This window comes from Rhododendron vialii, chromosome 8a (genome assembly GCF_030253575.1).
Source record: "Rhododendron vialii isolate Sample 1 chromosome 8a, ASM3025357v1".
Lineage (NCBI taxonomy): Eukaryota > Viridiplantae > Streptophyta > Magnoliopsida > Ericales > Ericaceae > Rhododendron > Rhododendron vialii.
The window spans coordinates 26920331-27028786 of NC_080564.1; the positions used below are offsets into that span (position 1 = coordinate 26920331).

Sequence of the window (108456 nt, forward strand, 5' to 3'; positions counted from 1 at the left end):
GTAACAACGATACTAGCTATGGTCTATGGGTACCCATTGTGGTGTGGGGATGTTTTGGGGTCCCACAAATAATCTCAACTACCCATTAGTTTAGAATAATTATCCGATTAAATATGGAAAAAAATTAGTTCGATCAAATAATTATAAGTGCTTAATCCAATTATTTTTCTTCAAATTTATTCAGAACTTGCGATCTTAGATCTTCTAAATGAAAATTTGAAAGAGTAAATCAAGTACCCATAATTAACCGATTGACTTGGTGACAAATTAGGGACTTTTTTGGGATCTTGGACAATTTGGGGTATTTGAAACTTTGTTTTTTCTAAAATATAATTTGTACATAAGTGGATTGATGTGACTTCAAAAATTTTGATTTGCAAGATTCTTAATGCAGATTTTTCAAATTTTATCTTCAGACTCTGTTAATTCTATATTCTAAATTTTTATAGAAGCACATAAATATATTTATTATAGTCAATATAGCTATGAAATTAAGATTAATTTACAGTAAAAGCTAGTATTGTTTTATTGTAAAAAGTTGAAAATAACTTTTGTAAATATTAAATTAAAAGCTGAGTCTACTCAAGCCCATTTTTAAAATTTTCACAAATTAATTACCTTTTTATCTTTTCGAAATCTGTAGAATCTGAAAATCTGTTGTATAGCAATTTTTGTAAACACTCAAAACTGATTTCGGAAAATTAGAATTTAAAAAAAAAAAAAAACACCTCGTAAACATGGACAAGAGCTCTATGAATAGATTATCTCTTTCTAAAAGATCCAGTTTAATGAATATCAATAACTTTATGGATGAAGTATATTTTTCCTCATTTAAATCAACAGTAACCATAACTTGGGAACTTTCAAAATTTATTTTACTTTAGTTATGTCGATTAACTTTTTCATATAAAGGTTTGACATTTTAATACACGCCTTTGACTTTTAAAAGTTGGTGGAGTAGTATTTTAATGGGAAGAAGAAGTGAAAAAAGATAAAATTACATAAAAGAGTGTTTGCGCATCGATTTTTCAAAATAAACAAAGGAAAATGCTAAACAATCTACTATAATGGACTGTCAATAAGATAGGAAATGACAGAAAAGACACTCTCTTTTTTATGTGTTGAAATGCCTCAAAAAGTATTAAAAAAGTGCATCGAATATTTTTATTATTTTTTGTATTCTTATTTCTTTATTGACAATAGCATAAAAACAAAATACCTATTTTGTCAATAAAAATTGTTTTCGGTACTTCATATTTAACCATTGGCACTCAATTTTTTTGTCTTTTCTATTTGAAATTATAACAATACCCTTTAAAGTGGATGAACACTAAGGTCCTGTTCCGTTGAGGTTATTATTTTTTTAAGTACTTATATTTCTCGCTTTATAAGACGGTCATTCTCTCACAATACATCTTTTTTAATTCAAAAAATATGTATTTATTAATAATGTAGTTAGTGGAACATACCCTAACAAAATAAAAGGTAATCTGATAATTTCAAATAGGAAAAAGATAAAAAAAAATGAAGTAATTATCAATGGTTAAATGTGAAGTGCCAAAATCTCTTTCTTTTCTCAATTATTAGAACCAAATCAATATGGATAATTATTCGGTGATCTTTGGTCACCGGTACATAGTGCTCTAACACCCTAATACACGTACATTTTCTTGGAATCTATATATTTTTACTGGAACCCACATAAACGTGCGATGAATATAGAATAATGATGTTGGGCCAAAGCTGTGCCCCAAGACATCAACGATTCAACATCATACGTAATGCCACAGAGGTCGATATCTTATAACCTGATTGAGAACTACTCCGTATATACTAGTGATTAAGAAGAAAAAAAAGGGGGTTTAACTGTTCAATTCAAAATGTTGAAAACGTAAACTCTGATAAATATTCAAAGACATATTAATTAATTAAGACCCTCGTGCGTATTCAAGTCTGATAATGTTTAATTAATAGTAACCCAAGATTAATCTCAATGCTTGAAAAGATATGGTCTTTAATAGAACCGGTCAAATTCTGACCCTCGTGTATAACGGTGGGGTGTCTCAAAGTTTGACCGGTTCTATTAAAGACCGTTTCTTTTCGAGTATTGAGATTAATCTTGAAATATTTTCGTAGTTTTGTTGGGTCAAATTTTAAAAAAAAAAATAGTTCACAGAAGCAAAATGGTCCTTTTGTACACTGCACCACATTTACACCAATTAGATCAAGAGTGTTGCTAATCAAATAAATCAACGTCGTCAGATGTACAAAGGGGGAGAGTTTGTTGAACAAAATTTAGTTGAAAAAATACATCGGCTCTGATTCTTGATAAACTATGGATTAGGCCTGTCAATAGATCGGATTTGATCCGAAAAATCCTATCCGAATCCGATAACGTCGATTCGATAATCTGAATCCGATAATCCAAATACGGATCGGATCGGATTAAATCCATTATCAATCCTATCCGAACTTTATTTTTTTATTAGATTCGGATTTGTATCCGGATCCGGCCTATTAACAGGCTGCTATGGATACCACTCAAGGAAAAATATAATCTACTTTATAACTTAGGATATTGTCCATAGTCCCGAGGGGTGGTGTGGTGGTCTTAGCCTCGGATTTAGGTGTTTGCTCCATTTTAAGTCTCATTTAGTTACTAGGAAAAGTTATGGAACTTACGTCTCTAAGGGGGCGTTTCCACTAGCGAATAAGTTTTAGAAAAAATTGTAGCAATCAAGTTATTAGGTGTTTCTGATAGTGAATGAGTTGTTGAAAAATGTCAAGTTATTTCCAGTAGTGACTAAGTTGTAAATGGGTTTGTGAGTAGAGTTACTGTATCAAAAAAAATATTTGTTTACAATTTTTTTTTGTTAAATTGAACGAGATAGCAAAATACTGAAACTTATTAATTAATGTGAACGAGATAGGAAAAACGCCTAAATTTTTTCTGTTTATATGGAAACATGGCACTTTGCCACCAGGATTAGCTTTCCCTCAAAACATATCCTCCCAAAAAAACCATTTTTGCGGGGATCTTGTTAGTAGTACTAGACTACTTTCAACATAATTAAACTAAACAACGTATTTTTCAACTTTGCCCGTAAATTCTTTTAATCAAATTGCATAAAGGAAAATATATTTCACTTTCCTCTACTCCACTTCACTATACAAAATTTCGAGAAATAATTTGCATGCACTAATTTTTTGACAAATGAACGGAGCTCTAGACTCCGTTCGTTTAAGCGTTTTGGATTTTAAATTCTAATAATTATCATATTTATCTTCAATCATTACTCTCATCATTGTCTCTATCTCTCTCCAATCATTACTCATATTTTCAATCATTATTCAATTTCTCTCTACACTTATTACCTACAAATCCAAATCCAAAATACCAAAATGAACGAGGTCCTAAAGTTTCAGGTTAGATTATCATTGCTAGCAACTCTTGAGGCCACTTCACCTCATAAGCGTGTGAAATAGCTGTGGGAGGAGCTGTAAAGAATAGTCCGAGATGCATGCAAGTTAGCCCAACTGTCAATGTTTACACGCCTCTGAGTGGTTCCTGAGAAATTAATCTCACTCTCACCACTTAGGGCTTGCTTGGATGGAGTTAAAAGAGGAGGGGAAATATAAGCGGGGGTAAATGGGGTGGGGACCCTGCTTTTGTCGGTGCTTGGATGCAGAATTGGTTCCCCTCTTTTGTTTACATCCCTTCTTCTTTTTGAACCGTACAAGGGCTTCTGCCATGAAAGTTTTGGGCTTCTCTTGAGTTCCCCAAATTTTATTCGGCTGTAAAGGGGTGGAATTTGGACGAAATCATCATACAGCCCTTCTTATCCCCCCCCCCCCCCCAATTTATAAACCATCGAAACAAAGTCAAATTATTCTCCTATATCATACCTCATCCAAACCATATACTATTTTATCTCCCTTCCATAAATATCAAATTGATGTGGGCCAACCAAAAATAATACTCCCAACTATCTTATCCCCTTCATATTTTTAACCCTCAAAATTTTACCTGTATCCAAACATGCCCTTATGTGTGTAGGTGCTATGCTCCAACGAGACCCAGTTCAAATTAATTGTTCAAAATATTTAATAATTGACCTGTTTGAAAACCTGGTATATATACTAGATATAAAAAAAAAGTTTAATTAATCAGTTCAAAATGTTGAATAGGTCACCTCTGATAAATATTCATAGACATGTTAATTAGACACAATATATACATATGAATTAATGGTAACATAATGTTTGAATTCTGACCCTCACGTATATTGGTGGGTGTCTCGAGGTTTGACCGGACCCGAGGTTTGACTGGTGCTATAAAAGACCGTTTCTTTTCGAGTATTAAACATCAATCTTGAAATATTTTCGCAGTTTTGTTGGGTCAAGTTTTAAAAAAAAAAAATTAAAGATCACAAAAGTATAGCGGTTCTTGTTTTAGACCGTACCACATTTACACCAACTGGGAAATAAAATCAACCACATCAATTTTACACAATGAGGAACTTTTGTTGAACAAAACAAATATAACTAATTTAAGCGAGTTTGAAAAAAATAAATCGGCTGTGGTTCTTGATAAACTATGGATAACACTCAACGAAAAAATAAAAAATTATAGTAATTTTTATCTAAATATGTTTTGAAATATCCAAGATAAAGTCCAAAATGCCGGTTTTTGGCTTTATCTTGGATATTCAGGTAAAAGTAATAATTTTTTACTTTTTCTGTTTGTCTTGATGAGACGAATTAATAATTTACAAAAATTAAGCATAAAACTGATAAATACAAAAAAAAAAAATTGAATTAGAAAAAAAAAAGTCAAAAATTCTTAACGGAACTCAGCGTAACACTAGCTTTCCCTAATAAATACTACTCCACAAAAATGTCACGTGTTTATACGCGTGGTCCTTGAGAAATTAAAATCTTACCGTCCGTCGTCGCCAGTTATGTTATGTACGGTGCAATGTTCCACCGAGACCCAGTCAACCAATGACAAACTATCGCAATATTCAAGATACCTTTGACCATGAACACTGTATGAAGAGGGGTAGAGGACTGCGTAGACTCACCATTCACCTAATTTAGTTTTGCTCACCCTCTACTTAAGATGATAGACTTTATCTACCTTCCTATTGAGTATTGAGTTGAGTTTTGTTCATTACCCTTTCTTTTTATTGGTTGAAATGATGTGGATTCCACTACAAAGTAATGTCATGGTTATCAAAAATATCACTTTGTAGTGGGGTCCACACCATTTTCAACTAAACTTTTTTTGAGTGCTTTCGCTGTCTCTCATTTTAAATGTCCCCACAGGGATTTGTACATTTTCAAACTCATATATATATATATATATATATGTGTGTGTGTGTGTGTGTTAATTCTTTGCCTATTTTCTTTGTCCCTAGCACTCATCTATATATATATATATTGCAACAAATTAAATTACTCATTGCTCAGCTGAACCTTATTACATAGCCCCTGACGTAAAATACACGATTTTTTAATGAAATTTTTTAATTTCATTATTTTGGGAAGGAACCTGACTAGGTGAAAAAATTTGCTTTTTTCTATTAGCTTTCTTTCTCTCGCTTGACCTTGTCTTGTGTTTGATAAAGAGACTCTAACCGGGCAAGAGAGATTGACCTAGGCAAGAGATAGACTCCTCAGACCTTTCCCTGTTAGACTTGGGCCGACTACTGGTTATAAGATTGAGTACTTTAATTTAGTGTAAAAAATAAGAATAATAATATATAGAAATATATATTTTTGGGGTTTGAAAATGAACAGAGGATTAGCAGCGGTATAGGTAGAATGCTTACCTCAGGCCCCAACAATTACACAATCACGTAGGATTTACGACAAGGTGTATACATGAATCTCATAAATTTTGTGAGACGTATGTGTCTTACATAATTCTGTGGTTGTTCAGGACATTGGAGCACGATAAATTTTATAAATCTTATACATGGCAAATTCTAACGCCCGCATGCAAGCCCTGGTTAGTGTGAGCCACGCGCCAATTAATTATTGCCTGTCCACTTCGGTTTTCGATGCGATGGCAGAGATCAACTGGAAGGCTTAACGGGTGAAGCCAAATGACAAAATTAACCTTCAACTTGTTTCGAACTCTTCTACAGGAACAGCAGTTTGTAGACACCCCAATCTGGACTTTCAGATTAGTTTACTTACGGTATTTGATTCTCCGATGACGAAACAGATAAAGAACACCCCGGGAATGAAGAGTATTTGAGCTTTGAGCATTTGAAAAACCCTTGAACCTAATCTAATCCTAAGCCACTTCAAAAGGGCAAAAACCCTACTGACGCGTGCTGCTCCCAGATCCTCACGCGATGGTCAAACTGCCAGGTGGTGGTCAATAGCTAGAGTTTGACCGTTGACCATCGCGCGACGGTCCAACTTGCCACAAACTTTTCTTGAGGAGGAAACTTGGCCACCAATGCAGCCTCAGCCAGCCTCGTGGACTGGCTGAGCTCCTCTCCTGGCACCAACCACATTCACCTCCCTCTCCCTATTTATACCCCCCATGGTCATTCTTCCAAAGGGTTACACATTGGGTTACCAAAAATCAAGTAAAAAGGCCACACAAGCCATAATATCCTTGATATTCTCTCATTCAATCCACTTCCATACACTCATTTTGCTACCACTTCCTACCTATCCAAGCCATTTTCAAACACTCAATCAAAGGTATAAACATACCTACTGTTTTCTGTTCTGATCCTTGAGGGGGGCTAGCAGGGCCAAGGCTGGTAATCAATACCAGTCCTGGTCCTAAAGCTGGCAAGGATTCAAGAACTGTCGAGGCAAGAACCAGCGCACGACTGTTCCAGTTTGCGCGCGATGGTCCACGTGGGGATTAGTGTCTTGCCGTTTTTGTGTATTTATTTACATATAGATCACTGTTAAGCATGTTAATAACCAATTTACTGCTTTTCTTTGTTAAAATTGTTTGTCTTAGTTCAATATGTGTTTCTGCTATTTTGGAGTATCCCTTGATCATTTTGGACATGTACCAGAACCCAGAAACGTGTAAACCAAACACTGGTTAAAAGACTCAGACCATCGTGAGACAGACTGACTCCATCGCGCGCCAGAGCGCCTCTAACCAGTGAGTGGCTGCTTAGCCTCCGAACCGTGCCTTCAAATATAAGGTTGAGAAAACCCTAAGTGTAGGGTTAGGTCATCGATAGCATAATAATCGAAAAGTCCGGGATCGTTCCCACAGAGAATCAAATATAGCTTAATTCGGATTGAAGGTTTTATATGGTGGTTTGGGCGTTAAAGATGGCCAACTTGGTTTTGCTTTAAATTGTGGAAAGACTAAAGCGGAAACTAGAAATGAGCTTTATAAACTAAAAGAGGCAAGTCTAGGGATCGTCTAACCCTTGACGAATGCCGTTATCGGTTCTCAATATAACTCAAGTAAGAGTCACGACCGCGTGCTCACGCCCGAAAGATTTAGCTTTAACGATTACATTTAAAGAAAGATGTGATTAAGCGGAGCTAAACAAACCTATTTTTGCTAATGTATCTAACACGTAGGAGGCCACGAGCCCTCGATATGCCGCTTGCCAAGACCGCTTGACTAAACGACATATTAAAGAGTTAACACCCCTCACTTAGACTAAAATGGCTAGGTTAGTTCAATTTCGAAAACCAAAATTTTAAGCCTGAATGTTTGAGAACCAAATAACCTCATAAGTTCTCAGGAAAGATTACCCCGAGACTTAGCCTAACGACTACTCACGCATACTTAAAGTATAGAAGAAAGTATAAAAACAAGACATGACTTTTAACCGAAGAAATTGAAAACAAACTTGATATTACCAAGGATCTAGTCCGTATAAGCAACTTTAATAAACAAAAAAATTAAGAAACGATAATTACCTTAAGGAGTTCTTGAAGAAATTAACACAAAAGCTTGAGAGCTTTTAATGGAGTTCTAAAAATTAAAAGACTTAAAGTGATATATGACAAGAGTGATAAAGATGAGAGAGGGAGACCCTATTTATACAAGGTAACCTACTCTCTCACAAAATATTCTAAAAGTAGCCAAAAGTGAAAAATATCCCAAAAGTGCAAAGTTGAAAAAGGTAGCAAATCGTGAATATTTTCTGCAGTATGAACCGGTACTGGGCAACCCCCAGTACTGGTACAAGGTCTTCAAAAAAACTGCCAAAACCAAAACTCTGATCACCACGTACCGGTACTGGCCTGGCCAAATCCCAGTACCGGTTCATAGTCTCCAAAACTTTTATTTTGGGCCTGCCTTGGTCTTATCAGCCCGATGACAACCCGACGCTCTACCCCTTCTCTAGTAATCACCCGACAGGACTTGATGGGGCGTCGCCACAAGGCCTTGGATGCCTAGATACTTCCGAGAGCAACCTTTAGCGATAAAAACCGCCAAAATGTCACGTATTTCCTGGAACTATCAAAACCCAACCTTACGTGCAAAAATGGAATAAAAATAATAAAGTAAAGAATCAAACGCTACAAATTAAAAGATTTTAAGCGCCAAGACTATACAATCTTGGCCGCTTATCAGTGGCCTTGCACGGGTAGCTTGGCTTTAGGCCATTATTTTTGTCCCCACACTGTTTATGGAGTGTTTTGTTAATTTGTAGGGCTCTTTCAGCCTTTAAACTACTTAGAACTGCCTATTATTCTGCTATAAACTGTTTGGCTTGTCCTGGGTGTGCACTGATCCTTCCAGGGCCCAGAGGGAGGTAAAACTTAATCTGTTGGGAGGATATCGACCCTCGCGCGATGGAATGGGTCTGACGCGCGATGGTGTACTTGCATGCTGGCAGGTCCATGTATGCAAGTTGACCACTGTTCATGTCAAATTCATGGCAATGAACTGTTTTGATATCTTGTGGCAGTGTTGGGCTTTATCTCATTTATTTTCTAGTGTATCACTCATCCATGCTTTCATACCACTTCCTGCAAAGTGTTACAGTTTTAATCCTCGATTAATTGTTTCATCGCCTTAATTGGCTAAAAATTAATTCATCAAACAGAATCGCAAATGTTTTCGCAAATGCCTAAGTAGAGACCGATCTTCGGATTGGGGGAGAGAGGTGCCTTAAAACCCTTCCCCTCTCGTAACTTGGCTCCCGAACCCAGATATGGTTATGACGGACTGGTGCCTTCCTTTTTTCAAATCAAACAACGCAGCGAGCGTTTCAAGTTCAGTTACTTGGGTGTCAGAACTTCAAACCCAAGTGGTGACTTTGAATTGAGCATTTGTCTATCAAAAAGCGCGCTCATCGATCCGTCCTATTTTTTCGGGCACGCTACCCACATAGTTTCAGCACAGACAGTGCGTAGAGCCGGCATTTGGACCCGTCTCTGGTCCAACAAAGATAATCGGAGCCGCTCATGTTATTCAATATATTTTGCTTAAGGTCCTTTGAAAAAATCAGCTCCATCCGACATCGATAAGGGCATTTACGAAGCGTCCAAAATCGATAAGGGCATTTTCTTAAAGCGATTTTGGACGCTTCGTAAATGCCCTTATCATGTCGGATGAAGCTGATTTTTTACAGAGATCTTAAGCAAAATATATTGAACAAAATGAGCGGCTCCAATTATCTTTGTTGGACCCAAGACTTAGAAATTTTGTCCTTATTTGAATTTTTTTCGCATTTATTAGTTTTGCGCCAAACTTTTGTAGGTTATTGATTCGTCTCGACGAGAGTAATCGGAAAAGTAAATTTTTTTTGCTTTTACACAAATACTTTGAAAAATAACCACTTTTAGCACAAAAACTAACTGTTTTTGCTAAAAAATTGATATTTTTCAAAATACTTGAGTAAAAATAAAAAGTTTTTACTTTTCTGATTCCTCTCGTCGATATGAATCAATAACTTACAAAATTTTGGCGCAAATCAACAAATACGAAAAAAATTCAAATAGGGACAATTTTCAAATTTAAGTTAAGTTCATAAGACAACCTAAACCAAATATGTCTTAAACAATAAAACTACGGGTACATCATTTGGTGTACACCAAATGAATGCGGTTCCATATATAGTACCCACTTCAAGATCTGACATAAATGATTAGAGCCACTTTATTTGCTTAAAACGCCTTTTAGATTTTTGTAATAAATCAACTTGGTCAGATATTAGTAACAACTTGATTGATTCTACTCAATTCGCTAATAGGAAATTGAGCAAATAATTGATCAAATTCTTACCGATAACCGATTGAGCTAATTTTTTATATGAACCATTAAAAATATTTTTGAAAAATTAAGCGACTTTGATCATTTATCAAGATTTGGTGACATCAAATAGTGTACCCATAACATGACAATAGCCCTTTTGAACAGTGTGCACTATGTTTTTTTTTTTTACTTTCTCATTTTAAGTTTCATTAGCATGATTCCGGCGTATTCTGAGTTCTTATGGAAATTAACGAATTCTGAAACATTTCTTATCGATATCGGATTGAGCTAATTTTTTTCAGAAATCCATAAAAAATATTTTAAAAATAATTTACAGTTTGAATCATTTTTGTAGGGCCCGTAATGGACACCCAAAAAATCAAGAAATTGTTGCGACAAGGGCCCTGTTTGGTGCAGCTAAAATGAGCAAGAAATTGATGATTTTTGCGGGGCTCATTAGCTCATTACGGGCCTTACAGAGACTATTCAAACCGCAAGTTATTCTTAAAATATTTTTTATGAGTTTCTGAAAAAAAAATTAGCTCAATTCAAGGTAAGAGTTGTTTCAGAATTTGTAAGTTCAGAATTCATAGAGCGCCTTACAAATTCTAAAACACCTTACAAATTCTGAAATAACCCTTAAAAATAAAAATAAAAACCATGCCAAAGTTCCTAAAAACAGGAGGGTGATCCCCGTTCCAGTTTCTAATAAAAGGAATTTTTAGAAAATAAAGGTAATTTCAAACTTAAAAATCATGTGTTTACGTAAATAATTTTTCTATCAATATAGATCTTGTTTGATAGATCTCATTGAGATCTTTCAAATGGTGCAAAAAAAAAAAATTTAACTAAGCGGAACCGCACCTGCTACAGGTTAACTCTCTGGCCTCGTTTGATAACGGTGATAGTGATAGATGGTTGTGATTCGTAAGAAAATAGGATTATGATTGGTAATGAGAAGTGATTATTAATGAGAAAAGATTGGTAATCAGTATGTTTGTTTGGGATGTGATTAGATGATGAGATTATTAATATCGTGTTTGTTTCATACGGGATAGGATTGGATTATAGTATAGATTTCCATTTTTGCCCCTCCCCCACCCATACAACAACACACGCACATGGGAAAAAAAACCCCGGGAAAAAAGTAAAAACAGCCACAAACGCACTACTTTCTATTGTTTCCGGTCGATTTTCCCTACTTTACTCTCTCTCTCTCTCCCCACACCCACACCACACCCACAGAAAAACCCAACCAGCGGAGATTACGACGACGATGTCTATGACGACGAAGATAATGACCCAACCAAGCTCATAATCAAGGTCTCTCTCTCTCTCTCTCGAGATCTCGATCTGCACAAATACATACATATTTTGTGTGTGTTTTTGTGGTGGTGGAGATGATTTTTTGCTCCCGTGGTGGTGGTGGTGGTGGTGATCGAACTGTTTTTCTGGTGGCAGTTTTGTCTTTCTCCTTCATAAGACCTAGGATTGGATTATTAATACCAAGTTCATGGGATATTACCAATCCCCCTTATTCCCCACCTTTAGGAGGCTTGCTCATTCCATGAGATTCACAATTCGGAGGAATTTTGTGTTACCAAACAAGAGATTTACAGTCCAGTGAAATTGTTAGTCCAATCCCAATGCTGAATCTAAATAACAAACGGGGCCTCTAAATACTCCGTTGCGAGAGTAGTACTGCACCAAATGGAGTTATTACGGTTTTAACAAAAAGAGAAAAAGCTGCAATACTGGTCCATCCATATCCATAGGTGAGGGAATGGACATAAATTATTAAACTACTACACACATCACACATGTGTACGAGATTAAAAGAGACGCAATGTAGCACGAACCCTAGCCGGACCGATCTTACATAATCATAAGTTTGTTATAGATATTGGCGTCAATTACATGACCATAACATAAATAATTTTCACGATCTTAGTTTGTCTCATAGTTGTCTCCTGGCACCAAACACAATGAACATCAAAGAAGATCTTTGACCATAATATGTTAACTCTTTTAAAATACTAGTAACAACTTATATATTCACTTAGTAGTATTTTTTTCCCCATAGATTTTAGCCTTTTGAAATCAAGTATTTTTATCAAAGACAAAATTCTAAAAATATTTAAATATAGAACAAAATTCTAAAAATACAGGAAAATGAAATTTTATAAATTAGTTACTCTTGTGTATTTAGTGAACTTGTTTCACCTCTGGTAATGACCATTACTTTTATACTCCGTAAATTTTTTTCATCAAGACAAACACATTATTTTAAAAAAAAAACAAAAACGGTGAAAATTTTAAAAGGACAGATGTTTGTGTCAACTCTATGATTGTGTAATTACTTATAGCATGACTTTTTTTTTTTGTGATCCGCATAAAGCATGACTGATGCTTGACTTCTTTTTTTTTTTTTTTTCTTAAAAGTGATTATTTCTCAAAATATTTGGGTAAAGTAAATTTATTTTACTTTTACGGTTCGTTTCGTCGAGAAGAATAAATAATTCATAAAAAATTGACACAAAACTAAAAAACGCAAAAAAGAAGAAGACAAAACATGCACTTTTTCTAAAAGTAAAAAATGTGTTAGAAGAACGGAGCTTGATTATTCTGTCTTAGTATTATTTAATTTTTACTAGTTTCTAAATACTCCCTCCACCCCATTTTATTTGTCCATTTTCGTTATTTGTGTCGTTCTTTAAACATTTATATCTCCCAATCGGCCAATTTATAATGTTTGTCATAATTTTGAAGATTTTGTATTATAGAACTAATCGAAAACTATCAAATAGGATATCCATATTGTATATTTTTGGAGATTTATTAGAAGATATAAGGCCTGACGTTACGACAAGTGTCATGTAATCTATCTCTCTCTCAATCCTAGCCACCACAACTCCTCTTCTCCTTTCCCCCCAACTCCTCTTCCCCCTTTCCCCCCCCCCCCCCCCCGGGTTTCATACCTGTGTGCGGTGGCAGGAGGGAAAGACGATGGTTCTATTTCGACTCACTTTCTTTGTTTTTTCCTTTTTTTCTTTTGTCTATCCAGATCAACGACTTGTCGTCTAATCTGTGAGAATTTTGTCTCTCATTTTACGAGAGTTGTTAGTTTCGTTTTTAGACGAATTTTGTCTACCGATCGGGTTCTTTCAATCGAGATTGCTTCACAACGATATCTATGCTTCAGCGTTTATCCCTATATGATGTCTTTGGCGGGACAACTCCTGGCGGCTTGGCAGATCTCTAGTTCTTGAGAGTTCAATATTGGTGCGTTCGTCATTTGTTGGAGTGCATCTGATATAGGTATTTGGTACCTTTATCCTTAATTTTGCATTTTTTCTCGTTTGAGACTCCTAATTAGATGTTAAGCAGTTTAAAAATGTTTGTGTCAGGCCATGTCTGAATTAGGATGAAAGATATCGATTGCCTTGTGATTTACTCGTTTTTATTTGTTAGAAGATTAATTTGACTTTGTCCAAATTCTTTGTAAACCTCCATTTTGTAAGTGCTGCTGGGCATTTATCAATATAATCTTTTCACTTTCGAAAAAAAAAATTAAAAGATATAAGCGAATAAAAACTGAGATGAATATAAAAAAAATTAAAAAAAAAAAAACAAAGAAAAAGGACGGAGGGATTACCATTCACTCAGGACAGGATCTGAGGCGATTTTGCGGTTGTGCCCTTGCAAGTTGCAACAGAACCTAACGTCACATAGGGTCAATAGTCTTTTTGGTTGACGAAAACAGTCAAAATTAAGATCGGATAATTCAAACACCTGATTTTGAAATTTTTAGGACCATACATTTCCCAAACTGGTGGCGTATAAAACTGGAATGCCGCCCACATTCTTGCCGCCGCGTTATTACTCACACGTACGTATAGTTCACGGGTTTCAACTGTTTTGATCAAGTAGTGCATTCTACTCACGGTGGTAGAATAAAACTGGAGTATGTACGTCTGGATCTTGTTCACATGTACGTTTTTGTATCTATATAATCACAAATATTTAAATGCAAGTGAGAGGTCGGATCCATCTCTCAATATGTGATATGGATACGGCCGTCCAGTCTCCCTCTATTTAGATGAATGGTTGTAAATCATGTTGAATCGAAATCCTTCAATTCGGTGCTCACCGTCATGTGATTCTTCATGTGATTTTATTTGGGTGATGGTTGTAAAGGTAAAATGAAAGTCATCTAATGCGATGCTATGTCATGTGATTCTTAATGTGATTATTATTATTATTTTTTTGTGTGTGATGTAAAATGAAACTTGATATTGTTTCATTTGATGTGATCTGAATGGTTTATCTCGTAATTCTAGATATGTTTAACATGTAGACCAAAATAACTGTTGATCCGATAGTATAAAGCCTTGGTTGAATTATATTTGGTCCAAGTATATATGTTCCTTCATTTCTCTTATAGTAACAAATACTATTTGTTTTGAAAAATATTAGTATTGAATGAACCTTAGTTTTTTTACGTGACTAATAAACATATAAAAAATAATCAAATGAACTGATCAAGCCGTAAATGAACCTATAATGGGTCTCTTTTGATGTCATAAGAATCTGAAAAAGAGATTATCACATGAGATGATCTCAGTTTGCAAAATATATATCGGGTCAAATTCACTTAGGCTCCGTTCCGAAAACCTTCTTAAAAAATAAGTACTTATTTTGCCACTTTTAATTCAAAAATAAGAAGGGGCATTCCACAAAATCCTTCTTAAAAAGTTCATTTCACATTGTCAAACTCAAAAATAATGTAAATGAAAAAAAAAATTCAATTTTTTTTGCACCGTATTAAAGATCTCAATGAGATCTATCAAACAAAATCCATAGTAGTAAGAAAATTATTTGCGTAAACACATGATTTTTGAGCTTGAAGTTGCCTCATACAAAAAAAAAAGACTGTTGCTATGATAATGGGCGCCGGCGGAGGGAAATCGTACCGGCGGCAGTGCCGGGCCGTCTCCAACCACCAGACGGCCGATTCGAGCCGTCTAAAAATTCTAAAAAAAAAAACCAAGGGGGCCTACGCGGGAATCAATGGCATCCGAGGCGTGTAAGGTGCTTGATCCGAGCACCCCTTTTCTGTGTATATATGAACCTTTTCCGTGTATATATGATGATTCATATATACACGGAAAAGGGGTGCTCGGATCAAGCACCCTACACACCTTGGATGCCGTTGATTCCCGCGAAAGCCCCTTTGGTTTTTTTTTTTAGAATTTTTGGACGGCTCAGATCGGCCGTCCAGTGGTCGAAGACGGCCCGGCGCGGCCACCGGTACGATTTCCCTTCCGCCGCCCATTGGTACCTATATAAATTCTACCAAAATAATTACCCTCCTTCTTATTTTCCGGAACAACCCTTCTTATTCAACAAAAAATAAGTTCTTTTTTTGTTTCTGGAACCCAGCCTTAATACTCTTATCTGCTATTTTTTTTCAACTCCAAAATCACAATAGAGATTCTAAGCGGTCACCTTAAACGCGTTTGCTTACAAAATAAATCATGATAATCGAAAACCGATTTGAATTTGATCAACAGGCATGGCATATGTACAAATCTATATCAGTTAACACATGAAAAACAATGGGTATAGTAAGGTTTTAAACTTTTTAACTTAAGCTACATATTTAAAGAGAATAAAGATTCTATTTGGTCACCTCGTATAATAAAATAGAATAAGTACTGCTAGGTGTACCGACCATTTTTGGACCGAAACCGTACCGACGGCCGCGCGCGGCCGTCTCCGGCCACCGGACGGCCGATCCGAGCCGTCCAAAAATTTAAAAAAAAAAAACCGAGGGGCCCCACGCGGGAATTAACGTCATCCGATGTGTGTAGGGTGCTTGATCTAAACACCCTATTTTTCGTGTATATATGTATACACGAAAAATAGGGTGTTTAGATCAAGCACCCTACACACATCGGATGACGTTAATTCCCGAGTGGGGCCCCTCGGTTTTTTTTTTTAAAATTTTTGGACGGCTCGGATCGGCCGTCCGGTGGCCGGAGACGGCCGCGCGCGGCCGTCGGTACGGTTTCGGTCCAAAAATGGTCGGTACACATAGGATTTTCGAATAAGATATATCTATAGAAAGAAATTATTATGGTTGGCCATCAATAAACATGCAAACAAATTATTTCTTTGAAGTCCCAATTTATTTACTCTCGTTCATTCATTGAATCTTCGTTTTCACATGTCCGAATCAATAAACATCGCAACGCATCACAGACAACCAACGGTCAAACAAGCAAACAAATTGTACATTGTTGTACAGTCAACCCTTAAATAATTTTAAACTTAAGACGCATATTTAAAGTGCTTTGTTCACATCTCTAAAAAAAATAAATTCGAACGCAGGATCTTTAAATTGAAGTAAACAATTTAAACATGTGTTGTTGACCGAGACCAAAGAAGCTAGTAAAGTTTTACTGTAAGATATGGATAATAAGAGTAATGATAGCTTAGCCTAAAATATGTCTCTGTGTTTTTTCTTTAATCCAGGTAAGTTATTTGAGATGACAAAAAGTAAGAGATTATTCACGAATTTCCCGGTTCAACTGTTATGTTAATTAAAAAATATACTGTTGGGACCGTTGAAGGTTTGTTCTATTATTAATTTTAGAATTTTTCTAGGAGAGGCGCCCCCACCCTTCTGTCTCTCTCTCTCTCTAATTTCTCAGATCTATCCCTCCTAATTTGGGCGAGCTTTTAGAGTAGTTCGTCTGTGTGCTCCTTCGTCTGATTTTTTTCACTGTGTGCTCTTCTTTCCGATCGTCCTGTAGTTTCATCCACGTTATCAGGTCGGCCCAGCTCTTGTCGTTCTGGGCGTCGCTAAATTTGAGCTCTGATGAGGACGTAGTTTTTTTGGGACAGAAGTAGCAGTTGGTGGTGTTGTACGATGAGATGTGGCTGCTGTGGTACGTGATCAAGGTTTCGTTCCGTGATCTTTGTTGTGTCTCGGCCACCCTTGTGGCAGCGATGGTGGAGGTAGTATAGGTCTTATCCGGAATTTTTGGACGGTTGAACTTAGGGATGCGGATATGTTGCTTTGTTTGTAAGTTTTGCTTTTGCTTTAGTTTTGTTTTCTGTTTTTTGTTAGTTTTATTCTCTTGTGTGAAATTTTTTCTCACTTCTAGTGGGTGTTGTTGTGGTGGATTTTCTATGTCATCTAGATGGCCATTCGAGATCGGAGATGAGTTTTACCTGTCTGAGATCGTGAATGTTCATTAGTGAATTTATGCCTTATTTGTGATTGCTTTTCTCCCCCATTTAGGGCAGCTATTCGTTCCCGCCTAGATTAATCGAAACAAGAACGGGTCTGTTTGTTCCCAAGGGAATCTCTAATGTACAGTAGAAATTTTTTAAGTACTCCATCCAGCAGGAAGAAATCAATCTTGGGTACTTTTTTGTACACCAAATAGATTTTATTGGCATTTCCAATAGGAAACAGTATTATCTGTCAAATCAGATTAGACGGATGGGACCAAATCGTATTGGATCATCTCCCCTCTGGTGGGAGGGAGGGAGGGAGGGAACAGCTCAAAACACCCCCGATATTTCTTCTCGTCATTTCCTTTTCCAAAGATACGTGGGATCCTTACACTTTTAGTACTCCTTTGTCAGTTTAGGGATTTCCCAAAGATTTTTCACAAATTCCGAGATTTGTGTTGTGGGACCGCAATCTCTTTAGGCTTGACTTTCCCAATTGTATTGTCTAGACAGACAGACAGACAGACAAATCCCAGCATTTCTTTTCTTTAGAGTAGAGTAGAGTAGAGGGGATCCAATTGTCTACCTCTATTTGAACTTCACCTATCCTACTGTTTTAAATTCACATACGTACAGAATTTGTCCTCGATCGTATCTCAGTTAATCTAACAGCCAATACCAGACGACGACGACAAACAAGGGTTAATTAAGGAGATCATCTACCTTGATTAGTACACTAGTAGTAATTAGGAGTTGGAAGTCATTCCCTTCTCTGTATGTATCTAATGATACCAATCGGTGGTGGAATATTTCCAAACTCTCAAATATACGACGCGTTGTGCGACTTTTGCGACTTTTCCAAATGGTTGATTGTCACGGTTCTCCTTATTCATTGGCACTCGTGCTATCACTGATTACGTCTTGTGTTTGCTTGCACGATCGTATCGCGGCATCACATATCATGAATCTTTGACTTTAAATTTAGTATCATCATCCTTTACTTCTTGGTGAAATATTTCCAACTCAAATATACGCCACGTTGTGAGACTTTTTCAAGTGGTTGATTGTCATGGTTCTCCTTATCTAATGGCACGCGTGCTATCGCCAATTACCACTTGGCAAATTGTTTTGTCTACACGATCACGTCGCGGTGTCACATATCAAGGATCTTTGACATTGATTTTTTCATTTTAAAAGCGATGTGAATTCAACTTTAAGAAAATTAATGACTATAATAAAATACTAGTAGTACTAAAGAAAACGTTCACAGAAAAAAGCTTTGCAAAAAACAAAAGCAAAACAAAAAACTAATAAAAACTTTCAAAGGTGTTAATTCCTGCGATGAGCCACTAGCTGTTCAGCTCCTTTGAATCTACTCCGAGACCACTAAATAATTTTTTTATTCGTAGGGCACCATTTTGATTGAGCTGAATTAGAGTTACAGAAGCCAATGAGCTCTTAGCTCAGTTGGCATTCCCCGCCGCCTTCCATAGTGGAGGCCCGGGTACGAGTCTCGCGAGGGACGGTTGGTTGGAATTCATGACTACGGATAACCTTTAGACTTTCTGTGAACTAATTTACTACCTCTTCGCTAACTCTCGCTAATAATACAATATTGCAAAAAAAAAAAAAAAAACTAGAGTTACAGCTCCATTTTTAAAGAAAATGCCGTGTTGTGAATTATGATTTCCTCTGTGGGTTCAGCTGATTGGATTGACAAATCTAACTCTTCCTGGGTTCAACAGATTGGGGATGCGGTCTCGATACTTTCTTACGGACTGACAATTGGCATCCTTTAGGACTCTTACAGGACAGATTTTCTGAGAGATTATTCCATGCCCCCGGGGCATGGCCATGTGGTGCCCCAGGGGCTCTCTGCACCACACAATTATGTGCCCCCGCACATAATTGTGTGGTGCAGAGAGCCCCTGGGGCACCACATGGCCATGCCCCAAGGGCATAGTATAATTTTTCAGATTTTCTAGTCATTTGGGCAGACCCTTGAATGCTACGGTTAATTAGTTCAATCATTGTGAATGGAGGGTGGGAATGGCCTAGGGCCAGAAATCCCATTATTCAAGAGATCATTGCCCATACTCCTGACACCTTCCTTCCTCATACTGAACAGACCTGACTCTGTTAAATGGACATTGCGAGCTTGTTCGTTTGGTGGCTTTAAAACTCCTGTATATGGTTTTCAATACATTTTTTCTATCTCCCTCCGCTCAAACTTCCTTCAAAACCCAAATCGAACAAGCCCTGCATTCCTCTGGTTCTTTCACTACCAAGTCAACTTGGAATGCTGTAAGGGATAAGAACCCTTTTGGTTCCTTGGTTTAATATTGTTTGGTTTCCCCACTATGTAAATTCCCAGATGGGCCATTATAGAATGGATGGCAGTGCAGTGCAGTGCTGGTTAAACACTAAGGATAAGTTGGGGAGCATTGGGGGATAGCTACTGATGGTATTTGTCCTCTCTGTGATTCTGAACAGGAAATCCATTACCACCTATGCTTCAAATGCTCTTACTCCACAAGTGTCTGGAATCATTTTCTCCACAAAAATGATGTCTTCAGATCAGCTCAGGATCTGTCTGCTGTCTGCTGAAGTTGAATGGGCTATTCTGTTCAGGCAAGGTTCCAGTCTTGGAACACTCCTTATTCAAATTGTCTCTTGCTGCTACAATTTATGGCATTTGGAGAGAGAAAACCGACGGGTTTTTCAGCGCAAAAGCCTCCCTTCTGCTGATCTAATCTCTTGCGTCTACAATGAATTGAGAGCTAGCCTTGGCTCTTGGAGGCATGTCAGGAAAACAGATAAAACTAGACTATTTGCCTTGCTTGGAATATTTTGTTTGTACTAGTATTTTCTCGAATCTTGTATTCTGCTAATGTAGTGCTTAGCACTTAGTCTCCTTACCCATCTTGGGGTTCTCCTTTTGTATTGCGTTCGAGGGTATGCCCCTTAGTTCCTGTAAGAGCATCTCCAATTCAATACTTTATTTGAGAGTATCAAAATACTCTATTTTATTCATAAAGTGATTTTAGAGGAAATTACTATTCACATTTACTCCAACCACAAATCTTCTATTTATTCATAAAGTGATTTTAGAGGAGATCCTCCATATTTTCTCTCATCCTCTAAATATGGAGGATCAAAATCTCATCCTCTCAAATAGAGGAGGCTTGAGAGGATGGGTTGGAGGAGTTCTATACTCTCAAATGGAGAAATAGAGCATGGGTTGGAGATGCTCTAATTGGTGTGGTTTTTCAATGAAAATTTAAGTTACCAAAAAACAAAGTATCTGAATTCTTATTGGTGGAACTGAAACATTTAACCCTAGTATTCTCCGCTTTTCAAATGATTGGTTGCCGCGGTTCTCTCCTTACACATTGGCACTCATGCCAACACCGCCTACAACTTGGCAAATCGTCCCACCTACACCATGTCATGTATTAAGGATTTTTCACTTCAATGTTGTCGTGGTGCCGTGGTGGTTGATCTTTCATTTTGTTCTTTTATGTGAGCTCAGCTTTGAAAAAATTACTCATGTTTGTGAAGTTAATTTCACCTCCCACCTGTGTTATTGAAAATTAATCACTGAAAAGTTCCTAAAAAAATCACATATATAAAAGCTCGATAAAGATGAACAAAACTAAACAATGTTCCTGTGGCAAGCCACTAGTTGAGGTTAGCTCTATGAATTGATTCTCCCCTGGAGGCCTATATTTCTCAGGCGAGAAAATCTAATTTACGGAGGAGCCATAAATAAAGTTTACGGCGCTCAATCTTGGCCGTCAAAAAATGTTTTGGACGATCCGGATTGAAAACAATCTCTTAACGGTAATAGATCCGCCGTGAATAAGTTTCTCTTCTCTCAAGCACCATCTTCACTGAATTAGAGTACTTCCCGGGTGGTTTGGGTGGTCAAAAAATACAAGGTGCAAACGCCTCCCTGTAAGAATTTTTTTAGAGGCCCATGAGATAAGTGGTGGTTAAAAAACGACGTGAATTCAACTTTAAGAAAATTAATGACTATAAAATACTAGTAATAAAGAAAACGTTCAAAGAAAAAACCTTGGCAAAAAAAAAAAAAAAAAAGGCAAAACAAATACTCCGTAACTAGTAAAAACTTTCAAAGGTGTTAATTCCCGCGACTAGCCACTAGCTGTTCAGCTCCATTGATTCTACTCCGAGACAACTAAATAAATATTTTATTCATAGGGCACCATTTTTGATTGATCTGAACTAGAGTTACAGAGCCAATGAGCTCTTAATTCAGTTGGCATTCCCCGCCGTCTTCCATAGGGGAAGCCTGGGTGTTTGAGCCTCATGAGGGGCGGTTGGTTGTGGTTCATAGTTATGGACAACCTTTAAACCTTCTGTGAACTAATTTACTAACTCTTCGCTAACCCCCGCCAATATAATTGGCAAAAAAAAAACTAGAGTTATAGCTCCATTTTTAAAGAAAATGCCATGTTGTGAATTACTCTGTGGGTTCAACTGATAGGATTGGCAAATCTAACTCTTCCTGGGGTTTGCCAATTTCCCCTTTTAGTCCCTTCATCGTCCGCTGATCGAACTTAACTTATACTGCAGCCCTCAAAATACGCGGAAAAACACTCTCAATGAATCCACGTCCGTAACAATCCGATCCCACCCCCCCTACAAAAACAATCGAGCATGCCCTAGTTGTTTGGGTGTATTGTAGGAAATACAATACATGCGAATGTACATGTGTTCATCCTTTCGTACCTCAACTCCTGCTTGACGTAACAAGTTCTATTTAGTATTTACAGACACATAACAAAACTTGTCGTCGTGATCTTGGTTAATCTAACCACGATACTAACAACTGGGCTAATGAGATCATCACTTTCTTTGCTAGTTTTATTTTTTTACCATCTTCTGCTAGAACTCATTCCCCTCAATGTATGAATTTTTTCCTCAGCTTGTTCCCCTCATCAAACTTAGAGCTGTGTTTCAACCTTGCATCATTCATGAGATTGGGGATCACTTTCTTATGGACTGACAATTGGCATCCTTTGGGACTTTTACAGGACAGATTTTCCGGTCATTTGGGCAGACCCTTGAATGCTACATTTAGTTCAATCATTGTAAATGGAGGGTGGGAATGGCCTAGTGCCAGAAATCTATTATTCAAGGGATCATTGCCCATACTCCTGACACCTTTCTTCCTCATACTGACATACCTGACTCTTAAATGGACATTGCATCCCTCTGGTTCTTTCACTACCAAGTCAGCTTGGAATGCTAAGATCTCTCAGATCGGTTTGGCGAAAATTCCAAGAAACCACGACCGAACTGATTTCGGATTGGATCGGTCTGGTCCGGAAATAAAAATAAAAAAAAATACCGGTCTTACCCAACCGAACACCGAACTGATCAGGTCGATTTTTTCGGGTCTATCGGTTTTTGTAACACCCCTAATTGTTTGGTTTCCCCACTATATATGTTTCCAGATGGGCCACATTATAGACTGGATGGCAGAGCAGGTTAAACACAAAGGATAAGTTGGGGAGCATTGGGGGATAGCTACTGGTGGTATTTGTCCTCTCTGTGATTCTGAACAGGAAAACCATTACCACCTATGCTTCAAATGCTCTTACTCCACAAGTGTCTGGAATCATTTTCTCCACAAAAATGATGTCTTTAGATCAGCTCAGGATCTGTCAGCTGACTCAGCTGAAGTTGAATGGGCTATTCTGTTCAGGCAAGGTTCCAGTCTTGGAACACACCTTACTCAAATTGTCTCTTGCTGCTACCATGTATGGCATTTGGAGAGAGAGAAACCGACGGGTTTTTCAGCGCAAAAGCCTCGCTGCTGCTGATCTAATCTCTTGTGTCTACGATGAATTGAGAGCTAGCCTTAGCTCTTGGAGGCATGCCAGGAAAACAGATGAAAATAGACTAATTTACTTTGCTTGGAACATTTCGTTTGTAGTATTTTCTTGATTCTTGAGGTTCTCCTTTTATATTGCGTTCAAGGTTATGCCTCCTAGTTCCTGTAATTGGTTTGTTCTCTTTAAATTACCAAAAAAAAAAAAAAAAATCCGAACTTTTATTGGTGGAACTGAAACATTTAACCCTAATATTCTCCATGACTTTTTCAAATGATTGGTTGCCGCAATTCTCTTTACACATTGGCACTCATGCCAACACCGCGGCACCTACAACTTGGCAAATCTTCCCGCCGACACCATGCCGTGGTTTCATGTATTAAGGATCTTTCACTTCATTATTGTCGTGGTGCTGTGGTGGTTTATCTTTCATTTTGTTCTTTTATGTAAGCTTAGGTTTGAAAAAATTAATGTTTGTGAAGTTAATTTCACCTCCCACCTATGCTATTGAAAATTAATCACTGAAATGTTCCTCAAAAAATCACATAAAAGCTCGATAAAAATGAACAAAATGTAAACAATGTTCCTGTGGCAAGCCACTAGTTGAGGTTAGGTCTATTGATTGCGGCAAGCCACTAGTTGAGGTTAGGTCTATTGATTCTCCCCCTGGAGGCCTATATTTCTCAGGCACCATCTTCACTGAATTTTAGAGTATTTCCCGGATGGAGGGAAACATAAGGTTTCTCGAGAAAGATTAAGGATCTCTAACCTAGCTAGCATCTATATATGCTGTCTATGATTAGGAGTGTTATTCGGTCGGTTCGGTTTGTGGTGGATTTGCCGGAAATTGATCGGATTCGAGGTATATAATTCCCCGACCGATCCCGACCGGTATTAATTTCGGTTCGGTTTGGTTCGGTTCGGGGTGGATTCGGTTCGGTCAGGGAATTCAGTCAAACTGCATTGGGCCTAGTTGGGCCAAAGATAAAAAATTAAAAATGGGCCAATTTAAAAAAAAACTTGATAGTGGGCCAAAAATAGGCCCATTCCACTTTTTATTTTTTTTTTATTTTATAAAAGTGTTTCTTTGATAGTGGGCCAATTTCACTTGTTTTATTTATTATATATAGATTTATAATAAATATATATAATATATGTGGTTCGGTCCGCATTCGGTTCGGTTCGGTCCGTATGGATTTCCAGAAAATTGAGACCGAACCGATCTAGGACTGAACCACCAAAAAACGACCCTGGACCGACCGAAAACCGAACCGATCGGTCGGTTTTTTCGGTCTTTTTCGGTCCAGTAGGGATCATAACAGCCCTACCTATGACATCCATTATTCTAGCACTCAAGTTATGAGTAGGCTAGAAGACACCAAAATCTAACATGTGTGAGTTTGGTGTTCAACTTGAACAACAATGATTAGAGGTTAGTTTGATGTTATTTCATTGTGTAAACCGGTACGTGTATTGTTTATCTTACACGCCCCTCAAAATTTGTTTTCCAGCGAAGACTTAATATTCCATTGATTCTTCTTGGAAGGTAGATAGAAATGTATAGGTAATTGATCCGACGGGTTTGAAATCTTTATGACCACAATGAAAGAGGTTGCTATAGTTGGTCAGCCCTTCCTTCACATTTTTCGTTTTCGTAAAAAAAACAAGAAAGAACTAGAGTAACAGGTTCTAGGGCGCAAATGAGTTGAGTTTTGTAGCGTTCAAGAATGAGCCTAAACAGGCTAAACTCAAGCTTTGCTTGTTTGTAAACGAGCAGAGCCTAATTTATTCACTGAACGAACTTTTGTAAATAGGCCGATTACATACAAACGAGCCTAATTTTTTTAGCCTAACCAGCTCTAGAGTATCGAACTCGACTCGTTTGCAACACGAGCTACTAACTCAGTTCGTTTGCAGTGCAACTTGTAACAACCGAAAAAACTGCATATAGGTCCGAAATCCAAATGCTACAAACTAGCAAAACCTGAAGTTTTGATTCAAAATGCTCACCCCCTGTAACCCAATTACCAGAAACAGTCACCCATTCTTACGACACCTCCTTCCTCACGCTCTCACCACCACCTCCGCCGCCACTCCGCCGCCGCCGCCCAAACCAGAAACCACCATCGCCAACCTCGTCCTCACCACCGACCCACAAAACCTAAGCCTAGCCCTAAAAACCCACCCAGTTCAATGGACGCCGGAACTGGTCACCAAAACCCTCAAACGCCTATGGAACCACGGCCCCAAATCCCTCCAATTCTTCACAACCCTAACCCACCTCCCCACCCACGCCCTCTCCGCTGCCGCCTTCGACCACGCGATCGACATCGCGGCCCGGTTGCGCGACTACCGGGCTGTCTGGCCCCTCGTGGCCCAGATGAAAGCCCGCCGCCTCGGCCCGACCCCCAAAACCTTTGCGATAATAACGGAGAGGTATGTCGCCGCCGGGAAACCCGATAAGGCTGTTAAGATTTTCTTGGCAATGCATCACCAGGGTTGCCCTCAGGATTTAAATTCTTTCAATACAATTCTTGATGTGCTTTGTAAGTCTAGGAGGGTTGAGAAGGCTTACTCGCTTTTAAAGGTTTTTAGGGGTAGGTTTAGAGCTGATACGATTAGTTATAACATAATTGCAAATGGGTTTTGCTTAGTTAAGCGAACGCCGAGGGCGTTGGAGGTTTTGAGGGAGATGGTGGAGAGAGGATTGGATCCGACTCTGATTACGTATAATATATTGTTGAAAGGGTTCTTTAGGGCTGGTCAGATTAAGGAGGCTTGGGAGTTTTTCTTGCAGATGAAGAAGAGGAAGTGTGAGATTGATGTTGTTACGTACACTACTGTGGTGCATGGATTTGGTGTTGCGGGGGAGGTAAAGAAGGCTCGGAAGGTGTTTGATGAGATGATTGGGATGGGGGTACTCCCTTCGGTTGCAACGTATAATGCATTGATTCAGGTTTTGTGCAAGAAAGATAGTGTAGAAAATGCGATAGTGGTATTTGAGGAGATGTTGAGGAAGGGTTATGTCCCAAATTCTACAACTTACAATGTGGTTATTAGAGGATTGTGTCATGCAGGGAAAATGGATAGGGCAATAGAATACATGTGTAGAATGAAGGACGATGAGTGTGAGCCAAATGTTCAGACATATAATCTCTTGGTTCGTTACTATTGTGATGATGGAGAAATTGAGAAGGGAGTCGAAGTTTTTGAGAATATGGGAAGTGGGAATTGTTTGCCCAATTTAGATACATATAATATTCTGATAAGTGCGATGTTTGTTAGGAAAAAGTCAGATGATTTGTTGGTGGCTGGGAAGTTGTTGATAGAGATGGTTGATAGAGGGTTTCTGCCACGGAAGTTTACTTTTAATCGCGTCCTGAATGGGCTTTTGCTTACTGGCAATCAAGGTTTCGCAAAAGAGATTCTGAGATTGCAGAGCAAATGTGGCCGTCTTCCTCGCCAGTTCAGATTGTAAACCATACTGTGGCTTCCAAAAATATCACTTCGCTCACATTTTCTGCTACCGTGACACTAATTAAAAGCGGCCATGTGCTCATTGGTGCTATCCAGGTTAATATTGTTCACAATATGCTTTCATTTGGTGGTATGGTAACACTATTAAGGTGTTGAAGATTCTTAGTGCAGTTTGGAGTACAGACTACTTCTGTTCTGTGCCTTTGGTAGAGAGAATTTGAGTGGTCACTCCACTTCCACAGGATCGAATTCTTTCCATTCTTTGCTGTCTTTCATAAGGAGGTCAAAAATTGGCAGCTAAGATTTGAAAATGACAAGACTTGAGATTTCATCTCAAGGGAAAGCCTATTGGCTTCGGGCCAGGGAACCTTTTCATTTCATGCGCTAAAAACCTTCTTCCAGAGCAGATTGGAGAAAATGAATCAAAGAAATGATGACAGTGATTTGATCAGGTGAGATTGCCTCTTGACTTGCGCACTGCTTTCCTTCTCATTTCAATGACTTTTGGTTCTTACCGCCAAAAAATGATATGATACCATTTACTGTATTAAATTTTGTCTGTTCCCCTATTCTTATGGGTTACATCAAACTTAAAGAAATGCCTAGGTTTCAAAATTCGATCATATTTGGGCACACGCATGAGAGTTTGGTACTTTATTGGGTCTTCTCTATTTTCTCATGAATGTTACTCAGATGATCTTATGTAGTGAAATGATATGTTTATAGTCTTATGGCAGGTTAACTTATTGCCTTCAGTTTAATAGTCTTATTCACAAGAGTATTCTGCATGCCATACTAGCGATTACAGCATTGTGTACACAAGCATCAATGAGCTATAAGAATTTGTTGCAAGTGAGAATATGATTAATATAGCAGTTTAAAGAGTTAGTTTGGTCTAGGTACAAGCTCTGGTCCAGGTCCAGCTGATTGGGGACTTGATTGTCATTTGTACTTGAACAGGTTTCAGTCCTGAATCCAATCTACTGAGAAAGTACTGCTCACTAAGGTTTTGGCAGTTGTTATCTTTCACCCTGGCGGTTTTTTTCTTTTAAGAAACTTGTAGGGCATGCTATCAGTTAGAAAGTAACTGAAAGTACCTCACAATGGTATTGAGTTTTTCCTGTTCCAGTATTTCGCTAAATATTTAGTAACTGGAAATTTAAATAGTGGATTTCCACTGCACATTTTGTAGTTAAACAATTGCTTCAGAAGTTTTGTCAACTGGTTGCAGGACGAGGAAATTTCGATGCTGAAAAAAGCACAAGGCACACCAACAAGAAAAACAAAGAGTTGCGTCATTAAATATGTGACGTCTAACCATCTTGATATTGGAATATGTGACATCTAACCGTCACAGTCACAGCCTAGTCACTAGCATTTGATCCTCAGAATACGAGCTTTGTTGGGTAGTGAATGTGTGCAAAATGAAGCATGTTTGGAGATAAGCAAATATATTTGCACATACTTGGTGAAGGTAGCTCCCTCTGCTATTCAAGTGCTGTGCCCGCTTGATCTCTGAGTTGTTTCTGGGCTGCCTACTGTCCACAATGTTCAGTCCTATCCAACTCGAGTAAGAGAAATCTCTCCGTCTTGAGGATTGGATGCTTATCTCATTCAAATTTATAAATTCCTAGATTAATGTGTTCAAACAGAAGTGAAGTCATAACAGAGAAGGTAATGTTTCTACTCGAAAGAAAATTGGACTTAACCTCTTGCAGATTGTCCGTTTCTTGTTTGAACTGGTGAACCAAAGTGGGGAGTTCTTAGACATTGTACTCTGGATCTCTTTGGAAGCTGCACTGTTTTTTCTCTTGAAGAACAGAAGAGATGATGCTATGAGATTTGCGGCTACTCCTACTCTGTCGGCTGATTTCGTCTTCCATTGTGCATTACTATTTGTTTTTGTATTTGGATAATAAGGCTATGGGATAGATGAAGCAATTGCTTGAGCTTGCGCAAGCATTGTGTGTTGAAAACCTTGTTGCTACTTTCCTGTACTGTCAACAGGCTTTAGTTTCAGAGAACAGGAGAAACTCTCCAATGAAACTTAAAACAGAAACGACTCCCGGCATCCCAGTAGACGACAAAATTTGGAAGCCTAAATTAACATCTCGTGTGCATTTGCTTTTCAGCATTCACTATGCTTACCCCCGTTGGTACTTTTCACCTGCATATGGGTGCAACAAAAATAGTAGCAAAAGACCTTAACACACTATTCCTGCAAAGTGACAATACCGTAGCTTCTCAACCGCGTTTTCTTACAAATCTGTGTCTTCAAATAAGAAGATTTTCTCTCTAGCATGCTTTAGATCAAAAAGGACTTTACCAAGTTTCTTTTACTGTTTAGAGTCTTCTCTTCTTATTTTTCTGTCTCAAATGTTTGGTCTCATACACCCTCCACTGAGCAAACAGCCTACATGGAATTGGGCCTAGACTAGAGTATTACCCTTCCAATAACTGGACTGGAGAGGATCCCGACCTTCCATATTCTCCCATAATGCAGTGTAAAAAGGATGCTGCCGGGCACCAAAAAAAAAAAAGAAGATAAGAAAGAGAAAAGAGGTAAAAGATAGCACATGTGCTTGTCCCTTAGGCTCCGTTTGAATGCGGGATAAGGATTGGAGGTATTAATTATGAAAAGGGATAAGATAGTAGGGGTATTAGTTATGAAGGGTGGACTCACATTAATATGACAGAGGGATTAAATAGTATTTGGTTTGGATGAGATAGTATTTGGTTTGGATGAGAGATAAAATGAGAGGATAAAGTTGTTTTGTAATTGAAATGGAAAAGAGAGAGTATTATCCGGGAGTATTATGTAATAACACCCCAGAACCTCTCCGTAAATAATCTTCCTGTCAGGGGTACAAGAGAATCTAGAGCTTAACTAATACCTCCGGCAAAATGTGTTCTCAAACCATGGCTTAACCAAGGGTCCACGGTCTTAGGAGGGGTATTACTAATATCCCTTCAGTAGCTCCCATCCAAACAGGCCCTTAGGAAAAAGAAGAAGAAGAGATGAATGATTAATTTCAAAAATTATAGCAAAATGCTCAAAAAAAAGTTATGAAAAGTAAAAAATACCCAAAAAAATTTTGGACAAAAATTTTACAAGAATGGATTAGGTTAAATTCTGCTAAGAGCTTTTTGGGAATTTTGGAATTTTATTGTTTTGTCCTTATTCAAAATTTTTTCCTTTTGTTCGTTTGGCGACAAATTTTGTGAATTATTAATTCGTCTTAAAATTAATAATCTACATAAATTTGTCACAAAATGAAGAAATGGAAAAAAAAAAGAAAAAAAAAAGAACAAAACAAAAAAGCTCAAAAATCCCTTAACGGTAGTCTAAGGCTCCGTTCCAGTACTCAATATAAGTACTTATTTTTTAAGAAGGCAGTTTCAAGCTCAAAAATAATGCGTTTACGTAAATAATTTTCCTACCAATATGGATCTAGTTTGATAGATTTCATCGAGATCTTTTATACGGTGCAAAAAAAATTGAATAATTATTTTTCATTTACGTTATTTTTGAGTTTGAAAATGTAAAATAAGTTCTTATTTTTTAAGAAGGTGTTTTGGAACGGGGTCTAAATAAATTGGTTCCCGTTTTGGGGCGGCAAATGGCAACTGATCTTATAGGCGCGCACTTAAATTTCCAATCCGGCTCCCGCTTAGGATCGCCCTCCCTCTCTCTCTCTCTCTCTCTCTCTCTCTGGTTTCAAAATTTTGAAATTATCCCTCCAAGTCCAAACCCCAGATGCCGCCACACTCAACAACTCTTTTTTAACGGTCCCCTTCTCTCTCTCTCTCTCTCTCTCTCTCTCTCTCTAGGGTTTCACAGATCCACGCCTTCAATCCCTTGTAATCACATGGCGTTGCCTTCCTCCGAGTCTAAAGAATCCTATTGCAGGAAGCAGAAATCCCTTGGTCTCTTATGCACCAAGTACTCTCTCTCTCTCTCTCTCTCTCTCTCTCTCTCTCTCATGCTCACTGCATGAACTCGGTTTATCTCTCTTCCTTATTATCATTCTGATGTTAGCTTGACAAATATGTGCAGTTTCTTGAGCTTGTACAACCAAGACGGCATCGAAACAATCGGACTTGATGACGCTGCAACTCGATTAGGTTTCGATCTAACTTGTAATCTCAATACCCTTTTGGATTTATGCCTTGGAATAGCTATAAAAACAGGTTTGTGTGGTTCTGTGTGTAGGAGTTGAGAGACGGCGGATCTACGACATTGTTAATGTACTCGAAAGTGTTGGTGTAAGATCCCCAATTTTCTCCCCTTTTTTTCCACCAGCTTGAGATCCACATATTTATCTAAATCAATTGGGTGTTTTTTGGTTGCTTATATTTAGGTTCTGGCAAGGAAAGCCAAGAATCGATATTCGTGGAAAGGGTTTGGAGAAGTTCCAAAGGCTCTGGAGGAATTAAGGGTAATTGCAACTATATGTGGGTAGATTTTATCTACCTCCTTCTATATCTAATTTATAGTCCATTACGAAAAGTAGTCTCTTTCCTAACAAATTTTTTTTGGAACTCTTTCATGCATAACTTTTCAAAATTTTGCACCAAATTAAAGATCTAACCGAGGTACTACATTTCATATGAAAAATTCAAGAAATTATACCCGAATTTTTATTTTTATTTTTTAAATTTGAAAAATGACTACTTCTCGTAATGGACTATTATTAGGTTAGGTATGGAGGCAGTAGTTCATTTGTGGACATAGGATTTAACTATGTTGTTTTGAACTTAGCATTTAGCAGTTATGTTTATCACTTTGCTAATTTCTTTACCTTCATGGTGTATGATAGGAAGAAGGTTTGAGGGAGAATGGAAATGACTATACAAGAGTATGTTAATCTGGGCTTTACGTTAATAAACAAATCTTTGATTCGTCACTGCTTGCATTTGGCTGTAACCTGTAGCGTGTTGATAATTTTACGTTCTTTGTAATAGGTTTCTGATGATGAAGAAGATGAAAACAACCCCACTCCAATTACTTCCAGCCAGGAAGAGAAAACAAATCCTAGTTCTCATACTAGATTCTCAATGGCATCCAAAACTGGTAAAGTGTTGAAACTGAATGCAATACTTGTAGGTGCCACTTTCTTGTTATTGTTTTGTAAATTTTTAAGTTTTATAGAAACTTAATTTGCTCAATTCGGTATGTTGATATAGGTTTTGTAATTTCCTTATTCAGTATTTGGCCAATTGACAAAACAAAAATCAACCCATCCCAATTGGATGGGTCAATCTGCCTTTTTAGTTTCTTACGAAGATACTTTTGTTGGCAGACAACAGGAAGGAAAAATCTTTGGGACTTCTTACCCAGAATTTTATCAAGCTCTTTCTTTGCACTGATGTAAGTACATTTTTTTAGATAATGACCTGTATTCTGTTGCAAGTATGTTGAGCTAGTATGCTTTAGCTTAATTGTCTTAAATCACTGGCTATAGGTTGATTTGATCTCGCTTGAGGAAGCTGCTAAAATATTGCTTGGGGATGCCCGTGATCCGTCAACAATGAGAAGTAATAATTCTTTAGCTTGTTACCTAATGTTACTAGTTACTAGTTACTACCAACTGAAAGTGGACTGAGAATTTTCATGACTAACACTCTCTTCGTAAGGTAATTCTGCAGCTAAAGTGAGGCGGTTATATGATATTGCAAATGTGCTGTCTTCGATGAATTTCATTGAGAAGGTAAAACGAATGAAAGAATCCACGACACATGAAATTGCTCTTTCAATTTCTCGTATATTACTTAAGTTCTAGTACAGTAGCCTAATCCAAATATTTCTTGATTGGCACTCAGGTCCATCATCCAGACACAAGGAAGCCTGCCTTCAGGTGGTTGGGAATGAGAGAGAAATTAGAGGATGGATCTGCAAACTCTTTTGTTCCTATTGAGTCCAAGAAAAGGACATTTGGGACTGAGATCACAAACACCAGTTTTAAAAGAACCAAGGTAATTGATGGGAATTTGAACCAGATTACGAAGCTCCAAATGCAAATGCACGTGAAACAGGAGGTTTTGGGGAATGACTTCGATAAGACCAATTTGGAACGGGATTCAAGAGAGTGTTCAAAGAGTTACCACTTTGGTCCATTTGCTCCAGTCAGCGTGTCGAAAGCTATTGCTGTTGAGAATAAAAAAGTGAAACAGGTTCATGACTGGGAAAGTCTAGCCTCTACGTTTCGTCCTGAATACCATAACCAAGGTACCATTCACGAGTCAGTACGCTGTTAAAATCTATTGCTTCTAGCTGCAATTTGAGTGGTTTATTGCATGCTAATCAAATCGTGGTTAACGTCTTAGGAGAAGATAAACAGCATTTTAAGTTCTCAAGACATAATTCCCTCAACCCTAGAAAAATCTCTACAAATCTTCTCACACTATTCAAATTCACTGAAGAGAAGTTTCATTGGTCATTTGGTATTGGTTGCCAAATGCCAATATATTTTCCTGAACTAGTTTTGATTTCTTCACTTCTTTTATAACCATCAGTCTAGAATCTAGATCCTCATATTGTTTTTTTTTTTTGGTTTCTTGTGTGTGGGTTGCCATGGAAGATAGTATTTACTTGTTCAGTCTCCGCAGTAATTGAGGCACGTAAAGCAATGCCCACATTGACAAAACACTTGTAGTTTTTTTTTTATAAGCACAAAACATTTGTAGGTGGCAACGTTATTCTTGAATCTTGTCAAGTTTTCTTTTAGAGCGTTTGAGGTTGTTATTCACACTAGTCTAAATGCTGAGTATACAACTCTAATTTATTTGCTTTTATGGTTTCCCTTTTCCTTGCTAGATAACTCATAATTTGTGTTTTATTGAAATCATTTCAGCTTTGAGGGATCTTTTTGATCATTATATGGAAGCATGGCAATCATGGTACTCTGAAGTTGCCGGGAAGAAGCCAATACAACTAATGTCCTAACGACTTCTGCATTCATGCTCTAAGTTCACTTAACTGATCAATTACACAACTAGATGACTGATATCATTCTTAGCAATCCTTTTTCTTTTTCAGTTGTTCCTTAGTTTGTTTTCGAGTATTTGGAAAGAAGAGATGGCCTCATTGACTGCATAATCTCTATGCATCAACTTGGAAAGGGGATCCTCTGGAGTCAACTGGATTCTAACATGAGATTCTATTTGTACTTTGCCAAATTTGTGTTTTCATTTGGTAAACCCTATTACTACCATTTTCCCATGATGTATCTATGAGGGATGAAAATAAATTTCCTTGTATCTTTTTCACGACATTGTGACCATTTTTGTGACATGTATTTTCCTTTGCCAAATTTTGATGATATTACCATGATGCAACATAACAAAGTCCTACAAGATAATTTGATTACATGTCAGATTTTTTTGAGCAGAGAGCAAGAAGGTAATTCTACTTAATGCACTCCACTAGGCAATTGCTGATTAGTAAGGGGCAAGAGAACCCTTTTAACACACAAATTGAAGGATGGGTGAGGTTGTCGGGCCTGCATTGATAAGATTGTTTAGCTAGTTTTGGTGGGTTTTAGAATTTTCTGTTCTAGAAACCGAACAATTCTAGAGCTGTTTTCAGCAAGTGGGATATTTGGTTCTCTTATGCATCTTTTATATGAGTCATGAGTGATTCTCGTCAAATTTTCGCTCCAAAGGACTGTTTTCCATCAAATAATGGAATCTTTTGCCAAGCAACAATGGAACCTCTCATGGGCCCATGAGAACTGCTGGGTGACAGTCGAATCAGCACGGTTGCAAGGCACGAGAGCGTTGTATGCACGTCTTGCCACCATCGAGGTTGTTTTGAGATAATGGAACTTAAAAACAACTACAAAGTCATCATTGCCAAGAAACCAATATGTTAAAAAACTATGAAGTCATCATTGCCAAGAAACCAAACTTAGTAGAATTGCCACCAACTGCCAGACGTCTAAAACAATTGAAAGATTTGAAATGGTACATAGAAAAATTATTAGGAATTTAAGTTTCATTGAAGACAAAAGAAGACAAGAAAACTAGCAAACATAATGAACACAGATGAAGGTTTGCAGCAATAATACAACACCTTTAATCCCAGAAAAGGCCTGTGCTCCTTAAACCAGTTTAAAAGGCCAAAGTCTTATTCCAGGGAAAACGTCACGCAATGTCTGATAATCCAAGACTAGCTTTAAGGTTCCACCAAGTAGATCCAAGACCGTGATAAACAGTGGAATCAAACTGCCCTCGCTAATTTACACGATATAACTCAGTTATTATTCTTTTACTTCCTAAAGCCGTTAAGAGGTTTTGGACGCTCGGCCCTTCAGCTAATGTTGTACAATGGAATTATCTCAATTCGGCTTCTTGAGGTGTCTTCAAAGCTTTGAAGGAGACTGATACCACCCCCATGGATCATCAGAGATGTACTGCGTGACCTGCTTCACACTCAAGTAGTTCTCAAGTCCCCTGCAGATGAATAGACCAAAATATAACTAGTTCTGTGGATATGGTAAATCCATTGGATGCCCCATTACAACAGGCATCCAGCGAGGTAGTGACTCATCTATCCTCTTTGAGAGGTTACTCGATTCAAAGACTAGGCCATGTTTAGTTGTTCTACCGAGAGAAAAGATTGCCATGTAAATTACTCATGATAATCTTTTCCAGGGAACTTGAGGCTTTAATGCAGGGGCAGAGCCATAATTTTCACCAAGGGAGGCACAACCGTATGTCAAAGTATCAACTGAATTTTTATATTTGACAGTAAAGAATAGTGTTTCCAAAAAGGGCAAAACAAGAAAAAATAAAAGCCTGCAAATTTGTAGATAAAATAAAATTGTAGGTTAAGTATAATAGTTTCCAAAACAATAGAGGACAAAAGTCAGGTTTTTTTTAAAATTGTGGCTTTTTCTGTTTTGTTTAACCCTACAAAAGTCAAAGTTTACAACCCAGTGGGGTCAATTGACTGCACTAGCCTTGACAAGGCTCTGCCCATACCATCATGTGCTCCTAGTTCCACCCAAACTTAAATTGAAAATTTGACACTCGATTCCTAGTTGTTTGAAACAAGATAATAAGAAAGATGTTCTGCATTACCATTCTCCTAATTCACGCCCGAAACCACTGCGCTTATTGCCCCCCCATGGAGCTTGAGAGAAGCAAGGCTGTGAGCAGTTGACCCAGACGATGCCAGCCTGAAGAGCCTGTGGAATATCAAAACCAATCACATTATAGTTGATCTCCAGCTAATTTTAGTTTCCAAGTCAATTTGAGATCGAGTCCATTTTTTTTTCCAAAGAACAAAAATAACACGCACCTTCGTCACCCGCTCACACCTGTCAAGATCTTTTGATATCACAGCAGCACCCAGGCCATACCTGTGAAGCCAGAAGAATCAGGAAAAATTATACTCATATCATACCAGACGAGAAAACTCGAGAGTAACTCACTGGGTGTCATTTGCCAGTTCAATGGCTTCATCTTCAGTGCTAAATGTTTTAACGCAGAGAACAGGTCCAAAGACTTCCTCTCTCCAAATTTGCATGGAGGTTGTTACATCAGTGATGATCGTTGGCTCAACAAAGTATCCCTTCTTCAAATGCTGCCATTAATTAATGATGCAAGTGAATCATCCAAGCAAATCCAAAAAACAAAAGCATTTCAGACCTTGACAAAAGAACTTTACCTGAGGACGAGCCCCACCACACAAGATGGTTGCACCTTCACTCTTGGCCGTCGAGATGAACTTCATTACCTTCTCATGCTACACCATGTAAATGCTAGGGAGTTACTATCTTAATGTAATCAAGGAACCTTACATTCAAGCTCCATGAAACATAGACATTCAATAGCGCCATACATCATCAGTTCTATGGATCTGCAGCTGGTAGCGCAAGATTGATTTGCAAAATCATGCATGCTAGATTCCAATAGTGACTTTTGTGGAATTGTCTACATCCCTAGGATAATAATAGAATAGAAATTTTTACCTTCTCTTCAAAGTCCAAACCCTTCCAATGCCACCATGCAAGAAACTAAATTCTTTTCGTAGTAACTGAAAGCCCCCCCAAAGCAAATTGACTTTCAAGATACTCAACTCAGGTGCAAGTATTTGGTGCCAGAAAAGCTAGTACACATGTCTCGTGTAGGACATTCCCTTTTTTTGTTTCTAAACTTTACATAAAGAAACTGTGAGTTGGAAGTACTTGTTTATGACGACTACGCATGGGCTTCCCAAAAGGTGATTTTTCAGTAAAAATATGTGGCTGGAAATGCCAAAAGCATAGAGAAAGAAGCAAAGTAAAGAGAAAGAAGCAAAGTAAAGTAGCTCATGAGTAGCAAATTTTTTTTACCATTGTAGAATATCCATCAAGATGAGAGACGAATAAATAGTTATAGAATGCCCCAGATTGAGCAATTTATACCAAACTAGAGAAGGATGTAAGAATTCTCTGTTGCGATGATATCATGCACAGGGAAAAATCCTTACAAGATGAATCAACATCCAAGAGGGGCAACAAACTGGGTTGGCCAAGGCCTATGATTTCCATATGGAAGGTCATTGGTTCGAACCACAAGAGGTGGACTAATAATTGAGGGAGAAGTTGGGCAAAGACCCAAACACCCTCGTCAGCACAAGGCTGAAGGTGGTGGCAGTACAGAGGTACACCAATGCCTTAGAAAACACACACAAATGAGCTCAGTCTTAGACTAACCATACCTTGGTCTAACTGTAGATGCTTTATTTAGTATTTGTTTTAGGTCTCATGACTCTCATCAGAGACCTATTTTGCTTCTATGCTAAGTCACCGTACACTTTATAGGGCTCTTACTGGATTTGTAGTAGTCCAATATAGCTGAGATAAGATTCTCTCTTATCCCCTCTTGCAGTCTCCTAGGAGCTTGACTCCTAGTGAGACCTATATTCTTCTTTCTGGACGAGTATAGGTCCGGTTCTTCCGAACACCGGTCAAGGGCTCCAAACTGTCTTGGTTTGCCATCTGAAGTTACTTAGGTCGCCTCAGGAGGGAATTTTGCTTCCTCATATCACATCCATTGAGAGGCCCCATACCAATCGCAGTATATTAAAAAGTTATGTGTCTGGGCTAATTAACTTAGCTTTCACAGTTAATAGTATGATAAATAGCCGAACACGGACTACAGTTCAGAGTTTAGCTATTTCTGTATCCTACCATTTTCCAAGAAAAAGATGGCAGAATGTCAAATCAGTCTTTTACCTGTCCTGCACTAACAACAGGGCCAAGCCTGCAACCTTCTTCCATAGGGTCTGAAATCTTAATGTTCTTGCACCATTTCACAAGCCTGTCCAAAAATTCTGTTGCAATGCTTTCCTGAAATAGTTTAACAAGATGTAAATCTGGTAAGAGCAAGATCAAATTTATATTGAGAGATTAGAATCAGAAAAATTAAAATCACCCGATTTGAAGTTTTTTTTTTAACTTCCCTCCTTACGCATAAAAAAAGAAGCGTCCTTGCGCCGTTGCAAAAAGCATTTTCTCCCGACACACTTTTAACTAAAATATTTTTTCAGAATACAAGTATCCATGCAAAATTCTATACTAGAATCACCAATACATCTATAAATCCACAATGAGATAGTAAACAATCCAAGCAAAAGCAGATAAAAGACTAGCATCCACACAGCAGGACACGGCCCTAGTACACTTCTTGCAGATAAATAAATGTAAGGCAGTCATATATCTAAAACATGCACGTACTTGCACTAGAAGCCGAGAAGTTGCACTGCAGATCTGACCATTTGTCCAAAAGACGCCAAAAATAGTCCATTCAGCAGCTGTTTCAATGACCCATCACAAAAGTGAACATACTGATATCTACCGCCACAAGGAGATTTCCTCTTTTCCTATGATGCAGGTTTCAGTCACTAGCACTGTTTGTTTTTGTTTTGTTTTTTTAGTATGATTTGTTTTTATCAAACAAGGATAATACTCATTTTAATTTGAATCATGGCATTAATTTATAACGCTAACAATGTTAGATGAAACGAGTGCTTGAAAACATGGAAGGCACTAACCCTTATCGAGGTCGACATCCTCAAACACAAGAATGGGGCTTTTCCCACCGAGTTCAAGTGTGACCGGCTGCCAAGAAAACAAGATTACTAAAACAATGTGAAAATCGTGGAATAAAAGCATTTAGTTGATAATGTGCAGGATAACAGGATGATGTGAAGTGTGAACTACACCTTCACAATTTGGGCTGCAGCAGTCATGATCTTGCTTCCAGTTGCTGTGCTTCCAGTGAATGCAATCTACCATAAAACAATACTTTCAATGGTTGGAGGGGAATCCTTAGCAATTGGAAACAGATATCAATCTTTAACCAGAAAACTGCAGCACCAATAATTTTCCTCTGTCCAACAAAGAGTACGCTACTGTCCTACAACGCGTCCTTTGAAAACACAAGGTCATGGATGCTTTTAAAATTCCCACCTTGAACTAACTATATAAGGCAGTTGTCAAGTATCATTTGGGGGTAATCTAAGAAGAGCAGTTGGAAGTGTAAATTGCCAACACACATAAGGGTGTCTCCTATGTCCGCTTATTCAACGAACCATTTGTTTGTGCACCAAGGAACTTATCTTAGTTGCATATCAATTTCAAATCCTGGACGTAAGAACCGAACCTTGTCAACATGAGGATGGGATGCCAGAGGAGCACCAGCTTCGGGGCCTAATCCAGTCAGAATATTAAGGACACCGGGAGGAAGTCCCACCTCTTTACACACTTCTGCCAACTCCAAGCAGGTACTGGATTGAATGTAAAGTAAAAAGCATATCCCAAAATAGTCCATGTAAAATTCAAACAAAGCAAATATTTAAAAAATTAAGACATACACTGATGCCAACTCAGATGGCTTGAGGATTGCAGCACACCCAGCAGCCAGTGCAGGAGCAACTTTCCAAGTAGCCATCAGTAGAGGGTAGTTCCTTCAGTAAAGATGGCAAGCAATTATTTAGCTATATAGTCTCTGAAATCCTTGCTCATGGTACATTGGTAACCAAAAGAGAAATTAATACAAATACCATCCCTTGTGCACCATCAAAGCAATCCATGAAGACAAGCCATATTAACTACCAATCACCCATCGTGCAAGGAGAATATATTTGAGAAACATAATGCAGAAGCTTGCCGACATAGCCAACATTTAAATTGTGAAAACATGTTAAAGCTGTTGGTAGCACCTAAGGCCCCTAAGCATTCACACGGCACATTCTGAAACATGCTCATTTTCTACATCTTTGTTTAAACTTAAATCATATTGGTAAAGAGGAAGAAAAGCAATAATATCATGCATAGCTACAGATGTCAAAACAAAGGTAAACTGATGTGGCAATCATATTAGTATGATGCTGCGTTAGCACAAAGAAAATTGGAGAAGGATGTAAATAACTACCATCTGCTATTTCATCTAACTCAAGGATCCCAAGAAGCTGGAGGAAGCCAGCAACGACTACAACATGCAGTCTTAAGCATCAAAACAGAAAAAGCCGGAAACTATGCAAAAGAATGAAAAGATTGTAAGGTAAATCATCCACCAAGCAAATTCAATTATAATAAAGAAAGAAAAAAGAAAGAGACAGAGTAATGTTTACAAGCAATTGTCCTGCCTAAAATCGACTTATGAACTCATCAAATAGGGAGAAAAAACTAGATAAGAATACGAACCACATATGAACAGTGGAAGAAGGAAAAACTACCATGGAGTGATTAGGCCAACAACACCAATCGGTTCCTTTAGAACATGACACTTGAATGTCTCCATTGGAAGAGAAACAGGAGCCTTTTGCTTTGCATCCAAGCCTTCAGCAAGGTCTGCGTAGTACTCAAAACATCCAGCAACATCATCCTGCATGGCACAGAGAAGCATGTATGTCATTTGTACATCCTAGCAAAGAAAATATATTCTATGTTGTTAGTGGCCATACTATATCCCATGCGGCTTCATCCAGGGGTTTTCCACAGTCAATTGCTTCAAGTTTTGCAAGTTCAGATTTTCTGAGTGTTATCTGCATAAAAAGAGATAAACCAAATTCTCAGGGCATGTAGCATGAATTCAATTAAAATCTCTGAAGCCCTAAGATGTAAACGAAGCATCACTTGATTTACATTAGAAAGCTCTAACAAAACAGCATCCATTGCCCTTTGATGTATTTGAATGGAATGGTTTTACATAAGAATGTCCAAGGAAAAAGCATCCCTTCCTCTAGAATAAGCTAATTAAGGTAAACAAACAGTAATATGAACTTCCTTCCCATTTAAAAGAATCATGAAGTGTATGATGGCAAGTCAATAAAACAATCATCATTTGCAGTTCCACCTTCTTTGTGACCCTACCACCAATGGCTTAGATATGTGTACAAAATAAACCTTACAACCATGTTTATAATGCACTCAAAAGTAGATAGCCTGTAGAAAGGTTTTATTTCTTGTAAGCCACAAAAGTCATAGTTTAGCTCAGAAATGCCAAGTAGCTACTTTTTCTTTCTTGAAGTAATGTTTTTACTCGATATTAGTTGATGGCCACAAGTCACGCGAAAGTCTATGACTCTATATTCTATGCAAGAGTCAGTGTCAATAAGCTCCAAGCTCATGAAGAACAACACGGACAATCAGCTGTATTTAGGGTTGATAAACAAAGCGAATGAGTCAAGCAACGAATTGTTCAAGCTTAGTTTGAAATCTTAGCGAACTTCAAAAATATGTTAGTTTGGACTGTTTTATCAAGCAAATCAATCTAAAACGAGCTTTAATCGAGTCAATCACTAGTTGATCTCAAGTAGCTTGGAATTTTTACACAAGACAAGTTGAATGAGCCGAGTAGTAGCTTGTTCAAGCTTGATTTGAGAACTTAACGAGCTTCAAAAAATGTTCAAGAACAAATCTCGAACGAGGTTTAATGAGTTCAACTCGAACTCAAACCTGAGTAGCTTGGTTTGTGTACACTCCTAGCTGTGTGGTATGCCCTTAGGTGTTCATGGTCCCTTGTGCCTTGAAGGCTCAATTAAACCACTCAAACATCACCTACCCCAGTCAAAAGATATGCAGATGCACTTCCAACCCTTTAAAACAGGTGACACATTAAAGACAATTCCAACTTGTTTCTCTTCTTTTTCTATTGTTTGATAAATAGGCATGAAATGAGAATTCGATTGTAATGAAAAAAACAAAATTTTGAGTCTAATTATGTGGAGACCAGAAGGTACTAAGAACATTTCAATACTTCAGCACACAGAAGTTACAGAATGAGAAGCCCACTTCCATTTAAGCAGGCATCAAACTTGGTAAGTAATTTTGACAGCCCCAAAAGGGAAGGGTTTTTCAACTTTCAAAGCGATAGGATACTTATAATATGTACCTTGGCAGCAATAGCACGCAAGTACTTTGCCCGATGTGCCCCAGATGCCGATGCCCAATCCCTGCCCTTGTTTCGAGTAAGGGCTCTCCGGGCAGCATCTACCGCAATCTCAACATCTTCCGGAGTAGCAGCCGGAATATCCCCTGATTACTCACACAGTTCAATACACCACAATTCAAAACACTACAAAATTTAATTCACACTCTAAATACGCAAATTATCAGTAACCCATGGCCTCAGGGAACATAAAAAAATAATAATAATAATTCTTCCTAGTTATTTTCCTCAGTTTTCTCATCAACACGACGAAGGCTGGATGAACAGAAAATAGTTTTATCAGCAAAGCTGATTATTACTAGCCAAATAAAGTAAGGATCCGACTGAAAGCGAGAAAAATGAGAGAAATGTAACTTTGATCGTCGAATGATAAACGAGTCAAACAAATACACGTCTGTATCAATTTTGGAGAGAGAGATAGAGAGAGAGACCTATGATCTGTTCAGTGGAGGGATTGATGACGGGGATGCGTTTCTTCTTGACAGGCTCTCTCCATTCACCATCGATGAAGAGCTGACGACATGGTATCGCGATCGACATTCTTTGAGGTTAGAGCCCGTATGTTCAGTATGACTTTGTAAAGGTGATTTCTTGATCGGGTTTCCTTTCCTTTTTATACTGCTCCTACTACTAGTGTTTTGAGTGAAGACTTTCTTCCTTTTCATCTTCTGTTGTTCATCTTCTGTACCAGCCTACCACGTGGTGTATTGGGGTCGTCTATTTTGGTTTTAGACTGTTTGGATTTGAAAAAAGAAAGAGGAAAGAGAGAGAGTGTGGGGTGAGAGGAGTGGGAGTGTTTTAATTTAGACCGTTTAATACATTTTTGAACGGCTGAATGTGTCTGCTCGGGCACCACGTGGTGCCCACTCGGTGCATCTAGACCGTCTATTTCAGTTTTGGACAACTCGGATTTGGATAGAGAAACAGAGTGTGGGGGTGAGAGGAGAGAGAGTGTTTTAATTTCGACCGTCCAATACACTTTTGAATGGCTGAATGTGCTCGTTCGGGCACCACGTCAGCAAGGTGACGTGGTATGTACCCGGCACAGAAAAAATTCTCCAATTTGTCAAACAGCCACTCCCAATTTTTTCCGAAACTGCTTATGCCCACTTACACTCAAATCAAACTAATCTCTTCTCCGAGCAAAGATAGGTCATCTACGTTAAGGCTAGAAAATGGATAAGAAATTACCTTTTTGCAGCCTAGCCTGAAAATCATGCTTTGTTTGGATGGATTTTTTAGAATTCTTTAGTTTCATTTTTGGGATAATGATTGGACAGAAAAATTATGGTGATAATTAAAATAGGGATAATGAGTGGTGAGAAATAGAAAGAGCAATGAGAATAATGATTAGAAATAAATGTAATGAGTGGAAAGAGAAATAAGAGTACTGATTGGAACTATAGGTAATGAGTGTTTTTTGAGTTTAGAATTTTTTTTCAAATATGGAACCAAACAAGGCAAAAATTTCTTTCGGCCTAAATTGAACCTTGGTCAATTGTGTGGTGAACAAATCCACAAAAACAAACCGAACTAGGGTGTTATAGCTAAATAATCCACATGGCAATTTTTTTGTGTCCAGGAAACATTTTTTTTTGAATTGTTAGAAATCTAGTCTACTTTTAAGGGGGTGAGGATGGAGCACTGCTAAGTAACATACGGGTGAGGCATGTCTAAAGGATATCAACCACCACACTAAGCACTTGTACTCTTGACGAGAATTGAATACTCATCTTCCATTTGGTTGTGGAAGAAATGAAAAAGTGTATTGGACTACAAATCCGTTGACAATTAAGAAAACATTATTGGGTGCTACATGTACTAATGCATGTCCACCCTTTTTTTTAAATACAAAATAATAACATTATTGGAGGCTGATGACTACGGCAGGATTTCGACTAAATTAATTTCTCGGGAAAACGGTCATTATTAGATGCCCTTCCAGTTTTGTAAAAAATGAAGTTTTAGAAAAATAAGGTAATTTCAAGCTCAAAAATCATGTATTTTTGCAAATAATTTTTCTACCAATATAGATATTGTTTTATAGATCTCATTGAGATCTTTTAAACGGTGTAAAAAAAATTTAAAAATTATTTTTTATTTTCATTATATTTGAACTTGAAATTACATTCTTTTTAAAAAAAAATTTAAAAAGAAAGCAGAATCAACCATCTGTTCTGTTTTGTGTGTTCCACTGTTTAAGTTTTGGTCCAAAGTGATTTTCTTTTTATTAAGGTGTCTTTTCATCCAATATGATTTTTCATTTTGGTTTTCTTTCTTCATCCTTCTACTTAAGGATAAACTAAAGGTGAAATCACACAGAGACTCCCTTATCTATACATTTTGTAGACGAAACCCCCTAACGTTTAAAATCACCTATTCAGACCCCTCATCTATATGGAAAAAAATGGGCTAACTCTATTAGTGGAATGAGGAGAAATAACGATCTTACCCCTCACACACTTACCCTTTATCTATAAAAAAATTGTCCACGCTAACCCCTTCATCTTATCAGTCTTTTGACATGATTGGTTAATGGTTAGTATATGAAGGGGGCTTTTGGGCATTTTTAAAGGTTAGAGGGTGTTCATATCCAAAATATATAGATGATGGAGTCTTTGTGTAATTTCACCTAAACTAAAAACCCAAACCAATGTAGGTTTTTAAAGATTTAATTCAACTGCAAAAAGACAAAAAAACTTAAAAATTGGAGCGTACAAACAGAAATTTAGTTATAGGCGAGAAAACCACAAAGTTCAAACTATGCACAAGTTTTGTTGGACTATTTATTTAGAGGGTATTTCAGTCATTTGTCATGATATTTAAAACGTTTGTGTGATATCTAACATGAGGGGAATCTCATTATTGATTGATTAAATTTTTTTCATCGGCAGTGGAAATAGTAAGTTTTCCACCACTGCTGTTGTGAGCCCCACTTCGCATTTATTGTTATAATTCGTATCGTTCATCTTGTATGGCCTACAGAGTAAGGGGCTGTTCCACTTTTTAAAAAAGAAGGTAATTTCAAGGTCAAAAATCATGTATTTACGTAAATAATTTTTCTACCAATATGAATCTTGTTTGATAGGTTTCATTGAAATCTTTTAAATGGTGCAAAAAAAAATTAAAAAATCATTTTTCATTTTCGTTATATTTAGAGTTTGAAATTATATTCTTTTTGAAAAAAAGGAGGTTTTGGAAGAAAGCGGAACGGGACCTAATAAACTCACGCAAAAAAATCAGCTTGATCGGACACCATAGATCTATCAAAAGTTGAATATTAATTTTTAAATTGGACAACATAATTCTGTCAAGTTAAATTGTCAATGACTATTCATTTTACAAATCAAAATTCAAATTTTGATATATATGTCTAATAAAGCTAATTTGTTGAAAAAATGTATTTCGCTGCGGGCCCTATAAGATGAACGATTTAGATCATTAATAAACGGACGATGGAACCCACAACTACTGTGGTGGAAAACCCACCATTTCCACCGCCGGTTGAAAGTGATTTAAATCTCATCTCATTAATAGTTTTAAAAGTAAAGGAGGGTGTAATTTCAGAAACTTAAGGAAGATATCAGTGAAATTTACCCTCCTTTCTTTTCCTTCAACTTTTTCTAAGTCGCAAAAGCCAAAAAGAGTCTTAGAACATGGTACAAAAGGAAAATGAGACACAAATATAAGATACTAACTGCAAGCAAAAGCGAAAGTCGACTACATCACATTATAAAAAATACATCCATACACTAATCTACTTCAAAGTACGCCGGCCTCCCAAAGAAAAAATCACAGACAAAAAAAATAAAATTATCATACAAAAAACAAAGGAATTATTACACAGAAAAAGTGAGCGAAGGAAACTCAACGGAAGACAGAGAAATACATCTCATTATTGATTTATATATATAGATGTAACAGCTGAATATATATATATATATATATATATATATATATATATATATACACACACGGAAGATGGAACCCCTGCTGGGCTGCTAAGAAGAAGAAAAGATAGGAGCAGGGGTGGCTGTGGTACTGGTGGGCTTGTGGTGGCACTTGTCTTTGATCCAGTGAATGGCAGTGGAAGTGCCTTCCTTGACCTTCTTAACCCCAGTTGAGGCCACTGCTTTGGTCCTGGCTAGTCCTTCACCCACCTTGTTGTTCCCGTGCTTGGCCTTGGCCGCAGTCGCGTTGCTACTACCGCCGTTGTAATTGTAACCGGTCTCTGCTGGGACTTCATATGAGCTGCTGGTTGCTTCCATTTCCTTGTGTATACCAGGTTAGACAAAGAGGGAGAGAGTGCAAGGGGTGGGAAGAGGATTGGAGGATTTGGTTTTGAAGGTGAGAGATAGATATGGAATTGGGCCTTGGTGGGATGCATTATATACAGGCTTAAGCCAGCCAGGGACAAGAGATGAGTTTTTCAACAAGAAGGGTTGGCCAGCGGTCACACCGGGACTTATTTACTCGTTCTCAAAGTTTCGAATTCGAAATTTCTTAGATGTTATCAATTTATGCTGAGCATATACAAAGTTTTTCTCTAATTTTAATTGGGAGTCCCGCTGCTCCCATAGGTAAACGATGAAAATGATCCCTCAAGATTAATCATAGTACACGTAAGTTGGTCCGGATATCTGAGTTATTAAAAAATGGAAGCTGTTTTTCTTTAGTTGGCCGGTTTGAAATGAGAATATGCAGAAAAGTCTATACATAAAAGTTTTTGGCCATCCAGAAGCACGACGAATATGTACGCGTTTACTTCGCAAAAGGCAGATGAAGGTCACGGGCCCACGGTGGGGTTCCGCCGTAGCTTCTCGAACATTCATAAACCATCCTCCCTCTTGGGAAATATTTTTAGTACCGGATGGGTATCATGTGGTGCTCGCTTGGCGCATCCAAACCCTCTATTATATTTTTGGACGGCTCGGATTTGAAAAGAGAAAGTATTGGGGTGAGAGGAGAGAGAGGTTTCAATCCGAGCCGCCCAAAAGTGTATTGGACAGCTTGGATGTGCCGAGCGGATATCACGTGGGATATACTCACCTGGCATCGAAAAATTTCTCTCCCTCTTGGTTTAGTTAATGGGAGAGGATCTCGTCCAGTCTTGGATTTCAACCAGTCCGGTTCAGTTTTGGACTATTTGTAGGCCTTTTTTGGGCCTACAACAATGATCGAAACCATTTAATTTTAGAGTTTGTCAGCACTCAGCAACATTGACCATATAAAAAATCACGTTGATCGGATATCGTTTGAAATAATATAGAAATGCATTGATCTTCAGGTACTTGTGTTAAATAGGTTGCAATCCAGTGTTGCACACTTTTTTCCTTACAAATTAATGCATTTGGAAATTATATCAAACGATATCTGATTAACGTGATTTTTGGCATAATTAATATTCTGATTATTGTTGTGGATCTGGGAATGACCCACAAATGGTCCAAATTGAACCGGACGGGTTAGAAGAAACTTGACGGACCCCTTAGTTAATTGGTTAGTTACAAGCACTCTATGTTGTGCGGAAGCATTAACAAATACAAAAAAACGAACGTGATTATTGGCATTGCTATGTAATTGAACAAAGAATAGGAGAGAGAGAGAGAGAGAGAGAGAGAGAGAGAGAGAGAGAGAGAGAGAGAGAAATTTTAATCAATGGAGAAAGTTTAACGCAAGTTAAAATTGAATACAAGTGCCTGACGTAAATTTGTGTTTTTCGTAGAATAATAGTACCCTAAAATTCAAATACTAATTCACAACGACAACTATGTTTTTTTGTTCCAGTTTCAACTTCTTCTTTTTTTGTTTTTTCGTCTTTAGTAGATCCTTTTTTTCGTCATCCAGGTTCCCCCAAAAAAAGAAGTTGCCCTCCTCTAAAATACGTTCATTGGACAAACGAGAAGCTTTTTAAAAAAATGCAAGTTAGAGGAGGTTCATTTGTTTTTCTCGCAAGCAATTTTCACAAACAGTAAGCAATAAAAGTTGTCACTGTGTTTCGATTTTTTATTTCTTTATGTAAAACGAAAACAATTTCAGATAGACAGATATATATAGGCGTCATATGCATAGAATGGCGTGACGCGTAGTCGAAATATTTCCTAATCGATCACTACAACAACAAAACCAAACGGGACAAACAAAGAGAGATCAATGATAGAACGGAGGGTATGTTTTACTGCATGTGATTGTTATTCCGGAAAAAAAAAATGACAAAGTTCTTGTAATTTTTGTCTCAAAAAATCAAAATAAAAAACACTCCTACTTAAAATGCAGAAAATCAACTTCTTGTACTGATCAATAGGTGTCCGGATCCAGCAAGTATTTGCCGTACAGCCACTTGGAGGTGTTGAGAGAGCATCTCCAATGGATTCAACCGGATATAGATTCCGGCTGCTTTGCCAATCATTTGTGAGCCTTAACCCATTCCCTCCTCCAATCCTTAAGACGAAAACCATCGCCCTTCTCCAACATCATCACTCCTCTGGTACTTTCATGTCCAACTGTAGTGCCCAATGCATTAACCATCCAACCTGGACTTCTATGAAACAGCGATAAGAGAATTAAGGCTTACCATAGTCACGGAGCAGACTTGCTTCCTCCTCCGTGTTGTCAAACCACATAGTTATCTGAGTTCTTGCATTCCATTCATACTGAAACATTGGATCACCGTCTGTTCAAGTATTCAGCAGGTCAATCAAATTCAACAAGTTACCAAGGGAAAGAGTTTCTCACTTGTTTTTCCTGCTCTTCATTTTGAGCAAAAGTTGCTTTGCGCTCTCTAACCAAGGTCCTAAAAGAAAGCCTTCTTGACAAGCTAAAAGTGTGTCCATATCTTCAACGAGCTCTATGAACTTTTGGCTCCGGTGAGCAACTCCATGTACATCACCTAGTCGATAAGCTTCTATGATCATCAAGAATAATTCGTTCGCATATTTGGCCAAAGCTTGTCTTGTTAGGTCAACAAGGTCATACCTGAGATTGCACAATATACAAGCAAGGTTGACATGAATTTACGACGACAAAATGCATATGGAGACCAATGAAGAAATAGACAGAAAAGAAGTGACTGGTAGAATTTCAAGAATCACGAAAGTCAATGAAACAAAGGATCCACTAACAGAATGTTTAGGCGATGTGAGCCTGTGGAAACTAACCTGTAAGTGTCACTTCCTGATAGTTCATCTCCACTTTTTATGAAGAGTTCTAACGCACGCACCACTTCTGAAGTTGAATACCACAAATGAGGTTGATCATAGGAACCATCCATTGTTTCTTCTAGGAAAGCCCTCCTGGATATTGGTTTTATGTTGCCATCATATCTTTGCCATATGAAAACTTTTGGTAAAGAAATGAGGGTTGGATCAATGTCTGGGAATGCTACAATTACATCCCTGTTCTTATCCTGTTCCAAAATTGATATATATCAACTCAAGCTGATGTGCTTGGGGATCAGTCAATTGAATGGATTTGCACTATTTGGAATCGGCATAGAGGCACACAATCAAGATGAAAACCCAACTAGCTATAGTTCCTGTATCGGTCTCATCGAAGGATTGGTGGATGCTGCTGCAACTTGCTTCCAGGAAGACAACTCGGTAAGAAATAATTTTGCATGAGGTAAGAAACACAACCAACTTGATAACACTGGTCAATATCGATTCCCCGGTCCTAATATTGATTTTGTCTTTTCCGTTAATAACTTGGTTCTGTTGTCATTAATAGTTGCCTAGACGTTAATGATGTGGAATATCTGCATATTCAAATCACGATAAATAAGAAATGCTAGATTTCTGTTCATTATGCAGAGTAGTGATAATACACGTCACATGCATCAACATACCATAAACTTGACACAATCTTCTTAAGTTTAAAAGCAACACATGTCAAGAGGAATCGGTACTGGAATTATAGAGTTGCATCAGTAATGCTATATCCTATTTAAGAAAATAAACTACTCCATTCAAGCTCGCTTGCCCAATGTGTCAAATACAATGTTATCAATCATTTTTAGGAGTACTGAGAAGAAAGCCTCGCTTTCTTCTCATAGAGATAAAGAATTTACCAAGTATGATTACTTACATAAGCACCATCTGTACAATTGTAAATTGTGTGATATAGTATACTCCAGGCATCTTGCATTGATGAAACATATCTCCCATACCATCTGCTTGAATAGGTATCAATCCACATCTGTAAGAACAAAATAGTGCACCTGAGTAGATATCCGGACACATTGATTAAGGGGGATTCAAGGACAGGAAAATAACGGGTTCTAGGTTTAGAGGGTTGACTGATTATGTTTCCACAGTAGTAGTGACAAGGGGCTAATTACCAATGAAGTTTATTTGATAACTGTTGTAACATATTCCAGCCCAAAAGGAGGTTTTCCCTTGATTAACCCTCGGAAGAATCACTTACTTCTGAATTACCAAAATCTTTCAATGCAGAGTAAGTAGGCGCAACATATCCAAGGCTTTGGGGCATAAAGAAACATAGCATTACCTTCACATCGACTGCGTCATGTTGAAAAGCCATTTTAGCCATCAGATCATAAGCAACGGGATTCTGTTCAATACCCTCCATCGACATTCCAACACCAACCTTCGACAAGTGAAAATGTAGGGTGAGGTACATGAATCAAGTGAAAGTATAAAGTAGTAGAGGAAAAAGGGCAGCATTGAACAATTTATTCTGTTTCGAAGGTAAGGAGACATAAGATAGTTGAGTGCAAGATTGGAAACTTAGCTCCACCAAAATGTTCTTCGAGTGAGGAAAGGGTGACCAAGGAGATCTATACTCACAAATAATTGCTGATTTACGTGGTCCAATCTATTTAGTTTTTCTGTCTAACTTAAAACTCTATAAACACCAACAGAAAAAGAAAAGGAAAAAGACGAAGAAAATTGCTTATCCGGATTTACATGCAAATAAATCTGAATATTTCAATTTCAGCATGATAACAGCGTCAACATAGACAATAATAGGGACATAGCATCAAATGAGCATTTATACAAATCGCAAAGAAAACAGAATATTACGTGGGAATGTAGGATTGACAAGCGATAGCCATTTGCTCTCATAAACCATTGATAGCATCCAAGAAACTAGACCTGTACTCAAGGTTGTGGTGACAATTAACCTGTCATATCGACTTTGTGCACATAGATTACACTTTTAACCTTGTCAGATTCTTCACGAGCAAGAGACTATTAGGACTTGATAAGTTCCTCGATCTTTCGAGGTATAGGGGGGCCGCTATTTCAGTGGTAAAACTTCCTGACAGCAGCCTCTTTGTGCATATATCGCCAAAAGTTAGGTCTGTCTCCAATCCTCCCTTGCCCATACCCACATCGAGTGGGGATTATATTGGTACTGTTAAGTTTGTCATAAGTTGCTAAGCATACGAACAAGGATCAAGGCACCCTGCTCACTTGATGTTTAGCTTAAAAGTTAAAACTAAACCACTGAAGCATGTCTAGTGACTAAAAGGGTTTTGCCTTTAGAATCAAGTGCCACTACAATGCTGTTTGACAGAGATTTCACTTGTATATTTGGCTCTGCCACATGATATTAGCAATGCATCGTAAAGAAAATCTGGAGCTACGGGCAACAGAGTAGAGACTTGCCATTATTGAGTTTTTACTTATTCGAGCTTCAACAGGTCCAGATCCTACAGCATCTAAAACCCCGTACATCTCAGAGTTCCCCGCAAAATTGTGCCGCATACACCTGTCAGCATTAGTCCACGAATATCAGAAATGCAATATGGAGGAAGAACATGAAAGAGGGAAAACACAAGAGTTCTTGGTCGCTCGTGAACCAAGCTTATTTAATAGTGGCTATTTGTCGATACACCTTCGGGTGGTTGAGAAGCCTAATCTGAATATTTCTTGATTGGCATTCAGGTCCATCATCCAGACACAAGGAAGGCTGCCTTCAGGTGGTTGGGAATGAAAGAGAAATTGGAGGATGGATCTGCAAACTCTTTTGTTCCTATTGAGTCCAAGAAAAGAACATTTGGGACTGAGATCACGAACACCAGTTTTAAGAGAACCAAGTTAATTGATGGGAATTTGAACCAGATTACAAAGCCCCAAATGCAAATGCAAATGCAGGTGAAACTGGAGGTTTGGGGGAATGAGTTCGATAAGACCAATTTGGAAAGGGATTCAAGAGAGTGTCCAAAGAGTTACCAGTTTGGTCCATTTGCTCCAGACAGCGTGTCGAAAGCTATTGGTGCTAAGAATAAAAAAGTGAAACAGGTTCATGACTGGGAAAGTCTAGCCTCTACGTTTCGTCCTGAATACCATAACCAAGGTACCATTCACGAGTCAGTATGCTGTTAAAATCTATTCCTTCTAGCAGCGATTTGAGTGGTGGATGTTGTATTTATTGCATGATAATCCAATCGCGGTTGACGTCTTAGGAGAAGATAAACAACATTATAAGTTCTTAAGACATAATTCCCTCAACCCTAGAAAAATCTCTACAAATCTTCTCACACAATTCAAATTCACTGAAGAGAAGTTTCATTGGTCATTTGGTATTGGTTGCAAAATGCTAATATATTTTCCTGAACTAGTTTTGATTTCTTCACTTCTTTTATAACCCTCACTCCAGAATCTAGATCCACATTTTTTTGGGTTTCTTGTGTGTGGGTTGCCATGGAAGATAGTAGTATTTACTTGTTCATTTCTTGACTTACAAATTGATAAATTCTCACTCCACAAAGTAATTGAGGCATGTAAAGCAATGCCCACATTGACAAAACATTTGTAGTTGGCAACGTTATTCTTGAATCTTGTCAAGTTTTCTTTGGTCTAAACGCTGAGCATACAACTCTAATTTATTTGCCTTTATGGTTTCCCTTTTCCTTGCAAGATAACTCATAATTTTTGTTTTACTGAAATCATTTCAGCTTTGAGGGATCTCTTTGATCATTATCTGGAAGCATGGCAATCATGGTGCTCTGAAGTTGCCGGGAAGAAGCCAATACAACTAATGTCCTAACGACTTCTGCATTCGCGCTCTAAGTTCACTTAACTGATCGATTACACAACCAGATGACAGATATTATTCTTAGCAATCCTTTTTCTTTATTAGTTTTTCCTCAGTTCTTTGTTTTCGAGTATTAGGAAAGAAGAGATGGCCTCATTGACTGCATAATCTCTATGCATCAACTTGGAAAGGCGATACTCTGGAGTCAACTGGATTCTAAGATGAGATTCTATTTGTACTTTGCCAAATTTGTGTTTTCATTTGCTAAACCTATGATATTACGACCATTTTCCCATGATGTATCTATGGGGGATGAAAATAAAATTCCTTGCATCTTTTTCATGACATTGTGACCATTTTTGCGATATGTATTTTCATTTGCCAAATTTTGTTGATATTATACTATGATGCAACATGACATAGTCCTACTAGATAATTCGATTACATGTAAGATTTTTTTTTCTAAGAAAAGGGCAAGAAGGTAACTTCACTTAACTCACTCAACTAGGGAATTGTTGACTAGTAAGGGGCAAGAGGACCCTTTTAGCACACAAACTGAAGGATGGGTGAGGTTGTCGGGCCTATGTCATAGGCTGGCTTCCCACATCGGGAAGTTTGGATTTGTGTGTATAAGATTGTTTAGCTAGTTTTGGTGGGTTTTAGAATTTTCTGTTATAGAAACCGAACAATTCTAGAGCTGTTTTCAGCAAGTGGGATATTTGGTTCTCATGAAAAGAAGAAGAAGGGATATATGGTTCTCCTGTGCAACTGTTATATGATTATGGGTGATTGTAGTCAAATTTTTGCTCCGAAAGGCTCTCTTCTTTCAAATAATGGAACCTTTTGCCAGGCAACAATGTTAACCTCTCATGGGCCCGTGAGGACCGTTGGGTGACAGTCGAATCAGCAGGGTTGCAAGGCACAATAGAGCGTCGTATGCACGTCTTGCCACCATCGAGGTTGGTTTGAGAAAATGGAACTTAAAAACAACTACAAAGTCATCATTAATTGCCAAGAAACCAATACGTAAAAATACTATGAAGTCAAAGACCAAGAAACCAAACTCAGTAGCATTGCCACCAACTGCCAGACGTCTAAAACAATCGAAAGATTTTAAATGGTACATAGAAAAATTATTAGGAATTTAAGTTTCATAGGAGACGAAAGAAGACAAGAAAACTAGCAAACATAAGGAACACTTAATACATGAAGGTTTGCAGTTCAGGGTTGCAGCAATAATACAACTTCTTTAATCCCAGAAAAGGCTTGTGCTCCATAAACCAGTTTAAAAGGCCATAGTCTTATTCCACGGAAAACATAACGCAATGTCTGAGGCAATGTCTGATTATCCAGGATTGCTCATGGACTATGAGGAAGTTGTTGAAATTGAGAGTGCAATGCTAGAGTTTTGTTCAACACTTAATTGGTGATGGAAAGGGGATTTTCTTATGGCTTGATAATTGGCACCCCAATGGTCCTTTATATAAGCTCCTAAGTGATTGAGCCTTTGCTAACCTTAGAAGATCTATTTCTGCAAAAGTAAGCTCCGTAATCCAGGATGGAGAATGGAATTGGCCAAGACCAAGATCCTCCTTGATTCAACAGATTCAAAATTCAATTCCTAGTTCAATTTGACCTCGAAGGGCTAGGGAAGATGAAGTTATATGGGTTATTTCCCCTACTGGCCAATACAATACTAAGCATACTTGGGAGGCACTTAGGCACAAAGGAGGGACAGTTCAGTGGGCTTCAATAGTGTGGTTTTCCAGAAGTGTTTCAAGGTGGTCGTTCATTTTATAGTTAGCTTGCTTGAAGAGGTTAGCTACAAAGGAGAGACTTTGTAGATGGGGGATGACGATTGATCCAGGTTGTGTGTTGTGTTCTCAAAGGGATGAAACGTTGCAACACCTTTTCTCTGAATGTAGCTATTCCAGCAGCATTTGGAAGATTATTCTTAACAGATTCCAGATTCAGAGAAATCCGGAAGTTTGGGATACTAAAATTCAATGGGTTATGATCATTGTAAGGGTAAGAGCTTCAATTCTTTTTTGTTCAAGCTAGTCTTGGCGGCTGGGTCTACCATCCATGGATGGAAAGGAACTCTCGAGTTTTTGCTGGTAGAAGCAGAAGGACTGATGCAGTATTAGCTTGTATTGAGGATAATGTTAGACTTCGTGTGTGCACTTGGGAGCATTTCCCCACTCCCTTGAGAACCAAAGACTATGCAGTCTCTGGAATATTTCAACCGAAGTTCTTGGTACTTAATTTTTGTAGTTCTTTTTTTTTGGTAGAATGTAGTGAGGAGTTTTCTTTGTAAAGGTTTTGTACAGTGGGTTGATCTCCCCTTGTTTTGTGTTGGTTGGTATAAAATGCGCAACTTCCCAAAAAAAAAAAAAAGTCTGATAATCCAAAACTAGTTTTAAGGTTCCACCAAGTAGATCCAAGACCATGATAAACGGTGGAATCAAACTACCCTCGCTAATTTACATGATATAACTCAAATATTATTTTTGATTGACTTCCTAAAGCCGTTTCGGGGTTTTGGACACTCGCCCTTCAGAAAATGTTGTACATCTCAATTCGGCTTCTTGAGGTGTATTCAAGGCTTTGACAGAGACTGATACCACCCCCACGGATCATCAGAGATGTACTGCGTGACCTGCTTCACACTCAAGTAGTTCTCAAGTCCCCTGCAGACGAATAGAACAAAATATTAACCAGTTCTGTGGATATGGTAAATCCATCGGATGCCCCATTACAATAGGCATCCAACGAGGTAGGACTCATCTATCCTCTTCGAGAGGTTACTTGTTTCAAAGACCAGGCCGTGTTTAGTTGTTCTACCGAGAGAAAAGATTGCCATGTAATTTACTCATGACAATCTTTTCCAGGGAACTTGAGGCCTTAAATGCAGGGGCAGAGCCATAATTTTCATCAAGGGAGGCAGAACCGTACGTCAAAGTATCAATCGAATTTTTATATTTGAAAGTAAAGAATAGTTTCCAAAAAGGGGAAAACGAGAAAAAATAAGATCCCGCAAATTTGTAGAAAAAATAAAACTATAGGTAAGGATAATAGTTTCCAAAACAATAGAGGACGAAAGTCAGGTTTTTTAAAAATTGTGGCTTTTTCTGTTTTGTTTAACCCTACAAAAGTCTTACAACCCAGTGGGGTCAATTGAGTGCACTAGCCTCGACAAGGCTCTGCCCATGCCATCATGTGCTCCTGGTTCCTCCCAAACTTAAATTGAAAATTTGACACTTGATCCATCGATTCCTAGTTGTTGGAAACAAGATTATAAGAAAGATGTTCTGCATTACCATTCCCCTAAGTCACGCCCAAAACCACTGCGCTTATTGCCCCCCCTTGGAGCTTGAGAGAAAGAAGGTTGTGAGCAGTTGACCCAGACGATGCCAGCCTGAAGAGCCTGTGGAATATCAAAACCAATCACAGTTTAGTTGATCTCCAGCTAACTGTAGTTTCTAAGGGGGCGTTTTTGGTAGGAAAAAAGTTAAAGGAGATTTTGTTGTTGTTGACAAGCGTTAGTTGTTTCCACTAACCAATAAGTTGTTGAAAAAAATGTCAAGTTGTTTCCACTAGCCAATAAATTGTAGATGGGTATGTGAGTGAAAAATTGTTGAAAAATGTCAAGTTGTTTCCACTAAACTAATAAGTTGTTGGTATGAACAAGTTGCTAAAATGCAAAATTAGTTGATTAGTGTGAACAAGATGCTTAAATGACATAAGTTGTTGACCAAAAAACTTAGTGGAAACCTGGCCTAAGTCAATTTGAGATCGAGTCCATGTTTTTTTCCAACGAACAAAAATAAGACGAACCTTCGTCACCCGCTCACACCTGTCAAGATCTTTCGATATCACAGCAGCACCCAGGCCATACCTGTGAAACCAGAAGAATCAGGTAAACTTTTACTCAATATCATATCAGACGAGAAAACTCGAGAGTAACTCACTGGGTGTCATTTGCCAGTTCAATGGCTTCATCTTCAGTGCTAAATGTTTTAACACAGAGAACAGGTCGAAAGACTTCCTCTCTCCAAATTTGCATGGAGGTTGTTACATCAGTGATGATCGTTGGCTCGACAAAGTATCCCTTCTTCAAATGCTGCCATTAATTAATGATGCAAGTGAATCATCCAAACAAATCCAAAAAACAAAAGCATTTCAGACCTTGACAAAAGAACTTTACCTGAGGACGAGCTCCACCACACAAGATGGTTGCACCTTCACTCTTGGCCGTCGAGATGAACTTCATTACCTTCTCATGCTACACCATGTAAATGCAAGCGAGTTAGTATCTTAATGAAATCGAGGAACATTACATTCAAGCAGTCCAAACCCTTCCAATGCCACTATGCAAGAAACTACATTCTTTTCTCAGTATCTGAAAGCCGCACCACCCACCCCCCCCCCCCCCCAAAGCAAAATGACTTTCAAGATACTCATTCAGGTGCAAGTATTTGGTGCCAGAAAAAGCTAGTAAACATGTCTCGTGTAGGATATTCCTTTTTTTGTCTCTAAACTATGCATAAAGAGACTGTGAGTTAGAGGTACTTGTTTATGACGACTATGCATGGGCTTCCCAGAGGGTGATTTTTCAGTAAAAATATGTGGCTGGAAATGCCAAAAGCATAGAGAAAGAATCAAAGTAAAGTAGCTCATGAATAGCTCTTTTTTTTTACCATTGTAGAATATCCATCAAGATGAGAGATGAATAAACAGTTATAGAATGCCCCAGATTGAGCAATCTATACCAAACTAGAGAAGGATGAAAAAATTCTCTGTTGCGATGAATATCTTGCATGGGAAAAATTCCTTACAAGAGGAATCAACATCCAACAGGGGCAACCAACTGGGTTGGCCAAGGCCTATGATTTCCATATCGAAGGTCATCGGTTCGAACCACAAGAGGTGGACTAATAATTGAGGGAGGAGTTGGGCGAAGAACCAAACACCCTCGTCAGCATAAGGCTGAAGGAGGTGGCAATACAGAGGTACACCAATGCCTTAGAAAACACACACTGGATTAGTTGTAGTCCAATATATACTTTATAGGGCTCTTACTGGATTAGTTGTAGTCCAATATATATGAGATAAGATTCTCTCTTATCCCCTCTTGCAGTCTCCTGGGAGCTTGACTCCCAGTGGAACCTATATCCTTCTTTCTGGACGAGTATAGGTCCGGTTCTTCCGAACATCAGTCGAGGGCTCCGTACCATTCCCAGGATATTAAAAAGTTACATGTCGGGGCTAATTAACTAAGCTTTCACAGTTAATATGATAAATAGCCGAACACCGACTACAGTTCAGAGTTAAGCTATTTCTGTATCCTACCATTTTCCAAGAAAAAGATGGCAGAATGTCAAATCAGGCTTTTTACCTGTCCTGCACTAACAACAGGGCCAAGCGTGCAACCTTCTTCCATAGGGTCCGAAATTTTAATGTTCTTGCACCATTTCACAAGCCTGTCCAAAAATTCTGTTGCGATGCTTTCCTGGAATAGTTTAACGAGATGTAAATCTGGTAATAGCAAGATCAAAACTTATATTGAGAGATTAGAAGCAGAAAAATTAATATCACCCGATTTGAAGTGCTCTCTCTCTCTCTCTTTTATTTATTTATAAAAATAGCCTCCTTGTGCTGTTGTGCATAAAAAAGTGCTATTGCATAAAGCATTTTTCTCCTCAGTCATTTTCAAATGAAGAGGTCCTTATTTTAGTTAAAATAAGAACCTCTCCATTTCTCCTATTTTCCGTTCGAATTACGATGATCCGAGCCGCTCATTGTGTTCAGAACGTGATTTTAAGAGTGCCCATGCGGAATCAACAAAAAAAATGACCGGGAAGGGCTTCATCCGAGCAGTTTTTATTTGAACCGTTCGATAAAAAACAAACAAAAACTGCTCGGATGAAGCCTTTCCGGTCATTTTTTTTGTTGATTTCTCGCTGGTACCCTTAAAATCACGTTCTGAACACATTGAGCGGCTTGGATCATCGAAATTCTATCGGAAAATGGAGGTCCTTATTTTATTAAGTTAAGGTGGTCCTTAGGAGGATGGGACTATTTTTCTGCTGACACACTTTTAACTACATTATTTTTTCAGAATACAAGTATGAAGTATCCATGCAAATAAATAACAGACTAGCATCCACACAGCAGGACACGGCCCTAGTACACGTCTTGCAGATAAATAAATGTAAGGCAGTCATATATCTAAAACATGCACGTACTTGCACTAGAAGCCGAGAGGTTGCACTGCAGATCTGACCATTTGTCCAAAAGATGCCAAAACTAGTCCATTCAGCAGCTGTTTCAATGACCCATCACAACAGTGAAAATACTGATATCTACCGCCACAAGGAGATCTACTCTTTTCCTATGATGCAGGTTTCAGTCACTAGCATTGATTTTTTTTTTTGTATGATTTGTTTTTATCAAACAAGGATAATACTCGTTTTACTTTGAAGTTTGAATCATGGCATTAATTTATAATACTAACAATCTTGGATGAAACGAGTGCTTCAAAACATGGAAGGCACTAACCCTTATCCAGGTCAACATCCTCAAACACAAGAATGGGGCTTTTCCCACCGAGTTCAAGCGTGACTGGCTGCCAAGAAAACAAGATTACTAAAACAATGTGAAAATCGTGGAATAAAAGCATTCAGTTGATAATGTGCATGATAACAGGATGATGTGAAGTGTGAATGGTACCTTCACAATTTGGGCTGCAGCAGACATGATCCTGCTTCCGGTTGCTGTGCTTCCAGTGAACGCAATCTACCATAAAACAACACATTGACTGATTGGAGGGGAATCCTTAGCAATTGGAAACAGATATCAATGGACAATGTTTAACCAGAAAATTGCAGCATCAATAATTTTCCTCTGTCCAATAAAGAGTACGCTACTTTCCTACAATCCGACAATGCGTCCTTTGAAAACACAAAGTCATGGATGCTTTCAAATTCCCACCTTGAACTAACTATATAAGGCAGTTGTCAAGTATCATTTGGAGGTAATCTAAGAAGAGCAGGTTGAAAGTGTAAATTGCCAACACACATAAGGGTGTCTCCTATGCGACAAGGTGAGGAATGACTATATTGCACTTAAAATTATCTATAAGAAGCTTTTAAAATTGTCGAATTGCACAACTGTTTATTCAAGGAACCATTTGTTTGTGGACCAAGTAACTTATCTTAGTTGCATATCAATTTCAAATCCTGGACGTAAGAACCGAACCTTGTCAACATGAGGATGAGATGCCAGAGGAGCACCAGCTTCTAGGCCTAATCCAGTCAGAATATTAAGGACACCAGGAGGATGGCTTGAGGATTGCAGCACATCCAGCAGCCAGCGCAGGAGCAACTTTCCAAGTAGCCATCAGTAGAGGGTAGTTCCTTCAGTAAAGATTCAAGCAATTATTTAGCTATTTAGTCTCCGAAATCCTTGTTCATTTTACATTGGTAACCAAAAGAGAAATCGATACAAATACCATCCCTTGCGCACCATCAAAGCAATCCATGAAGAAAAGCCACTACCAATCACCTATCGTCCAAGGAATTTATATATTTGAGAAACATAATGCTGTTGGTAGCACCTATGGCCCCTAAGCATTCACACGCAACATTCTGACACATGCTCATTTTCTACATCATTGGTCAAAGAGGGAGAAAAGCAAGAATATCATGCGTAGCTACAGATGTCAAAACAAAGGTAACCTGATGTGGCCATCATACTAGTATGATGCTGCATTAGCACAAAGAAAATTGGAGAAGGATGTAAATAAATACCATCTTCTATTTCATCTTACTCAAGCTGCAGGAAGCCAGCGACGACTACAACATGCAGTCTTAAGCATCAAAACAGAAAAAACCGGAAACCATGCATAAGAATGAAAAGATTATAAGTTAAGTAATCCACCAAGCAAATTAAATTATTACAAAAGAAAGAAAGAGAGCGATGTTTACAAGCAATTGTCCAGCCTAAAATCGACTTATGGACTCATCAAATAGGGCGAAAAAACTAGATAAGAATATGAACCACATATGATCAGCAGAAGAAGAAACAACTACCATGGAGTGATTAGGCCAACAACACCAATCGGTTCCTTTAGAACATGACACTTGAATGTCTCCATTGGAAGAGAAACAGGAGCTTTTTGCTTTGCATCCAAGCCTTCAGCAAGGTCTGCGTAGTACTCAAAACATCCAGCAACATCATCCTGCATGGCACGGAGAAGCATGTATGTCATTTGTGCATCCTAGTGAAGAAAATATATTCTATGTTGTTAGTGGGCATACTATATCCGATGCGGCTTCGTCCAGGGGTTTTCCACAGTCAATTGCTTCAAGTTTTGCAAGTTCAGATTTTCTGAGTGTTATCTGCATAAAAAGAGATAAACCAAATTCTCAGGGCATGTAACATGAATTCAATTAAAATCTCCGAAGCCCAAAGATATAAATGAAGCATCACTTGATTTGAAAACTTAATGAGCTTCAAAAAAATGTTCAAGATTTGTTTTGGTAAAAAACAAATTTTGAACGAGGTTTAATGAGTTAAACACGAACTCAAACCCGAGTAGCTTGGTTTGTGTACCAGTCCTAGCTGTGTGGTAAGCCCTTAGCTGTTCATGGTCCCTTGTGCCTTGAAGGTTCAATTAAACCACTCGAACATCACCTACCTCAGTCAAAAGACATGCAGATGCACATCCAACCCTTTAAAACAGGTGACACATTAAACACAATTCCTACTTGTTTCTCTTCCTTTTCTATTGTTTGATAAATAGGCATGAAACGAGAATTCGATTGTAATGGAAAAAAAAAACTTCTAATTCATATGATTTGAACTCTAAAGTTATTCTGCTCCATCATGCTGCATGTGGGGGACCAGTAGGTACTAAGAACATTTCAATACTCCAGCACACAGAAGTTACAGAATGAGAAGCCCACTTCCATTGAAGCAGGCATCAAACTTGGTAAGTAATTTTGACAGCCCCAAAAGTGAAGGGTTTTTCAACTTTCAAAGCGATAGCATCCTTATAAGGCAAATGCTAAAATCAGCCTAAAGGGCAGACGGTAGTGTTTGACACGCGCATACTTCTCCATTGTTTGTCATCAGCCACCAATACACTCTGTCAAGTGATACTGAAATGCCTATCTTTAGGACTTAAATGACCCCAAACCCCTACTCCCCTTCCTCTAGCATAAAATAGTACTGGGCCTATTTTCGTTTCAAAAAAAAAAAATACTCCGTAAATAAAATATTATGGGGCATGTAGAGGTGTCAAATGGGCCGTGCAGTGCCGGCACGGCCCGTTTAACTTCGTGCTAACCGTGCTTCATGCCGTGCCGTGCCGGCCCGTTTACTTAAATCGTGTCGTGCCGTGCCGTGCCGTGTATCAATCGTGCCGGTTCGTTTCTGAAATCGTGTCGTGTCGTGCCAGCTCATTTTCTTAAATCGTGTCGTGTCGTGCCATTTTCAATCTTGTCATGTCGTGCCGGTCCGTTTTCTTAAATCGTGTCGTGTAGTGCCGGCCCGTGTTCTTAAATCATGTCGTGCCATGCCGTTTTCAATCTGGTCAAGATGTGCCGGCCCATTTACTTAATCGTGTCGTGTCGAATCGGGCCGGGCCATGCCGTTTTAAGTCATGTCGTTTTAGTCTGCCCTAACATTTGGTTTCATATTAAATTACTCTTGCACCATAAATATTTTGATAAATATTTTTAATTTTACTTGTTATCTTGTATTGTAATGTTAAATTTGCAAACCAAAGGTCCAAAGCTTATTTAATTTTACTAACAAAAACAAAACAAATATTTTTACCGAAATAAAATTTGATAGTTTTTAAAAAAAAATTAAATGTCTTAGTTGTTTACCTTTAAAAAATGTAAACAAATATTTTTAACGGAATAGAAATTGTTTAATTTTTTAAAATTTAAAAAAAAAAAGCCATTTGGCTTATTTAATTTTTTTTCCCGTGCCTCGTGCCGTGCCCTTTCGTGCCCATGCTCGTGCCTGTGCCCGTGCCTTGCTAGAACCGTGCCGTGCCGTGTCGTTCCTGTCCACTTTTCGTGCCCGTGCCCGTGTCGTGCCCGTCTACGACCGTGTTGTGCCGTGCCGTGCCAGGCCAACTTTCGTGCCCGTGCCGTGCCGCCCACTTCCGTGCTCGTGTCGTGCCCCGGGCCCACTACAATCGTGCTGTGTCGTGCCGTGTCAGGCCAATACCGTGCCTGTGACGTGCCATGCTACCCCGTGCCCGTGTCGTGTTGTGCCGGCACGGCCCATTTGACACCTCTAGGGGCATGCAACCTTACACCAAGCAAAACCAGTTGGAGGACAGATTATTGCCTTGGGCACCACGTGACGGTGTTCCAAATCTTTTTTCACCACATGTTATGTGGTCCATACACAATCTCAGACCCTACAAAAATGTGTAATTGGAAGGCTTAGGGCACCACGTGGCCAGTGATAAAGCTAGAATTTTGATCTAAGGGGACTCGGCATAATAGACATGTATATTTTATCAGAATATACTTATTATATCATAAAGTTTTTGTTTTCAATACATTAAATTTGTAAATTGAAATAATTTTAACCTAATGCAATTAAAATAAATAAATAATTTTATTTTTTGCTTAGACTACTTCAACAATCATGTGTATTTTTTTTATTTATGAAAGAAATTGAAAAATAAGAATGTAAAATAACTAATTTTTTATTAAATCAAACCAAAATTATTTAAATTATAAGTACCTACCTATATATGAATAATTATCGATAATATTCAAAAATAGGTATATAAAAAAAATTTAAAACTCAGAGTCGGGACCAGGGCTCCCGCGCCCCAATCTAGGTCCACCCCTGCACGTGGAGATGCCCAACGGCATTGATTAATTTTTCCATTTGGAGATCCATTGCCAACAACGACCCACTTCGAATTCGACGTTGCCTTCTGTGCATCATCTGTTTAATCATAATTATTTAGTTTATATTTCTAATTCTAATTTTAAAAAATTAGACAATTGAATTTGTTGGATAATCTTAAGTACTTTTTTAGTTTTTGTTCAAAATTTATTCAGATTCCAAGATCATTAATTCTAATTGGAAAAACGAATAATTGAATGAAGCACTATTAATTAATCAATTGAGTTAATTTTTTAAGAATAACTTTCAAAAATTATTTGATGGTTCGAATTATTTGTGTGAGATCCTGTGATGATCCGAATTTTTACATTGCCTCAAAAATAAATAATTGAATGGAGCACTTATGATTAATCGATGTTAATCAATTGAGTTAATTTTTGTTAAAAAATTGTTTGACATAGGAAAAGCTGTAATTTTTGTATCCTAGTCTTTTTGATACTTGTTCATGCTAGTGATTAACTTGTGCATCACAACTTTTTGGTTTTGTCCCCGTTAAATTTTTTTTTTTACGTTTGTTAGTTTTATGCCACACTTTTTTGTGATATAGGTTCGTCTAGACGGGAGGAATCGAAAAAGTAAAAAATTATGACTTTTACACAAGTATTTTGAAAAATATCTAAGGAAAAATCCAAAAAGTAATTTTTTGATCTTTTTTTTGGATGTTTTCCAAAATATTTAGGCAAAAGTCATAATTTTTTTTTTTTTCAATTTCTCTCATCGAGGCAAACTCAAATCACATAAAATTTCGTGTAAAAGTAACATATGACAAAAAAATTGAATAGAACAAACCCAAAAAAATTATACTGCATAAATTAATCAAAAGCGTGAACATAGTGTGTCAAAAAATTACTCGGGGACCGATCAGGTAAAAAGGTTTCTCGGGGATCTTCAGACTAGCCTTTTGTCTTTTTTCTCTTTAAAATAGAAAGCAAAATTTGGTGAAGTATAGTGAAGGGTATAATTGTCATTTCAAATGGAAGTGGCATGAATGTTTTTAATTAGACAATAGTGCAGGGTGAAAGAGAACAAAGAAGACAGAGCGACAAAGGCCTGTCAGTTTTGCCTCGGTCAGCGAGAAAGTTCGTTCTTTAGTTACGCCCATTGGCGGACAATAGCACAACCGTACTTATACGCCCTGTTTGGATGGCCGAGAAAAAGGCAGATTTGTGAGGCGGCCAGATTTGTAGTCCTGATCCCACTCAAATCCGGTGTTTGGTTGAGTTTTGAGGAAGCCGGAGTTGAACACTGTAGCGGCTTCAAATCCACCTCCAGGTGGATTTGTGAAGAATTGGAGGTGGATTTGTGAAGAATTGGTCTGACCCTGTCGTTGACAAATCCGGGGGGTTTCAGACGTTTTTACCCCTCCAAATCCCCTTGTCGATCCAGGTGGCCCTCGTTTTTGTTTTCTTAGACGATTGGTTTTGTTTTCTGAAAACCAGACCAACAATAATTATTTGTGGTTAAACTCACAAATTGAAGGTTAGAACTTGAAGAATCGAAGTGGGTTCAGAGGGATATGTGGTGGAATTAAAGTTTTTTGACTGAGATTTGAGAGAGAGACGAGGAGATTTCGATCTGGGCTTGACTGACGTGAGTGAACCAGGGCTGGAACTCCGAGATTCAAGGTTGAATCTTGATGATTGTTGGTGGGGAGTGAAGGATTGGTGGAGAATGATCGACGACGGTCGGAGGGGAGATGATCGACGGCGGCAGCGGTAACGGCGGTGGTCGGAGAAGACAAAGGGTTGCAGAGCATCGGGTTGGGTGGGGGTTGGGTGAATGACCCGTGGGTTTCAGAGGATGGGGTTACGGGAGGGTTATGTATAGTTCCAATTATGTATATATACATATATAACTCTTCCTCACTTCCCACTTACATTTGTTTAATTTTTTTTGATAATTAATATTGTTTCTAACCTGTGTCGGAAATTTTTTTTTCTAAAATGAAATTAAGGTTAAACATTTTGTATTCTAAAATGAAATTATTTTATTTTATTCTAAAATTAATGGTACATATCTATTTATTTTAATTAATATGAAATAAACCAATTTTGAATATTAAAAATTCAAAGTGGGGCAATTAAGTCATTTTACATTTTATCGTATCATATCCATCCTTCAAATCTCCCTTTTAAAAAAATCATCTAAACACCTCATTACAAATCTACCATTCTTAACACATCACCCCTCGTTATATATCCACCTTCAAATCCACCATCATTCTATATCCACCAAAAACAAATCCTCCGTCCAAACGGGCCGATAATATGTACCTTGGCAGCAATAGCACGCAAGTACTCTGCTCGATGTGCCCCAGATGCTGATGCCCAATCCCTGCCCTTATTTCTAGTAAGGGCTCTCCGGGCAGCATCTACCGCAACCTCAACATCTTCTGCCGTAGCAGCCGGAATATCCCCTGATTACTCACACAGTTCAATACACCACAATTCAAAACACTGCAACGCCCCATGGCCTCAGGGAGCATAAAAAAAAATTAAAAAAAATCTTCCTAGTTATTTTCCTCAGTTTTCTTATCAACATGACGAAGGCTGGATGAATAGACCATAGTTTTATCAGCAAAGCTGATTATTACTAGCCGAATAAAGTAAGGATCCGACTGAAAGCGAGAAAAATGAGAGAAATGTAACTTTGATAGTCGAATGATAAACCAAACAAATACACGTCTGTATCAATTTTGGAGAGAGAGAGAGAGAATCTGTTCAGTGGACTAAGTGGAGGGATTGATGACGGGGATGCGTTTCTTCTTGACAGGCTCTCTCCATTTACCATCGATGAAGAGCTGACGACATGGTATCGCGATCGACATTCTTTGAGGTTTGAGCCCGTATGTTCAGTATGACTTTGTAAAGGCGATTTCTTCATCGGGTTTCCTTTCCTTTTTATACTGCTCCTGCTACTAGTGTTTTGAGTGAATCATTTTCGCGCCTCGACTTTCTTCCTTTGCATCTTCTATCCTCTGCCCAATTTGTCAGAGAAATTTTTCAGTGCCAAGCGAGTATCACGTGGTGTCCGCTCAGTGCATCTGGACGTCTATTTTGGTTTTGAACGGCTCGAATTTGGAGAGAAAAAGAGAAGAGAAGAGTGTGGGAGTGAGAGGAAAGAGAGTGTTTAATCTGGACCGTTTAATACACTTTTAAATGGCTGGATGTGTCCGCTTGGGCGCCACGTCAGCTGGGTGACGTGGTACCCATCCGGCACTTGGAGAAACTTTTCCGGAACTGCTTATACTCAAATCAAACTAATCTCTTCTCGATCAAAAGTAGGTCATCTATGTCAGGATTAGGAAATTGACAAGAAATTACTTTCTTGAAGCCAGCCTGAGAATCAAATGTTTTGTTTGGATGAGTTTTTGAGAATTTTTTAATTTGATTTTTGGGATAATAAGTGGAGAGAAAAGTTACGGTAATAATTAAAAATATGGGTAATTAGTGGTGAGAAATAGAGAGAGAAATGAGAATAATGATTAGAAATAAAGATAACGAATGAGAAGTGAAATGAGAGTAATGATTGGAACTACGGGTAATAAGTGTTTTTTAAGTTTAGAAATTTTTTTCAAATTTGGAACCAAACAAGGCAAAAATTTATTTCGGCCTAAATTGAACCCTGGTCAATTGTGTGGTGAATAAATCCACCAAAACAAACCGAACTAGGGTGTTATGGCTAAATAATCCTGTGATAACCTAATATTACCTCAAAATCTTAAGCGCGATACTCCAAAAATTTTCTTGTGATCCTGTCACCGTAGTCATTCTCGAAATAATTTTTCAAGTCAACGGTAAATTTGGGATATTTTTCCGCACACAAAGTCCAAAAAAAACGTAACCGATTATAGACTGAATACACAATGTCGGCAAGATAATTCATTCGAAGCACTTGATATTTTTTAGCAAGTAGTAAGCTATCGACGCTTCTCAAATACAATTGAATAGATGAATGGGCAGACAAGAGTTCAGTGTGTGGGCTCCATCTTTGTTGTGAGTGTGGGTATGTGATTGAGTGTATAAATATGTGTGGTGGTAGAATGATTGTTCTAGTAAAACACAAACCTCTCCCTAGCCTTTCTTGTTTTCTTGCATGCTGCTTGCAGTTTGGTTCGGTTTCGATTTTTAGAAATTCGAGAACCGAACTGCTAGTCACGATTTTTACAAAATGAAATTCGTGTTCGGATCAAAAGTCCTACGGTCCGATTCCAATCCAACCCGTGACTCGCGGATCAATTACGGTTTTGTCCATGAATTTTAACAAAAATAAAAGTCAAGCATATATCTCATACTAAAAGGGAAGAAGATTACACTCAAAATTAAGTTTAACACAACTAGAATGTACTTGTTACATAAACTACCAAAGGACTACTTCAGAAATCAGATTCAAAAGAATCTAAACACTAGTAGGATTGTATCATTCTAGAAAAGAAACAAACTACTGAAACTCAACTAAGTTTACTCATAATTTATACATATGTGTATATATATAATTAATTGTTAGTAATGTTAACACTTTTTTCTACCAATTGGTATCGGATTGAGCTTATTTTTTACGGGGACCCTTGAAAAAATGTTTTATATTTAATGAACGGCTCGAATGATTTTTGTGAGACCTGTGGTGGCCCCACAATGAAATCTATTCACAATCTGTACATAGATTTGCTGTGTGTGTAGCAGGACTCTTATTATATTTACTTATCAACCATCTGTTCTGTTTTGTGTGTTCCACTGTTTTATTCTAAAGTGATTTTGTTTTTAAGGTGTCTTTTCATTCAATATGATTTTTCATTTTGGTTTTCTTTCTTCATTCTTCTGCTTAAGGAGATAAACTAAAGGTGAAATCACACGGAGACTCCCTCATTTATACGTTTTGGACAAGGAAATCCCTTAACGTTTAATCTTCTATTCAGACCCCTCATCTATATGGAAAAAAAAATGGGCTAACTCTATTAGTGGAATGGGAAGAAATAACGATTTTACCCCTCACACACTCACCCCTTTATCCTTTATCTATAAAAAAATTGTCCACGCTGACCCCTTCATCTTAACTGTCTTTTGACAAGAAGGGTGCTGATTGGTTAATGGTTAGTATTTGAGGGGGCCTCTTGGGCATTTTTAAAGGTTAGAGGGTGTTTGTATCCAAAATTTATAGATGATGGAGTCTTCGTGTAATGTCCCCTAAACTAAAAACCCAAACCAAATTGACTAAAGTGTAGGTTTTTTAAGATTTAATTCAACTGTAAAAAGACAAAAATAAAAAACAAAAAAATAAAATCGGAGAGTACAAACAAAAATTTAGGGTGAAAGTACATAAACACCCCTCAACTATCACTAATTCTTGTAAACACCCCCTCACATTTAAAAACGCCCATGAAGACCCCCTCAATTACTGAAAACAAAAAAATGACAAACTCCGTTAATGGAATGGATGAATTGACGAATATACCCTTATCATATTATACGGTGAAATACGATTCCTCTCTCATTCCCCACTTCACACGATACACACTCCACCCATGGCGATTCTCTCTCTCTCTTCATCTCCCACTCGTCACTTTAATCTTCTCTGCGTAGTGATTCGATAGAAACCCTTGAAGAAGACGCATGCTTTGATTGTGGCAACGAAAGAATTGTAGATCGTGGTGAACGTGAAACCCTTGTTTGAAGGTACGTTTTGTACTAAAAAAATCCTAGATGTCTGTGAGACAAGGCACGAATGTTGATATATTTTGACATAGTATATGATATAGTAGTATGTTATGAATTATGTATTGGATTATTAGGGTTCTTGGAAGTAGTATTATATGTATATCGTAATAAAAAATTTGGTGTTTTGACTTTGTTACGAAAAAAAATTAGGGCTTTTGTTGTTTTGCCTTTGGTATGACATTTTAATGGCTTTTGTATGCTACTGGTCCCATCGATTATGCAAAACTCATCTTATTTGGTCCCCCCTTGTCTGTCTTTGTCTGAACAAAGGCAATTATTGACCCTTGTTTTATGTTTTTTTTGTTTACCTTTCAATTTAAAATGGGATTTCTAACAGTAATACTTCTCTTTTACCATAGAGGGTATATATCTGAGGGACCCTAAAAGATGTATGTTGGTGGGAATGTGACCCCACTTGACATTGACCCCAACCTGATGTCATACATTGATTTAAGGGCTGTTGTCAAGGAATTAGATTCAGATATCTATGAGATGTACCAAAAGGGTCCACATCAGACTATGGATGATGTGTTGGTGGGTCTAACCTCTGACCAAAGTATGTTAGACATGTTTGCAATGCACAAGGACTCTAAAGTGATTGATATTTATATCCATAACCCAATGTTGTTGCAGAACAAAACTAGTGGTGAAGAGGTACTACCTCCGTCCCAATTTATTTGTCACTTTTTGGAGTTCGTGCCACTTTTCAATTGATTATATCTTGTAATTTATAATATTTTAGGTGATTTTAAAAATATTGTATTATAGAACAAATCGAGATCTATCAAACAAGATCCATATTGGATATAAAATTCATTACCAATTTCAAGATATAACTAATTTTTTTATCCGGTTAAAATAGAACTGGGACAAGTAAATTGGGACGGAGGGAGTATCTACTTTGACTAGGGCTGACCCTACTGTGCAAGGTGATGACTTAGTTGACTTTGATGACATAGTTAACCTTGATAAGATACCAGCTGATGAAGGAGTAATACCAGTTGGTCCACTGGAGGATGATAAAGATAATGATTCTGATAGAGATTGGAAATGTGGTGATGATATTGGTGATGAGAGTGATGAGGGGAGTGATGATGACAATTTTGGTGGCTTTCATGAGTCATCTGAAGATGAGGAGGAGGTTGAACAAATGCTTGCCATTAAGATTAGAAATGAGGAAGAAGAACTTAGTGATCAGAGTGATGACCAAGGGTGTTTAAATCAAGAGGACGAGAGTGATGAGGGTGGCCACATAAGCAAGCACAAGTTAGTTGAGTTTAACATGGACAAGGATATGAAGAATCCCAAGTTTTTGGAGGGCATGATTTTCCTTAATGTTCATGTCTTCAGAGCTCTCCTTAAAGAGTTTTACATTAGGGAAGGGTGTGAATACACCTACTTGAATAATGAATCTACTAGGGTAACTGTTATTTGCAAAGAGAATTGTGGTTTTAGGTTACATGCATTACCAATGCATGGTGAGAAATCATTCCAAATTAAGAAAATCAATGCTGACCATTGTTGTACCAGGAAATACATTAACAAATATGCAATAGCCAAGTGGATAGCTGACAAGTACATTGAGAACTTGACTGATGAACCAAATAAAAAGGTTAAGACACTAAAAAGTGATGTTAGGAGGGAGTGTATGTTGGATGTGTCTCGTAAGAAGGTTTATAGGGCAAAGAGAGTTGCTCTAGACAAAATCCAGGGGAATCATGAAGAATAATACTTGAGAATAAAAGATTATTGTCAGATTTTGATCAACAAAAACCTAGGGTCAACTGCACTTCTTAAGGTGGAAAGGATGGGCTATACTGTGTTTTTCCAAAGGATGTTCATATGCTTTGATGCTAAGGCTAAGGGATTCCTTGCTGGATGTAGACCTTTCATTGGTTTAGATGCATGCTTCCTTAAAGGCCCTTTTGATGGACAACTAATGCATGCAGTGGGGAGGGATGCCAACAACCAAATGTACCCACTGTGTATGGCCATTGTTGAAGCAGAACTAAAGGATAGTTGGGGTTGGTTTTTAGAGAATTTGATACAAATCATAGGAAGATCTGAGGAGAGGGGATGGTGTTTCATGTTTGACAAGCAGAAGGTAACCTTATTCATTGTTCTTTGATATTAATTGCATAAATTGATGTTAATTTTACGGGAATATATTGTTCTGTCCTTATTTTATGTGCTAATTGAAAAGATTGATTGCACAGTTTGATTGAAGCATTCAAAAGATTGATGTTTAACGTGGAGCATAGATTTTGTCTAAGGCATATGTATGCCAATTTCAACAAGACCTACAAAGAAAAAGAGTACATAGATTTGTTTTGGGGAGCAGCTTCTGCTTACACAGTTTCAGATTTTAATGAGAAAATGGCAGATATATATAGTGTTGATAAAAAGGCACATGAGTGGCTGCTTGAGGAGGAAAAAGAGGTTTGGGCTAGAGCCTACTACCACTATAGGTCCAAGGTTAACAGAATGGATAACAACATGAATGATGGTTCAATACTTGGATAAAAAAAGCAAGGGAGATGCCCGGCCATACTCACACTAGTAGAGTCAATTAGGAGACAACTGATGGTAAGGTACATGGAAAGACTTGAATATAGTAAGAAGTTCAAGGGAAGGTTGTGCCCAAATATAAGGAAGAGTGTTGAGAGGAAAAAGGTGAATGCAAGAACACTAAATGTGATTTACTCAGGAGGGGCATTATTTGAGGTGACTAGTGTGGACAAAACCTTTGTGATTGATATAGGGAGCACACCTGCACTTGTAGAAGGTGAGATCTAACTAAAATTCCTTGCAGTCATGGATGTGCAGCCATCATTGCTCACAAGGCACAGCCTGAAGATTATGTCAATGAGGCTTACACAACTGATACATTTGTTAGGACTTACAGAAATAGGATCAAACCAATACCAGATAAAAGCTTGTGGCCACAAACTGAATGTGATCCAATAATGCCTCCACTTTTAAGAGTGCCAATTGGGAGGCCAAAGAAGGCTAGGCGAAAAGGAGAGGATGAGCCCAATAATCCTTTCAAGACCAGGAAGCATAGTACTACTATGTGGGCAATTTGGACACAAACACCACAAGTTGGGTTAAACATAAAGGCAAGTACTATGGAAAACAGAATGCTAGGTTTGAAGGTGGTGTGCCACCAGCTGGTAAGCCAAAAGAAAGTGAAAGTGGGTCTGTTGGCAGAGGAAGGGGGATTGTTGGTAAAGGAAGGAGAATGGGAAGGGGAAGGGGAAGAGGAACTGAGACTGTGGCAGTTGACAAGGGCAATGGCAGAGGAACTGTGCCAAGTGGTTCTATGGCAATAGGTGGTTCTGTGGCAAGTGGTAAAAGGAAAGGAGTTGACCAACCACAACAGAACCAGGTGTGTATGATTGTTATGCTTCCAATTACTTTACTTAATTTTGTACAAGAGTCACCTTCAAATTACTATACTAATGCCTATGACTTATGTGGTACTTGTGTGTGTATTTTGTTAGGGTTCCAAGAGATTGAAAAAAGTTGGTAAAGGTTGGTTTTCCGGTCAACAATCAAGTACTTCACTATCAAAGTTTGAACCAGGACCTCGCCTCATTAGGAATGGAAAAGTTGTGACTACTATTTCCTCTCAAGCCTCAAAATGACATGTAAGTGACTGAAGTAGATAGATTGTTTTTTTGTAATGCCTTTTGAATGACCAATGTCTTTTTGTAATGCCTTTTGAATGGCTAAAGGCTTTTTGTAATGCCTCAAAATCAAGTACTTTATTTTGGCAATGCCTTTGTGTAAAGCATAATACTTTATTCTGGTAATGCCTTTGTGGAAGGCTTTTTGTATTGCCTTTGTGCAAACATTATGACTTGTGTTTTTGTAATACCTTTGTGTAAGGCTTATTTTGGTATGGCTAGTGACTGTTTTGTAAGCCATTGATGGTAATGAAATGTTTATTCTGGTAATGCCTTTGTGGAAGGCTTATTTTTTTGCTGCCTTTGTGCAACATTATAGGAACACATGCTCATTGAAACACAAACTACATATTTCATTGCATTGCATTGCATTAGTGTACAAAAGTACAATGCATTACCAAAAGTTCATGGCAGGTACAACATCCTCCTAGAGGTGGATTTCCAATTAGCCAACCAAACTACCAAGAGTAAGCCTATGACTACCATACAAAATACATTGCATTTCCACATCATTTCATTTTTCTTCTTTAATTCATGGTTCATTCTCCACAGCTTGTCTATCTTCTTCATCATCTTTTCTTTGTCCATTTTTGCAAATTCATTCAACCTCTTCAGATCCTCTTCCTTCTCCTGCAGGTCTTTGACATTGTTCTGCAATTTTCTACCATACTCTAGTCCTCTAGGATAAGTAGGAGGATCAACCCATATGCAAAAAATTGCATGCATTCTTCTCCTACAACCCATTATAAAACTAGAAATTAGGGCAAAGATTTTAGAAAAAATGAAATTAGGGTAACGAATTCAGATTTTTTTTTTATTGTATACATTAACCCATCTCATAGTTCACACAGCCCAAGAATCTCCTTCCGGGGTTGGCATATGTTTTTGAAGTCCTCAAGGGGGCTTTTTCTCCACAACCGCAGTAAGCATCACCCCAGTTCTGGGTTTGGCTGTTGCTGTTGCTGTGGGTGTTGGTATTGTTGCTACGGCAATGGCGACAATTGTTGCTGCTGTTGACAGATGCCATGGTTGGAGAGAGAGAGAGAGAGAGAGAGAGAGAGAGAGAGAGTCACCTAGAGAGAGAAAGGAGAAAGAATCACTGGGTTTCTTTGGGAAACAGATGGATATAGTACTGAAGAAGGGCATTTATGTCCAAAAAGGCTCATGTGACTGCCATGTGGTCATCCAGCTAACGATTCTGAGACGGAAGGGTGTCACATGAGTAACGGGAGTAGTTGAGGGGGTCTCCATGAGTGCTTTTAAATGTGAGGGGGTGTTTACGAGAATGAATGATAGTTGAAGGGGTGTTTATGTACTTTCACCAAAATTTAGTTATAGGAGAGAAAATCACAAAGTTCGAAGTTCAAACTATGCACAAGATTTAGAGGGTATTTCAGTCATTTGTTATGATATTTAAAACATTTGTGTGATATCTAACATGAGGGGAATCTCATTATTGATTGATTAAATTTTTTTCACCGGCGGTGAAAATGGTGAGTTTTCCACCACTGCCGTTGTGAGCCCCACCTCACATTTATTGTTATAATCCGCACCGTTTATCTTGCATAGTCCACAGAGACATAAACTCATGGTCCATAGAGACACAAACTCATGCAAAAAAACCAGCTTGACCGGACACCGATAGATCTAGCAAAAGTTGAATATTAATTTTTAAATTAGACAGTATAATACTGTCAAGTTAAACTGTCAATGACTATTCATTTTACAAACCAAAATTCAAAATTTGATATATATGTCCAATAAAGCTAATTTGCTGAAAAAATATATTGCGCTTTGGGCCCTATAAGATGAACGCGCGTTTTGGATCATTAATAAACGGACGATGGAGCCCACAACGGCGGTGGTGGAAAACCACCATTTCCACCGCCGGTCGAAGTGATTTAAATCTCATCTCATTAATAGTTTAAAAAACAAAGGAGGACAGTGTCATTTCAAAAACCTTAGGCAGATCAATGAAATTTACCCTCCTTTCTTTTCCTTCAACTTTTTCTAAGGCTGTGTTCCACAATCCAATAAGAACTTATTTTTTGTTGGATAAGAAGGCTTGTTCCCCAAAAAAATAAGAAGGAGGTGCTTATTTTTCAGAATTATATAGGAACCAATGGGCGCCGGAGAGGAAAATCATATCAGCGGCCGCGCCGGGCCATCTCTGGCCACCGGACGGCCGATCCGAGCCGTTCAAAAATTCTATAAAAAAAAACCGAGAGGCCATTGCGGGAATCAACGGCATCCGAGGTGTGTAGGGTGCTTGATCCGAGCACCCCTTTTTCGTGTATATATGATCATCACATATACACGGAAAATGGGTGCTCGGATCAAGCACCCTACACGCCTCGGATGCCGTTGATTCCCGCGAAGGCCCCCTCGGTTTTTTTTTTTAGAATTTTTGGACGGCTCGGATCGGCCGTCCGGTGGCTGGAGACGGCCCGGCGCAGCCGCGGGTACGATTTCCCTCCGCCGGCGCCCATTATCATAGCAACAGTCTTATTTTTTGTATAAGGCAACTTCAAACTCAAAAATCATGTGTTTACGCAAATAATTTTCCTATCACTATGGATCTTGTTTGATAGATCTTATTGAGATCTTTAATACGGTGCAAAAAAAATTGATTTTTTTTTTTTCATTTACATGATTTTTGAGTTTGAAAATGTGAAATGAACTTTTTATTTGGATTTTGTGGAATGACCCTTCTTATTTTTAAATGAGAAGTGGCAAAATAAGTACTTATTTTTTAAGAAGGTTTCCGGAACGGGGCCTAAGTCGCAAAAAGAGTCTTAGAACATGGTACAAAAGGACTGATAAAAATAAAAAAAAACATGGTACAAAAGGAAAATGAGACACAAATAAGATACTAACTGCAAGCAAAAGCGAAAGTCGATTACATCTCACGTTATAAAAAATCACTAATCTACTTCAAAGTACGCCTCCCAAAGAAAAAATCACAGACAAAAAAAAAAAAAAAATGATCATACAAAAAACAAAGGAATTATTACACAGAAAAAGTGAGCGAAGGAAACTCGACGGAAGACAGAGAAATACATCTCATTATTGAATATACATATATATATGGAACCCCTGCTAGGCTGTTAAGTTAAGAAGAAGAAAAGATAGGAGCAGGGGTGGCTGTGGTACTGGTGGGCTTGTGGTGGCACTTGTCTTTGATCCAGTGGATGGCAGTGGAAGTGCCTTCCTTGACCTTCTTAACCCCAGTCGAGGCCACAGCTTTGGTCCTGGCTAGTCCTTCACCCACCTTGTTGTTCCCGTGCTTGGCCCTGGCCGCAGACGCATCGCTACTACCGCCGTTGTAATTGTAACCGGTCTCGGCTGGGAATTCGTATGAGCTGCTGGTTGCTTCCATTTCCTTATGTTACACCAGGTTAGAGAGAGAGAGAGAGAGAGAGAGAGAGAGAGAGAGGTGGGAAGAGGATTGAAGGATTTTTTTTTTGAAGGTGAGAGATAGATATGGGATTGGGCCATGGTGGGATGTATTTATATACAGGCTGAAGCCAGCCAGGGACAAGAGAACAGTTTTTCAACTCGTAGGTTTGGTAAGTGGTCACACCTAGGGATAGACGGGACTTTAAGGGTTTACTCATTCTTAGAGTTTTAAGAACTTCTTAGATGCATGTTGTTAATAATTTATTTGGAGTCAATCTATACAAAATTTTTCTCTAATTTTAAATGGGAGCAACGCAAGTAAGCGGTGAAATTAATCCCTCAAGATTAATTAAGGTGCATGTAAGTAGACGCGGCCGGCGGCGAGTGGTCACACTTCGCTTTACTCGTTCTCAGAGTTTCAAGTTCAAAGCTTTTTAATTAGATGCTTTCAATTTATTCGGAGTCCGTCCATACAGAATTTTTTTCTAACTTTAATTGGGAGCACTGCAAGTAAACAGTGAAATTGATCTCCAAGATTAATCAAAATGCACATTAGCTAGCTAGCCCGGATTTATAGTTTTTCTTTATTTGGCCGGTTTGGAATGAGAATATGCAGAAAAGTCAATAAAAATACTTCAAAAACTTCAACGCGTGGAGTTTTAATCTGGATGGAGAAGAAAGTTTGTTTGGGTGCTCTGTATTCCATTGCGGACTTTTTGGCTATCCAGAAGCACGACGAATATATACGCGTTTACTTCGCAAAAGGCAGAAGAAGGTCGCGGGCCCACGGTGGGGTTCCGCAGTTGCTTCTCGAACCTTCATGAATCATCCTCCCTCTTGGTTTAGTTAATGGGAGAGGATCCGGTCCAGTCTTGTATTCAAACCTGCCCAGTCGACTATTTGTGGGTTCTTTCCGGACTTACAATAATAATTGAAACCATTTAATTTTAGAGCTCGTAAAAAATATTGACTATGTCAAAAATCACGTTGATCGAACATTGTTTGATATGATATAGAAATGTATTCATCTTCAGGTATTTGTGTCAAATAGGTTGCAATTCAGTGTTGCACACTTTTTTACTTACAAACTTAATGCATTTCGAAATCATATCAAACGATATTCGATCAACGTGATTTGGCGTGGTCAATGTTCCGATTATTGTTGTAAGCTCGGGAATGGCCGACAAATGGTCCAAACTGAACCTGACTGGTTGAAAGAAACTTGACGGGACATGACCCCTTAGTTAATTGGTTAGTTACAAGCACTCTACGTTGTGCGAAAGTGTTAACAAACACAAAAAACAGACGTGATTATTACTATATAATTGAACAAACAAATCATAGGAGAGAGAGAGAGAGAGAACAAGCAGTCACAAAGAATAAAGAGATATATGTGGTTCTATAACAAATACCTACTCTACAGGCAGCCAATGATCGATGGTTTTACTATATGACAGAAAACATATGCCCAAAGGGCTACAGATGAGATCTCTTAGAGTTCCTCTCTTGTCTCAGAAAAAACTGCATTCATAAAGTTGTTGTGAATGCAATACCATCAGCTAAAAACCCTAAAAATAGCTTAACTACTGATTTGTTCTATGCCCAACAGCCCGGACGGGATTGAGAGTCACCCGAGCAGAAAATTTCGAGAGCGAGGACTGACTTCAGGCAATTTCAGACAGTTCAGAAAAACTTCAAACAATTCTAGACAGCTTCAGCTTCAGATAGCTCCCAAATTGAGCCAAAACACTTCACTCTACTCGTCCTATGTGCAGGAGCATGGTTATTTAGGAGTAATTTATTTTGTACTCCTATGTGTGTTGTTTAATGATTGTTACCTCGTTTACGAATTAACGTTTATTATTAAATGATGATGAGATAGTAAATTTTTATGAATGGAGAAAGTTTAACGTGAGGTAAAGTTTGAAAGATTCTTTTTATTAAGAGAGAACCAACGGGGGGAAAAAATGAATATAAGTGTCTGACATAAATTTCGTGTGATTTCTACTTTGTTTTGAAGAAAATGAGAGTTTTTTTATTTGGTAAATGAAGAGTGGTCCCCGAGCCAGCTTGTGCGTACCACACGACTAATCTCTCCAGCCCCCCACCAGACTTTGCTAATTCCCTTTGGTTTTTTTACGCATGGAGTGGCCCTAAGGATTTTTCGCAGTGCAAAGGAGTCGAACCTAGAATCTCAGGGTGGCAAGTCCCTCCCTCCGTCTTGTCTGATCAACCAACTGCACTATCCCTTGGAGTTAAAAGAAGAAAATGAGAGTTTATTGTATGTCATGAACGTTTTGCCATAAAAGTATTGACGGATACGTAGATTCTATCGCTCTGCATTTGGCTCTAGGTTTTCTTAACCAATTTACTTGTAGTATGGGTATTTTTCAAAACATTGTTATCTTAAAGTGTCCCTTGAGTCCTGGACAAGAGTAACCAAGAATATCAATAACCCTAAAATTCAAATAATTCACAAGGACAGCTATGTTTTTTTGTTCCCCCCAAAAAGTAGCCCTCCTATAAAATATGTTCACCGGATAAACGAGAAGTTTTTTCACAAAATGTAAGTTTGTGAAAATTTTCACGAATAGTAAGCCACAAAAAGTTCTCTGTGTTTCGAAAAAGAAAATGTAAAACGAAAACAATTTCAAATAGACAGATAGAGGAGTCATATGCGTAGAATGGAGTGACTCATAGTTGAAATATTTTGTAATCGATCACTACAACAAAAAACTACTGTACAAATATTTTGTAATCGATCACTACAACAACAAAACCAAACGAGACAAACAAAGAGAGATCAATGATAGAACGGAAGGTATGTTTTACTGTGATTCTTACTCTGAAAAAAATGACATTTTTTTCTCAAAAAATCAAAATAAAAAACACTCCTAATGCAGAAAATCAACTTCATGTACTGATCATCAATAGGTGTCCGGATACAGCAAGTATTTACTGTACAGCCACTTGGACGTGTTGAGAGCATCTCCAATGGATTCGACTGGATATAGATTCCGGCTGCTTTGCCAATCATTAGTGAGCTTGACCCATTCCCTCCTCCAATCCTTAAGACGAAAACCATCGCCCTTTTCCAAACTCTCCATCAGATATTTGAAATAAATAGCAGCTCGGGGGCCATAGTAGTCTTTTAGAAGCCCACTCCAATACTTGTTACCTAGATCAAAAAGAGAAAATGGGATAATCACTAGAATATATGCTGCAATAAGCATGCAGGTGCATCATATCATCTATACCGTTCTCACAATCGAAACTCTGACAAATGAGGATATAAAGTGCTTTGCTACGTGTTCAAAAAAAAAAGAAGTGCTTTGCTACATTTCCTATTGATTGACGGGTCATGGAATTTTGTTTAATTTGACACCAAAAGCAATCTGATACGAAATACTACAGGTTGAGCTGTGGTATAATCCTGGTAAAAATAACGAGTCTCTGTTTTATAGGTCTGGCTATTAGTGATAGGATATGAAGTCCCCAGGGATATGTAGTCACATTAAATCCAAGAAAACAGGATCAACAACATTATCACTCCTCCGGTACTATGATGTCTAACTGTGGTGCCCAATGCATTTACTATCCAATCTGGACCTCAATGAAACATTGCTAAGAGAATTAAGGCTTACCATAGTCACGGAGCAGACTTGCTTCCTCCTCCGTGTTGTCAAACCACATAGTTATCTGAGTTCTTGCATTCCATTCATACTGAAAAATTGGATCACCGTTAGTTCAAGTATTCAGCAGGTCAATCAAATTCAACAAGTTACCAAGGGAAAGAGTTTCTCACTTGTTTTTTCTGCTCTTCATTTTGAGCAAGTTGCTTTGCGCTCTCTAACCAAGGTCCTAAAAGAAAACCTTCATGACAAGCTAAAAGTGTGTTCATATCTTCAACGAGCTCTATAAACTTTTGGCTCTGGTGAGCAACTCCACGTACATCACCTAATCGATAAGCTTCTATGATCATCAAGAATAATTCGTTCGCATATTTGGCCAAAGCTTGTCTTGTTAGGTCAACAAGGTCATACCTGAGATTGCACAATATACAAGGTTGACATGAATTTACGACGACAAAATGCTTATGGAGACCAATGAAGAAATGGACAGAATAGAAGTGACTGGTAGAATTTCAAGAATCACGAAAGTCAATGAAACAAAGGATCCACTTACAGAATGTTTAGGCAATGTGAGCCTGTGGAAACTAACCTGTAAGTGTCACTTCCTGATACTTCATCTCCACTTTTTATGAAGCGTTCTAATGCACGCACCACTTCCGAAGTTGAATACCACAAATGAGGTTGATCATAGGAACCATCCATTGTTTCTTCTAGGAAAGCCCTCCCGGATATTGGTTTTATGTTGCCATCATATCTTTGCCGTATGAAAACTTTTGGTAAAGAAATGAGGGTTGGATCAATGTCTGGGAATGCTACAATTACATCCCTGTTCTTATCCTGTTCCAAAATTGATATATATCAACTCAAGCTGATGTGCTTGGGGATCAGTCAACTGAATGGATTTACACTATTTGGAATCGGCATAGAGGCACACAATCAAGATGAAAACCCAACTAGCTATAGTTCCTGTATTGGTCTCATCGAAGGATTGGTGGATGCTGCTGCAACTTGCTTCCAGCAAGACAACTCGGTAAGAAATAATTTTGCATGAGGTAAGAAACACAACCAACTTGATAACACTGGTCAATATCGATTCCCCGGTCCTATTATTGATTTTGTCTTTTCCATTAATAACTTGGTTCTGTTGTCATTAATAGTTGCCTAGACGTTAATGATGTGGAATATCTGCATATTCAAATCACGATAAATAAGAAATGCTGGATTTCTGTTCATTATGCAGAGTAGTGATAATACACGTCGCATGCATCAACATACCATAAACTTGACACAATCTGCTGAAGTTTAAAAGCAACATGTGTCAAGAGAAATCGGTACTGGAATTATAGAGTTGCATCAGTAGAAAATAAACTACTCCATTCAAGCTCGCTTGCCCAATGTGTCAAATACAACGTTATCAATCATTTTTAGGAGTATTAAGAAGAAAGCCTTGCTTACTTTTCGTAGAGATAAAGAATTTACCAATTATGATTACTTAGATAAGCACCATCTGTACAATTGTAAACTGTGTGATATAGTATACTCCAGGCATCTTGCATTGATGAAACATATCTCCCATACCGTCTGCTTGAATAGGTATCAATCCACATCTGTAAGAACAAAATGGTGCACCTGAGTAGATATCCGGACACATTGATTAAGGGGGATTCAAGGACAGGAAAATAACGGGTTCTAGGTTTAGAGGGTTGACTGATTATGTTTCTACAGTATCAGTGACAAGGGGCTAATTACCAGTGAAGTTCATTTGATAACGGTTGTAACATATTCCAGCCCAAAAGGAGGTTTTCCCTTGATTAACCCTCGGAAGTATCACTTACCTTCTGAATTACCAAAATCTTTCAATGCAGAGTAAGTAGGCACAACATATCCAATACTTTGGGGCATAAAGAAACATAGCATTACCTTCACATCAACTGCGTCATGTTGAAAAGCCATTTCAGCCATCAGATCATAAGCAACGGGATTCTGTTCAATACCCTCCATCGACATTCCAACACCAACCTTCGACAAGTGAAAATGTAGGGTGAGGTACATAAATCGAGTGAAAGTATAAAGTAGTAGAGGAAAAAGGGCAGCATTGAACAATTTATTCTGTTTCGAAGGTAAGGAGACATAAGATAGTTGAGTGCAAGATTGGAAACTTAGCTCCACCAAAATGTTCTTCGAGTGAGGAAAGGGTGACCAAGGAGATCTATACTCACAAATAATTGCTGATTTACCTGGTCCAATCTATTTAGTTTTTCTGTCTAACTTAAAACTCTAAAGACCAACAGAAAAAGAAAAGGAAAAAAACGAAGAAAATTGCTTATCTGTTTACATGCAAATAAATCTGAATATTTCCATTTCAGCATGATAACAGTGTCAACATAGACAATGATAGGGACATAGCATCAAATGAGCATTTATAAAAATCGCAAAGAAGACAGAATACTACGTTGGAATGTAGGATTGACAAGCGATAGCCATTTGCTTTCATAAACCATTGATAGCATCCAAGAAACTAGACCTGTACTCAAGGTTGTGGTGACAATTAACCTGTCATGTCGACTTCGTGCACATAGATTACACTTTTAACCTTTGTCAGATTCATCACGAGCAAGAGACTATTAGGACTTGATAAGTTCCTCGATCTTTCAAGGTATAGGGGGGCTGCTATTTCAGTGGCAAAACTTCCTGACAGCAGCCTCTTTGTGCATATATTGCCAAAAGTTAGGTCTGTCTCCAATCCTCCCTTGCCCATACCCACATCGAGTGGGGATTTTATTGATACTGTCATGTTTGTCGTAAGTTGCTAAGCATATGAACAAGGATCAAGGTACCCTGCTCGCTTGATGTTTAGCTTAAAAGTTAAAACTAAACCACAGAAGCATGTCCAGTGACTAAAAGGGTTTTGCCTTTAGAATCAAGTGCCACTATAATGCTGTTTGACAGAGATTTCACTTCTATATTTGGCTCTGCCACATGATATTAGCAATGCATAGTAAAGAAAATCTGGAGCTACAGGCAACAGAGTAGAGACTTGCCATTGTTGAGTTTTTACTCATTCAAGCTTCAACAGGTCCAGATCCTACAGCATCTAAAACCCCGTACATCTCAGAGTTCCCCGCAAAATTGTGCAGCATACACCTGTAAGCAGTAGTCCACGAATATAAGAAATGCAATATGGAGGAAGAACATGAAAGAGGGAAAACACGAGTTCTTGGTCGCTAGTGAACCAAGCTTATTTAATAGTGGCTATTTGTTGATACACCTTCGGCAGCAGGCCCCACTTATCATTTGAACTCTGGCAGGTTTGCAGTGTTCAAGAATTATGGCAGCTGGGTTCGGATTTGAAAATCCTGGTGTACCCAACTGGTCACAAACAATTGCAAGTGCTAAGAAATAAAGCATCCTAAATTAAGAACTGTAAAGAGCGATAACATTGTTGATGGTTTTCTGGAAATATAGGCGAAAAGGTATCTGATAGGTGCGTAAATGTGCCTATTTACGCCCCTTAATTTGCTCTTGTTATGTCCGTTTATTATATTATTTAGAGTTTGATATTCGTTTTCCTTGTTTCAGTTTCCACAAAGCCGTTGGATAACAATCGGAGCTAAATTGAGAATTTTACCGGCGCCAATCGAATTAATTAAGAAAAGAGACCAAGTTTATATTCGATATTTGAAGAAGTGAAGCACTGTATAAAATTCCTAAGCTACTATGGAATTGGACCCACTTGATTACAAATCAGTAGAGAAGAACGGGGCTAGCTACCTATGGTGGGGAACCGACTACGGGGCTACAATATAAAAGGAGGATATATAGGGTTTAAGGGATATCTTATTTTTCCTAAGGCAAAACCGAGAACGGTGGCTGCCATCTGGATCCTATTTCCCACGGCAGAAAGAGAAAGGGGGCTGCCATTGGGATTGCTTTTCCACGCAAAAACGGAAAACGCATAACTGTGACGAGCGAGACCACGGTGGCAGCAGAAGAAGCAACACGACAGAAGAAGGATTCAAGCTTTGCGGTTTAATCTTTTACTGTTATTTCAATGGAGTTTATTTGTTTCATGATTATTTATTCTAACTCTATGCTCGGCTAAATCCCTTGATTAGGGTAACGAGGAGGTCTCTCCAAATAGCATAATTGTTTGATTTCTAGGGTTTTATATTCAACTTGATTGTGTGACTTGATCGATTCATAACTTTTTATGAAGTTTTATATTTTTTCAATATTCGAATATGTTTGTATCCATGGTTTCAAGCACCGTCATACAATAGTTTCTAATATTTCAGGATAGGCTTTGAGATAGACTATACGACGTGAGACGGATCGTGCCATTGGTTAAATCCAGTGAGACGATCCGTGCCATGTTGAGATAGCCTATATGGCGTACGAATCTTGATTATCTTTTTGGGAATTATAGATAGGAATTGCTATCCTACGGTGGTCTGATTGAATGTTGAATGTAAACCCTAGGCTTCGAAATAATTGCGTTACAAAGGGAGACTGAATTGGAAACCCTAGTCCTTTCTCTTGTTTGTTTCAAAATCTTTTAATCTGCTTTCTAGTTTAGTTTTAGTTTAATCAAATCAATCCAAATCCAAATCCAACTTCTCTTTACTTTTCGAATTAAATTAGAAATTAATTGAAACTACTGCAACTTAGCTTTTTACTCTCCATGGACGATCTCGGACTTAACTGCTATTCTTCGGGATAATTGTTAATTCCCTGTTTTATAAATTATATTTTTGGTGCGAAAACGACAGACCAGTATCCTTCTGGGAATGTTTGAACTTTGAAGTAAAGAAGCCTTGAAAATTAAAGTAGGTTATATACCGAGTATGGGAACTAACACTAGTCCAGACATGCCAAGAACTGTTAATTGTTGACTGAATAGGTCTTTGATCTTTTACATATAATTGAAAACTAGGAAAACGGATAATCACTTGCCAGATGTAAGGAATTCCATGGAACTGATCTGAAGTAGGCCATAAAGGTTTCACTTCTGCAAAGAGATCAAGGACAACTAATCTTCCCAAGGGAACAGTGCCTGAAATTCAAGTTTTTCATTCAAATCAGAAGAATAAGATAATGCACAACAAAGAGACTGGAATGCAGCCACATGAAAGAATCAAAAATTAGATTACATACACAATTACTATAAAAATTCTAAACAGTTGACCCTTGGATCTTTCAACTTATGCCTGTAACTAAAAGGACCACCCCGTGCCAATCAGCCATGCAAGTGACACTTGTATTCGGCATTTCAAAATTTCTTTCCCTTGATTAGTTTGTTGCTGATCAAAAGTTTACATGAGGAAAGGTGTACACATTTCAATGAAAGCATCAGATGCTTGAATATCAAGCAAATTTCACCTTTGTCCTCATTGACTTTGGTTTCCTTGGTTTCCGTCTCAGACTTGAACTTGAAATGCCATACTCAAATGAATGGGTGAATCCAGAAATGGAAATGCATGTTGAGTGTACTTGTATAGGTTATGTAAGCAACAGAATAAGACAATGAGGGGAGGAAATAACCTTCATTTGTGGAGGCTTCCAGAATGGATCATATGAGAAAAGCCATCCCTACATAACACAAATAAATTGTTTAGGATGTCAAATCATTAGGGAAAATTAAAAGCAATGGAAAAACCAAGGCTAGAAGACGAAAAAGAAAAAAGAGAAGAAGGCTATACTCAAGCAGTGGCAAAACCGACCGAAGTTCCTTTTTTCTGGCCAAGTAACTAAACTTGCAATTTATTACATCTATTATGAAGATTATTACCAGTATTACTAACAAATGGCAGTAAATTGGCTAAAATCATTGTGCATTTCTTCTACTTACCTGCATTAGCCAAACAGCGTTTTCATCGCCGCTTTGCATTCCCCTGTAAATTGCAGCACCCAAGGAAGAAATGTAATCTGGGTCATCAACTGGTGGAGTGTTCTCGTCAAAAGTATCACTGCAAAAGATTCACCTAACATTTAGCATAATTCAATAGGTTTAGTAGCACTGTTTTGACAGGCAGATTTACTATTACTTAGAACTCAGAATGAATAACAGGAATATTGTAGGCGGTGTTCTGACAAATACATCATAGAAGGATTTCCATGCCAGCAAGTGAGTGTTCGTTTCACAGAATGAGAGTTGCAGCCACAGAGAAGTTGGGTATGCAACCGCACAGAGGCTCAAATGGCAAAATTTTAGCGGGAGAAAACTATCCTAAACACGACCTCTCAAGAATGTTGAAGAAATGAATCCTGAGATTTCACACAGTAACCTGGTTTGTTTCCCCCATGAAAATATGATATTTTCAACACTAGTCTCCTCTTACTTCCAACCCTTTTATTTTCCCTATTATATATATATATATATACACACACACACACTCTAGCGGATGCCCGTGCCTGCTTCGAATCGATGGTCGAAAAATTATTCATTTTCATCCCTCTAACCTCTTTAACACAAAGGCAGAAAAAACTCAACACAGCATCCTTCTTCTCTCATTAATAACGGTGTTCGTCCATGTCTAAATGAAGAATATAATTTGAAGTTTTTATTTTTAATTTTGTTGTTTGTTTGAATATTATAGAAAAGGGAATATGAGAGGGTTGGTGATAGTCATATTGAGCAGAAATTAAGGGGGGCAAAAATCATTCGCAAATGGAGTTCTTGACAACTACCAACACATTGCTCGATTCAAAACATTTTCTAATTAGGAGCATAATTTAAGATAAGTGGACAACATTTTTAGTCTTTTAGAATCTTCTTCGATCCTATACTTGCAAATGCCGATTTGTATGGAGAGTCATTTTAACATTACATTTTCAAAATTGCACACATTAATTTTCTCTTTTATTTGGATAATCAATTAGAATATCTTTTTCCATTTTGTAACAATTCAAAAAGGAAGGGGATATGTTTAGTCTTGTCCTTTCAGGAAAACGTGTAAAATTTAAAAGGAATGTAGAATGAAGGGTAGATATCCCCTTCCTTTAGTTTAGGGATGGCAATGGGGCAGATCGGGGTGGATTTAGCGTCCCCCAAACCCGCCCCGTTCTATATCAGATTGGAGTCAGAGCGGGGGAAATAGGCGAGGTGTCGGGGTCAGGGGAAAATCGGGTCCTCATTCACCGTAATAATTTGACTAGTTTTGTTCTTTTCAGAGTGTTTTGAAAAAAAACAAGATATTGATGATTGATGAGAGTTGAAAAAAAATAGAAATAAAAAAACAAAGACATAAATTAGTGTTTTATTAATTGGTATATTGCTCTTATTATATCAAAACAATGAAATTTATTTAGACATGTACATAAAAAAATATAAATATCTATAATCAAGTTCGGATTGGGTTAAAACAGAGCGGGGAAGCAAATACCATACCCGCCCCATTTGCCTATCGGATCGGGGAATAGCCACTCGGATCGGGGCGGGAAGGTCGGAGGCGGGGACGGATCGAAGGTAATTGCCATCCGTACTTTAGTTATGTATTGGATTAAAAAACCGTTGGTTATGTAGGGAGGGGGATAAATTTGGACCGTTGGTTATGTATTGGATTCAAAAACCGTTGCTCCTTATTAGGTGTCCCAGCTAGAAATTACCCGTGCCTGAAGTCACGGTGCAACACGTTTTTTAACACAACTAAAAAGAATTATTGTGTATAGTGTGTATTAAAATTCTGAAAATGGTCCAACTTCGAAAGTTTGAAATCCGAGGAGTGCAATTGTGTCTAGGCCTGAAGGCACTAATTCAAAGTATTGACATAAAATAATGAAAAACTTTCATCCACCTCCAACACTAAAACTGCTTAATCTCAATAATGGATACTAATTACCCAAGGAATCAAAGCAAATGCGAAATTGTTAAAAAAAATTATATGGAAGAGCGGTTTATATATATATATGGATGAGCGGTTTAAACCATCAGTTGCTTCAATTGACATTAGCAATCCAACGAATTTAGCAATTGTTGTTAATGTTGCTAATGTTCACTCAGTTGGAAGAGCGGCTTCAATATTACGTCAATTGAAGCAATATTATACCATATTCACTCAAGATTGGTACATATGCTAATGTCAATTGAAGCAACATTACAACATGAATTTTGGTTTTTAGCCAAAAAAATATGTACCAATCCAAAGGATGGAAAATATAAACCGCTATTCCATATTATATCTACCTAATAATTCAGAAGGGTGTGGGGGACCACACAAGACAAGTTGATCCAAGGGTTGAGAGGCATTCTTCTAACTCTATTGAAGTGCCCATCGTTTTTGCCTAAATTACACAACTGTCATGTCTTTCCCTTTCACGTGCTCTGGGAAGTCTTTCTTCTCATCTAAACCCTAACCCCCAACTTCTCACCTCCATCCTCCTATTCATGGGCGTGGAAGAAGGAGACCAAATTACCACTTTTTATACATCGGCATTCTCCCCAATTAATTAAAATTGCCATATGTTTTCTTTTCAATTGCGGGCATAGAGACAGAGGTCTCAAAATCGATCGTTGTCGGTGGTTTAATTGTGGGCATAGAGACCGCTTTAGGGTTTTCAACTGGGAAAGGCTTGACCTTTGAGAGGCAGAGGAGGTCGCAGCCGCCATTGGAGCTGTACACTGCAACAGCTGTGGAGGACAGCTTGAACTTTAGAGGTATTTTTTGTTGCCCACCATGGCACCATGTGTTTGTTAAAATGCATGTTGCCCACCATGTGTTTTTTTTTTTTTTCCCTTTTTGAGGTAGCCCACTCCTTAACACGGAATAATCAGACGACATGTTGCCCACCATGTGTTTTTTTGCCATGCTACTTCGATTGTCATATGATAGGAAAGCTTAAAATAGCCATGCTACCCAAATGGAAGTTTAAATTTGGGTATTTTAAACTGATTTGGGTAAAAGGCAGTGAAGTAGTTATCTGATTTGGGTATTTTTAACTTCCATTTCGGTATTTTAAACTTCCTCTATATGTCAATTTTTTGGGTTGGCTATGTAGATGTAGTTGTCTAATTTAGGAATAGGTTTGCGTGTCAGTTGTGAGTTCGAATTTTATGAGACTTTGAAATTACAGCTCCTTGGTGTACACTTTTTTGCGATTGTCATAATCGGTTTTGTATGCAGGTTATAAAAATGCAATATTTAAGTTGTTGTCTGTGTGCATAAACAGGCTGTTTATCCAACTGCAGAATTCGAACGTTTCAATTTGCATATCAAACTTCACAGTTGGTGCGAGCAGACTCACGAATGTTGTACTAAAAGACCAAACAAGTAGTGCAAATTTATGTGTGATCACTGATCAAGAACACGCAGGTACTTCTTGCTGTCAAGATTTGTTGGTGGACATATTGCTTTAGTATATATTGATGTTGAGCTTTGCTGATTCAATTTTGGTGGAAGTTCATATGAATTACTTGACTGAAATGATCAGGCCACCTACGTTAATTGGATACCATGATGCACAGACACGGATACGAACACAGACACAGACATGGGAACACGAAAATTTTAATATAAAAAAATAGGGACACGGACATGGCGGGGGACATGCCACGTGTATATTTATTATGCAGAGCACTGGTTGGTGTGCTTATATATGCTTTTATGTTGTTAAATGCAGAGCTCTGGCTAGTGTGCTTATATCTGCTCTTATGTTGTTAAATGCAGAGCACTGGCTGGTGTGCTTAGATTTTTTCTAATTTCCTTGATGCAGAGCACTAACTGATGTGCTGCTTGGTTTTAACTTTTTACCTGCTATTTACTAGAATTCCATAAGCAAATTGATAGTTCTTTGTAGCTAGCTTAAATGTATAGTTGGGGTAGTGCCATAAGCATAGGTAATTCTCTTTCGTGCCATTAAGAAGAGGATCACATACTACACACTAATGTTTGAGCCACTAGCTAGCAAGTGCCGTAGACACAGGCAATTCCAACCGGGGTGAGTCGTGCGGTAGGCACGGGCAAGCACTAGTAGATATGTGTGTGTGTGTATATATATATATATATATGTGTGTGTGTGTGTGTGTGTATATATATATATATATACACACAAAACTTCTAATAAGGGCGCCCTTACCGTATTACGGTAAGGACGTCCCTTTCCCGACCAATTTGCGATGATCCGAGCCGCTCAATGTGTTTAGAACGTGATTTTAAGGGTACTCGATAGAAATTAGCAAAAAAAAAGACCGAAAAGGGCTTGATCCGAGCAGTTTTTGTTTGTATTTTATCTAACGGTTCAAATAAAAACTGTTCAAATCAAGCCCTTTCCGGTCATTTTTTTTGCTGATTTCTCGCGGATACCGTTAAAATCACGTTCTGAACACATTGAGCGGCTCAGATCATCAAAATTTGGTCGGGAAAGAGAAGAAAAGGGGAAGCTCTTACCGTAATACGGTAAGGGCGCCCTTATTAGAAGCTTACTGTATATATATATCGGGACGGTTCAGGGGACACCCAAAAAAATACCTAAAAAAACACCCAAAATCTCAATCTCATAGTTCCCGATCTAATTTTTATGATCTGAACCGTTCAATGTGTGTAGAATGTGATTTTAAAGGTGCCCGCGAGAAATTAGCAAAAAAAATGACCGGAAAAGGCTTGATTTGAGCAGTTTTTATTTGAACCGTTCAATAAAAAACTGTTCGGATCAAGCCCTTCCCGGTCATTTTTTTTGCTGATTTCTCGCGGATACCCTTAAAATTACGTCTGATCACACTGAGTGGCTCGGATCATTAAAATTTGATCGGGAACTATGAGGTGTTTCTTTGGGTGACCCCAAAACCGCCCCGTATATATATAAACCGCTCTTCCATATAATTTTTTTTGAACAATTTCGCATTTGCTTTGATTCCTTGGGTAATTAGTATCCATTATTGAGATTAAGCAGTTTTAGTGTTGGAAGTGGATGAAAGTTTTTCATTATTTTATGTCATTACTTTCGATCAGTGCCTTCAGGCCCAAACACAATTGCACTCCTCGGATTTCAAACTTTCGAAGTTGGACCATTTTCAGAATTTGAATACACACTACACACAATAATTCTTTTTAGTCGTGTTAGAAAACGTGTTGCGCCGTGCCTTCAGGCACGGGTAATTTCTAGCTGAACGGTTTTTGAATCCAATACATAATCAACGGTCCAAATTTATCCCCCTCCCTACATAACCAACAGTTTTTTAATCCAATACATAACCAAAGGAAGGGGATATCTACTCTTCATTCTACATTCCTTTTAAATTTTACACGTTTTCCTGATATGGGACAAGACTAAACATATCCCCTTCCTTTTCGAATTGTTACAAAATGGAAAAAGATATTCTAATTGATTATCCAAATAAAAGAGAAAATTAATGTGTGCAATTTTGAAAAGGTAATGTTAAAATGACTCTCTATACAAACCGGCATTTGCAAGTATAGGATCAAAGAGGATTCTAAAAGTCTAAAAATGTGGCCCACTTATCTTAAATTATGCTCCTAATTAGGAAATGTTTTGAATCGAGCAATGTGTTGGTAGTTGTCAAGAACTCCATTTGCGAGTGATTTTTGCCCCTTAATTTCTGCTCAATATGACAATATCACCAACCCTCTCATATTCTCTTTTCTATAATACTCAAAACAAACAACAAAATTAAAAATAAAAACTTCAAATTATATTCTTCATTTAGACATGGACATTTGAACACAGTCATTAATGAGAGAAGAAGGATGCTATGTCGAGTTTTTTCTGCCTTTGTGTTAAAGAGGTTAGAGGGATGAAAATGAATAATTTTTTGACCATCGATTTGAAGCCGTGCCTTCAGGCACGGGCATCCGCTAGTATATATGTATATTTATATATTTTGAAAAGCCTCTTCTATTCATTTGAATGTGCCATCTTTTGAGCTTTCTTAAAGCTCAGCATTTTCAACCCCTTCATTATCTTTGAACTTGGCTTTGGCTTCTATAGGATTCCTAACATTCTCCTCCCTGCTTTTTACAATCATTTTTTGTCTTCACTTAGATCAAAGCCTAAATGTAACTTAAGAACTTCCTTTTCTTTTTTCTGTAACTCTAGGGTAAATTGGCAGAGCTAATTTTTGGTCATCATTCTTTTGGCCTGATGTGAAGGCTAATGAGTTATCAAATATTGAATGCATATAATAGTTATTTTTTATAACCTTGGAAAAAATCCCAAGTGAGAGTAATTGGCAATGATAAATATTTTAAGCAGGCAGAGAGACTCATCCAAGAAGAATGCTAATGTGATGTGAAAATTGAAGTAAAGGATCAGCAATAAAATTAGCTCATGTAGAGGAAGGATATAAAAGAAAATTTGGCAATGACATGCCAATCATTCACTTCCGATGATTCAACAGGGACCATAGTTCTACTCGTAGAACTTAATTGAAGGGATGAATCCAAACTTTTCCCAAGGTCACCAGGTAGACCATAGGTGATAGGCCATCATATTTTGTTCTCATCTCCTCATCATCTGTCATTAATATTTTTCCCTTCTTTTCCTTGCAGGTCTCACATACTTTAATTCCACTCCAAGAACAAGATCAAATTTCCAAAGAAAGACAGTGATGCTGTAGGACATATGTTCAAATAAGGATGCTCTAAGACATACTTAAGCATCTACTGAGATGAAACGAATGCTAAGGAGGAAAAAACGGACTTGCAGGAAGAAAACCAGGCATTGCTTAACCAACAAGTGTTCTGGCCACTAGGACCTATACTGGGCATTGCTCCACCTATAATTTGTTTTGCCTATGTGGACTCTTCAGAAGAAAAAAATGCAAGTGAAAATGATTTCAAGGTCCATAAGTGAAGGAGATCTTACCAGTTGTAGATGTGGCTAGTCCTCCCATATTCTGCCAAGAGGTAAATTCAAGTATCGCAAAAAGCTAGAAATGATCGAGCCTTAACGAATTAAATGACAAGACAACCCTTAAAAGAACAAACTGAGAGAGAGCATTAACAAAGCTGAAACACACCCCTTGATTGTTCTTGAACGAATGCTTTTCCAATTTCGACAAATAAAGGATCAGTTGCATCCAGAAGAAAAGTGCAACACCATCTAGAATCGCCTCCCACAGTAAACCTAAAGCAATATGAGTATTGGATTAACCATAAGAGGCTGCAGTAAGGCATCAGACAACTGAAAGAGATCGCATTTTATCTTCTACAAGTCTGAATTTCTGATATGTTAGATGTGTGGAGGGTATGGACAAAGGCTTCATTGGGTTAGTTGACTTTAACTGTACTCCTCAAATGGCAGGAAGAAACTGAAAGGTTTTGGTTAAAGATTCAAAACTGTTCTTTCTGCCTCTAATGTTTACTCCCATTCGCACAGTAGTCATCTATTTTCACCAAGAATATGCAGGAAACGAGTAGTTATCCGTCAATGCTGCAGGCATATTATCTAAAGGGCGATCAGAAACATGTACAACATCCGTGGCTTAAAACAATGTCAAAATGCAGTTTATTGTCAAATGTGTCAACCTATCAAATGACAGCACTCACCAACTTGCCAAACATGTTATACTTGCTGACGGAAAGATAGTCTTCAATGCTGCTGGAACATTTCCAGCGAAAGCAGGAAGAACTGGAACACAGCAGTGGCACAAAGATTATATTCAGGGGTAAAAAGACTCTGTTTCCTCTGACTGACTACCATGTAATAATCTGAAGTTGTCATTACTTTTGCATCCTAGGGCACAGAACTAAACAGCTTCGAACATCTGGAAAAACTTAATTTGCTGAGGATTAGTTTAAACAATGCATATCAAGTTCTCAAATCCTCTTGTGCGACCCCCCATTACATGCCCAAGAGTCCGAGACAGACAAACATAGCATGAACAGAATGATGTATGCATGAGAGAATGGTACAAGAAGCATCCCCATGATGCTCTTTTAGTGTACATACCATCTTTATAGTGCTTATCCTGAAAACAACAAAGTATGGCGAAACAAGTAAAAAATGAGATCTCAATCCAAGACTCCAAGAACCAATGGTCTGATAGTATGTTCAATAACTATCCCAAAAGGCTTAAATTACGAAATTGGGTCAAGATTTCGCACCGTCCCTCCCATGCAAACCCTTCTCCCATGTGAGGAGAAATAAAACAGCACAAAAACAATGGAATTCATGAGACAGGGACATACATGCAAAAGAGACTTGATTCAAGAAATCTCAACAAATAACCTAAGGAAACAATGCCGTCTATTTTGCCGACTTCCATGAGATTACAACATTTTATGCCTTCTCAAAAGAGTTTAGCCGTGAAGTTAACCAGAAACCGGAACAGAACAGATGAGAATGCTAACATTACCTGGAGTCATCCCAAATTCAAACACTCTGGCAAGAATTTTCTTCTGCAGAGTTAGTTGTTGATCTAACCATGTTTGAGGTAGTGGTCCACCCCATCCAGAAAACGTCATGTTAAATGTAAATTGTAAAGTAAGAAAGTAATAGAAAACATAGAAAAAAAAAGCTGGAGACACGAAAGGAAAATCTAATCAACACTAGAATATAAAGTCCTTGGCAAGGGTACAATGTCTCTAATGGGGAAATTTGCAACAACATGAGTTCAGCAAGTGGGAGTAAAGTATTTCGTACACACAACCGTTACTCATGAACAACTACATAGTTAATAAAGATTTATCGCTGTTATTCTTTGTCAAATAGTACACACTTATCTCCAAAGCACCCATTTTACAGAATTTATTATTCTGGATCTGATCACTATCAAAAGAAAGTGAAGAGATCTTACCCAATGCACAAGCGTCTCACTTACAGAAGGGTTTGAAATTGAATTTGCTAAGAGATCAATGTAAAAGATGAGCCAATGAATTTGCAAGACTCAAAACAAACCCAAAAACGGAATATAAAGTTGATGTGCCCAAGCTACAAAGGTGGAATATGTGATAAATAGACTTTGCCGCCTAGTCAAAATATTCATGCACTCACACTAAAACAAAACAATAAACCAAGGACAAAATGCTCACCCATGCAGATTTCCCATCCGTGCCCATGCAAGAAAGGCAGGGCCTCCAAAGAAATCATTCAAATCTGAGCTGCTAATGTTGAAGTTCTGTTAAAGGATGAAGTACATCATTAAAACACTAATTCCTAATGGACATTAATTTAAAGCAAGACAAACTTTTACAACACATGAAGCTTCACTTTCCATTAGATGAATACCCGTACATTAAGTCATAAATTCGTGGAAGTGTTTACAGAGAGAAAGAATGAGAAAGAGGACGAGAAGCTACATGTATTTCTTTGGTTTCCCAATCATTTCTTTTCCCTTGTGAGATCTCTCTTTGAATACACAATCCAAACACAGCCCAAGAGATAAAACTATACCTGAAAGACTTTTTGCCAAATAGCCTCTTGCCCTGTGAATGCTAGAGGCAGATTGATACCATGTAGAGCCATCCAGTCAATCTCCTTCTCCCATCTTTCCCAGTCCCACCAGGCAAATGTATCTTCAGGCATATGAATGAAAAAAGGAAGAATGTTGTCAGAATATGACCTCAAAATTTTTAATCCATGTGCGTTAAAAAAGGTTTTAACTGCTCTAAATTCCAAAGATTTCATTAGAACTATAAAAAAATTGAAATTGAAGCTTACAGCTTGATGTAACAGCATTCTGGTAGTAATGCCAAGGAATAGGCCGCTGAATTAAAATGCCAGAATCTTGGACACAAGGAAGAGAGGCTGGTTTAGGTACTGAAGATAGTTGTACCCCACCAGTTTTATCCCATGATACATGAGCCCCACACCAATGCTTTATGTACCAGTGCAGACCAGCTGAAAGCTCTACTCCAGTGACCCCACTAATTCTAGAAAATAATTGAAACAAAGGTTAACGAGCATGTTACCGTAGTTATAAAGTTATAATCTTCTTCTTTCATGTGCAATATGTTGCACCAGATGAAACAAGTATTAAGGCACATCAATCTGATAAGAGTGGTAAACTACAGTTCAAGCGGTTTCGCAAGACACCAATTTTCAGTTTTGCAATGGTACATGATAAGATTCCGAAAACCATAACCATTGAATCTTCTACATCTTGAAGTAAAAATATCAACAATTTCAGAAAGGTACAACACAAGTAAAATTAAGAACTCAAACACTTACACTAGAATCTAGATGATTATTCCGGAACCACAATGCCATTAATTGAACTAATCATTACCCGGTGAAGGATAGTCGGACTGAAACATGACTTAGAGTACTTGTTAAAAGGGGTTCATTGTTTCCTGCAATAAGTACTTTCCCCAGTGGGCACATCTGATTGATGTGCATAGACATCATTAGCTAGAATTTGCAACCAAAAAAAAAGAAGGACAAAAGAAATAACAATTTGTTTCTAGCAAGCAATGCGTAATGGCTGCAAATAATGAAAAGTGCTTATATTTTGGTCTCTCTCCCTCCCTAATGATTTGCCACAACTGAATCTCACATCCTAGCAAACATATTAAATATGTGATTAAGTATACCGAACTCATTATTCAAAGAAAGCAGTGTAATAAAAAACAGTTCTTAACCAGAACGTAATATCATTTGCTGACAATTGCATGGTTGATCAAAATCAAAGAAAATCATCGATATGTAAGAGCCACAATCTTAGCCATGTCAGAAAATCATCAATATGTAAGAGCCACAAACAAGATCGGAAAACAAAAATCTCAGACAAAATGACTGATGCATAGGCAGTAGCCAAAACTTCAAAAGGCACATCCCATTTCAGTATATGGGGTTATACTACACATCAGATTTGTCATCTACGCTAGAATTAATTAGTCGCAATTCTGTAAGCTGATGGTTAGTATAGGCATTGCAAGGAACAACAATATAAAATGAGCGAAGAACAGCCACATACAGAATCTCTGGAGATCCTGGCGTGCTGTGTTTACTTAGAGAAGGAGAATTGCGAACGATAAAGCAAGATTCCCCACCGCAACGCTCCTAAGTCAATAAAAAAAAAAAGTGTAACCTTCAATCCCGTCAAAAATTTGACAAAAATAGATAATAGTCATGACATCAAGACAGAATCAGTAAACATAACTTCTGATTTCCACTTAAATCTTCCCAGAAAAATTGCCTAAAAGAGATTTCATGGAATTCCTTCATTTACAACTGAAGGTACTACTTCGATACCATCACTACCTATAGACTCCATGCTCAAGTGAACATTCTGCTGATTAAATGAGATTTAAAATGGGTACTTCCTAATTCACTTCTAAAACACGTGAAGTTGATCACCTTCAAGAAACAATTAAAGAAAACAAGACCACAGTGGGCGCTTAGAACAGTCCTTTCTGAGTGAAACCCACTCTAGTCTTTGACTTAAACTCACATCAAATTGAGTTTTACTCGAAGTTTTACCAGGCTGTTTCCTCCCTTTCATAATTACAGCGATACCACAACTAACCATTTGCTCAAATTTGTACTTTACTTAGATTAGGGTTTTCCCAAGTTCCCATACCAAATAAAGCTTTTACTCCAATTAAAGTTTGAGTCAAGGACGGAGATGCTTCTATAGACATCTTAATCTCAAAAATATGATATTAATCAGAAATTAAACTCAAAATCACACTCCCGCAGTCAAATTGTCAATTGAGTCCCAAACTACATACTCAGGATTAATCCCAACCAATAACAATACACTCCCTCTGTCACAAACCGTCAAACACCCCCACACACACACAACCCACCCCCCCCCCCCCCCCCCCCCCCCCCCCCCCCACACTCAATCCTCTGTACCAACCTTTGTTCCGGTGTGCTTTTGCCCATTGGATAATTCGAAACTTGTGAAGAATATAAAAAGTTTAAAATTTGATCCAACAACCGAAAATGCATAGGAATAGAGGTACATAGGATTCTGGGTACCCTCTGCTAAAACAATGTCTGGTTTGCAAAAAGGACTACTTAAAAACAATACGTCTTTGTTTAAAAAATTCAAGCATTTTTTTTTTTTTTGGCGAAAATTAACAGAACTAGTTGATTAAAATTAGTAGGGGATTTAGTGGGTTATGAAACTTAGAAGTGAATTAGATGGGTTTGAAAAGTGCTATAATGGACTTATGAAAAAATTATCCCTTGATTCTTCGGGAAAAGAGTTCGAACTTTTTCAAACAAAAGGGTTCTTTTCTCTTTTTTTTAACTTTTTTTCCCTAAACTCTCCATATTTTTTTTACTTCGTCGTAAACAACAATTTTATCCCCTCAACTCTTTCTATTGGCAATCTATTTCGTCCAAAATTGGACAAAATTTTACCTAGGAACAAAATAGATTGCAATTAGAAAATTGAGGGACGAAATTATTGTTTACACAGTTTAGGGGCGAAGTAGATAAAATATGGGCGCTGCTATTCGCAGCCCTCTATTTACTCCCATAGCCCGTTAAAAATTTTCAATTATACTCGACAGTTAGTTACCGAAATTGAGATATATTTTCAGCATCCAATTACCGAAATATAATATTTTTTTCAACAGATGTTTACCGAAAATGCATGTTCGGCAGTTGTTTACCGAAAGTTGAACATATTTTCGACATGTAGTTACCGAAATATAATCTTGTTTTCAACAGCAATTTACTGAAATGTTATTTATGATTTTCAACAATCATTTACCGAAATTTAGTGGGCTACGGGAGTAAATAGAGGGCTGCGAATAGCGGCACCCTAAAATATGGATAGTTTAAGAGATAAAAACAAAATTAACACCAAGCAAAATTACATTTTTTCAAGTTATTGTTTTGCAAACCCGTCCTTCTTTTGACGGATGCAGTAGAGTATTAGAAAGTAGAAGAACAAGTTTCATCAGACGAAGAAAACCTTAGATACGATCCGAAACTCGAAGCTGGACGAATGCGAAGGGATGAGCCGATCGAGGGCGCCGCGAGCGGCGGATATCTGGACCGCAGGAGGAGCTCTCTCTCGGTCCTGAATCTCGAGGAGGTGCGATATGTACCCGACTCCGACGGTCGACGAACGAGTTACTGAGAATGTACAGAAGCTGAAAGTAATGATGAAGAAGATGATTGAAGAATTGGCGGGAAAGGGAGAAGCCATGGATGGTGACGAAGAAGAAGAAGTTGGAGAACAGATTGTTCGGTTTTCAGGTGAGCGGAGAGTCTGTTTAAATTGGAGAGAATCATCTCAGAGAGAGAGAGACAAGACAAATTGCAGGCGGAAGAGACTAGAGAGGGGGGGAAGGTGACGGTGGCTAACCGTTGGGAGTTACTTTAAGGGTTATTTTAGGTCCCGTTCGGACAAATAAGTCACAGTGGCTTATTTTTTGTCCTTATTCAAATTTTTTTCGTATCACTTGGCTTATTATCATTTTTTTGGGGATTATTGCATCTTCACGACAAGAGGAATCTAAAAAGTAAAAAAATTTGACCGAAATCTATTTTTTTTTGAATAAAGACGAAAAAATTGGCTTATTGATTTACTTTCGTCTTTATTAAAAAAAATTGAATTTCGGTCAAAAATTTTTACTTTTTCGATTCCTCTTGTTGTGAGGATGCAATAATTTCCAAAAAAATGATAATAAGCCAAGTGATACGAAAAAAATTTGAATAAGGACAAAAAATAAGCCAAAATGGCTTATTTGTCCGAACACCCCCTTAGTTGAGAATAACCCTTATGATATTTAAGGCTCCGTTCCAGAAACCTTCTTAGAAAATAAGCAGCTTATTTCATATTTTCAAACTCAAAAATAAAGTAAATGAAAAATAATTTTTCAAATTTTTTTGCATCGTATAAAAGATCTCATCAAGATCTTCCAGAAAAGATCCATATTGCATATTTTTAGATTTCAATAGGTCCATAATATTTGAGCTTGAAATTGTCTTCTTAAAAAATAAAAGCTTTTTTTAGGTTCCGGAACGGAGCCTCACATTCCACTTTTTTACTTATGGTGTTTTATTTTATTCATGATAATTTCATGTTGAAATTGAAGCGTCATCGGTAAAAAGTGAAACGCATAAATCAGTTTTCTTGATTTTAATACTCCTGTAATCTTAATGCAATTTCATTAAAGAATTGATTTTCCCACTTCTTTTTTGTTAATATCATTTTCTTTCTCTTACAAAATAAATCATTTTATATAGACACAAAGAAGAGTGATATTAACAAAAAGGAGAGTGGCAAAATCACTTCACTTTTATTAAAGGAAAAAAATGTTAATTTCATGTTTATCCTAACCATGAGTGGATTAAAAAAATGTGTTATGTGTAATTCTACGATTGCACATGAATGAGAACAAATAGGAGTATATAGGGATAAAAACAAAAAAGAGTACTATTTCAGTGTAGTTCTATTTTCTTACAAATAAAAAGAGAATAAATTTTGTTTGAATCCCACAATTTACTTCATACTATAGAATTTATTTTCAATATACAAATAACTCCGGTCGCTTTTGTACTATGGCTTAGTATTTTTTAGTTACAACCAAACAAAACACACACAAAATTTCAACATATATTTTTCAACAGAACCCAAAAACTTCTCAACCCATTTCACGGAGACACTTTGTTGCCTCAGTCGATGAAACTTCGATCTATTTTCTGTGAGAAAAAATGCCATCAGGGTTAAGTGGTTTTGGGTTGAAAGAGATTGCAAGATTGGAAGGGAATTACAAAATTCAAAATAGCAAATTATGGGGTATATCTTTGCCATTATGGAATTCGAAACTGAAAAAAGTTGTTAGGCAAATATGCTCTAAACAAAAAGTCCAATTAGGAGCTTTTTTTAAGGGAAATGGAAAATAAAATGGTTGAGTATACTTGCCATAAGAAGGCACGGAAATATCGCAAAATAGGTAGCATTTAGAACCATTATACTAGTTAAAGTTTTTTTTTTTTGTCAAAGAATAGAATAATATTATTATCAAGAAATCGATCAATGCATCAGTTTGGACCCTTATCCTCATAAAGGGAGGAGTAAAGCCAAGAGGGTGGATAATATTCCCAAATACGAATCCCACTCAAAGCCAAGGAGGTGGATAATATTTCCAAGTACGAATCTCACTCCCTCTCACAGCATTCTTGGGCACTAAGTGTGCCACAGAATTGCCAACTCTCCTAACAAAACTCACTTTTGATCCATCAAACGAATCCCTCAATTTGTTCACATCGGCAATGATCACCCCAACTTCTATGTTGTCGTTTTCCTTCTTTTGGATAAGATTAATAATCTGTTGCGAATCACCTTCTAATTGGATATATCTTAACCCAGTTCCCTTGCCAATAAAAAGACCATCATCCCTTGCTGCCAAAGCTTCTATCACCACTGGACTCATCAAATTCCCATAATAAATTACTCTGGCTGCTCGGAAAATCCCAAATTCATCAATTATAATGATACCCACACCACTCGACTTGCTCTGGTTGTCCAGACCTCCATTTGGTTCACTTTGGATCCATCAAACGAATCCCTCAATTTGTTCACATCGGCAATGATCACCCCAACTTCTATGTTGTCATCTTCCTTCTTTTGGATAAGATTAATAATCTGTTGCAAATCACCTTCTAGTTGGATATATCTTAAACCCAATCCCCTTGCAAATAAAAGACCATCCCTTGCTGCCAAAGCTTCTATCACCACTGGACTCATCAAATTCCCATAATCCGGTTGCTCCGGTTCTACACCCCTACTCACATTTAGTTCACGGTTTGCCTCCAAGAATTTCGTCGCTTCTAAGACCGCAGACGTACACGCTACATCCGGTCTCCATCCCTTGCTATTAAAAACCTCATCATTTTTGCACTTCTAGATTTTCCACATGATCGCACCCACTGCTGTCCACACCTCTTTATGCTCGTTCATACCTTACCATCTTTCTAATAATTGTTCCTACCATCTTAGCATTAAATTCCCTTCGATAGAGTCCATGTTTACTCCCAGAGGAGATATTCTCCAAACAATTTGTATTTAGCTAGGTACTATTAATTTAAGTGTTAGAGAATATCAGGTGGTGTTCCACTTTCTAAAAAAAGTACCTTTTGAAAAAAGAAGGTAATTTTAAACTCAAATATAATGAAAATGAAAAATATTTTTTCAATTTTTTTTGCACCATTTAAAAGATCTTAATAAGATCTATTAAACAACATCTATATTGGCAAGAAAATTATTTGCGTAAACACATAATTTTTGAGCTTTGAAATTACATTATTTTTTCAAAAAGTACGTTTTTTGGAAAGTGGAACACCCCCTCAATCTTGAATTTGATTTTTATTGTATGATAAAAAAATTAATTTTTATTGTGTCTGCAAGGCAAGGTTCTGGATATCATATTGCATAGAGTACCGATTTTCTTTTTGATTTTGATACCAGTTCGCTAATAGTGTAATTTATCCAAATGTATAATTTATTCATTTATTAGAAATAAAAATAAAATTGAACATAGTTTGGTATCGTCCGGTATTAACCAGAATCATTTGGATATTAGAAGAAAAAGTTAAACATACAAGAAAAAGTTAAACTTATATGTAATTCTCATATTGACCGGTATTGTTTGGTATGGTTTGGTAAATATAAGATACCGGATTTGATTAATATCTATACATAGCCAATACAGTACGAGATTAAAATGGGAAAATTTGCCGAAATGATCCAATACCTCTGGATCCTCTTACCAAATTTTCAAAATGAGATTAAAGTCCCAATATTGCCAATCAAAGCATACCCCGATCAATACTTTCATTTTCATCGAGTCCAAAGGAGAACCTGGGCCCTCTGTCTCCCCCAATTTCCCCTGTAATCACTTCTCTACAACAATGGCGGACAACGCATCAAACAAAAGGCCGAAGGCGATAACCGGCGGAGGAACTGCGTCGGAAATCTCACCGGCGGCAGAATTAATCTCCAGCAACGCCGATCTCCTCACAGAAATCTTCCTGCGTTTGCCCGCGAAATCCCTGCTCCGATTCAAGTCCGTGTCCAAGCACTGGCTCTCTCTCATCACCCACTCCCAATTCTCCACCAGCCACTCCATCCGAAACCCTAGGCCCTCAATCTCAGGCTTGTATTTCTACACACAAGGCCGCCTAGAGTCCGTCTCCTTTCACGGCCGCCAGAATCTCCCGTCCCTCGCCATCGCAGTAAATGGCTCCAAACCTAGGATTCTACACTCCTGCAACGGCTTACTTTTATGCAAGGCCGGTTCTCGGAGCGAATCGATATACATTGTTTGCAATCTGACCACGCAGAAATACAAACTAGTTCCTAAGCCTACCGGACTTTCATATCGATTATACGTTCGCCGTGGCGCTTACTTGGCTTTTGACCCGTCAAAATCACCTCACTACAAAGTCGTCTTGGGTAGTCGCTACAGCGCTAGTAAACACGAGCCTTGGTGTTTTGAAATCGATATGTACGATTCGGAGACTGGGAATTGGAAAAAGATTCTTCCACCGAGTACGTGTTGTGGTCGTGGTGTCTTTTGGAACGGAGCAATTCATTGGTTGAGTTATAAGAAAGTCCTCTTGAGATTTGAAGTTGATGCAGAGATGATGGTTGCATTGCCACTCCCTCGAAGAAGTCCGAGAATTCTTCCTCAGAATTGTGTCAAATATTTTGGAGAATGTGGTGGCGGTTTGATTCTTATTCAGACCCGTTCATTGAAAGACACAAGATTTGCAATCCTTGAGTGGGGAAGTGACCCTAGCCGTTGGATTGTGAAGTACTTGGTCAATCGTAGAACCATAGCATCTGTATTTCCTGCGATGAAATTCTTTGAAATTTATGTTTTGTGTGTTGTGAAGGGCGAGGACAAAGAAGATTACAAACTGGTGTTGTCCATTCAGGAAAAAGCGATTTCCTATAATTTGAAGTGCAATACATTCGATGTGCTTCGTGATCTGGTGCCAGGTGCATTACTCGATCACAATGAGAATTGTTATTCTTATCCCTTTGCTGAAACTCTATCTCCTGTTTGAACAGATGTTACATGCGGGAGCGGATGTGCTTTTTTTAGAACTTTTCAACTAATCAACTTCCTATAGTTGAAAAGTTGAACATTTTGCTAGCAGTAGCAATAGGTGTTACTATGAAGCACTTGAAAGTTTAACTTCTTTTGTTATCCCAAGTAATCTATAGTTTCTAAGACTATTATGCTTAGGGCTTTGGTTGTGTTCTTCATCTAGTTCTTTCTCAGTGTTCTTCGCAAACATGATTTGAAACGAAGGCGACGATAGCATTTTGCTAGCAATTGGTGTTACTGTAAAGCACTTGAAACTTTAACTTCTTTTGTTATACTAAGTAATATACAGTTTCTAGTACTATTATGCTTACGGTTTTGATTGTGTTCTTTATCTAGTTCTTTCACTATGTTCCTTCGTAAACATGATTTAAAACGAAGGACACGACAGTAAACAGACATTATAAGAAAACTTGAACTAAAGAATCTCAAAAATCAAAACTCACTAGTGTATGTCGTCTTTGTATTCTAATGATCATTAGTCAACTAACAATCTTTCGGTCCCTATTTTTGTAACAAACTGTAACCAATTAGCTAGAATATATCCATATTATAGCCTTAACATACAAATGCTATCATATCAATGAAAAATCTGAATTCATCTTACTAATCGTAACTCATCCTATAGAAGTTCACTTCATATCTTTTCTTCTTTTTCTCTTTAACGGAGTTGTACCCATCCAAACATATTTTCCATTTTTGTTGGTGTATAGTAGTAATACCATATATTGTTTACACTCTCTTTGATGTTGGCGTAGATACTTCATTGATCACTTGTCATTGCTCACCTTCGTCCTGTGCTGCACTAGAGCATGCCTGCAATTACAATTTGTTGCTTCATATGTAAGCCTTTTATCCAACTACCATCATTAAGCAGAGTATAATAATTATGCGATCGCCAAATAGTATTCCTTAAATTCCTTTATTACCAGTTGCCGATCAAAAAGATAAAAATTCCGTTATTATCAGCAGTGTTTTCAAATCGGAATGTGTATTGTGTATCATTTTTTTCAATTGTATAGTTTGTATTTGGTTACGTATCGTGTATCTTGAGATAAGTTTGTTTGCTGAAAGAGTAAGAGTTTTTATTGTTTAGTTAGACAACATTTTTGGAAGGAGGAGAATACTAAAGACAAGAGTGGGGAAGGAGAGTGTTTGTATTGCACATGAACTCAAACTTTTTTTTGGCTTAGTGTAAAATGGTTAGAACTCATCCCTATTTGTACTACTCTATGGAAGATTTTAGTACAAAGATATTTTCATACAACAACTTTGAGGTAATTCTAGAATTAAGAATTACACATGTCACTAATTCTTACAAAAAAACCTCTAGATATTTCACAACGATATTCTAGAGCTAGATATTTTAGAGTTTTTAAAAACTAGACATTCATATCTTTTTCGATAATATCTATCATATTTGGGTTTTGTCCATTGGAGCTTTGTCAAAATACTAAATTTAGTTTATGCTTTAACAATGTTAATCATAATTAATATGTAATTAAAAAGTAAATACACCTAATAACACCAACAAACTATGCTTACATTTAAAAAAAAAAATCTAAGATGCAAAATTTCAAGTCTCTCAATTGTGGCTTATTACATTAAGGCTTTATGTTCCCTTTATTAGAAAAAGAAAAGTCTGACAAAACACAATCGAAGTACAGTTCTTTCTTTTATACAAGTCTTATATTGAGTTCTTTCTTTTATACAAGTCTTACATTGAGATGGAATTTCCATGAAATGGTTTGAAAGATGCCATGATTAAATCAAACAGCTTAGATTAATGCATTTGAAGTTCCGCTTCTTGAAATAAGGTCCGACTTTTTTCGAATGAGTAATCGTAGGATATGTACAAAATTAGAATACTCGTATAAATCGTAAGATTCGCGGTCGTATCGTAGGATTTATATACAAAAAGGATACATGGTGGGATATATATCGTTCCCCGAATGAGATGATACAAATCATAGGATACGTATCATGTATTGTAGGTTTTTAACAACTATGATTACCGGTCTTTGATATCCTTGTTATGAAGTAGATGAGTGAATAAGCAATTTTTTGGATCTTTATTATGTTATTATTCATGTTTCGTGGTATTTTGATAATTTACTTTTCTAACTGAAGGGACACAAGTTGGGGGTGAATGCATTTGCTCTGAGCAGAGATGGGTTAGTGTTATTTTTGAGCGCCAATGAAGGGGCGGTGTTGGTGTGGGAGAAGGAGGATAGAAGTGGGGGTGGGGGGTTGGTTTGCTAGAGGAGGGATGGTGGGGGGGTGTGGTTTGCTAGAGGAGGGATGGTGGTGGTGGGAGAGCTAAGGGGGCAAAGTAAAGGCGATTTTGTGCTTGGTTGTGGTGGGGCATTTGGTTTTCAGTGGTTCAGCGGATAGAATAGTGAGGATTTGGAGACGGGTTGGTGGTGGTGGTGGTGGGTGGTGGTGTTTGGGGGTGCTGGAGAGGCACAATGGGCCAATCAAGTGCTTGGCTGGGTAGTGATGGATGTAGTCGAACTAATGATTGTGAATGATCAATGTATGTATTAATACGTTTGGATTGTGACATTAGGGTTTGGAAGATTTTTGTTCCTCCCCTCCCCATGAGAGGATATTATTATCATCTATCTTCTTTCTTTTGGGTCTGTATGATTTCTACTAGAATGAGGCAGGGGAAAATTCAAAGGAAAAGTTTTTTTTTTGTTCGATTGTTAGAACGTACTCTAGGGGAAGGGGAAGGAGCAACATACCTAAAGCGCCTCTTATGAGAACTTGAACCTGACCTCCACTATGGGAGCCTTTGAGCAATACCATTGAGCTAAAAGCTCGTTGGTAGGAAACACGCCCAAACACACATACAATTACACACTCACAAAGCTCAGGGCTTGTTCGTTTTGAATTTTGAAGGAAGAGGTTTGAGTGAAGAGATATTGCTAGAAAAAATGTATTGGGACCGTGCACAGAGGCTTAAAAACCCCCAAACAAGCAAGTTCCAAGGGTTCACAAACACAACACACACCTAGATACACATGCTCAAGCTTTGTGAGTGTGTGTAATTATATGTGTATTTGGGGTCTGGTTCTAGTATTGTTGAAATTTAGAACCGCGAAAACAATGGAAACTACAAGGAGCTACATTCGCCTGAAATTTATTTTTTATATGTTTTTTCATTTTTGTTGAATTTACTTAAGCATTTTGAATTAGTCATTTGTATTGTTGAGATGAATTCAAGATTAGAAAACTGCAACTAAAAAATAAAAAAAAAGTTGTCTTTAGTATCATCTTATCAGAATGTTTCAACTTCGCTCAATATTTTTGTACTTACAAATCATTAATCTAAAATATTTAACAAAAAGTTAAATCAAAGATCATGTAAAGTAATTAATAGGGCAGTGATAATGCCAAAAATGTTTTTGTTGGTGCCAAAAACTTCAGCGCATAAAAGTCTTGTACATTACACATGGTACAAGTCTTTTGTGCACTTGAGTTTTGGCACTAACAAAAACAGTTTTGGCATTATCATTTCCCTAATTAATATCTCCTTTTAATCTTTGTAATTTTCGGATTCGGAGATTAATAAAATTCTTTTGCTTATAAAAAAAGTAATTAATATCAATTGTCTTTAAAACAAATTAACTTGGACCAAACTGAACGTAAATTTACCCTAAATTTGTGGGTTGATTTGATTTTTCAGCAATGTACTTCAATTTTAGAAAAACTAAAAAAACTAGGAAATTGATATTTACACTCCCTTTTTTATTTTTTAGTGTTGGAAGTGTGTGCATATTTTTTTTTGCTAACAGTCAAAAAAGGAATGTGAATAACAACAAAGGAAGTGTGAATATCAATTCCCAAAAATTAACTCAGAAAA

At 37.8% G+C, this 108456-nt stretch overlaps 5 protein-coding genes and 2 pseudogenes across 8 annotated transcripts; 3 read left to right on the forward strand and 4 right to left on the reverse strand.

Moving 5' to 3' along the window:
- The first annotated feature begins 25208 nt into the window (after positions 1–25208).
- On the forward strand, positions 25209–28761 carry LOC131297993 (pentatricopeptide repeat-containing protein At1g74900, mitochondrial). Its single transcript, XM_058323240.1, has 2 exons — positions 25209–27245; positions 28025–28761. The coding sequence occupies exon 1, from the start codon at positions 25319–25321 to the stop codon at positions 26792–26794; it is 1476 nt and encodes a 491-aa protein (XP_058179223.1). The 5' UTR covers positions 25209–25318; the 3' UTR covers positions 26795–27245; positions 28025–28761.
- Positions 28762–30488: 1727 nt separating this feature from the next.
- On the forward strand, positions 30489–53612 carry LOC131299126 (E2F transcription factor-like E2FE). 4 transcript variants are annotated; one of them, XM_058324711.1, is made up of 12 exons: positions 30489–30736; positions 30851–30918; positions 31007–31059; positions 31155–31232; positions 31614–31652; positions 31759–31867; positions 32097–32164; positions 32259–32331; positions 32443–32504; positions 32617–32651; positions 52181–52557; positions 53159–53612. In XM_058324711.1, the coding sequence occupies exons 1-12, from the start codon at positions 30663–30665 to the stop codon at positions 53248–53250; spliced, it is 1128 nt and encodes a 375-aa protein (XP_058180694.1). In that variant the 5' UTR covers positions 30489–30662; the 3' UTR covers positions 53251–53612. The 4 variants fall into 4 exon arrangements, with proteins under 4 accessions (XP_058180694.1, XP_058180691.1, XP_058180695.1 ...); XM_058324708.1 differs by having other exon boundaries at positions 30493–30736; positions 32431–32504; XM_058324712.1 differs by lacking the exons at positions 52181–52557; positions 53159–53612 and adding an exon at positions 33648–34059 and having other exon boundaries at positions 30528–30736; positions 32617–33022.
- Positions 34772–42909, reverse strand: LOC131299125 (aminoaldehyde dehydrogenase 2, peroxisomal). The gene is made up of 15 exons (XM_058324707.1): positions 42669–42909; positions 42181–42323; positions 40751–40831; positions 40523–40671; positions 39659–39751; positions 39448–39571; positions 39008–39073; positions 38837–38903; positions 38520–38596; positions 38019–38132; positions 36467–36544; positions 36231–36382; positions 36098–36158; positions 35878–35984; positions 34772–35247 (listed from the first exon to the last, which is right to left on the reverse strand). The coding sequence occupies exons 1-15, from the start codon at positions 42775–42777 to the stop codon at positions 35157–35159; spliced, it is 1512 nt and encodes a 503-aa protein (XP_058180690.1). The 5' UTR covers positions 42778–42909; the 3' UTR covers positions 34772–35156.
- LOC131299127 (alpha-N-acetylglucosaminidase-like) lies at positions 48742–51909 on the reverse strand. Its single transcript, XM_058324713.1, has 4 exons — positions 50743–51909; positions 50320–50430; positions 49395–49642; positions 48742–49212 (listed from the first exon to the last, which is right to left on the reverse strand). Exons 1-4 carry the CDS (start codon positions 50872–50874, stop codon positions 48969–48971), a joined length of 735 nt encoding a protein of 244 aa, XP_058180696.1. The 5' UTR covers positions 50875–51909; the 3' UTR covers positions 48742–48968.
- Positions 53613–55621: 2009 nt separating the features above from the next.
- Positions 55622–67009, reverse strand: LOC131299128 (aminoaldehyde dehydrogenase 2, peroxisomal-like; annotated as a pseudogene).
- A 12669-nt stretch (positions 67010–79678) lies between these two features.
- On the reverse strand, positions 79679–99822 carry LOC131298114 (alpha-N-acetylglucosaminidase-like; annotated as a pseudogene).
- A 3385-nt stretch (positions 99823–103207) lies between these two features.
- LOC131298113 (F-box protein At5g07610-like) lies at positions 103208–104819 on the forward strand. Its single transcript, XM_058323419.1, has one exon. The coding sequence runs from the start codon at positions 103258–103260 to the stop codon at positions 104545–104547; it is 1290 nt and encodes a 429-aa protein (XP_058179402.1). The 5' UTR covers positions 103208–103257; the 3' UTR covers positions 104548–104819.
- The last annotated feature ends 3637 nt before the right edge of the window (positions 104820–108456 follow it).

Excerpts from the sequence above, each read along its gene's own strand:
- LOC131298113 (XM_058323419.1), top strand. The coding sequence starts at position 103,258 with ATGAGATTAAAGTCCCAATATTGCCAATCAAAGCATACCCCGATCAAT.
- LOC131299126 (XM_058324708.1), top strand. The coding sequence starts at position 30,663 with ATGGCGTTGCCTTCCTCCGAGTCTAAAGAATCCTATTGCAGGAAGCAG. Across the intron at positions 31,868-32,096 it reads CTCAATGGCATCCAAAACTG|ACAACAGGAAGGAAAAATCT; the intron begins GTAAAGTGTTGA and ends TTTTGTTGGCAG. Across the intron at positions 32,505-32,616 it reads CGATGAATTTCATTGAGAAG|GTCCATCATCCAGACACAAG; the intron begins GTAAAACGAATG and ends ATTGGCACTCAG.
- LOC131297993 (XM_058323240.1), top strand. The coding sequence starts at position 25,319 with ATGCTCACCCCCTGTAACCCAATTACCAGAAACAGTCACCCATTCTTA.
- LOC131299127 (XM_058324713.1), bottom strand. The coding sequence starts at position 50,874 with ATGTACCTCACCCTACATTTTCACTTGTCGAAGGTTGGTGTTGGAATG. Across the intron at positions 49,643-50,319 it reads ATTGTACAGATGGTGCTTAT|GATAAGAACAGGGATGTAAT; the intron begins GTAAGTAATCAT and ends ATTTTGGAACAG. Across the intron at positions 49,213-49,394 it reads TCAGGAAGTGACACTTACAG|GTATGACCTTGTTGACCTAA; the intron begins GTTAGTTTCCAC and ends GTGCAATCTCAG.
- LOC131299125 (XM_058324707.1), bottom strand. The coding sequence starts at position 42,777 with ATGTCGATCGCGATACCATGTCGTCAGCTCTTCATCGATGGTGAATGG. Across the intron at positions 39,572-39,658 it reads CCATCTGAGTTGGCATCAGT|TACCTGCTTGGAGTTGGCAG; the intron begins GTATGTCTTAAT and ends CATTCAATCCAG. Across the intron at positions 36,383-36,466 it reads GTGGTGGGGCTCGTCCTCAG|CATTTGAAGAAGGGATACTT; the intron begins GTAAAGTTCTTT and ends AATTAATGGCAG.